The following is a 144,179-nucleotide window of genomic DNA, read 5'->3' on the forward strand; positions in this document are numbered from 1 at the left end:
AGTTTTGAGGAGGTTTAAAAGCTTCGTGAGAAGCTACAGTGCACCTGGGCTCGGCTTCGCGATTCTTGCTACAGTGTCGTCATCTTCTTCTTCTCCGCGGCCGAGTTCCCATTCCATAATCCAGATCGAGGTCTTCTTCTTCTCCATCAACGACAAGTCCCAGCTGCCGGCGTTCATATTCCGATGACCAGAGAGCATTGAAGGAGGTTTCCCGATGGCGACTTGAATTTTGTCCGCCGCCGCGTTCCTGAGGGGTGGTTTCCCGTTCAGCGAATTTCGCATCCACTAGAGCTTCGAGGGAGGTCTCCTGAGAGCTTCTGATCTTGTTCCGATCTCCATTCCGAAGCGAAGCTAAGTAGATCTGATCAATCGACTTAGTTTTGCGATCCATAGAATTCTTGCTCTGATTCTCGGTTGATGAGATTACCAGGCGGGTGTGAGCTGAGAGGAGGTTTCCCAGAGCTATGAACATTCCCTGGTAATAGAAGGAAGCTTGTTTGATTGTTGTTGAATGCTTAAGGGGTCCCGAGAGCATTTCTGTTGTTCACAGCAGATTGTTGGAGTTTGAGCTTGGATCCGGTTTGAGGAATGCTTAGGGTTTTGATTTCTTGTTTTTGTATTTGAATTTTGATCGAATTGTTCAGATCATCAGATCTGAAAGTTTCCTTACCATTTCTTCTTATTTCAGTTTTCTGCAGTTCCTTTCTTGTTTTTCTTTGCTGCAAACCCCAGTTCTATTCTGACTTGTTCAATATTCCTATCCTGATTTCTAATTTGATTTGCATTTTACTTGGAATTCTTTGTTAGGTTTCAATAAGTTAGAGGTAGTTCCAATTAATGAATTTCGAAAACTCTTATTTGATTCATTGGATTTTGTTGTGGTTGTTAACATGCTGAAATTGTGGATACTTAACTTGAGGTGTTGATTATGTTTCTCTGTTCAAGGTATTGCAAGTAAGCATTTGAATTAAATGGTTGTATCTAATGAGAATGAGGTTTGGATGATACTTTGGCTTAACAAGGTTGTTTGAAATCTTAAGTATACTTGTTACTTGTTGATTTTGTTCTCTGAATTGGAATTGTGATGGCGAGTAAGTTTGTAGATGGAATGTTTAATTGAGTTTTCGATTGTTACCAATTTTTAAACATCACTTTGATTGAGCATATGAATTTACGTGTTTCTGTGAATGTGAATTGAAAATATAAGAATGGAATTTCAAGGGAAAATGATGCATTTAGACACTGAGCTTAATTGTGATAATTTGATGAGGAGGAAATGGATCATGTTTAGATGAGAATGAATTCTCTTTGATGCTATTCTTGACCTAGTTGGAATTAGATTTTGATTGGAACCAATTCTAGAATTCATTCACACTTACTAGTGCTCTTTGGAAAAATACGACTTGGGACTCCTACTACGACGCGTGTCTTAATTTTAGTGAGTTTCCAATCTTTATTAATTTGATGCGCCTTGTGACATACAAAAAGGCCGACATCAGTCAGCAGACCGATCCAATTTCCCAGCCTTAAACCCTAAAGCCTTCTTGATCTAGAGAACGAGCTACCGAGCCCTCTCTGACCTAGTCCGGAGAACGAGCTACCGAGCCCTCTCCGACTTCCACGTCCGGTCCAGAGAACGAGCTACCGAGCCATCTCTGACCTAGTCCAGAGAACGAGCTACCGAGCCCTCTCCGACTTCCACGTCTGGTCCAGAGAATGAGCTACCGAGCCCTCTCAGACCTAGTCCGGAGAACGAGCTATCGAGCCCTCTCGCTTCGTCGGTCCGGAGAGCGAGCTCAGGCCCTCTCGGCCTAGTCAGGAGAATGAGCTACCGAGCCCTCTCCGACTCCATCCGGTCCGAGCGAGCTGCAAGCCCTCTCGGCCTAGTCAGGAGAGCGAGCTCACGGCCCTCTCGGCCTAGTCAGGAGGCGAGCTACCGAGCCCTCTCCGACTCCATCCAGTCCAGAGAACGAGCTACCGAGCCCTCTCCGACCTCCCATGCCAAGCTTCCATACTTGGACTTTTCCCCGTGCCAAGTTCCCTGCTTGGACTTTTCCCGTGCCAAGCTCCCTGCTTGGACTTTTCCGTGCCAAGTCTCCATACTTGAACTTTTCCCGAATCAGGTCAACTCAAGTCGGGTCAACCAGGTCAACCTTGACCAAAGGTTGCACCCACAATCCCCCAAGTTCCTATTCTTGTCAAACATCAAAATACAACTTCTCTATTCTTGTCAAACATCAAAATATACCTCGAGTCAGGTCAACTCGAGTCGGGTCACCCAGGTTAACCTTGACCTAAGGTTGCACCAACAATCTCCCCCTTTTTAATTTTTGACAAAAATCATAATCAAGTTAGGTTAACCCGATAACCTAACTTAGGTTTTCCAATAGTTCTCCAATGTTCTTCCTTGAACATTCTCTGAACATTCTCCCCAAACTCCAATGTTCTTCCTTGAACATTCTCTGGACATTCTCCCCCTTTTGGACACACATCAAAAAGAGTGAATCAAGGTCAAGAGTTTCTTCCTAATGAAAGTCCCATACCTTTCATTGAAACCCTTAATTTCCCCCTTGATACTAAAATCAACAATCAACTTAGTGATAATCACTTATCAAAAAAAACTTGACAAGCAAAAATTCCCCCTAAAAGTCAACTCCCCCTTGACCATTAGGTAAAACTCCCCCTAAAGGTCAACTCCTCCTTGACCATTGCACCAACAATGTCTTGGAGAGTTTCAACCCTTTAGAAATCTAAAGCACCAACTTCCATAGCTGAAATTTCATACAACAGTCGAAAATCAGCATTTTGGCACGCTCTGATCGGTCACCAGACCGATCAGGACTCCACTGGATCGGTCACCAGACCGATCCACACTGCCCTGGATCGGTCCATTGACCGATCCAGACTTCCCTGGACTGATTAGGATCTTCTCTGATCGGTCCATAATTCTCTGATAAGAATTTCTGATTTTTCTCCCGAAATTTAGAAACCCCTAAAAAATTACAGAAAATTCCAAAAATTGTAAAATTTTGAGGATACATTCCTCATAACATATATTATCATGAAAAAATAGTTTTCTATGAAAATAACTCCCATTTTTAAATCTTGATACAAAGTTCAAAAGACTTTGAAATAGCTCAAGGTTAATCCATCTTTGTATCAACTTACTCAATGATGAATGCTATCACTAGAAAAGCTTCATCAAGATTTTTCAAATCAATTTTGAAATGATTTTAAACCATTCAATTTAGGACCACAATCTTAGGGCTACATGACTTGTACGCAAGTTTTCCCTATGATCCTCAATTTCGAATTAGGCTCATCTAGGTACAAGAACTATGCACCTTGATCCTAACTCATCATCCTAATATCTCACACACATCTAAGGTGTATCAAACACATCCAAGTTAATTTTGATATGAGATATGGGTTTAGGTCATCTTAAGCTAAGTTCTCATGCATTTTCTAAACAACAATTAGATCTCCATATCAAATTGTGTTTTTATCCTTAAATCAATTTAATTGATCATAAATGCAAGAGATGATGACATGGCATAAAATAATATCATAAGTGGAAACATATGCCAATGTCATGATGTCATGTCATCAAGTATGAAACTTAAATAAGGCATCACATATAACTAACCTAAGCATTATCATGACATTTCAAATGATAATTAAATAAATATGATGTCATGACATGGCATATGACAAACAATGTATGGTAAATAACATATAAAAGTATAGAAAATACCTAATTCTAGCCTTAGTTGTCATTTTTGATAATTTTGATCATTTTACCATAAATTCTATATTCCTAAGTGTAATAGACCTAAAATCATATACTAAAGATTTTTAGATCACTATGTGCCAATTAGATTGACCCTAGAAAACTCCTCAAATGTGGTTGGCACATCCTAATCACCTTAGGAATAATTTTTAATTTCATTTTTAAGGCTTGATTACACCTTGAAAATTCCTAAAATGCCACCTTTTGCCATGAGTAGGTTAACTACCTATCCAATTAAGGTTGGCACACCCTAAACCATCTAGCGTGAAGGAATCACGCTCCTAGGAACCCAATACCTATTTGAGCTCATTGGGTTCACTAAACATTCACTAGGGATGACTTCCCTAGCAACCCTCCTAATGACCCTCCTAGGTTTTAAAGCCTTGGTCATTTGGGACTCATCAAGATCAACTCTAGGGGTGACTCCCCTTGTGACCTTGGTGATGGTCTTCCTAGCCCTAGGTCTTGTTCCATAATTGAATGGAACATTATGATAAGCGGGATTGACCACTTGAGACTTAGGTTTGTGACCCAAACCTCTCATGTCCTTGGACTTTGATTTTTGACCCTTAGACCCTAGAGTTGACTTCTCCAAATTCTTAAGAGCCTTTTCTAAAGTGTCAAGTCTTGACCTCAAGACTTGATTTTCCTTCTTTAATAACTCAAGCTTTAATTTTCCATTTTTCTTTGAGGTATTTCTAGGCATATGTCTAGTTGTTTTGGGATTCCTATCTAGGTTTTCCTTAACCTTAGATGAGTTAACTCTAGGATTGGCATTTCTAGCATTGTCCTTATCTAGGCTGACATGTTTGGCACCTAAGCACATGTATCAGTTTCTATGGTTATCATGCTTATCATTATTGACAATTGCAATAAAACTACTAGCATGTATCTTATTAGAATTGCAAGAATGTGCCTTAAAGGATACCTTAGGGTTTGCCTTAGCTCCCCCCATAGATGTGCTTGGTCTCTTGTCCTTGTGAGGTTGCCTCCCCTTTAGACATTGACTCCTATAATGTCCCCTTTGCTTGCATTCGAAGCACACCACGTGCTCCTTGCCCTTGCGTATCGGGACTCCGGCTTCCTTGACTTTTAGTGTCGGTGGAGTCTTCCTAATCCTCTTTGGACATTTACTTTTGTAATGCCCATATTCCCTACACTCAAAGCACATTATATGTAATTTACTTGAAATTAAGTTGCTTGAGTTACCTAGGGTTGAGGATGGATATAAGCTCTCTCCTTCATCCCTTCCGGAGGTAGAGGCTTCTTCTTCTTGCTCCAGTCTTGAAGAAGAACTCTCCTCCTCTTCTTCCTTAGATGTTGAGTAGCCCTCAACTTCTAATTCCATACCTCCATGATGTGAGCTACTTGGCTCACTTGACTCCTCTTCATGACTTGAATTGGAGCTCTCCTCATGGAACTTAGCCAAGTTGTTCCACAACTCCTTGGCATTGTTGTATCCACCTATCTTACACAAGATATCATTAGGTAATGAAAATTCAAAGATTTTCGTTACCTTGTCGTTGATTATGGATTGGTGGATTTGTTCCTTCGTCCACTTCTTCTTCTCGAGAGGTTCTCCTTCTTTATCCACCGGAGGAATAAAACCTACTTGTACACAATTCCAATTTACTAGGTTAGTCATAAGAAAATACTTCATTCTTACCTTCCAATACGCGAAGTCGTCGCGATCGTAGAAGGGTGGAATCGTGACGTCTTCTCCAAGTTGATCCATTCTCTAGCTCGTGCTCCCCCGGGTGTTAATCCGACGAAGAGCGACCTCGCTCTGATACCACTTGTTAGGACCTTCGGACGCGGCTAGAGAGTGGGGTGTGAATAGCCGACCCCAAATTCACGTTCCTTCCTACAATTTTAGTTAGCGCAGCGGAAATAAAAGATAGAAACGAAACAGGAGAATATCAAACCTCAAACGCGACGATATAACGAGGTTCGGAGATGATACTCCTACTCCTCGGTGTGTCTGTAAGGTGGACGAATCCTATCAATCCGTCGGTGGATGAGACCCCGGAAAATCGGCTAATAAAAACTCCTTCTGGGTAGAGAAACCTCGCCACAATCTCTCTTGCAACAGCAAGATCGGAGTGCAAAGATAAAGAAAGAAGCCAAGAACAATATGAATATAAAAACACTAGTTTGCTTGCCTTCTCGTCGACTGGTGATGAAGCAACCACTTCACGGATGTCAACAACAGCAGCAATTGATCAGTTGGAGTCCAGCCGAGGGAAGCTCACACGTGTCAGCGGTGTCCATTCAGAAAGCGACAAGAAAACGTGCCAAACACGTGCTTTTCTCCTTCGCTCTCTGTGCCGTGTAAACACTCGCCGAAGCTTGCTTTTCTCATTCAATTGCAACATCGATCCAGACGGATCTGATCGGTCTGGGGACTGATCAGGCCGATCGGTCCTAGCCCTGATCGGTCTGTGGACCGATCAGGCCATAGATGGATCGGTCCACAGACCGATCGAAGATAATCTATGCCCCTCCGATGTCCTGCTAATTGTAATCAGGCACTTCAATCAATCCATAGATCGATTGGGTTGTCGAATCGATCCCGTGATCAATCCAGCTTGCTACTGGCACGGAATAACTCTCTGGATCGATCGGCAGACCGATCCATATGCTCCCTCGCCTCTGTATGCGGCTGGATCGGTCTACCGACTGATCCAGGAGTACCCTGATCGGTCGACTTGACCGATCAGTAGCTCACTGATCGGTCGGCTGACCGATCAGTGAGCGTCGGTAATCTCTGTTCGCACAATGGATCAGTCGGCTGATCGATCCATAACAGAGCTCACGAGCCCTCTCGGACCTGGTCCGGAGAGCGAGCCACCGAGCCCTCTCCGACTTCAGAGCTACCGAGCCCTCTCTGACCTAGTCCGGAGAACGAGCTACCGAGCCCTCTCCGACTCCATCCAGTCCAGAGAACGAGCTACCGAGCCCTCTCTGACCTCCCATGCCAAGCTTCCATACTTGGACTTTTCCCCGTGCCAAGTTCCCTGCTTGGACTTTTCCCGTGTCAAGCTCCCTGCTTGGACTTTTCCGTGCCAAGTCTCCATACTTGGACTTTTCCCGAATCAGGTCAACTCAAGTCGGGTCAACCAGGTCAACCTTGACCAAAGGTTGCACCCACAATCCCCCAAGTTCCTATTCTTGTCAAACATCAAAATACAACTTCTCTATTCTTGTCAAACATCAAAATATATCTCGAGTCAGGTCAACTCGAGTCGGGTCACCCAGGTCAACCTTGACCTAAGGTTGCACCAACACTTCCGACGCTCAAGTCAAGTACTTTTTTCCCAGAAGAACAGTGTATGAAGGAGAATGAAAAGTAGAAGACAAGTGCGAATGTACGAGAGAGTGTACCTGCATAAGGGAGAGGACCTCCCTTTTTATATGACAATGCGTACCTCTGGAGCCTGACTGATGTCAGGAAATGTCGGATGTCAGGATCTGTCTGGTGATGGAGGACTTGTGGCACCCTCTTGTGGACCGGAAGAAGGTTCCATTCGCAGATGATCACAAACTATTGGAATATTCTCTGACATACAACAGTTATTCTCTAACAGGCGATTATGATTCCCTAACCTTGTTATCGTGTAGCACCTTCTGTCCCGCCCGGGTATGATTAGGGTAGCTCGGGATGATTTGTCAGGTATAACACCTAACCTAAGTCTTGAGGGGCAAGGAGAGCTATGGTGAGATTGCTCAAGAGTTGACCGGGAGTTGGCCTACTGAAAGAACCAGGACTAGATATAACCGAGCTGTGAAAACCCGACCAGTTGGAGTATGTCAGGCATCACCCTGATTATACATCTTGATTCAGATCTGGGATCCGGATCTGTAAGCACCCGATCGGGCATCCTGCTTCTGACGACACCAAGCGGTCCTACCTCTTCTTTCCCTAACTGTTGACCGCCATGTCCTCCTAACTGTTGACTGCCACGTCCTCCTGATTGTTAACTGTCACATCCCCTTGACTTCTGACTGCCACATTTCCTTGACTTCTGACTGTCACATCCCCTTGACTTCTGACTGCCACGTCTCCTTGACTTTTGACTGTCATATCCCCTTGACATCTGACGACGGGTCCTACTTGTTGGTGCAACATCCCTCAGGTCAAGGTTGACCTGGTTGACTAAGCTTGAGTCTTGGTTTGGGTTTTAATATTTGACAATACAAGGTTGATTGAAGAAGAGTCAAGTATGTCAAGGATGACCGGATACTTGACTGAGAAGTCCTAACTGGGATGTTAGGCAGAAGGAAAGACCTAATGAGTGAAGTTAGGCAGTGAGGAAAATCCTAGTGAGTGAAGCTAGGTGAAAGTCCTGGTGAGTGAAGCCAGGTGAAAATCTTAGTGAGTGAAGCTAGGTGAAAGACCTGGTGAGTGAAGCCAGCAGAAGAGAAGTCTTAGTGAGTGAAGCTAGGCAGATTGGAAGTCCTGGTAAGTGAAGCCAGGCACGGGGAAATACAGATGGGTCAAGATTGACCAGACATCTGGTGAAAGTCCAAGTAGGTCAAAGGATTGACTGGATACTTGACACAGAGAGATCCAGATGGGTCAAGGTTGACCAGACATCTGGTGAAAGTCCAAGTAGGTCAAGGGAGTGACCGGATACTTGGCAAGATGAAGAAAAGTCCAGGTGGGTCAAAGGGAGTGACCGGACACTTGGTGAGAGAGTCCTAGCAGGTCAAGGGTGACCGAATGCTAAGCATGATGAACCAACATGTCAAAGTTGACCGGATGTTTGTTTGGGAGGCTTGTGACTTGGTTTTGGGCAAAAACCAAAAGCCGAATCGATCAGCCGATCGATAGGCTGAAGCCCAATCGATCGGTCGATCGATTGGGGTGTCCCTGCGAGAAGCTTTCGTCCCAATCGATCAGTGGATCGATTGGGAGGAAGTTGCGAGCGCACAGAATGCCTCTGGATCGATCAGTCGATCGATCCAGAGGTCCCAATCAATCAGTGGATCGATTGGGAAGGTGTTGTATGTCGCGATAAGCCCTGGATCGATTAGCTGATCGATCCAGACGAATTTCTAGAGCACAGAGGCGCTCTGGATCGATTCGTGAATCGATCCAAAGTCTCCCCGATCGATTGGGAGCAATCCAATCGATCGGGATTCGACCGTTGGCGCAGATAAAGGCCGTTGGTGTGCGTCTTCTTCAATATAACTTCTACTGTTCAATCACGATCTTCACCAGCAACTCCACAACTCTCACTAAGCTCCAGATCGCCAGTTCTTGAAGGTTCTTGGAGGTTCTTCCAAGTCAAGAGGCGGATCAAAAGCAAGAAGAAGAAGCTAGGGTTAGGGCTTTTGTACTCATTGTAAGCTTGTGCTTGTATTTCATTACCTTTCCTTTTTCTTCTTGTATTGAGAGTCTTGTAGGGCTTCTCCACCTTTGGTAGTTACCATAAAGGAGTGTTTCATAGTGGAGGGTGCGTGAGTAGGTGTGGATCCTTGGACTAGTCACCTATTGTGAGGTGGATACCAAGTAAGTCATCCTTGTTAGCGTTGCGTGTTTTTGTTTCTTGTATATTTCCGCTGCACATCTTTGAAGAAAGAAGCAACGCCGACCACGAGCACGCAACGGGCTATTCACCCCCCCCCCTCTAGCTACTTTTCAGTCCCAACACTACTATTATGCACTGTATTACAAGCCTCCCCCAAGTCTAGTCGAAGGAGGCTTAAGTCCGACTACTAGACCCAATCCCTATTGTCATTTTACCTCGCCACGGTAACTATACATGCTACTCCTTTCCTCCCTAGCGCTCTCTTTCTTTATGCCGATCTCGAGTGGTGGTTTAATGAAGGCTCGGCTTGTTGATAACTCGTGCTGAGGCGAGAGTCTAGAATCCCGATCGAGAGGTCGTTGGGCATGAGAGCATGCTCACTTATAACTCATGCTGGAGTGAGAGTATGAAGGCGTGAAAGCATACTCACTTATAACTCGCGTTGGGGCGAGAGTCTGGAATCCTGACTGAGAGGTCGTTGGGCATGAGAGCATGCTCACTTATAACTCGGGTTGAGGCGAGAGTCTGGAATCCCAACTGAGAGGTCGTTGGGCGTGAGAGCATGCTCACTTATAACTTGCATTGAGGAGAGAGTCTGGAATCCCGACCGAGAAATCGTTAGGCATGAGAGCATGCTCACTTATAACTCGCGGTGAGATAAGAGTCTGGAATCCCGACCGAGAGGTCATTGGGTGTGAGAGCATGCTCACTTATAACTCATGCTAGGGCGAGAGTCTGAAGGTGTGAGAGCATGCTCACTTATAACTCGTGCTGAGGTGAGAGTTTGGAATCCCGATTGAGATATCATTGGGCGTGAGAGCGTGTCCACTTATAACTCACGCTGAAGCGAGAGTCTAGAGGCTTGATGAGGAATTGACTTGGAAACCTGATCAGGAATCAGTCTAGAAGTCTGATCAGAAGTTGATCTGGAAGTCTGATCAAGAACTAATCTGGAAGTCTGATCAGGAATTTATCTGGAAGTCTGATCAGGAACCGATCTGGAAGTCTGATCAAGAATTGGTCTGATCAGGAACCGATCTGGAAGTCTGATCAGGAATTGGTCTGGAAGTCTGATAAGGAATCGGTCTGAAAGTCTGATCAGAAACTGATCTGGAAGTCTGATCAGGAATTCATCTGGAAACCTGATCTGGAATCAGTCTAGAAATCTGATCAGGAATTGATCTGGAAGTCTGATCAGGAACTGATCTAGAAGTCTGATCAGGAACTGATCTGGAAGTCTGATCAGGAATTGGTCTGGAATCCTGAACGACACACAGTCTGAAGACCTGAGCGGGAAGTGGTCGGGAAGGGTAACACTTGTGGCTTGAAGGAATTGTACTCGGGGACTTGCCCTAATACTCCTGCGATCACAAAGTGCAATACGTAAGGCTTTAGTCAAACTTGAATCTTACTCTGACTTCGAGGAGGAGTAAAGGCGCCAAATTTTGATCGACGCTTCCCGCTATCTTCATTTCTCGAGTCCACCACATGGAATTTTCAGTCCTCGAGACATGGTCTTCATGAGGTAGGACGCTCCTGTTCGCATATCCCCTCCCTGATTTTCTTATCACTTCCATCATAAATGTCCTTTCATCGGGAGATGACACGTGCCCCACAAACTTTACTTGTCATAATATATGACGCGTGACCCCAAATCACTTCCGCTTCTCGATCTGACGGCTGACCTATGTTGTGTCGTTTCAATTGTCCGGCTCTCATCCCGATGTTCCCTAAGGGTTTTGATTTAAAAACCCCTAGAGGTTGTTCGCCGCTGTTAGCGCTTCATCTTCCCTCGACCTTTCTTTCTCTTCTCACTTTCACTCGCTCGCCTTCCTCTTCGTGCATCTCTTCTATAAGTACCCCTCCTTCTTCATCTTCCGCTCCTTTCTTTTTTGACCCTACAATGGCTTTCGGGATGGAAGTACCCTGGTATGTGTACTTCCGTTCTGACTTGGATAGGAGCGATCTTAGGTCAATTTAATCTAGCTTGCAACTTTCCGAAGCCTACAAGCTCCGCCCTTCAGGGACCGATGGCCATCCTTATTCTCCTCCTATCGGTTTTGTGACCTTTTTCAAGGATCATCTTCTCGGCGGTCTTCGCTTTCTTGTCAATCCTTTCTTTTCTTCTACGAGTCGATACTTCAGCATTCCACTATCTCAATTCACCCCCAATGTCTTCCACGCTATGTGTGGAATGGTGATTCTTTGCTGCCTATATCAAATCCCCTTGACTCTGCAGCTTTTTCACCATTTCTATTCCCTCAAATTCTCGGAACTAGGTGTCTTCATGGTGCAATCCCCGACCGGGTATAAGTTTTTCGAGGGAATGTCTTCTTCCAACAAGGGCTGAAAGTCTCGCTTATTTTATGTCCAATTGCCTGAGTCCATATCTTGGCCTGTTGAGTGGTGCTACACTCTTCCAACTCCCTTCAAGCTGCGTGACCACCAGTATCAGCCAGACTGCCTCACGACTTTTGAGAAACTGGAGAGAATGCAACTTCGGCTCTTCTTGCTGCTACGAGAGAGTGTGTTATACACTTTCGGGCTTAGCCCTATCCGGGCACCTTTGGGTGCTCCTTTTGGTAAGATCTAATGTCTCCCCTTCAAGATCTTCGCTAATTGAGGTATCTTCTTTTTGTTTTGCAGAATCTGTCATATCTCATGCTTATGTCCTCAACTCTTTTAAGTTGCCAAGCAAGATTCTAAAGAAGCGAGGCCAAGAGATTTTGATGGCCCATGAGGTTCCTCAGGCCCCTTAGGCTAGCGCCTCAACGGAGGCTTCCTCACAATAATCTGGGGACTCTGAGAAGGCAACTGCGGGTGAGAGGGCTCCCTCTCCGCCTCCATAGCAGTGTTTGAGCCTTCAGCGCAAAAGACGTCACGTGATTCCAGTAGTCCAGTCTTCACCACAAAGGATACCTGAGTCTCGGGCTTCCTCCCAAACCAAAACCCTCGCCCGGGTGACCCCTCCCCCGGCAACAGAGGTGGTGACCTCTTCTCCTGTTCCCGTCCTCATTACAAAGAATACCAGCTCCCAAGCTGGAGACCAATCCGGGGCTTCCACACCTTCTGCTCCTACTTCGGAACCTGCTTCTTCTTCCCACCCCAAGGAGCGTCTCAAGGGCAGGTATGCCTTCACCTCCTTCCAACTGTCGTCTCTACAAGTGCTGAGCCCCATTCCTTCTGCCAGTGCCTCTCCCCACTATGGTCAGGTGCAACTCCACGGGGCCCTGGCTGACTCATGGAAAACTGATGTCGACCAAATTTTGGAAGGCCCGCAATTGGAGTTGGCTGACCTGTTCTCGCAGCGGGTAGTATCGGTGAGTTTTCTCTGTTTCTTTTTTATATCCTTGAGATAATGTTAATCCTCCCATACTCTTGACAGACATGTGTCATGGGTCTTAGCATATCGCAGTACGTGGTCGGTCTGTAGTGAGAGAACGAGTCTCTGAGGACTCGCCTTCAGGAGCTGGAATCTCCCACGACCACCAGCCGCGCTTTTGATCTGACCACCCTTGATAACCTGATGCAGTCCTATCTTCAGACTGCTAAGGAGAAGACCCAAGTCACCAGGGGCATGGCTCAAGTGGAGTCAGAGAAAGTACAAATCTTGCAAATTGCCTTGAAGACGAGCAAATCCAAGCTTAAGCCTGAGGGACTAAGGCATGTCCAAATCATGGCCGATCTGGAAGAGAAGGAAGCCGAGGTGACCACACTCTCTTCACGGCTATGAGAGCTTCAAGAGGCCCACACTACTCTGGAGAGGAATCTAGTGGCCAAAAAGGCAGATTTATTTGCTAGCGTTGATTGGGAAGCTGCCCTCCAGAAGCAGTAGGAGGTAGCCAAGGCTACCCTCAAGTCTCTTCAGGCGGACCTCTCTAAGGCCCGGGGCGATGCCACCATGACACATAAAGAGCTAGCTATGGTCCGAGTGGATGCAGACAAGGCCAAGGGCGAGCTGAAAGACTATCAAGTCGGCGAGGTTGCTCGTCTAGAATCTTACAAGGCCACTTTCCTTACTTTCAAAAAATTTGGGGCTAAGATAGGCAGTCTCATTGACTAGATGGTTTGCTATGGCGGTGTGGGGGCCCTGCTACAACTCTGTGAGAAAGGTTACCTTCAGTCAGCCCCTCCTAACGACTTCTTGGACCGCGCTCGCCTTCTCCGAGAGCTTCTTGATGAAGCTTTTCCCTCTTTTGATGACTAGCCTGTGCTTATCTTGTACCCTTCTCTTCCAAGGGTGTAAGGTTTCCCCTCCTATAACTTTGATTTGAAAATTATGAAAGGCATGTGTCTGGGTGGACTACCCCTGTGCAGTGTATTGTTCACTTAGTACGTTCACTTATAGTCCATACTACTTTCCACTTGATATGTTCAAGTAGTTTGTTAAGTGTTTATCCCTCTTGCAGGTGTTTAGTTAACTTAACATCTAGGCGTCAAGGCATACGATCGGGCAGGTACCTTTACTTGACCGGGCGTCTATCTTGACCGGCCAATTCAATGTCCCGACTGAGTTTAGTGCTTTACCTACCTAATCAATCGCTTTGCCTGACCAGCCTACTCCAGGACTCCCGATTGAGTTTCACGCGATCTAGCTACTCGCCTAGTCATGAGCCATGATACTCAAGAGTTTCCTTACAGGACCGAGGAGGAGTTACTGTAGCATTGCCTATTCTCGAAGACACAACAAACCCTTATCCCCCTCGTGTCCCTTGCCTTAGCTTTTTCTAACACGCCCCCTTGGTGCGATTTTCTAAGATGATCCTACGACCATCGTTGCTTTTAAGTTTTATGGCTGACGCTAGCTACCTTAGGCACGGACCGCCTGATGGGCGATGATGACGAGGCCCTATGTGCCCCCCTTGTCAACTATAAATATCCTTCCCCTTCCGCTTCACTGAACTTTTCGTCTCCAACGTAAACCTTCCTCTTGTTTCTGGTACCTGCTGTGCTCTGACTCTTGTGCTTTGTGTTCGCGCCCTCTCATGGATTCCCCCGCGCCTGCCTACACTCCCGGAGTTTAGACCTTCACCGGCGTGGATCTGGATGATCTCTGCTTCTCATATGAAATCTCCATGGCCACACATATCATTATACCCTCTGAGGTTCACAGGGTCTCTTCCCCTCCAACGGGGTATGTGACTTTTTTCAAAGAGTAGTTTGTCGTCGGTCTCCATCTTCCCATCCACCCTTTCTTCTCTGAAATGAGTCATTACTTCCACATCCCTCTTTGTCAACTTACCCCCAATTCTATGAGGATCTTGTGTGGATTCGTCCTCCTCTGTGAAGTGTGTGACGTACCTTGAACTCCTCGCCTATTCCACTACTTCTTTATCCCTCGTCGTCATAGTGAGGGCCTTTTCCATCTCCTGACCCGCACCTGAACTATTGGTTGTTACTCGGAAAACTTAATGGTTCCACTGTACAAAAATTTTGTACAAAGGTCTGAACCTTTTCCTAGCTACCATTGTGTTCTTTTAAATTAAACTTGGATCGCCTACGGAACTTAACACGTTTGATCCAAAGTTTAATCTATTTGTTCTTTTAGGTTTTGACTTGGATCTCCTGCGGAACTTAACACGTTCAATCCAAATCACCTAAGTTATTAATTCCATTAAATATTAATTTCTATAATTGGTTCCCAGTACTGACGTGGCGAGGCACATGACCTTCTTGGATATGGGAGCAACCACCACCGACTAGACAAAACCTTTTAAGGAAAGCTAATATTTAATTTCCTAAAATAACTTTAGGTTAACCGAAAGGAACAATCAAATCACAAGGAAAAGAAAAAAAAACAAAGAACACAACATCGAAAACAAATTCGAAATACTAGAATCGCATGTCTCTTATATTTGGTATTATTTCCAAAAATAACTAGTATGATGCGGAAAGGAAAATACTAGTTATACCTTTTTGAAAGACCTCTTGATCTTCTACCGTATTCCTCTTCTAACCTCGGACGTTGTGTGGGCAACGATCTTCCAAGATGAGAAACCACCAAAGCACCTTCTTCTCCTCCTAGCTAGGTTCGGCCAAATCAAAAGCTTCACCAAGGATGAAGAAAAACACCAACCAAGCTCCAAAGGATGCAAGCTTTCTCTCCTTCTTCTTCTTCTTCTCCAAGTAGTATCCGGCCACAACAAGAGCTCCAAGCAAAGAAGGGTTTCGGCCACCACAAAGAGGAAGAGAGGGAGAGAGGTTGGCCGGCCACAACACCAAGGAAAAGAGGGAGAGAATAATAGAAGTTGTGTCTCATGAAGGCACCCCAACCCCTTCTTTTATATTCCTTGGCTTTGGCAAATAAGGAAATTTAATTACAATAAAATTTTCTTAACTTTCCTTAACATGAATTAATTAAGAAAAATAAAACAAAATTTCCTAAATCATCATGTCTTGGCCGGCCACATCAACAAGAGCAAACAAAGCAATTTCAATCAACAATTAAAATTCCTTATTTGTCTTTGGAAATTTAAAAAAATAAAATTTCCCTTTAAAATCCCTTCATGGTTGATAAAAAGAAAATTCTATAATTTTAATTCTTCTACATGTGAATAATTTATAAAGAAGAAAAATAAAATATCTTTCCAATCTACAAAAAGGAAAGAAATCTAATCTCTTTCTTTAATCTTTTGTAGATCCTTTTAAAAGAGATATTTTAATTTTTAATCACTCCAATAAATTATATCTTTCACATAAGAAAAAATTAAAATTAAAATTCTTTTTAATTTAATGGGGGCCGGCCACCTAAGCTTGGGTTCAAGCTAGGGCCGGCCACCCATGAACCAAGGCTTGGCCGGCCCTAGCTTGATCCACAAGCTAGCTTGGTCGGCCCCCTTCTCATGGGTATGAAGGTGGGTATAGTTGGGTATAGTACTCTATAAATAAGAGGCTACGATAGGGACCGAGAGGAGGAATTGGTTTTGGTCTCCCGATAAAATTAAGCATCCCGTGTTAACACACAACTTAATTTTATCAATAATAATTCATTCCACTAGAGAACTATTATTGAACTACCGCACCAATCCCAAATTACATTTTTGGGCTCCTTCTTATTATGAGTGTGTTAGTCTCCCTATGTTTAAGATGTCAAATGTCCACTAATTAAGTGAGTTACTGACAACTCATTTAATTAATATCTTAATCCAAGAATAGTACCACTCAACCTTATCGTCATGTCGGACTAAGTCCACCTGCAGGGTTTAACATGACAATCTTTATGAGCTCATCTTGGGGGCATTATCAACCTAGTATCTCTAGGACACAGTTTCCTTCTATAATCAACAACACATACTATAAGTGATATCATTTCCCAACTTATCGGGCTTATTGATTCATCGAACTAAATCTCACCCATTGATAAATTAAAGAAATAAATATCAAATATATGTGCTTGTTATTATATTAGGATTAAGAGCACACACTTCCATAATAACTGAGGTTTTTGTTTCTTTATAAAGTCAGTATAAAAGAAAACAACCTATGATGGTCCTACTCAATACACTCTAAGTGTACTAGTGTAATTATATAGTTAAGATAAACTAATACCTAATTACACTACGACCTTCCAATGGTTTGTTTCTTTCCATTTTAGTCGTGAGCCACTGTTTAGAATTTATAAGGTACTGATAACATCATCTTCTGTATGTGACACCACATACTATGTTATCTACAATATAAATTAATCGAACAACTACAAATGGATGTAGACAATTTGACCAAATGTGATTCTTTATTCAAAATAAATATTTATAAAAGCTTAGGCTTTTAGTATACACTCCAACATGAACTACCTTCTTTGCTCCTCTCCCATCCTCAGACTCAGAATGGAAGGATAAGTATTTCTTCCTACTTTCCCCCTTGCCGTGGAGTGGCCTACACAATTGCGATCAGCTCTTCCTTCGACATCCTATCTGGGGGACTTTCAGACAGACCCTAATTTTATAGAGGCCTCAACGCAACTGGTAAGTTGGCGCTTAGACTTGCTCCTACTTTTGATAGACGACGTGCTGTTTCTGTTCAGGTTGAATCACATCCCTTCGGAGCTACCACACTATTTAAGTAAGGCTTACCCTGCCCAAACTCGTCTTTGTCATCTTACTTTAATTCTGGTGCTCTTCTTGCAACAAATACTCTGACTCGAGCATCCCTGATCAAGTCTCTTCTCCTGAGTGATATGGAAATAAACTGTCGGGGGCACATCATTCTGGATAGGAGGGGTCTCTATCATTCGGCTCCCCTCCCTCTAGGGGAGGCTGCCTCAACTCCTCCTTATCCGGCCACTCAAGTAACCCTGCCTGTTTGGCATGTTCCTGAATCTATAAGGCACTCTCCTCCAACTCCTTTGGCTCGTTGACCTCAGACCCCATCAGAGGAGTCAGATTCAAATGAACAATCGTTCTCACGTAGGTCGAGACATCGACCTATGGGACCCGGCCTGGTATCCGAGGCTCAGACTGCTACTCCACATCCTAATGTATGCAATGCTGTGTACGAGACCAGATATCTATTTTGCAATGGGCATGGTAAGCAGATATCAGAGTAACCCTAGACAAGGACATTGAACTACTGAAAAGCATATATTAAAGTACCTGAGAAGGACTAGAGATTATATGCTAGTTTACCAAGCAGACAATTTGCTCCCTGTGGGTTACACGGATTCAGATTTCCAATCAGATAGGGACAATAGTAAGTCTACATCAGACTATGTGTTTACTTTAGGAGGTGGAGTCATTGCATGGAGGAGTGTCAAGCAGAAATACGTTTTTGATTCAACCATGGAAGCTAAATATGTGGCAGCCTCTGAGGCAGCTAAAGAAGTTGTATGGCTCAGGAACTTCCTAATGGACTTAGATGTGATTCTTGGTTTGCCCAAAATCATCACAATTTATTGTGATAATAGCGGTGCAGTTGCAAACTCGAAGGAACCACGAGCTCATAAGGCGAGTAAATATATAGAGCGCAAGTACCATCTGATACGAGACATCGTCAAGCGAGGAGAAGTTGTCGTCGCCAAGATTGCATCAGCAAATAACCTGGCAGATCCTTTCACTTAGGCCCTTCCGGCGAAAGCTTTTGATCGGCATGTAGAGGGAATGGGAATCAGATGTATGGCAGCTTAGTCTTTTAGTATAAGTGGGAGATTGTTAGAGTGTATACTAAAAGCCTAGCTTTTGTAAACATTTATTTATGAAATAAAAGAATCACATTAGTCAAATATCTACATTTATTTGTTAAGTGTAGTTGTTCAATTAATTTATATTGTAGATAACATGGTGTGTGGTGTCACACACAGAAGATCATGTTATCAGTTCTTTATAAATTATAAACAGTTGCTCACGACTAAGATGGAAAGGAACAAACCGTTGGAATAGTCATAGTGTAATTAGGTATTAGTTTATCTTGACTAATAAATTACACTAGTACACTCTAAGTGTATTGAGTAGGACCATTTAAGGCAAGTTCTTTTTATACTGACTTAATAAAAGAACAAGACCTTAGTTATTATGGAAGTGTGTGCTCTTAATACTAATATAATAACAAGCATATATATTTAGTATTTATTTCTTTAACTTATCAAAGGGTGAGATTTAGCTTGATAAATCAATAGGCCCGATAAGTTGGGAAATGATATTACTTATAGTGTGTGTTGTTGATTATAGAAGGAATCTGTGTCCTAGTTATCTAGGTTGAGAATGTCCCCAAGAGGAGCTCATAAGGATTGTCATGTTAAACCCTGCAGGTGGACTTAGTCCGACATGACAATGAAGTTGAGTGGTACTACTCTTGGAGCTAGATATTAATTAAGTGAGTTGTTAGTAACTTACTTAATTAGTGGGCATTCGTTATCTTAAACACAGGGAGATTAACAAACTCATGATATGAAGGAGCCCATAATGTAATTTGGGATTGGTGCGGTAGTGCAATAATAACTCTCTAGTGAAATGAGTTATTATTGATGAACTTGAGTTGTGTGTTCGGGGCGAATACAGGATATTCAAGCTCATCGGAAGGCCAAAACCAATTTCTCCTCTAGGTCTCTATTGTAGCCTCATTAATGCCTCTAATCCACTCATGAAAAACTCATCTTGATGTCCAAGAAGGGGCCGACCCATGGCTTGGCGACCAAGCCAAAGGGGTCGGCCATAATCTCCTTAAGGTGGTCGGCCACAAGCAATTTGGAGGGGCCGGCCATAATAAATTCCAATAGGAGGGGTGTTTTAAATTTTTAAAATCTTCTCTTTGTAGATATATACAAGTTTTAAAAGAGAGATTTTAAAATATAAAATTTTCCTTATTTGAATTAGGCCACATGGTTTAAAAGAAAATTTAAAAGTTTTAAAACTTTCCTTTTTAAACCATCCTCATGGTTTTAAGAAAAAAGGAAGAGAAGTTTTAAATTTGAAAATTTTCTATTTTTGTAACCATGTTAAAGAAAGGAAATTTTAGAAGAGAAGTTTTAAATTTTAAAACTTAGTTTTAATTTTTTAAAACTTTCCTTTTTGAACATCCACATTGGGAAATTTAAAAGAGAGCTTGTAAAATTTTATAAGAGTTTTCCTTCTTTGCTTATAAAATTTTTACAAAGTTATTTCCTTCCTTTTAAGGGGTCGGTCACCCTTGCTTGGTGCCCAAGCAAGGGGCCGGCCAAATCAAATCAAATCATCCAATCAATGATTTGATGATTGATTCAATCAAGAGGAAAGAAAAGAAAAAATAAAAGGGGAAAAGGAAAAACAAGAGGAAGATTTTATTTTTTTGTAAAAAGTCTTTCCTTATTTGCCTTGAGCAAGTAATATAAAAGAAGGGGAAGAGAGGCCTCATGAGACATCAATTCTTATTCTCGCGGTGGAGCTTCTCATTGTGGCCGGCCCTCTCTCCCTCTCTTTTCCCCTTGCTCTCTTTGTTTCCTTGGTGGTGGTGGTGGTCGAATACTAGAAGGAGGAAGAGGCTTTTGGGTGGTGTTCATCTTGGAGGATCGTCGCCCACACGACGTCCAAGAGGAGGCGAGGAATACGGCAGAAGATCTCGAGGTTATTAGCATACAAAGAAAAGGTATAACTAGTAATTGTTTTCCGCATCATGCTAGTTATTTTTCTTTGTAAGAATTCCAAACACAAGAGGCATTAGATTCTAATTTTTCGAATTTGTAATTCATGTTTGTGTTTTTTTTTATTTTTCGAATTTGTGATTCGATTGTTCTTTTTGATTAAACCTAATGTTATTTTAGGAAATTAAATATTTAATTTCGTTAAAAGGTTTTGTCGAAACAGTGGTGGATGCTCCCATACCCAAGAAGACCATGTGCCTCACCATGTTTGTCTTGGGAACCGATTTTCGAAATAGATATTTAATTGAATTTGCAACATAGGTTGATTTGGATCAATAGTGTTAAGTTCCGCTTGCGATCTAAGTCTAAACCATTAAGAATAGATAAGTTAAATTTGGAATCAATAATGTTAAGTTCTGTTTGCGATTCCTAATTTAACTTCTAAAGAACACAATAGGTTGTTTAGGTAAAGGTTTGACATTTGTACAAAATTTTTGTACAGTGGAACCGGTACGATCTTCCTAGGACCAACCAACAGTTATGCCACCCAGAGCCAGGACTGGAGTTGGCCGAGGGAAGGCTCCAATCGTTAAAGAAGAAATTACTACAGAGCTGCCTTCTGCGCCAGCATCTTAGGCTACACTGAATGCCTCGCTCAAGCTTTCTTCCTCCACAGAGAGGCATCATATGCCAACGTCTCAAGCTACCCCCACTACCTAGGCCAGACCTTCCTCCTCCCAACCATCCGCCTCTACGCATCTTAACCCCAGCGAGACCACTGCTGGGCTATCGCAATCGCAGCCCTCTAACTATCATCGTTATCGAGCCACTAAGCCCTCAGAATGGGGCTTGCACCATCAATCAAATGCCAAGACTAGCCCTCTCACACTAAGGAGAGAACTAGTGACTCATTGGGAAGAGAGTCTGTAGAAAATGCATACTCTCCCCACTACCCGCTCAACTGGATCGATTTTCCATAGGAGCTGCTGTAGTAAGCCCTCATTCTCCCTTATTGCTCCTCTTTTCTTTATTCTAACTACTTGCTTACCTGCATAGTCTTTTGTAGAGTCCCTAGTATTAAGTCAGACGTTCTTCTTCCTATATCAGCAGAATAAAATTTTAAAGGATAGTCAATTCTCCGAGGGTCATTTGTTCGGATGGAGAATTGAGCTGATGAATGATAGAGAGATGGATTTGTCAAGATTTGTTCATCCTTCCTACTATTTACTTACATAGCACCATTTTTTATTTTGCCCAATAACCTAAACCTCTCTTCCTCACCAAATATCCACATGTGACTCCTTGCAAAACAGTTTCAACTTGTGACTTTTAGGTAAACAAAGAGCATCAACCCCCATCCTCGTGCCACAATGCTAAACTTTGAGGCCGACAAGTAGCAAGCCAATTGGATGATAAGGATTGGTTGAGTTGAGCAGGTCGATCAAGCAGAGCGAGCCCGTTATCTGAGTTGATCCATCATGTCAGGCGGGCATAAGAGGCGAGTGGTCGGTGAGCAAAACGGCCAATTAGTCTAGTCAAATCAGGCAAGCTAAGCTACTTAATGGTCCAATCAATATGAGTAGACTGGTTGTGCTAGACAGATGGTTTGGGGTTTAACTAGGTTGAAGTTGAACATTTCGGAAAGGCTTGACGAATCAATAGGGCCGAGTGGGCTAGTTGGGGGAGAGTTGATTGGGTAAAATGGTCTAAGCGAGCCAACTGGTTCGATGGCTTAAATGGCTAACTAGGTCAACAATCTAAATTGTCCAATTGGGCTACGGTCTGAGTGAGCCCATTGGGTTGATCACTCTAGAACATTACAAGGGGATTTGGCTAAGTTCAGCTGAGTCGATTAATTCACTTGGTTCAGGTAGATGGCCGATTTGATAAGCCCAAGTTGGTAAATCAAGTTGGATGGTTTGGATGGATCATATAAAGCGATTAGGCATGGCGGTTTAATTAGTCCAAGTGAGCTAATAGTATGGTCTGGTAGTCGATTTAGGTGGGCTAAATTGGTCGATTGATCAAGGTGGGTTAGTTGGGTTGGTATTATAGACGAGCTAATCTATCGAAGTGGCTCGGGATAGGCAACTTGGATGGGCTAGTGATGGGTTGATTTGAGTAATTTGCTGATTGAATTTGAATGAGCTAGTTAGTGAGCCAAGCAATCCAGGTGAGCCATAAGCTAAATGTGAGGGCTAGGTAGACTGACTAAGCTGGCAAGCTAAGTCAACCAGATGGACTAGTGTAGCTAGACAAATTAAGAGGGCTAGACGAAGAGATACTCATCCCTTCATTTTTTTCATTCCTTGGAATAAAAGAGCCGAAGGATAAATCAAATAATACATTTATCTATTTATCCATGCACACATTCTTATTCGTTCCTCCATTTTATCATCCTTTGGTTACCTGTAAATAGAACCTGAGATTATTCACATATATATGCAGAACATTCTCACTTCTTAGCACCGTTCAGTGTACTTTTTTGCTTAATTTTCATTGTTCTGGTGAGTCTATACATCTTTCATTTTCTCTGTCTATGATCACCACGACCTTCATTAGATCACTAGACCAAGATTTCTAGCTTTCTAATTGTAGCTGAAACATGCTGCTGATACCCAGAGGAATTCTGCATGTTTAATTACTGTGTGTGTATATAATTTTTGCAAAATAGATGTTTGAAACTGACAACCTTTTCACTGTAAGTTAATGTGGCAACACTGACTTATTGCATTTTCAGGAGAAAAATATTACTTTTGTGGAATATTCATCCATGATGTTGATGAGATGGTTTCGATGGTTTGATGGAAGATGAATTGAAATGTCGACCTCGCAGGTTATATTCTTATCACTCGTGATACATGTAGAATGAAGCCTTAAATTGATTCCAATGACACACAGCTTTTATTCTAGTCCATATGTAATAGTAAGAAATGCACCAAACAAGTCATATTTTCTTGTTCTAGGTATATTTTTTTGTTTTTTTTACTTACACAAGTATTTCTGCAGGGTCTCAAAGAATTGAAGCAAAATCATTGTCTCAAGATTCCCATGAAGTACAAAGTAAGAATCAAAATCATGCAGTTGTCGAGGCTCCAGGGCAAGATCCAGGTCCATCATTCATTGTGCATAGTAATAACAAAAAGATTTCTCTCGGGGACATTAAACTTGTAAGACTTCCAGCTATTTGCTTCATTGGAATATCTCAAATTCTCAATTCAAGGGAATTGTGAAATGATTCAATGATGCACTATTATCTCTTATACTTTTTCTTTTTAACTTATGCCTTATTATTGATTCTCTTTCAGGTCCAGCATCTAATAGAATGCTGTCTGCAACTGTATATGAATAAAAGGGATGCAGTTAGAACCCTGTCAAATTGAGCCAGAATAGAACCTAATTTCATTGCACTTGGTGAGTATCTTACAGTAATATTCAAAACTTCATACACTTTGTCCTTTCCAACATTTCTTTGTCTAGTGAAGATTATAAACTCCGCATTCTTATAGTTTTCTTATTGAAAACATTAATGGAGTTTTTTCCCTCTATCTTTGTTCTAAGACATCAAATGGTCAAGAAGTTTTACAAGTAGCAGCAATATATTGTTTATTAGCTCACAAATATGCATGTTGCCAATTGGAAAAATAAAATTCAATGCATTGGTTTTACATAATGCTTTCAGTTTATAGTGTGGCAGAAACTGGAAGAAGAGAATTCTGATTTCTTCAGAGCTTACTATATAAGGCTGAAGCTGAAGAAACAAATAATCTTGTTTAATCAGTTCTTGAAGCACCAATATCATCTCATGAAGTTTCCTATATCTCCTAAGGTTCCTTTGGCACCGATAAGAAATGGAATTCATCCTAGGCCTGGTAATTTCTTACGCTTAGAACTGAAACGATAATGGAATCTAATGAACCAAGTCTGTTGTTTTTTCCTTTCAAAATTTATTTAGGCTTAGGAACAACTTTGAACAAGAATTAGTTTATTCGGCCTTGTCCCCTGAATGCTATGCATCCAATATCAAGAACTAAAAGTTTTTATGTAGTGATCATGTATGTGGAAAAATTATGAAGAAGCAGAAGTCCCTGCTTTCTTTATCATTATTGTCTGGTAATATCCACTTCTCAATGCATGCAATCGATGACTTACAGATAGGATACCCAGTGTTTCAGCCCCCAATTCCGGATACATTGCAGCTTCATATTGGTCCAACAAGCTTTGGATTACCGAGCTGTCAAGCAAATAACGGAACTCTAGCTCCAGGCACTTCGCATCCTGGTCAGATGAACAATGAGTAAGAGAACTTTTATAGCTCACAGAACAAAAGTGGAAATAACTAAGCTGGAAAATTCTCAACGATAAAAGTTCTCTCTATTGATTTCACAATTAGGTGGCAAAGAACATAAACATTGAATCTAATCATTAGTTTCATTTCATTACATGTGTAATGCATCTTAAGATTTCTTTACGAGCATGTTTAATCTGAAGACAATTCTGCATCGAAGAAAATAGAAATAACAGTTGATCTAGCTTTTTTTGAAGGTGGAGATTCAAAATGACTTGTGTTTTGATAAATCAGCTTAATCTTCTGATATTAGTTTATATAAGGGTATACGAGTAATAAATACATAGATTTCTTTCTTCTAGTTCCACAATGGTGAGAAGTCATTGATCTATCGATGATCTAGATAGGTGTAAGTCCAAGAACTTGACCTAAAATAATTTTAATGTTATCGCTATCTTACTAAGATAGCACTGCTCTATTTATTTATTACTTAATATTAGCACGCATTTCTTTGGTCTAAGCAAACTGATTTTACTTTTTTGGAATAATGTAATTTACAGTGAACCATCGAAAGCAGCTGTTGCTTCAGCATGTCGATGCAAGGCAATGCCATCTATGCCAGAGATGGCAGCGACTCCGGAACCAGTAGCATCAAATGATCATCTTCGATTTGTTCCACCTGAAATACCTATGGGGCCAGATGCCTCAGCTGCTGATACAACCTTCACATCTGATATTGATCTTGAATTTTCAAGAGACTCACTCAGGTCACTTGGAATCAATTGGAATTTCAGTCTTTCAAATCTAACAACCGACTTGACCAACTTGGGAGGTAATCCTAATTACATTCCTGGAGTGTCATAAGATTTAACTTCAATATTCGATAAAGTAAAATATTAATTTCGAGTGTCTTGTTGCACATTTCGAATCGTATATTGATGCATTGGTGTTGTTTGATGTATGGAAGAGCTTGGGGATACTGGTGACTACAGTGGCTCTCCAATCTCGCCATCAGACAAGGATATCTTTCTCAACGATACAGACTGAGATGCCATAGGTAATGAAATATCAACCTTTTTCGACTTGCTCTTGCTTCCTAGACTGCTATTTTACTTTCATATAAGTACAGTAAGGGCTTGTTCAGCTCAACGACTCACTAATATGCTTCTCTTTTTAATTCTACTTTTGTTTCAGTTGAGTATTTTGCAGATCCTATCACCAGCCCAAGCTCGCAGTCAGATGAAGGATAGAACATAGAAAGGATCGCTTTAGGTCAAACAAGTACGTACATCATAGGAGACTATATTAATATTCCATCCTTTAAGTCAAGCAACTTATTAGCAAATTCGATTAATAACTGCTTCAGTTAGGTGATGCTCTACAAACTTTTTACATCATAGATTTTTGTAGCTACAGAATTACTATCCTTGAAAGTTATAATTATGAGTTATATTCATAGCAGTTAATGCCTCTAAATCTGATTTAAATATCTCCAACTTCTATTTCTGAGTACTTGAAATACTCTCTCCTCTTCTTGACTACTTATGCATCGTAGTGCTCTCACTGAGAGGGGTTCTACATCTGTTTAGCAGATAAAGTGCTTCTCAAATTTAGCTATTCTGACTCGTCAATCTTTGTCGATTGATCGGTTGGATCTAACTCATCCAAACCTGGCTTTCCATTAGATCATCAAGGTACATTGATTTAGATGAAACTATGAACCATTTATCATGTTCTTACTGTTGGTGCAGCGAAGCCGGCAAGAGGGGAGGGGTGAATTTTCTGTAAAATAAGAACTACCCTCCTTGTACTTTCAACTCTAAAATAGCAACAATAATAAAATAAAATAACATAAATGAAGAGACAAGAAATTTTACTTGGTTACAACCTAGATGGTTGTTAATCCAAGGCGGTTGAATAGCTCCACTAGAAACGTCTCCTTCACTGTAGGCGGAGAAGCCTTTTTACACACTAAGAAAGTTCAAGAGTTGCTAGGAATTGTATACAGAGTTGAATCAATAATTCCTAACTCCAGGGGCCTTTATATAGTTTCTGTAAATTCTATCTCAAGTCTTGAAGACGCCTCCAATGAGGTTGAGGATGCCTCCAAGAGGATATGTAGATAAAACTTTATCCGATTACAAACGGCCAGATTGACCAAGTTGAAGGCACCTCCAAGGGCATTGAGGGTGCCTTCATCAGCTTGATGTTGGAGGCGCCTCTAACGACTGCTGAGGGCGCCTCCAGCTATTTTTCCAGCTTCTTTTTTCTTTTTTTTTTCAGCTTCTGAAGTTCCGATTACATGGGTGATTGCGGCCAACCAAAATAGGGCTCATCCGAATCTAATTTCCGACCTTCTCCTCGAGTAGGCTTCCTTCCCGGCTTCTCGTCGAGAAGAATGCTGCGCACGTTCTTCTCGTCCATCGAAGTACTCTTCCGCAGCTCTTTCATCCTTCGGACGCACCGAGCTTGTCGGCTCCCTTCCCGTATTGTCCTTCTCGCTAGCTGCGTCTTCCACTCGACTTCCTGCGCTCTTAAGCTCCTACACACTAAGACACAGGGATCAAAACCAAACAGGACCTAACCTAACTTAGTTGATCACATCAAAATAACCACGGGGTCCAACAATCTCCCTCGTTTTGATGTGCATCAACCCAAGTTCAAGTTAGGAAAAAAACAGACAAGTGTTATTTAAAGAAATTACTAAACTAACATTTTAAACATAAAGATTGCAATAATAAAATTTGTAATTTTTAAAAAATAATAACTTGTTTCTATCCAAAAATAAAAATTAAGTACTAATTCGAAAAAAAAATATTAACTCCCCCTAAACTTGTTCTCTATCTCTCTTCCTTTGATCATAGCAAAAACGGGGTAGAAATTTTTCAAAATAAATTCTAAGTTAACAAAGAACTCTAATTTTTAGGCAATTTGAAAATATTTTTGAGAAATTTCCAAAAATGTTTAAAAAAACTTGTTAAAGCATTATTTAATTTTTATTTTCATGCTTTATCAGTAAGTTAATTAAATATTTTATTTCAGTATTTTGGCTTCCAAGCAGTGGTAAGACACTAGGCCTTCTTGGTTATTGGAGCAACAACCACTTTCTTAGACAAAGCCTCATAAAGAAATTATTTGTTTAATTTTTCTTGCTGAAAGTGTAACTTAAAAATTTAATCTAGAAAAGATTTTGGAATCTAATAGAGGTTCATTCCTACTGGGTTAGTTAAAAACTTAGTGGGTATATATCCTTTAGATATTTTTCTAAGTTAACCTCGGTGATGTTTGATATACCAATTTAATTTACCATATATTCTAAATTTTGATTTTTGAAATTTATTCAAGCATGCATGATCATTTTTTAATTTTTCATTTTCAATTCTCAATTCTCAATTTTTCATTCTCTAATTTCATATTATCGTACATTTCTAAAGGACATGTCTTTGCTAAGTTTAATTTTAACTCATTATTTTCTTTTTCTATTTTAACTAAATCTTTAGTGAGCACTTTAATGAACTAAAAGGACTACTTGGGAATTAGAGCACATACCTTACTTACTTCAATTTCTGATGCTCCTCTTTCATCGCAGCTTTCTTCTTCTGATGATCCTCCCCCTTCATCTATGCTCATTTCTGAGTTGGTCTCATCTTCTTCTACTTGATGGTTGGCCACCAGTGCTAATCCAGAGAAGACTTCGACTTCAGATTCGGAGGATGATGATTCATCCCATGTAGCCTTCAAACTCTTGCGTTTATAGGACGTCGGTCTTTGGAACTTCTCCTTGTCCCTTTTTTTCAATTTTGGGCAGTCATCCTTGATGTGCTCTTTCTCGTTGCAGTTGTATCATCGGACCATCCTTCTGTTGCGTTGATGCTTTCTCGACTGTGATTTATTAGTCTTAATAAACTTATTTAACTTCCTTACTAATAACGTCGCTTCAATTTCATCGATCGACGCTTCAGAGTCGGGATCATCCATCTCGGCTTGTAGGGCGACATTGTGATTTGACTTCTCTTTAGGTTCTGCAATTTGAGATTCACGAAGTTTAAATGTAAAAAATAAATTTTCTAGCGTACTTACCTTACAGTCCTCAGAGATGTAGTATGCATCTACTAAGGACGTCCATTCTGGAGTTCTTGGGAAGACGTTGAGCGCATACCGTATCGAGTCTCGGTTTGATACCGTTTCTCCGAAATTGCTTAGTTGAGTTACCAGCTCCTTGATTCTTGCTTGGAGTTGCGCTATTTTTTCGCCGTTGTTCATCCGGAGATTTGTCAGCTGAGTCCGGAGGATGTCGCGCCTTGCTAACTTCGCTTCTGAGGTGCCTTCGTGGAGCTCCAGGAATTTTTCCCAGAGGTCTTTAGCGGAGTTGTAGCTTCCGATCGACTTACCTCCTGGGACGGCAGGACACTAAGCAGATAGAATTCTACTTTTCCGTTGGCCACGAAATCAGCTTGTTCTTTTTTCGTCCAGTTTTATTCTTCCTTGTCTTTAGGGGTTGAAAAATCGTATTTCATAATTAAAAGAATATCAAATTATATTTTGAAGAATACCTCCATTCGGTGTTTCCATGTCGCAAAGTCTCCGTCGAATTTCGGGGGATGAATATTTGCACCGGGCGTCGTCTTGATCTTGATGCTTCAGTCGACGGTTAGTCCTTCTGAGGCGATCTGACTCTGATACCACTTGTTGATGCAGCGGGGCAGGCAAGAGGGGAGGGGTGAATTTTCTGTAAAATAATAACTACCCTCCTCGTGCTTTCAACTCTAAAATAGTAACAATAATAAAATAAAATAACAGAAAAGAAAAGATAAAAAATGTTACTTGGTTACAACCTAGGTGGTTGTTAATCCAAGGTGGTTGAATAGCTCCACTAGAAACGTCTCCTTCACTGTAGGTGGAGAAGCCTTTTTACACACTAAGAAAGCTCAAAAGTTGCTAGAAATTATATACAGAGTTAAATCAATAATTCCTAACTCCAGGAGTCTTTATATAGCTCCTGAAAATTCTATCTCGAGTCTTAAAGGCGCTTCCAATGAGGTTGAGGGCACCTCTAAGAGGATATGTGGATAAAACTTTATTTGATTATAAATGGCCAGATTGACCAAGTTGAAGGCGCCTCCAAGGGCATTGAGGGTGCCTCTAAGGTTGTTGAGTGCACCCTCAATGCCATTAAGGGCGCCTTCATCAGCTTGATGTTGGAGGCGCCTCCAACGACTGTTGAGGGCGCCTCCAGCTATTTTTCCAGCTTCTTTCTCCTTCTTTTCAGCTTTCGAAGTTCCGATTAAATGGGTGATTGCTGCTAACCGAATATGGCTCATCCAAATCTAATTTTCGGCCTTCTCCTCGAGCATGCTTCCGTTCCGACTTCTCGTCCACCGGAGTACTCTTTCGCAGCTCTTTCGTCCTTCGGATGCACCGAGCCCGTCAGCTCCCTTCCCGTGCCGTTCTTCTCACTAGCTGCGTCTTCTGCTCGACTTCCTGCGCTTTTAAACTACTGCACACTTAGACACATGGATCAAAAACAAATAAGACCTAACCTAACTTGATTGATCATATTAAAATAACCACGGGGTTCAACACTTACCATCTTCTCTTACAATCATATTCCTCAACTATCCAAACTTCTTGAACTATGCCTTTGAGATTTCACCTCTCCTTCCAAGCAATTCTTCCTTTTTTTGCTACTACTTCTTCGCAGCGGGTTGTCTCAAGCAATGTGAGAATCATGACTAGAGCAATATCTTAGAACGGTCTAAACTGATCAAGGCAAGGGGGTTAGCATGCCTTCCGATCTAAATATGATTTATGGAAGATTAAATTAGAGTTTGAATTCTCTTCTAGTTATGATTCTATGTAAAATATGGCGTTTCGAACATTCTAGATAGCCTCTCTCTTCATGTATATCGTAGGTAAGTGTCCTTCTATTGTTGTGCAAAAGGCGGGTCCTGCCGTCCAGCGGCCCCCTAGGCCTAGCCCCACAGGGATCTTAGGAGAAGGTAAATCAGCGGTGAATGCTAGTCCGGGTAAAGCGTGGTGTCTCCGGAATTTAACACAGCCGGCCCAGATTATTCATCCAGTGCGCGTCCGTGGACCTTCGACCCTACAACTCATTGTGCAAGGAAGTCACGCCTTAACCGATTGATCCAATCCACGGGGGCTAAGTGTCCTTCTATTGTGAACCTTAAAAGTGATGTGCAATTTTAAAGATTTGCTATATATATATATATATATATATATATATTGTTAGGTGTATCCATGCTAGCATCTGATCTACTGAGTGCACGTGTGACGCTCGAAAGTGATGTAGGCATTTTGATGCACTTAGGTGCCTATCGTGAGCATGCACAGGAGCACTCAAATACTATTGAATATTAATATTAATTATTAGTAATAATATTAGAGTAATTTTTTTAATAATTTTGACTATTAAATAGTAATTTACTTTCACTTTGATGTATTAATATCCTGGTTGAGCATCAAATATTTTTATTTATTTTTTATACTATATTAATATTCACAAATTAATGCTTAACCAAGATTTATAATTTAAGAGGTTGAATACATCAAGATTATGTTAATACACTTGATTTTTAAATGAATTAATTGAGCTAATTTAATTATATTTATCCTATTTTTCATCTAAAACAAAATAATGAAAGTTTCAAAAAAATTTAGATGAAGGGCAACTGAAAATAGTCAAACTATAATGGTCATTTAGAAAAATAAATAAAATATAAGGGCTAAAACGGAAATCTCTCAAAACTTTGGGCGGCTGAAAGAACCCTAAAACCTCTAAAACCCCTCGCCACTCTGAAGCCTGAAACGCCCGCGACGTCGGTTATCTGGCGCTGGTTGCAAAGATGCAATCTTTCCGTAGTCATTTCCTTCGCCACAAGCTCCTCGTTCTCTCTGGAAGCAAGTCCTTTGCGGGTGCTCGATCTCTCATTTCTTCCTTTGCGGGTGCTCGACCCCTCATTTCTTCGCCGGTTCACTTCCGAAGTAGTAGCTTTCATTCCAGCGATCGGCGATGGGAGGAAGAATCTAGAGATTCACCTGCATCCAGCGTGGGCGTGGAGGTGCATAAGTTTTCGACATACGTTGATCCTCTGGAGGGAAAGATCGTGACAATGCAAGTTGCAGACGAGAGAGATGATAACGGAGGAGAGGCGGAGGTGAACATCAATACAGTGGCTGCCGCAAAGGTAAGTAGTGGTAGTAGCAGCCAGGAGTTCAATAGTCAGGAGACTGACGAAAATAAGCAGAATTCCCTATCCTATGCTGGTGTAAAGAGAAAGTCGAGGAAGTCGAGGAAGACGAAGTCTACTTGGGTTTGTGAAAATTGCGGAGATATACAAGCACAGTGGTGGCGAACGTGCCCAAACTGCCAAGAGGTAGGTACGTTTAAGTGCTTCGTGGAGTCTGAGGTGAGCAAGTCAAGGGGGGTTGAGATTTCTGAAGCCCTAGTTAGTTCGTGGCTCCCCCAGGAGTCAAGAATAAGCACCCCTATCAGCTTGGCCGAAGTGACATCAGGCACAGACCAGTCAGAATGGAGAATTCCGCTGTGAGTCCCTTTTCTTGCATATACTCTCACTGGGAAACCTTCAACAGCAATAAGGTTTCGTTGGACTCTTTTTTTTCAGTATTTATAATTTTTTATTTTCACCTCAAATTGAAGTTCCCTTTTTCTTCTCCTGCATAAAGACCGTGTATGAAGAGGTGTTCAAGTAAGATCAATTATCCATTGGGGTTATTATATTGAGCATATGATTAGGATAATAGTAATAATGTTAGATGAAATGAATTTGTTTGCTGAATTAGATGGAATATTTTTATCTGCTACTATGTACTGTAATTAGAGGTGCCAACTAATCTAATTCAGTGTGGCCAAGCTACTTTGGCCTACATAGCAAGGGGTGAGAGTTCATAATGGCGCAAGTCACCAAACCTGCAAGGTCATGTTGGGCGTGGGCCAAGTGGGCTGGCCATGGGCACATAAGGCATTTTAATATTTTTATTATAAATCTATATTATCCTTTACTATCTGTAAAGTAATTTATTTTTTCACTCGATATATCTTAATTTTTTGAAAGGCAATTATTTTATGAGTTTACTTTTTTCCTTATTATTAATTTATTGTTATTATTTTGTTATTCTTCAAATATATTGGAAGTAATTATTATTTTTTATTTTCTATTATTATTAAATTCAGCCTTGACAGGTCAACTTGGCATGACTCATGCTGGGTATAACACTACATAGTTGACTATGCTAAGCTGAAGGTGGTAATGACTCAGGCCATGTCTGGCATGGGCTGTTTGGAACTATAGCTTGACTTGCTTGACCCTAACCAAGTTTGCTTTGGCTCGGACCATGCCCTTGCCCAGGCATGACCCATTCTGTAAACTGACTTCTAAGGTGCATGCAAAATACAGAAAGTGAATGGTAAGATCTCATGGAACTAGTCTTGACTGTTTGTCTGTTAACTGTATATTTCTAAGCCATTATTATGTTTCTAGATAATCAATATTATGCTCATTAATAAGTCTGTTAGTATCATTTTTTAATAACTACTTTGCTACATAAGTAAGCTGTTTCTATGATATATCACAAGCAGTTAAGGTTGTAATAGGCCCTGATCTTTAAAAAGTTTTCACGGAACATGCTTTTCTACTAGTAGGAAGTAAATAGAAGTACCAACAACTTTGAATAAAAACATGAACTGGATATGCAATCATGTTTTTGCTTATATAGGATCCATATGCAAATCATCTATTTACTTAAATATCAGGTAGACTGCATATACTGTTGTGCAACATACCAAGGTTGCATAACCTATCACAAGAGATTCATTTATGCTTGTAAAACCTTTAGTCACATTGAAGAAACTAGATACAATAAAAATTGTTACACTAATGAATCTTCATATTCTTTCTAGAGAGGGACACTTTGGATTGGAGTTCTGTAGGGTTCTTGGTGGTGGTCTCGTGCCAGGTATCTGAATTTTAACTGCTCTTCTTTCTTTTCAATATTAGATGATAATTCTCTGTTTTCAGGTTGTCTTGTGACAGAGAGTTGATATGAATTATAGGTTATATCTTGAACATGTATATCCTTTCTTTATGCTTCGTTAGTAGTTTCATTTCTAGAAGTTACCTTCGTTCATATTATTTGTTTGTTCATTTTTTTGAACATCACAAAAAGAAGTATTATTTCGTACCATCACTACATCGGGCTTGATGAAAGCAGTCACTTACCTAGGATATTGCAAGTAAAGAGTTAATGTATGGATGATTAGTTTTCTCATTATGCAATCTTTAGTGACATCATTATTTCCTAAATATCACAAGGAGACTAATAATAATGGAAAAGTGAAAAGCTAATGTGGATGCATTACTGAACATATAGCACTACCCAATTTATTTAAGCTGCAAATATTATTATCCATCATCTTCAAGATTAGCAGTTAGGTCATGTTTTTACTTGTGCAGGCTCCTTAGTTTTAATTGGTGGCGACCCTGGAGTTGGCAAGAGTACACTACTATTGCAGGTTTGAACTGCTTTTCTTCAGTTATCTATCTTCTACCAAATATGTAGAAGAGAACTGCTACTATGCATATATTTTTGAAGTGGCTTTATATACTGTCCTGTTTAGGTCTGATACAAAAAATTTGTTGTGACTTAAGATTGCTGCTATTTTAGCTCGAGGATTCAATCATGGAGGGCCTGCTCCAGTTGTATATGCATCTGGTGAGGAGGTATGTAGTAGTTTCTTGTTTTGTGATCTAGGTTCATATTCTTTAGAAATATGGGTATTCACGATCCAATTTTCTATTTTCAGTTCGTAAATGTGTAATCGTGTGTTTGCAAAAGATCAACATTGTCTCAGTAATGTTCATGATGATTATTTCAAACATCTCATTGGCTTCAAGATATTGACACTTGAGCAATTACCCTAGAAGGGTCTGTACCTACCTAAAGAAGGCCTCTTGTTGAATAGACAGAAATGGCCTCACCCCCGAGCTTAAGATATTGAGACGTCATTGTCACCATTGTTATGATCTATGGCCACAACAGTTCTTTGTAGCTAACTATAGCAATAGAAGAAAATGTTGTTCTCGACAAGGTATTAAAAGACATTTCCAGGTGGTAGATAGTTGGTCAATTGCTTAGTGTCTAGGTGGTAGATGCTCAGGCGAGGGCCTAGGCAGTTAACATTGAAACATTATTAAAATATGTTTAGTCACTCAAAGAAAGTAATGATAAAACATTTAAATATAGTTGCAGATATAGTACATAATCGAGGTCAACGACGTAGGAGGATCAATATAGCTGACCACACTTAGTGGTGAAGGAAAGCTTGGTTGTTATTGTTGTTTAGTCACTCAAATTTAATATCACAAATTCTTAATTATCTATCACATTACAAGTACACATACTAAAAATCACTAAACACATAATAACAACAAAAATACAATTTATCTTACATTGCAACTAATAACTAAAAATTATAATATAGCATATTTTTTTTAATAATAAATCAACATTGTAAGAAAGCATATAACAAATTCATAACAGAATATTAAATATGAAAAATAACTAGTAAATAGTGTCATACACTCAATTTTACAATAAAGTAAGTTTATAAGTGAATAATGCTAAGTAAAAAAAATTAGTCTAGCCCTCTCTAGGAGTAGAAACCCTATAAAAACAATTCAATTTCTCCTCGTCACCCTCACTTTCTTCCCTAGAATTAACCTCTTATTTAAAGTTTTCACTTGTAGAGAGATCAAATAGCCTAAAGTTTCTCGTTGCTTGAGAAAGCTCATTAGATCTCGGGTTTCTTCAACTATATTGCCTGTGAAGCTTGATCTTGGAACGCCTTCCTCTTCGACATCTTCATTCATCCATTCGCTAGCACTAGTGACATCTTTTGATTCCAAGGAATCTCTTTCCTTCTCATTTTTGTGATTCTTCAATCTTGCATTAAATTAAACATAAACTAGATCTTGAGATCCTCTGTGGGAATTATTGATTAGTAGGGGGTTGTTATATGATAATTGCTCTTGATAGTTTGGCTTTGGCTCAATTGTTTATTCTCTTGATGAGGTGCTCATACTGAGTCTCAATAGAGATGGTTGCAATGCATCAAAATTCAATTTAGTCTTGATTGTGGCGGTCTCTAAGTATTCAATGAGAAAATTCTCAGTGAGAATCATGCCTTCTATTTTTAGGAAAAAACGCATTTCCTACTTAATCTCAACAGTATGCCCTAAAGTGCCATGTGGCAATAGCACATGGATATCATGATCGAATTCTTATCTTAACTGTTCTTTTGGTGAATGACATTTTTTTTATGAACTTGATTTGCTGTTTTATAATTAACGTACTTGCTTGGCAGAGCATTGAACAAATACGAAACAGGGCACAGCGTATGAGCATCACAACCAAGAATCTTTACTTGTATTCAAATACAGACATTGAGGTCTTTGCTCTTAAATCTTCTTTTTCTAAGTGCCAAGAAGTTTATTTCTGTCAAGTTGTCCGATGATTGAGTTGTTTGTATTTGGATGTCATTCTAATCAATGCTAAACGTGTTAGGGATGAAACCTGCAATTCAAAGTTGAACTGAAAAAAGAATAAGTTGCATGTGTACCACAAATATCTTAATATGATACTTGCTACCATCAAGTTATTATTATTATTATTGTTGTTGCTTAAGAACAGTAATGTTATGCTCTTTAGGTAAAAGAAATTTTTTATTGATCATGGTATACTTCATAGGTTATGAAACAACACATCTATGATGGATGAATGAGATGGTTAGAAGTAAAAAGGAATAATGTACTTTTATTTAAGCAATAAGGTGTATCTCTAATAAATGAAAGAAAATGGTTTAAGACAAGGTTTAAAATCTCGATCTATGCCGAGGTTTCGGTCTCAGACTGGAACAATATGGTTTTGGTATTGTATCGTGCCGATATATATATATATATATATATATATATATATACACACACACGAATGTTATGTAACTTGATAGCATATGTTTGTCAAAACTTCTAAAATAATGATTTGACATTTATATCAACAAAAATGTGTGTCATATGCTTAGGAACTTATAATCTAAAAATAGAGAAGCTAAGTATGTTAATATTTATGATTTCAAATCTAAAATTGATTCTAGGATAAAAAAAGGTTATTCTCTATAATAATTATATAAATTAACACAAAACATAATATATATAGCTTCTATTGAATTTAAAATCAAATTTATTTAAAATTTTTTTATATATTTTAATTTTTTTAACAATTAATTTTTTAGAATTATTTATAAAAATTTAAAATTATTATAAAATTTCAAAATTATTTTAAAAATTCAAAATTATTTTAAAATTTTTATAAAATTTTAATCTATTTTTAATTTATTTGTTTTTAAAATTATTTTAAATTATCTATTTTTTACTTTATTTCTTTTATAATTTTAATAAAAATTAGAAAATTATATATTATAATTATATTAATTAATTAACAATTTCTTTAATTAATTATTAATTTATATAATATATAATTATAATTTATATAATAATTAATTAGAAATTAGAAATTATATATATAATATAATGGTTTTATTTAAAAGTTTTAATAAACCCGAACTTTTTCTCAACCTCACGATTCCGCTGCCCATCAAGATTTTTTATCACGTCGCCGCCTTATCAAGTTAATCTTTCACCAATCTTCATCCCCAAATTGATTCCTTCTTTCTTCCTTCTTCTTTTTGTTGTGGGCTCATGATGCACGCGATGAGCACGTGAAATTGTTGTGCGTGCTGTGCTGGTGTTGGTCCTGCGTCAGAATGGTAAAAACTGCTGTTTCAGACGGCACGTCTCGAGATTTCATTCACTTGTTTAAGATGATATCAATATGTTTTTATGTAACACTAATAAATTATATAGTTATACAGTTAGAATAAATTAGAGTTGAATAATGAGAGATCGAGTGTGACAAAAAAAATGCTTTAAAACACTATATAAAGGGTAGCTTAGTGTAGGAAGCTCTCGCGGAAGGATGGGACCATATTGGATTTATTTTATGCAACCTTATCTAGTATAGTAGTATTGCAAGAGACCATTTTTTGGACTCGAACCCATGATCACAAGGTCACACGACAACAACTTTATTGTTGCGCGGTAACATAATTAAAATGATTTAAAAGATTAACAATAGAGTTGAGTGGTAGGATGAGATTGGTGTAGCTGATTTCAAAATTTTGGGAGTCATTACTTATGTTATTATTTTTGTTCTTTTCCAAAGTCCGACATAGTTTTATTTGGGTTCACTAATTTATGCTACCATTAGTGCACTTTATCAAGGTTCAAAATCTTGAGCCATGTTGAAGTTTCGGACTTTGAATGGAATGGTATTGTATTGATACCATGCTAGTGTTTCAACATATGGTGCTTGTGAAGAATTGGAAGGGGTGAAGGAAGGACTTAGAAGAACAAATGGAAGAAGAGAACACTCATATACCTCATTTTGGACTTTATGTTCCATATGAAATGGTACAGTTTTAACATTATATTGCATGAAAAAAAGCTATAAAAACTAACATTTTTACAATTTTGTAGCACATCACATAATTAGAAGGGGAGCCTTGGCGCAATGGTAAAGTTGTTGCTATGTGATCAAAAGGTCACGGGTTCAAATCTTGGAAATAACCTCTTGCAAAAAGTAGGGTAAGGTTGCGTACAATGGATCCTTCCCCGGGACTCCGCATGGTGGGAGCTTCGTGCACCGGGTTACCTTTTTTTTTTTTTAACACATCACATAATTGGCACAATGACATAGTATAAATTATCCGTCTCTAGGAATGAGTGCCGAGTAGTATCAAAATTTGGTAATTTATTGGATTGACATAGTATGAGATTTCAAATTATGGCTAAGATTGGATTTTCTAAATGTATGCTGGGAACATGATCTGTCGCTATAACTTAGATTTTAACAGACTATTTATCTGCTAATAAGATTCATTCTATTGTATTTAAGATAAAAAAAAAATCAGATCAACTTGTGTTGGTAATACAACATTTTTTGTTAGATGTTCTATCACACAAACTTCACTCTTTCCTTTAATTCAATCGCAGGATATATTGGAAAAAATAACAAAACTGTCCCCACGGGCTCTTATTGTCGATTCTATTCAGACTGTTTATTTGAAAGGAGTTACTGGTAGTGCTGGAAATGTCATGCAGGTCTGTCACTCAGAACTTCAAAAAATTTACCATCTCACATGTGTATCTCACATGGAACTCTTAAAAAAATTTAAGCATTGCTAATATTTCCTTTTATTCGCCTGTGCTCTTAATTTTGCATCTAATTAAAAATAACTTTAAGAGTTCCTGAACTTTGTATCTGTAACCTAAGATACAGTCGTTGTATCCTCTTCCTTGGATGAGGAAAATGCCAACATCTTATTTTTCTTGCCACATGGCTGATTTTTCTTCCCTATTATTCTTTGTTGCGAAACAGATTAAGGAGTGCACATCGGCCTTACTCCGATTTGCTAAGCAGACAAATATCCCTGTTTTCTTGGTAAGCTAGCCCTTTACATCAGTACTATTTGAATTTGATCCTCATTCTGCATTGAGGAACAATACACTTTGAGAAGGTCTATTAAAGTATTTATGTGTTCTTTCCCCTGGCATCATGATATTGAGTAATTATGAGTTGTTGAACCTGCCACTAATCCCATCATTGGCGATGCAATTTTTCTTTTTGCATTTGATTGACAAGATTAATTATTCTTCTGATAGCTACATTGCCGCATTGAAGCCTTTTCTAACAAATTTAGATTTTTTTAACCAATTTTAGCCTCCATCTGAAACTTATTGGTGAATAGTTGTGAAATTAGTTACATCACTGGGAGCCACTGTATGGCCATTTATGTGTGAACAAAGAAGGTATCAGTTATTCAATGGAATTATTTATAGTTTCATGAGTGCATTGCTTGCCTCCATCTAACTTTAAATGATTGAGAAATCTTATTAATATTTGTTGACATTTTATTTGTAACAGAGCGGGCATGTGACAAAAACAGGAGAGATTGCTGGGCCTCGCATCTTGGAGCATATAGTGGATGCTGTTTTCTATATGGAGGTTTTTATCCTATACTCAAGACACCCCACAATGCTTGATGTTGCTTTTTTGCAATACTTTTTTTTTTTTTTTGAATTTAAGATACTCTTTATGTGTATAATAAAGAAACAAGATACTAATTAACTTATACATAATTTGCAACTGTTGTGCTGGGAGAAGAGAAAAAGGGAATCTGCAATGTTAAATCTATCATCTTACTTTGCTTCCGTGTGTCTGATTTTCCTCATAGGAGCTTATGTAGTTAGATTTGTGTTTTTAGCATCTAATTAAGTTCGAGGCTGCAAGGAAAACACCTCTGGTTAAACTGATCTTCGTATGAAATCTGCTAATACTTATGCCCAAACAACATGGTATTAGGCATCAAACCACATGTATGAATGCTATCAAACGCCCATGCTAAAGACAAAAATTTTCATAGCTGCATTCTTCATTTGAACATACTATATACATTTACTATATGCACAATAATGCAACTCAATTCATCATTCTCTTCACATTAAACTCAAGGGTAAGCTCTAAATTATGGTGTTAAGATTCACACCATCCCTGTGCCTAAGAGAAGGTATTTATCCACAATCTCTCACATTGTTTTTTTGATACAAAATATCCCTCTTTAATTTTCTACACCCCACAAGGTGTACAAGGTGGCCAAACATGGGCCAACACTTTATATAGTCATATTAGAAACCATAGTTATTTAAGACGTGAGGCGCCTAAAAGCGTAAAAGTGTTGTGGGGCCTAAGGCGCAATGCATTGAGGCACACACCTTACTAAAGTAAGGCACTTTGGATCTAAATTTTTACAATTCAAACATATATAGGGAATTTCTACTTAAATATTTCACTAACAAAATTATAATGGATAAAATATTAAACAATAATTTAAATATAAAATTCACTAGTAAATAAATATGTTATACACATAATTCAAATTAAAAAAAAAAAAATCAAATATCTAAATCATCAAAATCTTCATAATCTTTCTCAATCATATTATTGTCATCGTCATCCGATGTTTCAGATTTGTATAGCTGAATCTTCATCAGTTTTGTAAGACCAAAAACCTTAAGTGCGCGCAATGCCTCTCACAAAGCGCACGCTTAAGTTGACGAGGCGCAAGAGGCTTGACTGTGGCTTGTGCCTTGTGCCTTGTGCCTTGTGCCTTGCGCCTAGGCGCAGTGAGACGAGCGCTTTTAATAACTATGTTAGGAACACTTTCCTAGGTGACTCAAAATGTATGTATAATACATATCTCTATTATACCATACATTTGTTCACGAGGGGTACCATGTCACATTTTTATATGTGCCTCCTACCTAAGGCTATGGTCCTTCCAAACAATCTCGATGATAGAAGTTGGTAGCGTGACGCAACCAAATGCAAGATTGCCCTCTAAATTGATCCTCATCGATCAAGGCTTTCTGTTGGGGCGACTAACTCATCGGAAACATCTTTTAATCAAAGGGGAGGATCTACATAGGTAGCTTTAAAAAGAAGAGAAATATAAAAATTGCTAAACAAAATATGTCAATCAAAATCAATTCTTGAAAAATTATAATTGTTATATTTTTCATAAATAATTCTAGAAATTAATTAGATCTTTTGATCTTACAATCTCATCCTACGTTTAGATCTTATTGATCCCTCACCATTCCAAGCTAGGATGTCAGCCTTGATTTCGCCTTCCTCAAAAAGGAGACTAATGAAGACAAGTAGTTGATTCAAAACCTTTGTCTTTCACCTTCTAAGATGTTGCCCTAAAGCAAAACATATATGTCTTAAAGTAAAACTACAATGGAAAAGGTGGAGAAAACATGAACTGTCATATCCTTGCCAATTTACCAAGTTGATGCTGTGACTCAATTTGAAATGTTCTCTTAATGTCAAATACCAAGCCACACAGAGCCTTGATGGTTCCTACCATGCACGAGTGAAGGGGCTGCTCAAACCAAGGAAGGAAGATATAGAGAGGAGAGATATCAATCAACTTCATTATTTGTTGGAAATCCCATTTCAAAACAAGACAACGGTTGCTAACCCTTTCTTAAATTGACGATCTTCCAAGTTTGGGATGAGAAAATTGATTTTCAAATGGATAGGAGATTTCTAAATTGGACAAAATTTCCAAATCTAAGAGATGGTGATGATATCATGATAAGGCTTTCAAATTGGGAGTGGAAGAATAGTTAATTTCTCTTCAGTTAGAGAGAAGGAAATAAAAATCAATTTCTTCCCAAATTGAGAGAATGGGAGAGAGAGAAATTAATTTCTTGCTAAATTGAGGGGGGATTAAATTATAAATTTGTTTTATTGTAGAAAAACGTAGTATAATATAAAATGATTCTATGAGAACTAGGAATATTCAAACAGTGAAGCATTCGATGATATGATTAGCTTGGATTTACTCGTGATAGGAAGTCATCTTCATGATTTTGGATTTATGTTAGAGGTAACTTTAGTAATGCGAAAGAACAAAAATTAAAGTGTTGCAACTTGATTGAGTAATGAAACATAATATATAACTATAACACAATCTATGAGAGGTTGCCGATTATTATTATTATTCACTTGAAGATCTTGAAATTCTATAAATTGACTACAATACCGAGTGCACCTTGGTGTTGTGTAACAACGTTGGGGTGTGCACATGGTGGCACAAGAGGCTGGTGTGGAAGTGTCAGGCATGTGCAGTGTAGGGCACAGGGAATAAGAAAGGGAGAAAATGAGAGAAAGAGGGCTGGTGGCTTAGTCTTGCTCTAGCACCAACGATGATGGTGCACAGGAGATGAGCTTGCTGGCGAGGCACAAAAAAAGTGAGGGAAAGTGAAAAAAAGGGAAGAAAATCGAGAGAAAGGGGAGAGAGTGCTGTCAGCGACAATGACATTTGTTTGCCTTAGCTTTGGCTGGTGTCGTGACAATAGAACAAGGAGAGGGAGGAGAGACCGAGAGAGACAGCGGGAATGTTGTTGGAAGATGGGAGGTCGACAATGTGGGTGGGATATGGTTGCACACGAAGAGGTGCATGAGGCAATGGCGCCATGGGAAGGGGAGAGGAATTAAGAAAAGGGGGAATACAGGAGAATGAAAGAGGAAGAAAGTTTATATAACTCTCAACTCTCAAAAATTGGATTAACCCAATCCAATGCAAATAAACTAGTGTCTCAAATAGAAATTTAGTTTATTGAGTCCAAATTGTTCTTGGTTAGAATCCATGTGACTCTAATCTCAGCATTTCTACTTGATGGCCTTAATCAAATTCTAAACCAACTTCAATTTGACACCTAAAACTTAAATGCTTGATTTGGTTTCAGCTTAAGTACATTGCCTAAAACTATTTTTTTTAAAAATAATTTAAAATGTGAAAAATTTAAATTTGATATCTAATACATAGACATACAGAATACACCTTGCAAATATGTATACTCTGAACACACATGGGTACCCACACCTTAGCATTCTAACTCAAGCTCATTTCATACCTGTGACGGTCTTTGAATATTTCATCAAGATCTTTCTTATACTACTTTAATAAGAACCTGAACTCGATCAAACCCACCCTGCTGCCATCCTTACACAAGTAGACTCAGAAGAAAGCCGAGACTTCTACCAATTCAACAGCAGTGATTGACTCATCCTTAATTTAAGTATATCAAAATTCAATCAATTACTGTTGATTTGAATCAGTTTATCGAGTTCCTTTAAGGATCAAGCACATACTAATGGAGCCAATGGACTAATTTAAAATGATTTAATTTCTATACTTCTATCATACTTACAAACTTCAAAATTAATGTATTAATAAATTAATTTTCAATCAATGATTTCATTACTATTTTTTGTATTGCTTGTATTCTTATAATATGAGTAAAATAAATCAGGAATCAATTGCTTAAGAATATTTGACACAACATGATTTCACCATATTCTGTTGCAGTTATAGAAAAATGAAAATTTCCAGGAGCTCTATTCTCTATTTCTTTTTTACTTCTTTATATAATCCTTTTTAAACTTGTTTTATTATCCTAATTTTCTAAATTGTTATCTTTTTTCTTTATAATATTCTGTTTCACAAGTTTGATATTATTCTGTTTCACAAGTTTGTATGCAGAATTTAAACACAAGTATTTTGTTTTGGGGGAATATTCATCATATTTTTCACGTAACTTCCTGTATAATGGAATAGGACTTCTGTGTTTGAAAATTATATGTAAACTTCTCTTCTCAAGTGCCCATCAAGATTCTGTTGATACAGGGTGATAGGCACACATCTTATCGGCTAGTGCGCTCTGTGAAGAACCGCTTTGGTTCAACTGATGAGGTACCATAGGCATGTTACATTATGTATTTGAAATGGCACTTTATTTATCATAGTTCTATGGAATTAGTTGCTTAGACTGGAATGGTTCAATTTTCCTTTTTTTCATCCGCTTTGTCATGTTTTTCTGAAAAAGATCTGCTATTTAGATTAATCTGACTGCTAATTTTTAACTCTTTTGTAGAGCATACTGTGTCTTAAGTACCTTGAATTATTTTCAAGATAATACTCTATTTCTTTATTTAAATGAGATTTTATGCATTTCATTTGTTTATTTATTTGTGTGTTTTTTTGGGGTGTTAAACAACTTGATTATCTGTACTTGGAATTCGAGCCATCATTTAGTATTTCTGTCCTGCAACTTGATTGTTTTAAGTACTTAGGTTGAGATGTGGTATATTATGCAACTTTGGAAGGTTATTAGCAGAGGGACATACACAAGGTAGCTATAGCCGATAACACCAATGCAAAAATATTCATATACTCATGTTATACTTTGGTACATTAATAATTTATGATATACTTTCTTGGTACTAGGTGGTCTTGATATACTGGTAAATACTGGTTGATCATTTTATCAAATCTGTAATTGGCTATAACTTTAATCCTTGCGCAATCCAAACAAAAATCCATACACTTGTTATGCTTACTGTAGCATCAATAAATGCAATCAAATGTTGAAATCTATGCAAAATAACTTTGTTTTTATCAGCTTGGAGTGTTTGAAATGTCAGAAGCTGGCTTGCAAGCTGTCCAAAATCCAAGTGAAATATTCCTAAGTGAAGACTTTTCTGACTCTGATGTATTAGTTGGTCGTGCAGTAGCAGTAACCCTTGATGGTTCTCGAACTTTTTCTAAGGGGGCAATAGTGTTATCTAAAATAGATCTGCACTTTGGATATCGTTAGTTGAAAGTAAAAGAAAGTGATATATCCAGAATAGTTTTCAGGACCAGATACGGACACTATGAGTTCGTAGTCATGCCTTTTGGTGTGACTAATGCACCTGCAGTCTTCATGGACTTGATGAACAGAGTATTCAGAGAATACCTTGATAAATTTGTCATCGTGTTCATCGACGACATTCTAGTCTATTTCAGAACCCCAAAGGAGCATGACACGCACTTGAGAATAGTCCTGCAGACCCTAAAGTAGAAACAGCTTTATGCCAAATTTTCGAAGTGCGAGTTCTGGTTAAATCAGGTGGCGTTTCTAGGTCACATTATTTCTAAAGAATGCATCCAAGTGGATCCTGTCAAGATAGAGGTAGTCAATAATTGGCATAGGCCCAAGAACGTTAGAGAGATCAGAAATTTCTTTGGTTTAGCTGGGTATTACAGAAAATTTGTGGAAGACTTTTCTAAGATAGCCTCTCCACTAACAGCCCTAACGAGGAAGGACAAGAAGTTTGAATAGTCAGACAAATACGAGCAAAGTTTTCAAGAGTTGAAGAAAAGGTTGACCAATGCCCCCATCCTGATAGTTCCAGAAAGTGACAAAAGTTTTGACATCTACAATGATGCTTCCAAGATTGGCCTAGGAGCTGTATTCATGCAAGAAGGAAAAGTTATAGCTTATGTTTCCAGACAACTCAAAGACTATGAGAAGAACTACCCTACTCATGATCTTGAGCTGGCAGCTGTGGTCTTTGCACCGAAACTCTGGCGACACTACTTGTATGGAGTCCAATGCAGAATCTTCACAGACCATCAGAGTTTAAAGTATTTTTTCACCCAGAAAAACTTAAACATGAGACAGCGCAGGTAGCTGGAGTTGGTCAAAGACTATGACTGTGAAATCTTCTATCACCCAGGTAAAGCTAACAAAGTGGCAGATGCATTAAGCAGAAAATCCAGTGCATCCCTGATGTCTTTGTCATTATTAGCCCTGCCACTGCAGAAGGAGTTGTCAGATTTCGGACTTGAAGTTATTTATGGGCAACTCTCTACATTGACCTTAGAGTCAACCCTGCTTGAGGATATACAGAGAAAGCAAAGTGAAGATACAGATATCCAAAAGATCAAGCAAGGGATACAACAAGGGGAAAATTCAGAGTTTCGAGTATCAGACAGTAAAATTCTCTATCAGGGGAACCGCCTTTGTGTCCCCAATGATGAAGAGTTGAGAAAGAAAATTTTAGAAGAAGCTCATAGTACACCTTACTCCATGCATCCTGGTTCCACCAAGATGTATCAAGATGTGAAACAGAGATTCTGGTGGTCTGGACTCAAAAGAGATGTTGCAAAATATGTCAGTACCTGCCTGACATGTCAGAGAGTCATAGCAAAACACCAGAGACCAGGAGGAATGTTACAATCTCTCCCAATACCAGAGTGGAAGTGGGAAGACATCCATGGACTTCATAACAGGTCTTCCAAGAACTACAAATGGATATGACGCAATATGGATAGTAGTGGACAGATTGACCAAGTCTGCCCATTTTCTAGCCATCAAGGTGTTCCACTCTATAGAGCAGTTGGCATAGCTATATGTTAAGGAGGTGATCAGACTTCATGGAGTTCCAAAATCTATTGTGTCTGATAGAGACGGGCGTTTCACCTCTCATTTTTGGGAGTGTGTTCAGAATGCACTAGACACCAAACTCAAGTTCAATACAGCCTTCCATCCTCAGACTGATGGACAGACAGAGCGAGTAAATCAGATTTTAGAAGATATGCTCAGGGCTTGTGCACTAGATTTTAAGGGAAGTTGGTGCAAGTATCTGTGCTTAGCTGAGTTTGCCTACAACAATAGTTATAGGCCACTATCAAGATGACATCTTACGAGGCACTGTATGGCAGGAAGTGCAGATCACCCATTTGCTGGCAAGAAGCAGGTGAAAGGAAAGAAATGGAAGTAGAGCTGGGCATTCAGATAGAGCTGATAAATGAGACTACTCAGGCTATCCAGAAGATCATACAGAGAATTGAGACTGCCCAGAGTAGACAGAAGAGTTATGCTGACACACGCCGTAGGCCACTTGAGTTTCAAGTAGGGGATTCAGTTTTTCTCAAAGTCGCTCCTATGAAGGGAGCGATGAGATTTGGCAAAAAAGGCAAGTTAAGCCCTCGCTATGTAGAACCTTATCTGATTATAGAGAGGATTGGGAAAGTAGCTTACAAGCTGGACTTACCACAAGACATGTCAGCAATACATAATGTATTTCATGTCTCCATGTTAAAGGAATGTCTACGACCCTAGTCAAGTGATTCAGCCTCAGTCAGTGCAGATCCAGGAGGATCTTAGCTATGAGAGCAGACTTACACAGATAGTGGACAGAGAAGATAAGAGACTAAGGAATAAAGAAGTGTCACTAGTGAAGGTCATATGGCAGAATCAGAAGCACGAGGAAGTTACTTGGGAGCGTGAGGACAGTATGAGACAGAAATATCCAGAGTTATTCTAAGTTCGAGGACGAACTTTTTATAAGGTATGGGAAATTGTAACAACCCAAATTTCCTCAATTCGAGTCCCAAAAGTAATTTAAAAATAATCAAAAATGCTATAGAAATATTCTAGGGATTTTTAGAAATTTTTAGAGTATTTTTATGTAATTTTTGGAGGTCATTTGGTATTTTTACTAAACGAAAGAAGTTTCGACAAAAAAATGTCCAAGCCGAGATTCGAACCCGTAACCTCCGGCCAAATCAATGTCTTAAGCGAATCCGGCTGACCAAGTGTGCAAGCGGGCTATGCTAATCTAGGAAGGAGAGAAATATATTTATATGGTAATAGTTAACAGAATATTGGAGTTATAAAGGGAGAACTTAAGTTTTACCGTGACCTAAAAACCTTTCCTCTCCTTTCTTCCTCGCGTGCGACGGCGGCGTTTCTGCCCGAGCGAAAACAAAACGAAGCCTAGCATCACTTCCGGCGGCCGGCGAGAGTGTTTCTCCGTGAGGTCTTCCTACCTTCGTGATCCCCTCGTCGAGAAGAGCAAGTGGATACAAGGAGATTGTTGAGGAAGCACATCACCGGAACCCTAGAGCCTTTGCTTCGGTTGTAAGTCCAAGAACACGAAGGTAAGTTGCTTACTCACCTGCAGTAAGAGTAGTTATCGAGTTCTTGCTTTTTCTTGTTGTTTTCTTTGATGTATGCCGTAAGGAGCTTGTTTTGAGGTTGTTGCCGTGAGCCTCAAAAGGGAACGGAGAAGGGAAAAATTGTATAGGTTAGGGAATTAGTCTTCTTTTTCCTTGCTTTTGGAACCTGTTGTAACCGATTATGTTGCTAGGAATTAGTCTTCTTTTTCCTTGCTTTGGAACCTGCTGTAACAGATTTAGCCTTAATGTGTATGAGAAGTTTTTTTAAAAGAAAACAGCAAGTTTGGTTTTTATCACAGCATGTTGTTTAGACTTTACCTCTTTGCTGTATAATTCTCCTTTGCTGGTTAATTTCTCTTTGCTGCCTTAGCTTGGTTAATTTACCTTTGCTGCCGTGAGTTTGATAAAGAAGAGGAGAAGGGATTTTAATGGATTTAGCATGTGTTTAAGTATTTCATCTTAGGTTAGCTTTGCAGATTTTAGTTTATATGCAATTAACTGGACATGAACAGGAACAACATGTGTTTAGTATATCACGTGTTAGTTTTAATAGCAGCAGAAACTCTGTTATTTCTTTTCCTTATGCTTTGTATTGGTAGAAGGCTTGTACCAAACGTGAACTGCTTCTTATTCCACTGCCTTCTTGTTCCAAGCATGCAACTTAGATTTTCTGTTAATTAGAATAACATGAGCAACTATATATATGTTATTTATTTCAAGCATTCAGAATTAAGTTTCTTGCCACCTGAATATGCATGATCAGATTTCATTTTCTATTTCGTTGCTATAGGTTTGAGCATGGGCAGTATTAAATCTTATTTCCATTTCTTTGCTATGGATTTGAGCATGAGCAGTATTGAATTATAATGTTTTCTTTGCTATTAGAATGAGTTTAGTATTTTCCTTGCTACTCAAAAAGGCAAGAACAACCTTATTTAAAGTATGTAGTGTTAGTTTCTTGGTTTTCTTGATCATGAACCGCTATTAAGCTTATTTTGTAGTTTGATTGACTTTGCTTTATTTTTATAGCATGCTCAGTTAGTTGCAATTCTCTATTTGTTAGATATATTTACAGGGTTCTAGTAAGCTCTATTAGGGGATTATGAGAAGTTATGAGTAGAGAAAAAGACCAAGGTCTAGTTAGAAAAAATAACAAGTAATTTAAAGTAAGAGGCTAGTATCCGACTTTCGAGGTTGTCGTTAAACAAATCCAGATGACCAATTCTAAGGTCTTGGCCCTGATAAGACCAAGGTCTTTACCCTCATAGGACTGGAGGCTCGCTACCTCAGTCTCTATTAGAGAGCGCGCATTTGGTACTATGTCTGGGCCCAAGAAAGAGAAGAAGAAAGTTAAATATTAATTTCAAGTATAAAACTATAAGTAAATGAAACAAGTATCACCTATGTTTAGAACTAGCAAAGTTTAGCTCTTATAATTCTAAGCATACAGTATTGATTTTCATTTGCTTTCCTTATGAGTTTATTGAGCATGATTAGCTTTATTTCCAGCATGCAGATTTATTCTTGTATATCATGAGTAGTTTTATATGTTTAGCATTTTAGCCTGTTTGATTCTTTTATTATTAGAAGAGCATGAGTAGTTTTACATGTTTAGCATTTCAGTATGTTTGATTCCTTTGCTATTAGAAGAGCATGAGTAGCTTTACATGTTTAGCATTTCAGTCTGTTTGATTCTTTTACTATTAGAAGAGCATGAGTAGTTTTCAGTAAGCATTCAGTTAGTTTATGTTATAGATATATGTACATGCATATCGAGATTTTTGTGAGTTAGACAGCGTTTACTAAGCATTCGCTTATAGTTTGCATTTCCTCTTACTGCAGATAAAGGAAAGGAAAAGATTTAGCAAAGGAAGACGACAAGGTGGCGCGGATGATGTGTGATGTCAAGACTATGGGAGAGACTTGAGATGTTTTTGAGTTTTGTGTTTAGTGGATAAGAAACAATTGAATTGTATTTTATATTTCATGTCATTTGAGTTCATTCGTATTTAGATTGTATGCTGAGACGAATTTTGTTTTAATAAGTAGTTATTTTGGTGTTTGACACTTATTTAACTGCGTGAGAGTTTGTTATATGTTCCAGCCATCTGTGACTGATGTATACTATGTTTGTATCTCAGTTTATGGTCACCGGTACAGGGGAGATTTTATCGAAATTTTTCGGTAAGGACTCCTCATGGTTTTGATCACACCGGTTAAGTAGAGTCAGTAGTTAAGTAGTGTCCACCTCTAGAGAGTGGTAGTAAGAAGGGTGGTCGTTACAACATAAGTAATGTCTACGTAAAATTTCATGATTTTTCAATAATCATAGAATTATTTATAATTTTTTGAAATTGAATATGATATTATTTCCAAAAATTTAAAAAAATTCATATACGGGTAATAAATTAGGTCAATCGATTACCTCATACCAATCAATTAGGGCAATCGATTGAGGTGAATTTTCACGAGTATAGAGGATCATAGAATCAATCAAGTGATTGATTAAACGTCGTAATCGATTGGATTAATCAATTAAGACGGGCGTAATCGATTGAATCCCAACTTCAATCGATTCAGAGAGGTTGAAATCGATTGGTAGATTAAATCAATCGGTTAAGAATGTCGATTTTGGCTGAATGGTCTGGTTTCAATTAATTAAGCTACGTTTAGTCAAGTTAACCTTGTCTAACCCTTTAAAGTGCTTTAATAAGTATTTAAGGGTAATTTTCTTGATGAAAATAAGAAGGAATGGTTAAAGGGAACTAATTTGGAGTTTAGGAGGAGGTTCGGATTCAAAGTTGAACTTTTACCTTATGACTTCAATTTTGAGTTTTCTAAAAATTTAGGAACTCTAAATCATTGTCGGTGCAATGATAAAATATTAGAGCATGTTTTGAGGGAGAATTTCTCCTTAAAGACATTATTTTTTAAAATGAAAGGGATGAGGAGATAATGGAAGATTAGAGATTTTCATTATAATGGATATATGCTCAAGGCTGAGCATAGTATACAATGAAAGGTATGAGCCTTTCATTGGGGTGTTTTTGAACAAATTGACTCTTAAGGTGAAGAGTTTTTTTTATGTGTGTCAAAGTGGAAGAAAATGTGAGATTTAAGTTAGAAATTCACATTCATACTTTAACACGGGATGAATAATTAATGAAGTTGGGCTAATATGAGTTAACTTAACTTAAACCTTTTGTCAAATATTAAAAATGAGGAGATTGTTGGTGCAATCGCCTTCGGATCAAAATTGACTAGTTTGACAAAGCTTGAGTAGATTGTTGGTGCAGTCAGCACTAACAGTCTAACTCAGATTTTGATAAAAGATAAAATAGGTTAAGTTAGGTTTGTTATGATCTAACACTTTGATTGAGTGTGCAGGAGAAGTCCAGCTAGGTTGACGGGCCGACCGGATAGCTGACACGAAGCCCAGTTAGGTCGACGGACCGACCAGATAACTGACATGAAGTCCAAACAGGTCGACGGGCTGACAGGATGTCTGGCATGAAGCTCAGTTAGGCCGACGGGTCGACCGGATAGCGGGTACAAAGTCCAGACAGGTCGAGGGGCTGACCAGATGTCTATCACGAAATCCAGCTAGGTCGACGGGCTGACCTGATAGTTGGCACGAAGTCTAGATAGGTCGACGGGCAGACCTGAAGTCTGGCAGGTAAGTTAAAGTAAGTCACTAAAGGGGAGTGACTTGGTGAGGACATGTTCCCAATTAGGGAACTTAGTCGTCGATCCAGCTTAGAACCATTTCGGGAATCTAAGTTGAGATCGTGACTAGATTCCGATCTTGGTGAGACAGAATCTAATTATTACTCTGTTTTACTATATTCATTCTAACTTTTGTTTTACTGAGTAGTTTAACTTTTATTTTGCCTTGGACTAACATTTTCTTGCAGAAAAAGGAATTTCTAGAAAATGGTGGTCCGAGCGCCTGGAAGGCAAAAAATTATCTTGTCACAATGTGGAGCGCGTTGATTGGCCGGGCCAACATCACGGTCTAGGCGCCCGGAAGGGATCCAGGCGCCCGGAGCACTCCTATATAAGGAGCCTACCTCTAGAGCTGAGAATAACAACTTCTTCCTACGACTGCTCCATTGTGCACTACTCCTGCGACGCTACGAAGCTACTTTGACAACTTGCGGTTCAAGTTTTTTTATTGTTGTTGATTTTTCATTTTAATAGTTCTTGTACTTACTGTTATAATCTTGTTTGTGAACTATTAGTGATTGTCCAACGAAAGCATTCAATGAGTGCGGACCTTGGAATAGGAGTCGACGAAGGCTCCGAACCAAGTAAAACTGGTTCGTGTTAGCATTGTGATTTTTATTTTTCCGCTGTATACTCGCTTCGAATTTTCGATCGCTATTCACCTTCCCCCCCTCCAGCAAACTCTATGATCTAACAAGTGGTATCAGAACGGGTACCGCTCTGAATTGGTGCAACCACCAATCGAACAGGGGTTCTTTGTAAAAGAAAAATAGATATCGTTTAACCAAAATTATTTTTCAAAAATTCATTGTCATCTTTTCACCGTTGATTAGTATTAGTAAAATATCGCATTTACCAAAATTTGAAATAATATTTTTTATTAATATTTTATTATTATTTTTCAAAATTAGTGAAATACTATATTTTTTTCTCCAGCACTGCTAATCCAAGACCAAGTCTTGACACCTCTTTTTAGTTTTCTATCTTTAGTCCTTAATGGCTCAAGTCGAAAGACGAAGCATTCACGAACCACCTCCATATGAGATGTACAAAAGACATGAATTCAATCTATGGAGGATGCAGATGGAAACTTTTATTCTCATGAATGACTTCGATGGTAGCATGGCACTGAGAAGATCAACACAAAACTCGGAAGCAAACCAAAAGGTAATAAAGTTAGTTTTAGATTTATTACCTAACAAAGTTACTTGCAGGATAGGAAAGGTCAAGGATGCCCACGAGTTTTGGACCTGCCTGATCAAGCTTCAAGAGGAGCCATTGGAGTTAGACGATCAAGTCAAAATCGAATCCGGACTTGAGTCAGATCCAACGGAGAAGCCTACTGAATTTAGGGTTGCGCTCATGGTTAGTAATATTTATCAAAAGACCCCTACTAGTAGTAGTTTAAAAAATATGCATGTTAATTTGGATATTTCTGAAAATATACGTGAAAATAATGTATTTGAAAGTACATGTAAAAATACCCCTAGGATATTATCTGATAAAACAAATATAATTAATTTAGAAAATTCAGAAAATCTGAAAATAATTAATAACCTTAAAATTTCAAATGATAACCAAATCAACTTGAATGACTCTAACTCTAAGAAAAACTCAACTAATAATATTAAAAATATTAGTTTACACAAAATTTAAACAAATTAACAAATTTAGAAAAATTAAATATTAAAAATTCAAGTTTAAACTTAAACAAATTTGAAAATTCAAATGATAATGATGACAAGGTCAATATTGATCTAGATAACATTAATAAATTATTTAATAATCTAGACAATATCAATTTAGAAAATTCTATCCAAATCCAAGATAATTTAATTAACAAAAAAATAAATTTTAAAAATAAGATTAATCTAATAAATTCAATTAATCATATCAACTTTAAAAACAAAGAAAATATAAGGATAAAATCAAACATAAAATCAAAACTAAATTTAATAAACTTAAAATTAAATGTTAAAGATAACATATTAAACAAAGATAATCTAGAAAATTCAAAATTAAAAATTAATAAAAGATTAAAAGATAAATCTTCAAAGAAATATAATTCAAATAATTTAATTAATTCAAATTTAAAAATTAATAAAAACTTAAACATTAAAAATAAGCTATTAAAGAAAGATAATTCAATTAACTTAATAAAATTAAAATTAAATAAAAATTTAAACATTAAATATACTCCTTTAAAGAAGGACAATTTGACCAAGTCAATTAATTCAAAATTAAAAACTTAAATTTAACTTACAAATCTTAAAAGGAAAATCAATAATTTAAAGGAGGTTCCAAACTAGTTAGCACTTTCAAAATTGACCTACTCGGTAGGATAATTACGATTAGCTTAAAAAGGGACAAAAGTTTAACTTGATCTACGGTACTAGTGAAGTTTTGGATGATAGTAGGTTAGGAAAACTCTGTCTATGCATGTCTAGGAAGATATAGTTTCGACCTGGTGCATTTGACTTAGTGGAACTAATTGAAGCTACTTCTTACGGATCCTAACCAGTTAGACCAAGGTTTTGTACTAAGTTCAGTGGGTAGATTATTTGGAAAACTTCGAAGGCGTGATTACTCTATTGATGTCCAGGTGACTCACCATACCTCAGAAGTTTATTCAAAAAATGTCAGTTTGTTAAGCCCAAAGCTAAACTTGAATCAAACACAAAGTTAAACCAAACTTTAAAATTGAACTTAACTCATCTCACAAAAATAATAATAGGTTCCCAGATTGAAAACATAGATGAACTTTAAAATTTTAATTTAAATTTAAATTAAATTAAAACAAAAATTAAAATTAAAAGTAATCTTTAAAATTAAATTAAAACTAAATCAAATTAAATTTATCTTAAAACTAAATTAAAATATATTTTAAATATTAACTTAAAAATTTATTTTTAACTTAAAAAAATATTTTAAAATTAAATTAAAAATTTATTTTTAAATTAAAAATTTATTTTAAAATTAACTTAAAATTTTATTTTAAACTTAAAAAATTATTTTAAAAATTATTATAAAAATTAACTTAAAAATTTATTTTTAACATAAAAATTTATTTTAAAAAATATTTTAAAAATTAACTTCAAAATTTTTTAAAAAATTATTTTAAAATTTACTTTAAAATTTTTTTTTAACTTTAAAATTTTTTTTTAACTTAAAAATTTATTTTTAACTTAATATTTTATTTTAAAAATTAACTTGAAATTTTATTTTAAAAATTAACACAAAATTTTATTATTAAATTTAAAATTTATTTTAAAAATTATTTTATAAATTAAATTAAAATTTTATTTTTAACTTAAAAATTTATATAACAAATTATTTAAAAATTAACTTAAAAATTTATTTTTAAATAAAATATTTATTTTAAAAATTAGCAAAAAAAATTATTTTAAATTAAATAAAAATTTATTTTCTAAATTATTATAAAAATTAACATAAAAATTTATTTTAAAATTAACTTAAAAACCTATTTTAAAATATTAAACTTAAATTAAAAAAATATTTTAAAATAAATTAAAAATCTATTTTAAAAATAAAGTTAATTTAAAATTTTATTTTAAAATTAAGTTAAAATTTTATTTTTAACTTAAAAAATTTATTTTAAAAATTATTTTAAAATTAACCTTTTTAAAAATATCTTGAAAATTAGTTTAACTTAAAAACTATCTTAAAATTATTTTAAACAAACTTAATCAACACTAAAACTAAAAATAAAATTAAAAATTAACTTAACTAAAAATTAAATTAACTTTTTAAAAAAAATTCTTTAAAATTAGCTTAACCTAAAAACTCTCTTAAAATTAATTTAAACTAACTGAATCAAAACTAAAACTAAAATTAAAAATCAAATTTAAAATTAACTTAACTAAAAATTAAATTAAATTTAAAATTTAATTAAATTAAACTAATAAAATTAAATTTAATTAATTTAATCTAATTAAATTATGCTAATTAAGTTAAAAATTAGACTTTAAAAAATGAAAATTTAAACTTAAAATAAAACATAAACTTAAAATTAAAAGTTAACTTTAAAGTTAAATATAAATTAAATTAAACTTAAATTAAACATAAACTTAAAATTAAAATTAAAATTAAAATCAATTCTAATATATGTTACTTAAACTTAAATTTCAACTTAATTTAACAATTTGAAATTACCAACTTATTTAATTTACTTAATTCCTAATCTTAATTAAAAAAATTAATTAAAAAAATTAACCTAACGTACTTATCTCCTACCTTATTTAATAGATTAATTAATCTATTAATACTCTTAATCAAAATCATGTTAAAAATGCCTTTTATAATTTTTTTTTTAAAAAAAGGATCTTTTAAAAATTCTTTAAAAAAAATTTTAAAAATCTTTTAAAAGTTATTTTAAAAATCCTTTAAAAATTATTTTAAAATAAAAAATATTTTGAAAATCCTTTTTTTATAAAATATTTTTAAATCATTTAAAAAACCCCTTTAAAACAAATCATTTAAAAAAAATTCTTTTAAAATCCTTTTTCTTTTATAAAATCCTTTTAGAAATTATTTTAGAAGATACATTCAAAATCATTTTTAAACTTAGACACTTAACTTAAAACTTAAATCATAATTTATGTCAATTAAAGATTGACATAAATTGAGCCTTAACTTTACTTTGTTTAACTTTACTTTGTTTAATAATTTTAATAAATTTAATTCTGAATTAATATTGACTCAGTTAAATATAATGAATAGGATGATGTAAATGAAAAATTAATTTATAACTTAGACTTTCAATAAATCAGTCAATTAATATGAAAAGTAAGTTATTTTAATAAAATAAGTATTAAATTATTGATTTGAGTCATGTAAAAGTTAATCAATAAATTATTGAGAATGATTAAGTATTATTAAATTAGTACCAAATTATTTCATTCAACCTTAAACTAAAGGTTAACTTCATCTCAAATTAATTATTTAATCAAACTTAAGTGAACGATCATAATAAGATATAAATAATTTTGATGAATATTAATGTTACGAATAGTAAATTCCTTAGGCACTAAGATAAAAATCCTTGTTACTAACAAAGATAACCAAAATGTGCTAGGTTAAGGGAAGCAAGAGCCTTAAAAATATGTTACACATTTTAACATACTCAAACCCTAGTATAAATTACGGGGAGTAATAAATTCAGGGGGAGTAATAAATTCAAGAGAAATATCAAATTAAGAAAGATGATCAATTTTTTTATATTTACTTAGAAAATTATTGCCTTAAGTTATTTTTGATTTTTTTTAATTATTCCTTATCAAATTTCTTTTTAAAATAATTTTTTGAAAAATCCTACCTCACTTTTTAAAAAAATACTTTGAAAATCTTACTTTCTTTTTTGGCAAATATTTTCAAAAGTCTTATTTCAAAAATAATATCAAATTTAAGGGAGGATTAATTCAAATTATTTTCATACTTATTATTTTCTCTTCTTTAAAAATATTTTTACAAAATTATTTTTGAAAAATATTTTTCAAAATACTTTAGCAAAATTATTTTAATTTTGTAAACTTATTTTTTTAAAAATTATTTTGAAAATTGCTTTACTTTTACAAATTCATTTTTGAAAATTGCTTTAATTTTGCAAACCTATTTTTGAAAATTGTTTTAAAAATTACTTTAAACTTACAAAAATAAGTTAACTTACAAAGTTAGTAGTTTTTTTCCTTAATATTTTGCAAAAATCACTTTTGAAAATATTTTTCAAGTTAACTAAAAAACTAAGCTATGTTGACAATTATGAAAATTTAGTAGTTATCTTTCAAAACTTAGTTATCTTAAACACGTTAGTAGATGTTGAAAATTATTTTTGATATAAAGCTTATGTTTTTTTAACTTCCCCTATTAACCTGAAAATGTTCTATTTTTTTCTTTACTTAGCCATTTTGTCTATGTTTTTTGATGAATGCTAAAGGGGGAGGGTTAGGTGGATTAAGTTAGGTGAAACATCAAAAATCAAAATAACACTAACTTAAATCATATCTATGTTTATTCAAATTTTTTTTTTTACATATTTTCACTAACTTAATCCAGATTGTCATTGCATCAAAAAGGGGGAGATTGTTAGTACAGTTGGCACTAACAGTCTAACTCAAGTTTTGATGAATGACAAAATATGTTAAGTTAGGTGTGTTGTGATCTAACACTTTGATTGAGTGTGCAGGAGAAGTCCAGCTTGGTCGACGGGCCAACCGAATAGCTGGCACGAAGCCTAGCTAGGTCGATGGGCCGACCGGATAGTTGGCACGAAGTCCAGATAAGTCGACGAGCTGACCGGATTGTTAGGGTCGAAATGTGCTAGGGGGTGAATAGCTCATCGCACTTGTTGATGTGCTTCTTCGATGATGTGCAGCGGAATAAACAAAAAGAAACACACTCACAATGCTAACACGAGGATTACTTGGTATCCACCTAAAAAAAGGTGACTAATCTAAGGATCCACACACGCGTGCACTCTCCACTATGAAAATACTCCTTTACGGTAATTACCGAAGGTAGAGAAGCCTTACAATACTCTCAATACAAGAAGAAAAAATGGAAGTAAATACAAGTAAAATCTTACAAGATTTACACCGAGAAATCCTAACCCTAACTTCTTCTTCTTATTGTAGAACGCCTCTTGACTTGGAAGTACACTAGTACTTACCTCTAAGAACCTTCAAGAACTAGCAGTGAGAGTTAGGAGAGAATCGCTTAAGGGTGGAATCGAAGAACTGGAAGCCATGTTAAAGAAATCGCTCGCCAACGGCTATAACTTGTGTAACGGTCGGATCACAATCAATTGAATGACTCTCAATCGATTAGGGAGACTTTGATTTGATCAATCGATCGATTCAGAGGCGATGACTCTCACTTGATTGGGGAGGCTTTGATTTGATCGGTCGATAGATTCAGAACGCCTCTGTGCTCTCTAGAAATCGTCTGAATCGATCGCCCGATCGATTCAACTTCTGTGTACGATTTCCAGTTCCCCAATCGATCGACCGATCGATTGGAGGTGCCCAATCGATCAGTTGATCGATTGGGAACGCTTCTGAGTGCGTGATATAAGCTTCCAATCGATCGACCGATTGATTGGACCACTACTTGTCGCAGCACAACCCCAATCGATCGGCTGATCGATTGAACCCCTATTCAATCGATCAGCTGATCGATTGGTCTCCCTTTGACTTTCTTAACCAAGTCTAGGGTTCCCAATTCCAACATCTGGTCAACTGTGACCTGTTGGAACATCATACCTAACATCCGGTCAACCTTGACCTGCTAGGATTCCTTCACCAAGTGTCCGATCGATCCCTTTGACCCACTTGGATTTTTCTCCTTGTGCCAAATATCCGGTCAATCTTAACTCACTTGGACTTACCGTCTCATGCCAAGTGTCTGGTCCTTCATGACCCACTTGGAGTTCCTTCCTCCAGATGTCCGGTCAACCTTGACCCACTTGGATTTCCACATGCCAAGTATCCGGTCAGCCCTTTGACTTACTTGAACTTTCCAACATCAGGTGTCCGGTCAACCTTGACCTACCTAGACTTCCACGTGTCTGTCTTCACTCACCAGGACTATCATCTGCCTAGCTTCACTCACCAGGACCTTCCATCTGCCTGACTCCACTCACCAGGACTTTCCATCTGCCCGACTTCACTCACCGGGACTTTCACCTGGCTGGCTTCACTCACTAGGACTTCCCATCTGCCTGGCTTCACTCACCAGGACTTTCCATCTGTCCGGCTTCACTCACCGGGACTTCCACCTGCCTGGCTTCACTCACAAGGACTTTCACTTAGCTTCACTCACTAGGGTTTTCACCTGGCTTCACTCATCAGAATTTTTCATCTGCCCGGCTTCACCCACTGGGACTTTTCCCTATCTGGCTTCACTCACCAGGACTTTCCCAGTCCAATATTCGATTAGCCCTTTGACCTACTTGACTCTTCTTCACATCTAACTAGTCAACCTTGACCAGAGGAGTATTGTATCAGCAATCTCCCCAAACGGACGATTGCATCTGCAATCTCCAAGTATTGTCAAACATCGAAACCCAAACATCAAGACTCAAGCTTTAGCCAACTCAAGCTTAGTCAACCAGGTCAACCTTGACCTAGGGATATTGCACCAACAATCTCCCCCTTTTTGATGTTTGACAATACATTTAAGTTAGACTAATCCCACAGCTTCAACTTCCTTTCATGCCAAAGTATGAATGAGGGTTTCCCTCATTCTCACCCTTTTCTAGAGGGCAAACTCCCTCCTTAGGTAATGAAGGCCTAACTTAAACCCTACACGGATGTCTGACACAAAGCTCAACTAGGTTGGCGGGCTGACCGGATAGCTAGCACGAAGTCTAGACAAGTTGACGGGCTGATCATGTTGGTTGCTACTCGGAAAACCTAGAGGTTCCACTGTACAAAAATTTTGTACAAAGGTCTGAACTTTTTCCTAGCTACCATGTGTTCTTTTAAATTAAATTTTGGATCGCCTGCGGAACTTAACACGTTTGATCCAAAACTTAATTTATTTGTTCTTTTAGGTTTAGACTTGGATCTCCTGCGGAACTTAACACGTTCGACCCAAATCACCTTAAGTTATTAATTTCATTAAATATTAATTTCCATAATTAGTTCCCAGTACTGACGTGGCGAGGCACATGACCTTCTTGGATATGGGAGCAACCACCACCGACTAGACAAAACCTTTTATGGAAAGCTAATATTTAATTTCCTAAAATAACTTTAGGTTAACCGAAAGGAACAATCAAATCACAAGGAAAAATAATACAAAAGAACACAATATCGAAAAACATATTCGAAATACTAGAATCGTAAGCCTCTTGATTTGGTATTATTTCCATAAATAACTAGTATGATGCGGAAAGAGAAAAATTACTAGTTATACCTTCTAGAAAGACCTCTTGATCTTCTACCATATTCCTCTTCTAACCTCGGACGTTGTGTGGGCAACGATCTTCCGAGATGAGAAACCACCAACGAACCTTCTTCTCCTCCTAGCTAGGTTCGGCCAACACAAAGAAAGCTTCACCAAGGATGAAGAAAAAAAATCACCAACCAAGCTCCAAGGGATGCAAGCTTTCTCTCCTTCTTCTTCTTCTTCTCCAAGTAGTATCCGGCCACCACAAGAGCTCCAAGGGAAGAGAGAGGTTCGGCCACCACAAAGAGGAAGAGGAAAAGAGAGGATGGCCGGCCACACCAAGGAATAAGAGAATGAGAGAAATAATAGAGGTTGTCCCTCATGAAGGCACCCCCACCCCTTCTTTTATATTCCTTGGCTTTGGCAAATAAGGAAACTTACTTATAATAAAATTTCCTTAACTTTCCTTGACAATAATTAATTAAGAAAAATTAAATAAAATTTCTTAATCAATTAATCATGGCCGGCCACATCATAGAGAGAAAATTAGGAGAGTTTCAATCAACAAATTAAAACTTCCTAATTTGTTTCCGGAAATTTTAAAAAATAAAATTTCTCTTCAAAATCCCTTCATGGTTGATAAAAAGAAATTTTCATAATTTTAATTTTTCAACATGTGAATAATTTTCAAAGAGAAAATAAAATATCTCTCCTATCTACAAATAAGGAAAGAGATCTAATCTCTTTCTTTAATCTTTTGTAGATCCTTTTTAAAAGAGATATTTTAATTTTAATTCTCTTTAATAAATTATATCTTCCACATAATAAAAATTAAAATTAAAATTCTTTTAAATTTAATTATGGTCGGCCCCCTCTAGCTTGGGTTCAAGCTAGGGTCGACCACCCTAAACCATGCTTAGGCCGGCCCTAGCTTGATTCCAAGCTAGCTTGGCCGGCCCCCTTTAGGTGGGTATAGAAGGTGGGTATAGGTGGGTATAGTACTCTATAAATAAGAGGCTACGATAGGGACCGAGAGGAGGAATTGGTTTTGATCTCCCGATAAAATTAAGCATCCCGTGTTCGCCCCGAACACACAACTTAATTTTATCAATAATAATTCATTCCACTAGAGAACTATTATTGAACTACCGCACCAATCTCAAATTATATTTTTGGGCTCCTTCTTATTATAAGTGTGTTAATCTCCCTGTGTTTAAGATATCGAATGTCCACTAATTAAGTGAGTTACTGACAACTCATTTAATTAATATCTTAGTCCAAGAGTAGTACCACTCAACCTTATCATCATGTCAGACTAAGTCCACCTGCAGGGTTTAACATGACAATCCTTATGAGCTCCTCTTGGGGACATTATCAACCTAGTATCTCTAGGACACAGTTTCCTTCTATAATCAACAACACACACTATAAGTGATATCATTTCCCAACTTATCGGGCTTATTGATTCATCGAACTAAATCTCACCCATTGATAAATTAAAGGAATAAATATCAAATATATGTGCTTGTTATTATATTAGGATTAAGAGCACACACTTCCATAATAACTGAGGTCTTTGTTCCTTTATAAAGTCAATATAAAAGAAACGACTTCAAATGGTCCTACTCAATACACTCTAAGTGTACTAGTGTAATTATATAGTCAAGATAAACTGATACCTAATTACACTACGACCTTCTAATGGTTTGTTCCTTTCCATTTTGGTCGTGAGCTACTGTTTATAATTTATAAGGTACTGATAACATCATCTTCTGTATGTGACACCACATACTATGTTATCTACAATATAAATTAATTGAACAACTACAAACAAATGTAGATAATTTGACCAAATGTGATTCTTTATTCAAAACAAATGTTTACAAAAGCTTAGGCTTTCAGTATACACTCTAACAGATCAGATGTCTGGCACGAAGTCTAGCTAGGTCGACGGACTGACTTGATAGTTGGCACGAAGTCCAGACAAGTCGATGGGTTGACCTGATGTCTGGCAGGTAAGTTAAGATAAGTCATTGGAGGGAGTGACTTGGTGAGGACATGTTCCAAGTTAGGGAACTTAGGCGTCGATCCAACTTATAACCATTTCGGGAATCTAAATTGAGATTGTGACTATATTCTAGTATCGGTGAGATGGAATCTAATTATTACTCTATTTTACTATATTTGTGCTAACTTTTATTTTACAGGGTAGTTTAACTTTTATTTTTCCTTGCACTAACATTTTCTTGCAGGAAAAGGAATTTTTGGAAAATGGTGGTCCGGGCGCCTGGAAGGCAAAAAAATTATCTCGTCGCAATGTGGAGCGTGCTGATTGGCCGGGCCGACGTCATGGTCTGGGCGCCCGGAAGGGATCTAGGCGCCTAGAGCACTCCTAGACAAGGAGCCTACCTCCAGAGTTGAGAATAACAACTTCTTCCTATGACTGCTCCATTTCGCATTGCTCCTGCAACGCTGCGAAGCTTCTCCGACAACTTGCGGTTCAAGTTTTTTTATTATTGTCGGTTTTTCATTTTAATAGTTTTTGTACTTACTATTGTAATCTTGTTTGCGAACTATTAGTGATTGTCTAACGAAAGTACTTAACGAGTGCAGGCCTTGGAGTAGAAGTTAACGAAGGCTCTGAATCAAGTAAAATTGGTTCGTGTTAGCATTATGATTTTTATTTTTTTGCTGCATACTCGCTTAGAATTTTCGATCGCTATTCACCCCCCCCCCCCTCCAGCGAGCTCTATGATCTAACATTGATGCGAGTTTGAGTTTCAATATTTGGACAATATGTGAAGAAGAGGTCAAGTAAGTTAAGGTTGACCGAATACTTAATAATATGTAAGAGAGAAATCAAGTAGGACTGGATACTTGACTTGAAAAGTCTTAACTGCGGTTAGGTAAAGGAAAGTCTAAATAGGTCAAGGAGGATCAAACATTGGCAAAGGGAAATCTTAATTATGATTAGGTAAAGGAAAGTCTAGGTGGGTCAAGGAGGATCACATGTTGGCAAACGAAAGTCCTAACTGTTAGAGTGTATACTAAAAGCCTAGCTTTTAGTATAAACATTTATTTAGAAATAAGAATCACATTGGTCAAATATCTACATTTATGATAAATGTAGTTGTTTAATTAATTTATATTGTAGATAACATGGTGTGTGATGTCACATACAGAAGATCATGTTATCGTTTCTTTATAAATTATAAACAGTTGTTCACGACTAAGATGGAAAGGAACAAACCATTGGAATAGTCGTAATTGAATTAGGTATTAGTTTATCTTGACTAATAAATTACACTAGTACACTCTAAGTGTATTGAGTAGAACCATTTTAGGTAAGTTCTTTTTATACTGACTTGATAAAAGAACTAGACCTTAGTTATTATGGAAGCGTGTGCTCTTAATCCTAATATAATAACAAACACATATATTTGATATTTATTTCTTTAATTTATCAATGGGTGAGATTTAGTTCGATAAATCAATAAGCCCGATAAGTTGGGAAATGATATCACTTATAGTGTGTGTTGTTGATTATAGAAGGAATCTGTGTCTTAGTAATCTAGGTTGAGAATGACCCCAAGAGGAGCTCATAAGGATTGTCATGTTAAACCCTGCAGGTGGACTTAGTTCGACATGATGATAAGGTTGAGTGGTACTACTCTTGGACTAAGATATTAATTAAGTGAGTTGTCAGTAGCTCATTTAATTAGTGGGCATTCATTATCTTAAACACAGGGAGACTAACACACTCATAATAAGAAGGAGCCCAAAATGTAATTTGGGATTGGTGCAGTAGTTCAATAATAGTTCTTTAGTGGAATGAATTATTATTGATGAAATTAAGTTGTGTGTTCGGGGCGAACACGGGAAGCTTAATTTCATCGGGAGACCAAAACCAATTCCTCCTCTCGGTCTCTATCGTAGCCTCTTGTATATAGAGATTTATACCCACCACATACCCACCTTCTTACCCATCCTAATGGGGCCGGCCAAGCTAGCTTGGAACCCAAGCTAGGGCCGGCCAAGACCAAGTGAATGAGCCAAGTTGGTGGCCGGCCAAAGCTTGGGTCCCAAGCTTAGGTGGCCGACCACTAGAATATTATAAAAAGTTTTTTATTAAAATTATTTCTTATGTAGATATCTTGGTTTTAAAAGAGAGTTTAAAATTTAAATCTTTCTTTTTATAGCTTTCTACAAAAGATTAAGAAAAGATTTGAAATCTTTCCTTATTTGTAGATTGAAAGGAGATTTTAATTTTGAGAAAACTTTCCTTTTTAACTATGATCATAATTTAAACGAGAGTTTAAAAATTAAATATTCTCTTTTATTAGTTTCTACAAAAGATTAAGAAAAGATTTGATATCTTTTCTTATTTGTAGATTGAAAAGAGATTTTAATTTTTAGAGATAACTTTCCTTTTTGGAAATTATCCACATATTTAAAAGAAAGATTTTAATTTATAAAATTTCCTTTTTACTAACCAATCATGAAGGGATTAAAATTATTGGAGAAATTTTTTATAAATTTCTAGAAACAAATTAGGAAGTTTTAATTCTTGTGTGAATTAAATTTTCTTTGTTTTGGGGAGAAAGTGGCCGACCATAAAAATTGAGAAAAGAAAATTGATTTTTAATTAATTAAATTTTCCTTTTCATGGCAAAAGAATTAAAGAAGTTTTTATTAAAATTTCCTTATTTGCCAAGACCAAGGATTATAAAAAAGGGGGTAGAGGTGCCTTCATAATGAACGACTCTATTATATTCTTCCACTCTTTTCCTCCTTGGTGGCCGGCCCTAGCTTCTCCCTCTTCTCTTCTTCTTGTGGCCGGCGACAACCCCTCTTGGAGCTCTTGATGGTGACCGGTTCTAGCTAGGAGAAGAAGGAGAGAAAGGAGTTTTTGTTTCTAGCATCCCTTGGAGCTTGATGATGGTGGCCGAACCTCACATCTCTTGGAGTTTATGTGGTGGCCGAATCTAGCTTGGAGAAGAAGGAGCTTGGTGGTTCTCGTCTTGGAAGATCGTTGCCCACACAATGTCCGAGATAAGAAGAGGAATACGGTAGAAGATCAAGAGGTTATTTTTGCTTACATAGAAAGGTATAACTAGTAATTGTTTTTCACATCATACTAGTTTTCTTTGTATAGTTATTTATGGAAATACCAAACACAAGAGACATATGATTCTAGAGTTTTCGAAATAGTTTTTTTTCGAGTTTGTGTTTTCTTCTTTTTTGAATTTATGATTTAATTGTTCTTTTTGGTTAACCTAGAGTTATTTAAGGAAATAAATATTAGCTTTCCTTAAAAGGCTTTGCCTAGGCGGTGGTGGTTGCTCTCATATCCAAGAAGGCCATGTGCCTCGCCATGCAGTCCTGGAAGCCAATTTTGGAAACTAATATTTATGGAATTAATAACTTAGGTAGATTTGAATCAATAGTGTTAAGTTCCGCTTGCGATTCAAATCTAAACCATTAAGAACAGATAAGTTAAATTTGGAATCAATGATGTTAAGTTCCGTCTGCGATTCTTAATTTAACTTCTAAAGAACACAATCGGCTATTTAAGGAAAGTAGTTCCAACAAGTCGCGGTTGGCCAGATATTGGGCAAGGGAATCCTAAACTTGGATTAAGTAAGTTAGGGTTGACCAATCGATTGACTCTAAGCAATCGATTAGGCAATCGATTGGGATTAAATTCGCGAGAGCATAGAAGGTGCCAAAATCGATCAGACAATTGATTTTGGCATTTCTAATTGATTGGTTCAATTGATTAGGCAGTGCTGAGTCGATTGGCATTTCTAATTGATTGATTCAATTGATTAGGCAGTGCTAATTAGGGCCCAAAAATTCAGTTCAATTTAACAAAATTTGATTTCGGTCTAAAAATTAATTAGGATCTAACAATTTGATTTAGTCCAAAAAATTGATTTATTCGGTCTAGTCAGCTTAATCGAATAAGGAATTTAAAAATCGAATTCAACGGAATTAATCATTTTTTTAAACTAAAATTTTGAATAAACCAAACTTGATTTTAAAATTTGATTGATTGGATTAGTTTATTCGATTTGACTGAATTTTTATTCACCACTATTTCAGAGTGTGTGAGGTCATTTTAGAGGGGCGCTAAGGTCATGACTTCAATTTTTTATGCAATTAAGGTTCTTCTTTTATTGAAAGAAAAACTCAATTAAGTTTTTTTCCTTTATAGAAATTCTAAGATTATCTCAAAGAATATTCATTAAAATATCTCTAGTTTGAGATAAATCCTAGCTTAATTTCGATTTAATAAATCTTATTTATATTCGTCCAATAATAAAATTATATAACAAACTTATTGATATGGAAGGTAATATAAGAGTGTCATGTGACTAAAGAAGATTAGTAGTCTCGTTGAAATGGCCAGAGGAAATTTTGAATTGACCCTAATCCCGGGGTGTCCTTGGCACTCCGTCTCCTTGATGCCCATCTCTTTGGCGTCATTGTCTCCTTAGCATCTCATCTCCTTAATGCCCATCTCCTTAGCAGTTAACACCCTCATCTTCTTGGTGCCCCGACTCCATGGCGCTCCGACTCCGAGGTACCCTCATCTCCTTGGCGCCCCGTCTCCTGGATGCCTCGACTCCGAGGTGCCCTCATTTCCTTGGTGTCCCATCTCTTGGATGCCCTGACTCCTTGGCGCTTGTCTCCTTGCACTCTCGTGGATGTCTCGACTCTAAGGTGCCCTCATCTCCTAGTCGCCCTCATATTCTTGGCACTCCTACTCTAAGCATATCTTTTTCAATTTTTTTACTAAGATTAAATATAATATATGTTCTTATCAATTTAATATATGATATAAAAAATTACATTAAATTTTTACTAGGTAGAATCTAATATCTTGAATTTTGTTCTATCAAATCTAATTTATGGGTCATGTTCATATTATTATTATATTATACATATAATGTCCATTATTATAATAGGGTTTAATTTTTCATGTATTCGAACCAAATGAGTAAAGAGGGGAAGAATAATTAATAGGGTTTAATTTTTCATGTATTCGGTGTTGGTGTTAAGAAGGTGAAAGGGTGTCTCTTCCCCTTCATCTTCTAACATTTTATATTCCTTCATTAATGGAGGTAGAGGAAGATGAAGAGTTAACTTCCTCTATAAAATAGGCGTAAGGCAATTGGTGAAGGTGGGAAAAAATGAGATGAGCAAAAGAGAGAAGGACAAAATGAGATGAGCACAAGAGAGAAAGGAAGAGGGGACTTGCTATGTGCGAGTTCTTAGGCAAAGTCAAAGAGAATGAGTTCGTCCCATATGAAAAATCTCTGTGCAAGGTTCATCCACATGCACAAGATTGAAAGAGGCATGAAGAACATTCAAGATTGGTTTGTCCAATCTCGCAAGAGGGATTTGGTTTGTGAACCATGAAGAGTTTTCCGATTCTGTGATCGTTCTTCCGTCAGCAAGTCTTACCGGCGCCGATTGCAGATCTGTGAAAGATCGCTGTAAGTATTTATAATTTTCATGTTTACTATTTTTCATGCTTAGAATTGTCAACATTCGGACCAAATGAGTAAGGAGGGGAGGAATAATTCGGATAATAAAATACAGTAAGCGCTACTTTGATAATTAAAAATTTATCGTTTACAATTCTAATAATTTTTTTTTTAAAGATTCTTTTTTCGTAATATAATTAAGCAGCATGTGAAAGAAACCGATTGACGAAGTGTTTCTATCTTTCATTTGAAGATCAGTTTGGCCAGATTTGGTGCACCGATAGGAATGCCATATTCTGGTTTCTGTGGGCGCACACAAAATCTCTAGTTTCTCTGTTTCGAGCAAGTTCACCTTTCCAATTGAACAAGTAGCTAAATTTAGTGAGCAGTTCATTTGCATTGAGAGACAGTGAAGAACCTTGCAGCAGTGGAGTGGTTTGCTATCGCCTCATTTTATTTTATTTTTTTCCCATGCCTCCAATATGCCATTTTGATCTACTTTTTTTTCCTTTTTTTGTGCAAGATTTCGAGATACGAGATTGAAGGATAAGGGTTTCGCTAGAGTTTGGGACGGATTTGTATTTGTTACTCCTCCACTCCCTTTTGGCTTTCATTTTTGTTAAACTTGTGGTAAATTCTGGTAACCTTTTGAATAGGAGGATATTCATTCTGGTTTTGATGATGCTTACAAGTTTCTCTGTTGGGCGTTTGGTATTTCTTGGGATCTTCTCATTCTTCGACTCGTGTTTCTCTTTTCCAACGCTCAATGCTTGTGTCTTTAGAATTGTTTGTATTTGAGAACTTGCAGTGGTTTCTGATAAAATTGTCGTAGTTGAACACCTTGTTGTGGCAATTGTGGCAAAAGGCGAATACGCTCGCCCCCAACGCCTCCGCCAACCCGTCTCAGGGCCAACACGGAGGAGGTAAATCACGGGCGGCTACTAGCCTTTGGAATAGTGACTAGCACATAAGGGAGGTATTTAGCTCGGCTTTGCCGAGATTCGAATCCCAGATCTCATTATGGCAACACCTCATGCGCTAACCACTAAACTCATCCGAGAGGACCTAGTTAAACACCTTGTTGGTCCTTCACATGATGTAAGCGTCTTGGGAAATATTAAGTTCATTTAATTGGAAATGGAATTGTGTTTTGGTCGAAGAGAGACCACAATTCTCCCGAGGGCCATTTGTTCGGATGGAGAATTGAGCTGATGAATGATAAAGAGGATGGATTTGTCAAGATTTGTTCATCCTCCCTACTATTTACTTACATAGCACCATTTTTGGTTTTGCCCAATGACCTGAACCTCTTGTTGAATAAGTGTGAATGGAGAAGAGGAGAGAGAGAAGAAGCTCTATTGTGCATGGGACTTTAGTCCCACATTGGGAGTTTCTTGTCATCTTTGTTGGTTTATATTGATTCACATACATTGAGGATATGAACAAATGCATGGGGAGAGGTTCTCTCTCACGCGTGGGTGCGCAGGGGGGTGCAAATCTAGGGCCCGGATTGCACACGAATGTCGGACCGGTCGGGGCAAAGTTCGCCGTGACCACTGGTGCTTGGTGGAGTTCACCGTCAGACCGTTATATCCTGGGAAACAGACCACCCAAATAAGTCTCGAAGCATAGCCGGAGGAGGGGGCGAATCTGTTTCAAGGAAACTGCTACTTGCAGGTCTCGGTCAGCTTGCCCGGTCAGGATTTTGCCTGACCTTACTGCTCTGTCAAGACCTGTTGCTCTGTCGAGACTACTCTGCATACCTGGTCTACTGTTCTACAGATCTGCTATGAACAAACCTGGTCATTCTGCTCTAAACAGACCTGATATTCCTTTCTGTCAAGACCTGCTCTGCTGACCGACCGACTCGGTCGACCGATCAACCCGCAGACCCGACTGACCGGCCAACCGACCAACCCGACCTGCCGATCCGACCTCATCTCGACCGATCTGCTTGGCCGATCTGCCCTCTACTCAGCCGATCCGCCCGCGCGGCAACACAGACTAGTGGCTCAGCCGATCTTCTCGGCTCGGAGCAGAAACCAACCCCTGCTGGTAACCTGAGATTATCCGCTCAGGTCATCTCTACTGTAAGTTGAATTTAACAAGTGCAATTTAAATTCAGCTAATACCCCGTAAAATCTCCAGCAACAGATTGTATTGTCTAACACCTCCCTTCCTCACCAAATATCCACATGTGACTCCTTGCAAAACAGTACCAACTTGTGACTTTTTGGGAAACAAAGAGCATCAACCCCATCCTCGTGCCACAATGCTAAACTTTGAGGCCGACAAGTAGCAAGCCAATTGGTCGATAAGGATTGGTTGAGTTGAGCAGGTTGATCAAGCATAGCGAGCCCGTTATCTGAGTTGATCCATCATGTCGGGCGGGCATAAGAGGCGAATGGTTGGTGAGCAAAACGGCTGATTAGTCTAGTCAAACCAGACAAGCTAAGCTAGTTGAATGGTCCAATCAATATGAGTAGACTGATTGTGCTAGACAGATGGTTTGGGGTTTGACTAGGTTGACGTTGAACATTTCGGAAAGGCTTGACGAATCAATAGGGCTGAGTGGGCTAGTTGGGGGAGAGTTGATTGGGTAAAATGGTCTGAACGAGCCAACTGGTTCGATGGCTTAAATGGCTAACTAGGTCAACAATTTAAATTGTCCAATTGGACTACGGTCTGAGTGGGCCCATTGGGTCGATCACTCTAGAACATTACAAGGGGGTTTGGCTAAGTTTAGGTGAGTCGATTAATTCACTTGGTTTAGGTAGATGGACGATTTGATAAGCCCAAGTTGGCAAATCAAGTTGGATGGTTTGGATGGATCATATAAAGCGATTAGGCATGGCGGTTTAATTAGTCCAAGTGAGCTAATAGTATGGTCTGGTAGTCGATTTAGGTGGGCTAAATTGGTCGATTGATCAAGGTGGGTTAGTTGGGTTGGTATTATAGACGAGCTAATCTATCGAAGTGGCTCGGGATAGGCAACTTGGATGGGCTTGTGATGGGTTGATTTGAGTAATTCGCTGACTGAATCTAAATGAGCTAGTTAGCGAGCAAAGCAATCCAGGTGAGCCATAAGCTAAATGTGAGGGCTAGGTAGACTGACTAAGTTGGCAAGCTAAGCCAACCAGATGGACTAGTGTAGCCAGACAAATTAAGAGGGCTAGACGAAGAGATACTCATCCCTTTATTTTTTTCATTCCTTGGAATAAAAGAGCCGAAGGACAAATCAAATAATATTCATTTATCTATTTATCCATGCATACATTCTTATTCGTTCATCCATTTTATCATCCTTTGGTTACCTGTAAATAGACCCTGAGATTATTCACATATGCTGAACATTCTCACTTCTTAGCACCATTCAGTGTACTTTTTTGCTTAATTTTCATTGTTCTGGTGAGTCTACATCTTTCATTTTCTCTGTCTATGATCACCACGACCTTCATTAGATCACTAGACCAAGATTTCTAACTTTCTAATAGTAGCTGAAACATGCTGCTGATACCCAGATGAATTCTGCATGTTTAATTACTGTGTGTGTATATTTTTTGCAAAATAGATTTTTGAAACTGACAACCTTTTCACTGTAAGTTAATGTGGCAACACTGACTTCTTGCATTTCCAGGAGAAAAATATTACTTTAATGGAATATTCATCCATGATGTTGATGAGATGGTTTCGATGGTCTGATGGAAGATGAATTGAAATGCCGACCTCTCAGGTTATATTCTTATCACTCGTGATACATGAAGAATGAAGCCTTAAATTGTTTCCAATGACACACAGCTTTTATTCTAGTCAATATGTAATAGTGAGAAATGCACCAAACAAGTCATATTTTCTTGTTCTAGGTATATTTTTTTTGTTTTTTACTTGCACAGGTATTTCTGCAGGGTTCTCAAAGAATTGAAGCAAAACCATTGTCTCAAGATTCCCATGAAGTACAAAGTAAGAATCAAAATCATGCAGTTGTCAAAGCTCCAGGGCAAGATCCAGGTCCATCATTCATTGTGCATAGTAATAACAAAAAGATTTCTGTGGAAGACATTAAACTTGTAAGACTTCCAGCTATTTGCTTCATTGGAATATCTCAAATTCTCAATTCAAGGGAATTGTGAAATGATTCGATGATACATTACTGTTCTATTATCTCTTATACCTTTTCTTTTTTACTTATGCCTTATTATTGATTCTCTTTCAGGTCCAGCATCTAATAGAAATGTTATCTGCAACTGTATATGAATAAAAGGGATGCAGTTAGAACCCTGTCAAATCGAGCCAGAATAGAACCTAATTTCATTGCACTGGTGAGTATCTTACAGTAATATTCAAAACTTCATACACTTTGTCCTTTCCAACATTTCTTTGTCTAGTGAAGATTATAAACTCCACATTCTTATAGTTTGCTTATTGAAAATATTAATGGAGTTTTTTCCCTCTATCTTTGTTCTAAGACATCAAATGGTCAAGAAGTTTTACAAGTAGCAGCAATATATTATTTATCAGCTCACAAATATGCATGTTGCCAATTGGAAAAATAAAACTCAATGCATTGGTTTTACATAATGCTTTCACTTTACAGTGTGGCAGAAACTGGAAGAAGAGAATTCTGATTTCTTCAGAGCTTACTATATAAGGCTGAAGCTGAAGAAACAAATAATCTTGTTTAATCAGTTCTTGCAGCACCAATATCATCTCATGAAGTTTCCTATATCTCCTAAGGTTCCTTTGGCACCGATAAGAAATGGAAGTCATCCTAGGCCTGGTAATTTCTTACGCTTAGAACTGAAACGATAATGGAATCTAATGAACCAAGTCTGTTGTTTTTTCCTTTCAAAATTTATTTAGGCTTAGGAACAACTTTGAACAAGAATTAGTTTATTCGGCCTTGTCCCCTGAATGCTATGCATCCAATATCAAGAACTAAAAGTTTTTATGTAGTGATCATGTATGTGGAAAAATTATGAAGAAGCAAAAGTCCCTGCTTTCTTTATCATTCTTGTCTGGTAATATCCACTTCTCAATGCATGCAGTCGATGACTTACAGATAGGATACCCAGTGTTTCAGCCCCCAATTCCGGATACATTGCAGCTTCATATTGGTCCAACAAGCTTTGGATTACCGAGCTGTCAAGCAAATAACGGAACTCTAGCTCCAAGCACTTCGCATCCTGGTCAGATGAACAATGAGTAAGAGAACTTTTATAGCTCACAGAACAAAAGTGGAAATAACTAAGCTGGAAAATTCTCAACGATAAAAGTTCTCTCTATTGATTTCACAATTAGGTGGCAAAGAACATAAACGTTGAATCTAATCATTAGTTTCATTTCATTACATGTGTAATGCATCTTAAGATTTCTTTACGAGCATGTTTAATCTGAAGACAATTCTGCATCGAAGAAAATAGAAATAACAGTTGATCTAGCTTTTTTTGAAGGTGGAGATTCAAAATGACTTGTGTTTTGATAAATCAGCTTAATCTTCTGATATTAGTTTGTATAAGGGTATACGAGTAATAAATACACAGATTTCTTTCTTCTAGTTCCACAATGGTGAGAAGTCATTGATCTATCGATGATCTAGATAGGTGTAAGTCCAAGAACTTGACCTAAAAGAATTTTAATGTTATCGCTATCTTACTAAGATAGCACTGCTCTATTTATTTATTACTTAATATTAGCACACATTTCTTTGGTCTAAGCAAACTGATTTTACTTTTTTGGAATAATGTAATTTACAGTGAACCATCGAAAGCAGCTGTTGCTTCAGCATGTCAATGCAAGGCAATGCCATCGATGCCAGAGATGGCAGCGACTCCGGAACCAGTAGCATCAAATGATCATCTTCGATTTGCTCCACCTGAAATACCTATGGGGCCAGATGCCTCAGCTGCTGATACAACCTTCACATCTGATATTGATCTTGAATTTTCAAGAGATTCGCTCAGGTCACTCGGAAACAAATGGAATTTCAGTCTTTCAGATCTAACAAACGACTTAACCAACTTAGGAGGTAATCCTAATTACATTCCTGGAGTGTCATAAGATTTAACTTCAATATTCGATAAAGTAAAATATTAATTTCGAGTGTCCTGTTGCACATTTCGAATCGTATATTGATGCATTGGTGTTGTTTGATGTATGGAAGAGCTTGGGGATACTGGTGACTACAGTGGCTCTCCAATCTTGCCATCAGACAAGGATATCTTTCGCAACGACACAGACCGAGATGCCATAGGTAATGAAATATCAACCTTTTTCGACTTGCTCTTGCTTCCTAGACTGCTATTTTACTTTCATATAAGTACAGTAAGGGCTTGTTCAGCTCAATGACTCACTAATATGCTTCTCTCTTTAATTCTACAGTTGTTTCAGTCGAGTATTTTGCAGATCCTATCACCAGCCCAAGCTCGCAGTCAGGTGAAGGATAAAACATAGAAAGGTTCGCTTTAGGTCAAACAAGTACATCATAGGAGACTATATTCCATTCTTTAAGTCAAGCAGCTTATTAGCAAATTCTATTAATAACTGCTTCAGTTAGTTAGGTGATGCTCTACAAACTTTTTACATCATAGATTTTTGTAGTTACAGAATTACTATCCTTGAAAGTTGCAATTATGAGTTATATTCATAGCAGTTAATGCCTCTAAATCTGATTTAAATATCTCCAACTTCTATTTCTGAGTACTTGGAATACCTTCTCCTCTTCTTGACTACTTGTGCATCGTAGTGCTCTCACTGAGAAGGGTTCTACATCTGTTTCACAGATAAAGTGCTTCTCAAATTTAGCTATTCCGACTCGTTAATCTTTGTCGATCGATCGGTTGGATCAACTCATCCAAACCTGGCTTTCCATTAGATCATCAAGGTACATTGATTTAGATGAAACTATGAACCATTTATCATGTTCTTACTGTTGGTGCAGCGGGGCCGACAAGAGGGGAGGAGTGAATTTCCTGCAAAATAAGAACTACCCTCCTCCTGCTTTCAACTCTAAAATAACAACAATAATAAAATAAAATAACAGAAAAGAAGAGACAATAAATTTTACTTGGTTACAACCTAAGTGGTTGTTAATCCAAGGCGGTTGAACAGCTCCACTAGAAACATCTCTTTCACTGTAAGCGGAGAAGTCTTTTTACACACTAAGAAAACTCAAGAGTTGTTAGAAAATTGTATACAGAGTTGAATCAATAATTCCTAGTTCCAGGGGCCTTTATATAGCTCCTGAAAATTCTATCTCGAGTCTTGAAGATGCCTCTAATGAGGTTGAGGACGCCTCCAAGAGGATATGTGGATAAAACTTTATCTGATTACAAACGGCCAGATTGACCAAGTTGAAGGCGCCTCCAAGGGCATTGAGGGCGCATCCAAGGTTGTTTACATTGAGGGTGTCTTCATCAGCTTGATGTTGGAGGCGCCTCCAACGATTGTTGAGGGCACCTCCAGCTATTTTTCTAACTTCTTTCTTCTTCTTTTTAGCTTCCGAAGTTTCGATTACATGGGTGATTACGGCCAACTGAAATAGGGCTCACCCGAACTCAATGTCCGGCCTTCTCCTTGAGTAGGCTTCCATCCCGGCTTCTCGTCCCTCGAACGTTGCGCACGTTCTTCTCATCCATCGGAGTACTCTTCCGCAGCTCTTTCATCCTTCAGACGTACCGAGCCCGTTGGCTCCTTTCTCGTGTCGTCCTTCTCGCTAGCTGCGTCTTCCGCTCGACTTCCTGCGCTCTTAAGCTCCTGCACACTTAGACACAGGGATCAAAACCAAACAGGACCTAACCTAACTTGGTTGATCACATCAAAACAACCACGGGATCCAACAGTCTCTCCATTTTTGATGTGCATCAACACAAGTTCAAGTTAGAGAAAAAAAAGATAAGTAGTAATTTAAAGAAATTACTAAACTAACATTTTAAGCATAAAGATTACAATAATAGAATTTATAATTTTCAAAAATATTAACTTGTTTCTATCCAAAAAAAAAAATTAAGTACTAATTTGAAAAAAAATATTAACTCCCCCTAAACTTGTTCCCTATCTCTCCCCCTTTGATCACAGCAAAAATGGGTAGGAATTTTTTAAAATAAACTCTAAGTTAACAAAGAACTCTAATTTTTAGGCAATTTGAAAATATTTTTGAGAAATTTCCAAAAATATTTTAAAAAACTTGTTAAAGCATTATTTATTTTTTATTTTCATGTTTTATTAGTAAGTTAATTAAACATTTTATTTCAGTATTTTGGCTTCCAGGCAGTGACGAGGCACTAGGCCTTCTTGGTTATTGGAGCAACAACCATTTTCTTAGACAAAGCCTCATAAAGAAATTATCTGTTTAATTTTTCTTGCTGAAAGCGCTAACTTAAAAATTTAATTTAGAAAAGATTTTGGAACCTAATAGGTTTATTTCTACTGGGTTAGTTAAAAACTTAGTGGGTATATATTCTTTAGGTATTTTTTTAAATTGACCTCGGTGATGCAACCAATTTAATTGACCATATATTCTAAGTTTTGATTTTTAAAATTTATTCAAGCATGCATGATCATTTTTTAATTTTTCATTTTCAATTCTTAATTTTTCATTCTCAAATTTCATATTATCGTACATTTCTAGAGAACATGCCTTTACTAAGTTTAATTTTAACTCATTATTTTCCTTTTCTATTTTAACTAAATCTTTAGTGAGCACTTTAATGAACTGAAAGGATTGCTTGGGAGTAAGAGCACGTACCTTACTTACCTCAATTTCTGATGCTCCCCCTTCATCGTAGCTTTCTTCTTCTGATGATCCTCCCCCTTCATCTATGCTTATTTCTGAGCTGGTCTCATCTTCTTCTACTTAATGGTTGGTCATCAATGCTAATCCTGAGAATGCTTCGACTTCAGATTTGGAGGATGATGATTCATCCCATGTAGCCTTCAGACTCTTGCGTTTAGAGGACGTCGGTCTTTGGGACTTCTCCTTGTCCCTTTTCTTCAATTTTAGGTAGTCATCCTTGATGTGCCATTCCTCGTTGCAGTTGTAGCATCGGACCGTCCTTCTGTTGCGTTGATGCTTTCTTGACTGCGATTTATTAGTCTTAATAAACTTATTTAACTTCCTTACCGATAACGTCGCTTCAGTTTCATCGATCGACGCTTCAGAGTCGGGATCGTCCATCTCGGCTTGTAGGGCGACATTGTGATTTGACTTCTCTTTAGGTTCTGCAATTCGAGATTCATGAAATTTAAATGTAGAAAATAAATTTTCTAGTGTACTTATCTCAAAGTCCTCAAAGATGTAGTATACATCTACTAAGGACACCCATTCTGGAGTTCTTGGGAAGACGTTGAGCGCATACCATATCGAGTCTCGGTTTGTTACCGTTTCTCAGAAATTGCTTAGTTGAGTTATCATCTCCTTGATTCTTACTTGAAGTTGCGCTACTTTTTCGCCGTTGTTCATCCGGAAATTTGTCAGCTGAGTCCGGAGGATGTCGCGCCTTGCTAACTTTGCTTCTGAGGTGCCTTTGTGGAGCTCCAGAATTTTTCCTAGAGGTCTTTAGCGGAGTCATAGCTTCCGATCCGACTTACCTCCTGGGGCGGCAGGACACTGAGCAGATGAAATTCTGCTTTTCCGTTGGTCACAAAATCAGCTTGCTCCTTTTTTGTCCAGTTGTATTCTTCCTTGTCTTTAGGGGCTGAAAAATCGTATTTCATAATTAAAAAAATATCAAATTCTGTTTTGAAGAATACCTCCATTCAACGTTTCCATGTCGCGAAGTCTTTGTCGAATTTCGGGGGATGAATATTTGCACTGGTCATCGTCTTGATCTTGATGCTTCAGTCGACGGTCAGTCCTTCTGAGACGGTCTGACTCTGATACCACTTGTTGGTGCAGCGGGGCCAGTAAAAGGGGAGGGGTGAATTTCCTACAAAATAAGAACTACTCTCTTCGTGCTTTCAACTCTAAAATAGCAACAATAATAAAATAAAATAATAGAAAAAGAAGAGACAAGAAATTTTATTTGGTTACAACCTAGGTGATTGTTAATCTAAGGCGGTTGAACAACTCCACTAGAAACGTCTCCTTCATTGTAGGCGGAGAAATCTTTTTACACACTAAGAAAGCTCAAGAGTTGATAGGAATTGTATACAGAGTTGAATCAATAATTCCTAGCTCCAGGGGCTTTTATATAGCTCCTGGAAATTCTATCTCGAGTTTTGAAGGCGCCTCCAATGAGGTTGAGGGTGTCTCCAAGAGGATATGTGGATAAAACTTTATCTGATTACAAACGGCCAGATTGACCAAGTTGAAGGCGCCTTCAATGACATTGAGGGCGCCTCTAAGGTTGTTGAGGGCACCCTCAATGACATTAAGGGCGCCTGCGCCTTCATCAGCTTGATGTTGGAGGCGCCCATCCAGTTATTTTTCCAGCTTCTTTCTTCTTCTTTTCAGCTTCCGAAGTTTCGATTACATAGGTGATTGCTGCCAACCGAAATAGGGTTCACTCGAACTCAATTTTCGGTCTTCTCCTTGAGCAGACTTCCGTCCCGACTTCTCGTGCCTCGAATGTCGTCCACGTTCTTCTCATCCATCGGAGAATTTTTTCGCAGCTCTTTCATCCTTCAGACGCACCGAGTCCGTTAGCTCCTTTCCCGTGCCGTCCTTCTCGCTAGCTGCGTCTTCCGCTCGACTTCCTACGCTCCTAAGCTCTTACACACTTAAACACAGGGATCAAAACCAAACAAGACCTAACCTAACTTGGTTGATCACATCAAAATAACCACGGGCTCTAATACTTACCATCTTCTCTTACAATCATATTCCTCAACTATCCAAACTTCTTGAACTATGCCTTTGAGATTTCACCTCTCCTTCCAAGCATTTCTTCTTTTTTTGCTCCTACTTCGCAGCAGGTTGTCTCAAGCAAAGTGAGTATGAGAATACAGCAATATCTAAGAACCGTCTACACTGATCAAGGCAAGGGGGTTAGCATGCCTTCTGATCTAAGTATGATTTTTGACAGATTAAACTAGAGTTTGAATTCTCTTATAGTTATGATTCTCTGTAAAATATGGCGTTTCGAACATTCTTTCGAGGAGATAGCCTCTCCCTTTATGTATACCGTAGGTAAGTGTCCTTGTATTGTGAGCCTTAAAAGTGATGCCTTAAAAGTGATGTGCAATTTTAATATATATAAATAAATATATATATATATATACAGAAATGATATGCTACGGATAAAATCGAGCGGACCGCTGCGGACATGCTTCCTGATCGATCACCAGACTGATCAGGAGATTCCCTGATCGGTCTGGTGACCGATCAGGAAGGCAAGTCCGCAGCGGTTCGCACGATTTTAGTCCGCAGCATATCATTTCTCATATATATATATATATATATATATATATATATATAGAAATGATCTGCTGCGGACCAAAGTCGTACGGACCGTTGCGGACATGCTTCCTGATCGGTCACCAGACCGATCAGGAAGGTAAGTCCACAGCGATTCACACGACTTTGGTCCACAGCAGATCATTTATATATATATATATATATATATACCCATACCAGCGTCTGAGTGCATGTGTGACGAAAATGATCTAGACACTCTGATGCACTTAGGTGCTCATCGTGACCATGCACGGGAGCACGCAAATAGTATTGAATATTAATTATTAGTAATAATATTAGAATAATTTTTTAAATAATTTTGACTATTAAATAGCAATTTACTTTCACTTTGATGTATTAATATCCTGGTTGAGCATCAAATATTTTTATTTATTTTTTATACTATATTAATATTTACAAATTAATGCTTAACCAAGATTTATAATTTAAGAGGTTGAATATATCAAGATTATGTTAATACACTTGATTTTTAAATTAATTAATTGAGCTAATTTAATTGTATGCATCCTATTTTTCATCTAAAACAAAATAATGAAAGTTTCAAAAAAATCTAGATAAAGGGCAACTGAAAATAGTCAAACTATAATGGTCATTTCGAAAAAGCAATAAAATATAAGGGCTAAAACGGAAATCTCTCAAAACTTTGGGCGGCTGAAAGAACCCTAAAACCTCTAAAACCCCTCGCCACTCTGAAGCCTGAAACGCCCGCGACGTCGTTCTCTGGCGCTGGTTGCAAAGATGCAATCTTTCCGTAGTCATTTCCTTCGCCACAAGCTCCTCGTTCTCTCTGGAACCAAGTCCTTTGCGGGTGCTCGATCTCTCATTTCTTCCTTTGCGGGTTCTCGACCCCTCATTTCTTCGCCGGTTCACTTCCGAAGTAGTAGCTTTCATTCCAGCGATCGGCGATGGGAGGAAGAATCTAGGGATTCACCTGCATCCAGCGTGGGCGTGGAGGTGCATAAGTTTTCGACATACGTTGATCCTCTGGAGGGAAAGATCGTGACAATGCAAGTTGCAGACGAGAGAGATGATAACGGAGGAGAGGCGGAGGTGAGTATCAATACAGTGGCTGCCGCAAAGGTAAGTAGTGATAGTAGCAGCCAGGAGCTCAATAGTCAGGAGACTGACGAAAATAAGCAGAATTCCCTATCCTATTCTGGTGTAAAGAGGAAGTCGGGGAAGACGAAGTTTACTTGGGTTTGTGAAAATTGCGGAGATATACAAGCACAGTGGTGGGGAACGTGCCCAAACTGCCAAGAGGTAGGTACGTTTAAGTGCTTCGTGGAGTCTGAGGTGAGCAAGTCAAGGGGGGCTGAGATTTCTGAAGCCCTAGTTAGTTCGTGGCTCCCCCAGGAGTCAAGAATAAGCACCCCTATCAGCTTGGCCGAAGTGACATCAGGCACAGACCAGTCAGAATGGAGAATTCCGCTGTGAGTCCCTTTTCTTGCATATACTCTCACTGGGAAACCTTCAACAGCAATAAGGTTTCGTTGGACTCTTTTTTTCAGTATTTATAATTTTTTATTTTCACCTCAAATTGAAGTTCCCTTTTTCTTCTCCTGCATAAAGACCATGTATGAAGAGGTGTTCAAGTAAGATCAATTATCCATTGGGGTTATTATATTGAGCATATGATTAGGATAATAGTAATAATGTTAGATGAAATGAATTTGTTTGCTGAATTAGATGGAATATTTTTATCTGCTACTATGTACTGTAATTAGAGGTGTCAACTAATCTAATTCAGTGTGGCCAAGCTACTTTGGCCTACATAGCAAGGGGTGAGAGTTCGTAACGGCGCAAGTCACCAAACCTGCAAGGTCATGTTGGGCGTGGGCCAAGTGGGCTGGCCATGGGCACATAAGGCATTTTAATATTTTTATTATAAATCTATATTATCCTTTACTATCTGTAAGTAATTTATTTTTTCACTCGATATATCTTAATTTTTTGAAAGGCAATTATTTTATGATTTACTTTTTACCTTATTATTAATTTATTGTTATTATTTTGTTATTCTTCAAATATTTTGGAAGTAATTATTATTTTTTATTTTCTATTATTATTAAATTCAGCCTTGACAGATCAACTTGGCATGACTCATGCTGGGTATAACACTACATAGTTGACTATGCTAAGCTGAAGGTGGTAATGACTCAGGCCATGTCTGGCATGGGCTGTTTGGAACTATAGCTTGACTTGCTTGACCCTAACCAAGATTGCTTTGGCTCGGACCATGCCCTTGCCCAGGCATGACCCATTCTGTAAACTGACTTCTAAGGTGCATGCAAAATACAGAAAGTGAATGGTAAGATCTCATGGAACTAGTCTTGACTGTTTGTCTGTTAACTGTATATTTCTAAGCAATTATTATGTTTCTAGATAATCAATATTATGCTCATTAATAAGTCTGTTAGTTTCATTTTTTAATAACTACTTTGCTACATAAGTAAGCTGTTTCTATGATATATCACAAGCAGTTAAGGTTGTAATAGGCCCTGATCTTTAAAAAGTTTTCACGGAACATGCTTTTCTACTAGTAGGAAGTAAATAGAAGTACAAACAATTTTGAATAAAAACATGAACTGGATATGCAATCATGTTTTTGCTTATATAGGATCCATATGCAAATCATCTATTTACTTAAATATCAGGTAGACTGCATATACTGTTGTGCAGCATACCAAGGTTGCATAACCTATCACAAGAGATTCATTTATGCTTGTAAAACCTTTAATCACATTGAAGAAACTAGATACAATAAAAATCGTTACACTAATGAATCTTCATATTCTTTCTAGAGAGGGACACTTTGGATCTGAGTTCTGTAGGGTTCTTGGTGGTGGTCTCGTGCCAGGTATCTGAATTTTAACTGCTCTTCTTTCTTTTCAATATTAGATGATAATTCTCTGTTTTCAGGTTGTCTTGTGACAGAGAGTTGATATGAATTATAGGTTATATCTTGAACATGTATATCCTTTCTTTATGCTTCGTTAGTAGTTTCATTTCTAGAAGTTACCTTCGTTCATATTATTTGTTTGTTCATTTTTTTGAACATCACAAAAAGAAGTATTATTTCGTACCATCACTACATCAGGCTTGATGAAAGCAGTCACTTACCTAGGATATTGCAAGTAAAGAGTTAATGTATGGATGATTAGTTTTCTCATCATGCAATCTTTAGTGACATCATTATTTCCTAAATATCACAAGGAGACTAATAATAATGGAAAAGTGAAAAGCTAACGTGGATGCATTACTGAACATATAGCACTACCCAATTTATTTAAGCTGCAAATATTATTATCCATCATCTTCAAGATTAGCAGTTAGGTCATGTTTTTACTTGTGCAGGCTCCTTAGTTTTAATTGGTGGCGACCCTGGAGTTGGCAAGAGTACACTACTATTGCAGGTTTGAACTGCTTTTCTTCAGTTATCTATCTTCTACCAAATATGTAGAAGAGAACTGCTACTATGCATATATTTTTGAAGTGGCTTTATATACTGTCCTGTTTAGGTCTGATACAAAAAATTTGTTGTGACTTAAGATTGCTGCTATTTTAGCTCGAGGATTCAATCATGGAGGGCCTGCTCCAGTTGTATATGCATCTGGTGAGGAGGTATGTAGTAGTTTCTTGTTTTGTGATCTAGGTTCATATTCTTTAGAAATATGGGTATTCACGATCCAATTTTCTATTTTCAGTTCGTAAATGTGTAATCGTGTGTTTGCAAAAGATCAACATTGTCTCAGTAATGTTCATGATGATTATTTCAAACATCTCATTGGCTTCAAGATATTGACACTTGAGCAATTACCCTAGAAGGGTCTCTACCTACCTAAAGAAGGCCTCTTGTTGAATAGACAGAAATAGCCTCACCCCCGAGCTTGAGATATTGAGACGTCATTGTCACCATCGTTATGATCTATGGCCACAACAGTTCTTTGTAGCTAACTATAGCAATAGAAGAAAATGTTGTTCTCGACAAGGTATTAAAAGACATTTCCAGGTGGTAGATAGTTGGTCAATTGCTTAGTGTCTAGGTGGTAGATGCTCAGGCGAGGGCCTAGGCAGTTAACATTGAAACATTATTAAAATATATTTAGTCACTCAAAGAAAGTAATGATAAAACATTTAAATATAGATGCGGATATAGTACATAATCGAGGTCAACGACGTAGGAGGATCAATATAGCTGACCACACTTAGTGGTGAAGGAAAGCTTGGTTGTTATTGTTATTTAGTCACTCAAATTTAATATCACAAATTCTTAATTATCTATCACATTACAAGTACACATACTAAAAATCACTAAACACATAATAACAACAAAAATACAATTTATCTTACATTGCAACTAATAACTAAAAATTATAATATAGCATATTTTTTTTAATAATAAATCAACATTGTAAGAAAGCATATAACAAATTCATAACAGAATATTAAATATGAAAAATAACTAGTAAATACTGTCATACACTCAATTTTACAATAAAGTAAGTTTATAAGTGAATAATGCTAAGTAAAAAAAATTAGTCTAGCCCTCTCTAGGAGTAGAAACCCTATAAAAACAATTCAATTTCTCCTCGTCACCCTCACTTTCTTCCCTAGAATTAATCTCTTATTTAAAGTTTTCACTTGTAGAGAGATCAACTAGCCTAAAATTTCTCGTTGCTTGAGAAAGCTCATTAGATCTCGGGTTTCTTCAACTATATTGCCTGTGAAGCTTGATCTTGGAACGCCTTCCTCTTCGACATCTTCATTCATCCATTCGCTAGCACTAGTGACATCTTTTGATTCCAAGGAATCTCTTTCCTTCTCATTTTTGTGATTCTTCAATCTTGCATTAAATTAAACATAAACTAGATCTTGAGATCCTCTGTGGGAATTATTGATTAGTAGGGGGTTGTTATATGATAATTGCTCTTGATAGTTTAGCTTTGGCTCAATTGTTTATTCTCTTGATGAGGTGCTCATACTGAGTCTCAATAGAGATGGTTGCAATGCATCAAAATTCAATTTAGTCTTGATTGTGGCGGTCTCTAAGTATTCAATGAGGAAATTCTCAGTGAGAATCATGCCCTCTATTTTTAGGAAAAAACACATTTCCTACTTAATCTCAACAGTGTGCCCTAAAGTGCCATGTGGCAATAGCACATGGATATCATGATCGAATTCTTATCTTAACTGTTCTTTTGGTGAATGACATTTTTTTTATGAACTTGATTTGCTGTTTTATAATTAACGTACTTGCTTGGCAGAGCATTGAACAAATAGGAAACAGGGCACAGCGTATGAGCATCACAACCAAGGATCTTTACTTGTATTCAAATACAGACATTGAGGTCTTTGCTCTTAAATCTTATTTTTCTAAGTGCCAAGAAGTTTATTTCTGTCAAGTTGTCCGATGATTGAGTTGTTTGTATTTGGATGTCATTCTAATCAATGCTAAATGTGTTAGGGATGAAACCTGCAATTCAAAGTTGAACTGAAAAAAGAATAAGTTGCATGTGTACCACAAATATCTTAATATGATACTTGCTACCATCAAGTTATTATTATTATTATTGTTGTTGCTTAAGAACAGTAATGTTATGTTCTTTAGGTAAAAGAAATTTTTTATTGATCATGGTATACTTCATAGGTTATGAAACAACACATCTAAGATGGATGAATGAGATGGTTAGAAGTAAAAAGGAAATAATAGGTACTTTTATTTGAGCAATAAGGTGCATCTCTAATAAATGAAAGAAAATGGTTTAAGACAAAGTTTAAAATCTCGACCTGTGCCGACGTTTCGGTCTCAGACCGGAACGATATGGTTTTGGTATTGTACTGTGCCGATACAGTTTCGATATATATATATATATATATATATAAAGCTTGGTTGTTCTTGTACGAATGTTATGTAACTTGATAGCGTATGTTTGTCAAAACTTCTAAAATAATGATTAGACATTTATATCAATAAAAATGTGTGTCATATGCTTAGGAACTAAGAATCTAAAAATAGAGAAGCTAAGTATGTTAATATTTATGATTTCAAATCTAAAATTGATTCTAGGATAAAAAAAAGTTATTCTCTATAATAATTATATAAATTAACACAAAAATCATAATATATATAGCTTCTATTGAATTTAAAATCAAATTTATTTAAAAAATTTATACATATTTTAATTTTTTTTAACAATTAATTTTTTTAGAATTATTTATAAAAATTTAAAATTATTATAAAATTTCAAAATCATTTTAAAAATTTTATAAAATTTTAATCTATTTTTAATTTATTTGTTTTTAAAATTATTTAAAATTATCTATTTTTTACTTTATTTCTTTTATAATTTTAATAAAAATTAGGAAATTATATATTATAATTATATTAATTAATTAACAATTTCTTTAATTAATTATTAATTTATATAATATATAATTATAATTTATATAATAATTAATTAAAAATTAGAAATTATATATATAATATAATGGTTTTATTTAAAAGTTTTAATAAACCCGAACTTTTTCTCAACCTCGCGATTCCGCCGCCCATCACGATTTTTTATCACGTCGCCGCCTTATCAAGTTAATCTTTCGCCAATCGTCATCCCCAAATTGATTCCTTCTTCCCTTTGTTGTGGGCTCATGATGCACGCGATGAGCACGTGAAATTGTTGTGCTTGCTGTGCTGGTGTTGGTCTTGCGTCAGAACGGTAAAAACCGCCGTTTCGGATGGCACGTCTCGAGATTTCATTCACTTGTTTAAGATGATATCAATATGTTTTTAGGTAACACTAATAAATTATATAGTTATACAGTTAGAATAAATTAGAGTTGAATAATGAGAGATCGAGTGTGACAAAAAAAATGCTTTAAAACACTATATAAAGGGTAGCCTAGTGTAGGAAGCTCTCGCGGAAGGATGAGACCATATTGGATTTATTTTATGCAACCTTATCTAGTATAGTAGTATTGCAAGAGACCATTTTTGGGACTCGAACCCATGATCACAAGGTCACACCACAACAACTTTATTGTTGCGCGGTAACATAATTAAAATGATTTAAAAGATTAACAATAGAGTTGAGTGGTAGGATGAGATTGGTGTAGTTGATTTCAAATTTTTGGGAGTCATTACTTATGTTATTATTTTTGTTCTTTACCAAAGTCCCACATAGTTTTATTTGGGTTCACTAATTTAAGCTACCATTAGTGAACTTTATCAAGGTTCAAAATCTTGAGCCATGTTGAAGTTTCGGACTTTGAATGGAACGGTATTGTATTGATACCATGCTAGTGTTTCAACATATGGTGCTTGTGAAGAATTGGAAGGGATGAAGGAAGGACTTAGAAGAAGAAATGGAAGAAGAGAACACTCATATACCTCATTTTGGACTTTATGTTCCATATGAAATGGTACAGTTTTAACATTATATTGCATGAAAAAAAGCTACAAAAAATAACATTTTTACAATTTTGTAGCACATCACATAATTAGAAGGGGAGCCTTGGCGCAACGGTAAAATTGTTGCTATGTGATCAAAAGGTCACGGGTTCGAATCTTGGAAATAACCTCTTGCAAAAAGCAGGGTAAGGCTGCGTATAATGAATCCTTCCCCGGGACCCCACATGGTGGGAGTTTCGTGCACCGGGTTACCTTTTTTTTTTTAACACATCACATAATTGGCACAATGACATAGTACAAATTATCCGTCTCTAGGAATGAGTGCCGAGTAGTATCAAAATTTGGTAATTTATTGGATTGACATAGTATGAGATTTCAAATTATGGCTAAGATTGGATTTTCTAAATGTATGCTGGGAACATGATCTGTCGCTATAACTTAGATTTTAACAGACTATTTATCTGCTAATAAGATTCATTCTATTGTATTTAAGATAAAAAAAATCAGATCAACTTGTGTTGGTAATACAACATTTTTTGTTAGATGTTCTATCACACAAACTTCATTCTTTCCTTTAATTCAATCGCAGGATATATTGGAAAAAATAACAAAACTGTCCCCACGGGCTCTTATTGTCGATTCTATTCAGACTGTTTATTTGAAAGGAGTTACTGGTAGTGCTGGAAATGTCATGCAGGTCTGTCACTCCGAACTTCAAAAAATTTACCATCTCACATGTGTATCTCACATGGAACTCTTAAAAAAATTTAAGCATTGCTAATATTTCCTTTTATTCGCCTGTGCTCTTAATTTTGCATCTAATTAAAAATAACTTTAAGAGTTCCTGAACTTTGTATCTGTAACCTAAGATACAGTCGTTGTATCCTCTTCCTTGGATGAGGAAAATGCCAACATCTTATTTTTCTTGCCACATGGCTGATTTTTCTTCCCTATTATTCTTTGTTTGCGAAACAGATTAAGGAGTGCACATCGGCCTTACTCCGATTTGCTAAGCAGACAAATATCCCTGTTTTCTTGGTAAGCTAGCCCTTTACATCAGTACTATTTGAATTTGATCCTCATTCTGCATTGAGGAACAATACACTTTGAGTAGGTCTATTAGAGTATTTATGTGTTCTTTCCCCTGGCATCATGATATTGAGTAATTATGAGTTGTTGAACCTGCCACTAATCCCATCATTGGCGATGCAATTTTTCTTTTTGCATTTGATTGACAAGATTAATTATTCTTCAGATAGGGGTTTCTTCTGATAGCTACATTGCCGCATTGAAGCCTTTTCTAACAAATTTAGATTTTTTTAACCAATTTTAGCCTCCATCTGAAACTTATTGGTGAATAGTTGTGAAATTAGTTACATCACTGGGAGCCACTGTATGGCCATTTATGTGTGAACAAAGAAGGTATCAGTTATTCAATGGAATTATTTATAGTTTCATGAGTGCATTGCTTGCCTCCATCTAACTTTAAATGATTGAGAAATCTTATTAATATTTGTTGACATTTTATTTGTAACAGAGTGGGCATGTGACAAAAACAGGAGATATTGCTGGGCCTCGCATCTTGGAGCATATAGTGGATGCTGTTTTCTATATGGAGGTTTTTATCCTATACTCAAGACACCCCACAATGCTTGATATTGCTTTTTTGCAATACTTTATTTATTTATTTTTTTGAATTTAAGATACTCTTTATGTGTATAATAAAGAAACAAGATACTAATTAACTTATACATAATTTGCAACTGTTGTGCTGGGAGAAGAGAAAAAGGGGATATGCAATGTTAAATCTATCATCTTACTTTGCTTCCGTGTGTCTGATTTTCCTCATAGGAGCTTATGTTGTTAGATCTGTGTTTTTAGCATCTAATTAAGTTCAAGGCTGCAAGGAAAACACCTCTGGTTAAACTGATCTTGGTATGAAATCTGCTAATACTTATGCCCAAACAACATGGTATTAGGCATCAAACCACATGTATGAATGCTATCAAACACTCATGCTAAAGACAAAAATTTTCATAGCTGCATTCTTCATTTGAACATACTATATACATTTACTATATGCACAATAATGCAACTCAATTCATCATTCTCTTCACATTAAACTCAAGGGTAAGCTCTAAATTATGGTGTTAAGATGCACACCATCCCTGTGCCTAAGAGAAGGTATTTATCCACAATCTCTCTCATTGTTTTTTTGATACAAAATATCCCTCTTTAATTTTCTACACCCCGCAAGGTGTACGAGGTGGCCAAACATGGGCCAACACTTTATATAGTCATATTAGAAACCATAGTTATTTAAGGCGTGAGGCGCCTAAAAGTGCAAAAGTGTTGTGGGGCCTAAGGCGCAATGCATTGAGGCACACACTTTACTAAAGTAAGGCATTTTGGATATAAATTTTTACAATTCAAACATATATAGGGAATTTCTACTAAAATATTTCACTAACAAAATTATAATGGATAAAATATTAAACAATAATCTAAATATAAAATTCACTCGTAAATAAATATGTTATACACATAATTCAAATTAAAAAAAAAAATTCAAATATCTAAATCATCAAAATCTTCATCATCTTTCTCAATCATATTATTATCATCGTCATCGGATGTTTCAGATTTGTATAGTTGAATCTTCATCAGTTTTGTAAGACCAAACACCTTAAGTGCGCGCAATGCCTCTCACAAGGCGCACGCTTAAGTTGACGAGGCGCAAGAGGCTTGACTGTGGCTTGTGCGTTGCGCCTAGGCGCAGTGAGGCGAGCGCTTTTAATAACTATGTTAGGAACACTTCCCTAGGTGACTCAAAATGTATGTATAATACATATCTCTATTATACCGTACATTTGTTCACGAGGGGTACCATGTCACATTTTTATATGTGCCTCCTACCTAAGGCTATGGTCCTTCCAAACAATCTCGATGATAGAAGTTGGTAGCGTGACGCAACCAAATACAAGATTGCCCTCTAAATTGATCCTCATCGATCAAGGCTTTCTGTGGGGGCGACTAACTCATCGGAAACATCTTTTAATCAAAGGGGAGGATCTACATAGGTAGCTTTAAAAAGAAGAGAAATATAAAAATTGCTAAACAAAACATGTCAATCAAAATCAATTCTTGAAAAATTATAATTGTTATATTTTTCATAAATGATTCTAGAAATTAATTAGATCTTTTGATCTTACAATCTCATCCTACGTTTAGATGTTATTGATCTCTCACCATTCCAAGCTAGGATGTCAGCCTTGATTTCGCCTTCCTCAAAAAGGAGACTGATGAAGACAAGTACTTGATTCAAAACCATTGTCTTTCACCTTCTAAGATGTTGCCCTAAAGCAAAACATATATGTCTTAAAGTAAAACTACAATGGAAAAGGTGGAGAAAACATGAACTGTCATATCCTTGCCAATTTACCAAGTTGATGCTGTGACTCAATTTGAAATGTTCTCTTAATGTCAAACACCAAGCCACAGAGCCTTGATGGTTCCTACCATGCACGAGTGAAGGGGCTGCTCAAACCAAGGAAGGAAGATATAGAGAGGAGAGATATCAATCAACTTCATTATTTGTTGGAAATCCCATTTCGAAACAAGACAACGGTTGCTAACCCTTTCTTAAATTGACGATCTTCCAAGTTTGGGATGAGAAAATTGATTTTCAAATGGAGAGGAGATTTCTAAATTGGACAAAATTTCCAAATCTAAGAGATGGTGATGATATCATGATAAGGCTTTCAAATTGGGAGTGGAAGAATAGTTAATTTCTCTTCAGAGAGAAGGAAATAATGATCAATTTCTTCTCAAATTGAGAGAATGGGAGAGAGAGAAATTAATTTCTTGCTAAATTGAGGGGGGATTAAATTATAAATTTGTTTTATTGTAGAAAAACGTAGTATAATATAAAATGATTCTATGAGAACTAGGAATATTCAAACAGTGAAGCATTTGATGATATGATTAGCTTGGATTTACTAGTGATAGGAAGTCATCTTCATGATTTTGGATTTATGTTAGAGGTAACTTTAGTAATGCGAAAGAACAAAAATTAAAGTGTTGCAACTTGATTGAGTAATGAAACATAATATATAACTATAACACAATCTATGAGAGGTTGCCGATTATTATTATTATTCACTTGAAGATCTTGAAATTCTATAAATTGACTACAACACCGAGTGCACCTTGGTGTTGTGTAACAACGTTGGGGTGTGCACATGGTGGCACAAGAGGCTGGTGTGGAAGTGTCAGGCATGTGCAGTGTAGGGCACAGGGAATAAGAAAGGGAGAAAATGAGAGCAAGAGGGCTGGTGGCTTAGTCTTGCTCTAGCACCAACGATGATGGTGCACAGGAGATGAGCTTGCTGGCGAGGCACAAAAAAAGTGAGGGAAAGTGAAAAAAAAAGGAAGCAAATCGAGAGAAAGGGGAGAGAGTGGTGTCAGCGACAATGACATTTGTTTGCCTTAGCTTTGGCTGGTGTCGTGACAATAGAACAAGGAGAGGGAGGAGAAACCGAGAGAGACAGCGGGAATGTTGTTGGAAGATGGGAGGTCGACAATGTGGGTGGGATATGGTTGCACACGAAGAGGTGCATGAGGCAATGGCGCCATGGGAAGGGGAGAGGAATTAAGAAAAGGGGGAATACAGGAGAACGAAAGAGGAAGAAAGTTTATATAATTCTCAACTCTCAAAAATTGGATTAACCCAATCCAATGCAAATAAACTAGTGTCTCAAATAGAAATTTAGTTTATTGAGTCCAAATTGTTCTTGGTTAGAATCCATGTGACTCTAATCTCAGCATTTCTACTTGATGGCCTCAATCAAATCCTAAACCAACTTCAATTTGACACCTAAAACTTAAATGCTTGATTTGGTTTCAGCTTAAATACATTGCCTAAAATTATTTTTTTTAAAAAATAATTTAAAATGTGAAAAATTTAAATTTGATATCTAATACATAGACATACAGAATACACCTTGCAAATATGTATACTCTGAACACACATGGGTACCCACACCTTAGCATTCTAACTCAAACTCATTTCATACCTGTGACGGTCTTCGAATATTTCATCAAGATCTTTCTTATACTACTTTAATAAGAACTTGAACTCGATCAAACCCACCCTGCTGCCATCCTTACACAAGTAGACTCAGAAGAAAGCCGAGACTTCTACCAATTCAACAGCAGTGATTGACTCATCATCCTTAATTTAAGTATATAAAAATTCAATCAATTACTGTTGATTTGAATCAGTTTATCGAGTCCCTTTAAGGATCAAGCGCATACTAATGGAGCCAATGGACTAATTTAAAATGATTTAATTTCTATACTTCTATCATACTTACAAACTTCAAAATTAATGTATTAATAAATTAATTTTCAATCAATGATTTCATTACTATTTTTTGTATTGCTTGTATTCTTATAATATGAGTAAAATAAATCAGGAATCAATTGCTTAAGAATATTTGACACAACATGATTTCACCATATTCTGTTGCAGTTATAGAAAAATGAAAATTTCCAGGAGCTCTATTCTCTATTTCTTTTTTACTTTTTTATATAATCCTTTTTAAACTTGTTTTATTATCCTAATTTTCTAAATTGTTATCTCTTTTCTTTATAATATTCTGTTTCACAAGTTTGATATTATTCTGTTTCACAAGTTTGATATTATTCTGTTTCACAAGTTTGTATGCAGAATTTAAACACAAGTATTTTTTTTTTAAGAAATATTCATCATATTTTTCACGTAACTTCCTGTATAATGGAATAGGACTTCTGTGTTTGAAAATTATATGTAAACTTCTCTTCTCAAGTGCCCATCAAGATTCTGTTGATACAGGGTGATAGGTACACATCTTATCGGCTAGTGCGCTCTGTGAAGAACCGCTTTGGTTCAACTGATGAGGTACCATAGGCATGTTACATTATGTATTTGAAAAGGCACTTTATTTATCATAGTTCTATGGAATTAGTTGCTTAGACTGGAATGGTTCAATTTTCCTTTTTTTCATCCGCTTTGTCATGTTTTTCTGAAAAAGATCTGCTATTTAGATCAATCTGTCTGCCAATTTTTTAACTCTTTTGTAGAGCATACTGTGTCTAAGTACCTTGAATTATTTTCAAGATAATACTATATTTCTTTATTCAAATGAGATTTTATGCATTTCATTTGTTTATTTATTTGTGTGTTTTTTTTGAGGTGTTAAACAACTTGATTATCTGTACTTGGAATTCGAGCCATCATTTAGTATTTCTGTATTTGATGGTTCAAAGTGTTATTTGGAAAATAATAACTACTAGTACCTGCAAGGAAACACCCCCTTGACCTATTATTGAAGAATCATAGATCTGAATGCATTTTGCTGTACCAATTCATTGTTGTACTACTTAGGTTGAGATGTGGTATATTAGGCAAAGGTTATTAGCAGAAGGACATACACAAGGTAGCTATAGTCGATGACACCAATGCAAAAATATTCATATACTCATGTTATACTTTTGGTACATTAATAATTTATGATATACTTTCTTGGTACTAGGTGGTCTTGATATACTGGTTGACCATTTTATCAAATCTGTAATTGGCTATAACTTTAGTCCTTGTGCATTCCAAACAAAAATCCATACACTTGTTATTGCTTACTGTAGCATCAATAAATGCAATCAAATGTCGAAATCTATACAAAATAACTTTGTTTTTATCAGCTTGGAGTGTTTGAAATGTCAGACGTTGGCTTGCAAGCTGTCCAAAATCCAAGTGAAATATTCCTAAGTGAAGACTTTTCTGACTCTGATGTATTAGTTGGTCGTGCAGTAGCAGTAACCCTTGATGGTTCTCGAACTTTTTTGATTGAGATCCAGGTAGTTCTTCATATATATTCAACATGCTATTTATTTTTTTTAAAAGAAAAGAAATGAAATGTTCGTTTTGTTTTTGGTCTTTTTATCATCTGTGATAAGCATAGAATCATAGTTTATAGCGCATAAAGCTGGGCCACATATGGTGTATGATGTATTTCCATTGTTTATGACCTTGTTGAGTTCATATTCTATTTGTCGAGGGCGCTTCATATTTAGCTAAGCTTTTGTCACATTAGTTCACTGAGTCAAAAATGCTATTTTGTGTTTTTTATAGTATGTTTGCCGTATACATTTGTGTGATATTCTTTTTTGATTTAATGTTCTAGCTTATTTGTATCTTCTTACATGTTTATCTTGTATCTTCAACTTTTCCTATTACTATATGGTTAGTAGCTTGCCAATATAATCTCATGCTATTATACCATTTACAGCTTTTGTTTACCTTTCAAGATGATGCATAACATGAGTTAATCCAGAACATTCATATCGGTATGCATGATGCTCAGAATGACAGCTTTAAATTATAAAGGAATTATTAGCATAATGATGTTGCATCTCCATCACCAGTGACTATAATTGTTATGTTGCACCTCTTAACCTACGTACTCTTTTCTAGATATCAGTTTTCAGAAGTTCCAGTAGCATGACTCTTGATTGTTGTATGACAACTTTTTGTTCCAAACTTTTGACTTGTATGAACACTCAAAATTTCTGATATCTACATCAAGTTACCTTGTGGCTAGGAGTAGTTTTCACCGAGTATTCAAAGAAACTATTAGCTGCAAATGTGTATATCAACTCTATGTTATGTTTTTATGAGTTGCATCTGAATCAGGATTGTCCATTTTCTGTTGGGAACTAACTTTGATTTTTTATCACACTTGTAAGCGTAGTTTTTACGACCTCCAGAATTCTCCACCTCTAAATTTCTCCTCTGCCACTCCTTTTTTGACATAAATAATGTGTCCTTTCTTCTCTAGGCATTATGCGCATCTGATTGTTCAGTTAGAAGATATTTCAACGGGATAGGAGACCGTAAAGCTTCTTTGATGATTGCTGTAAGTAGCACTAAATTCCTTAAAGCTATCAGTTAAGATGCTTCCTTGCCTGTTCTTACATGTGAAAAATGGATTTAATTATATATACGAATGTTTCATGACAATTGCCTAGGATATAAAAGTTTCTAGTACTGTTATGGAAGATTTGAAACCTCATCCTGAGCTATGGGGTTTTGGTCCCCGGCTAGAATGAGATGGCGTTGTGCTGGGCCTACTGACATGCTGTGCCTGAGGCACCGAGGAGAAGAATCAGATCCAGTATTTTATTAGATCCGTTACAAAACAAAATGTTCTTGCTTGAGCATTTGAATCATTTCATCTTCAAGCACTAGAGAGGTCGATCCCATATAACTGGAAATGTTTTAATAGTAGAGCATGGAGTTGCTGGTTGATTGAGGATCCTTCAATATCTTCTCTAGTGGACAAATGTCACAAATCTTGTTTGTAATAATAATCAATTTACATATTTCAACAAGAGTTGGACTTTTGTGAGGTATTAAATTCTTCTCTTCAACTATCTTTTAGTAAAAATGTAACATCACTTGATATCTAAATTATCAGTCTAATTGTTTTATCTCCTAATAAAAACTTTTTCTCTGAAGGTCCTTATTAAACAAGCTGGTCTGAAGCTTCAAGACAATGTAAGAACATTTATGTTGTTTATTTTTAAATACTTTTACTGGGTTGCTACTTTTTTAAGGACCTTTTCTTAAAATTGTTTGGGCTGTATACAGTTTTGATAGAACCAAAATTATCCATGAAAATGGAGTGTGGTATCCTTTTACCTATGCATATGCTGCAATAAGCAACATTTACTCACGAACAATGTGCAATTTTCTCATTTTCAACTGAGCTGTTTAGCTGTTCGCTTTCAGTTTATTGCTTTTGTTTTTTTTTAAATCTTCAATTAATATTTGTTAGCCGACCTCACCTAGTGGGAAAAGGCTTGGTTGTTGCTGTTGTTGTTTAATATCTTTTGTACAGTCAGTCTAATGTTTCAAGGACTCAATGATTCTTAATTTCATTAATATTGCTTCCAATTGCAAAGATCAATTAAGACTGAACAAATGCTACTGGTCAACTCTCCTGCCCATGTTAACCGTTTTATGTTTTCTATCTGTCAATCAACTTTGTTTTTCCCCACCGTGGTCGACTTATGGTTAAGGAACAGCTAGATTGCGTCTTGATCCAACACACTGTTTGTAATTTGACTTTTACTAATGTCACTAAAACCAGAAGGATATAAAATTATACTTAAAGAGTTTGTCTATACTTTTGATATTATTCTTGCAGAAGAAACTCATCACCTAACAGCTATTTTTTATGACAGGGTAATTGAAAAAGTCTGTAACTAGATTTTATAATATTTTACAGGTCATTTTCCTCAATGTCGTTGGTGGATTTGAGTTGACAGAGACTGCAGGAGATCTGGCGATAGCAGTTGCAATTTCCAGCAGGTATGGAAACATCCATTCAATGTGTATTTCGCTTTATGCATGTTAAGAATTTAAAATTAACTATAATGAACTTATATTCCGTTGGTTGGTACCTTAAATGATTTAGATGGACAAACTTATCAAATTATTTTGGACACGTAGGTGGTTTCGATACATCCAAGTGCTTGAATTTGAGAATCATTATTCATATAACTGCATTTTAACTGTCGGTGGGTGGTTTTTACTCCTAATTTCCTCAGATGAAAGGAAGAGACTAGGAAAGCAAATATTTTTAGTTGGAACTGACACGACTTGATGAGAAATATTTGTCCTACAACTTAAAATGGAACTTCCATTTCTTCGATTAACTTTTTAAGTTGAAAGGCAACTGAAGGATTTTTGTTGTTCAGCTTCTTGGAGTTTCCAATCCCGAACAATGTTGCTTTCATTGGAGAGGTTGGGCTAGGCGGCGAGCTTCGCTCTGTAAGTCGTATTTACTTTAAAAAAAAATCTCGATCTCTAAGAGTTTATCACTCTCTTCTAGTGCGTGGTGCGTGCTATGATTTTTGTTTGCAATTTGCTTTCCTCCGTGAAGGTCCCGAGAATCGACAAGCGATTAATGTCTCTTGCCAAACTGGGTTTCAAGAAGTGCATCATACCAGAGACAGCCAATAAATTGCTCAAGTCCCTGAATCTGGATATCGAAATCATCAGCTGCAAAAATTTGAAAGAAGTCATCAACGTTGTGTTTAGTAAAGAGTCCTAATTCCAGCTATTCGATACAAAGCTAGATGTGCGTTTTTTTGCAGAATCGGAAAGCATAATTTTTGAATACTATCCCTCTGTATAGAAGTTTCGAACATGATAAACGAAAAACAAGTCCCTGGCAAAAATGTATTGCGTGGCATTATTCAACGCAAAGGTCCATGCATGTTTATGTTTTACTTCCAACCAAAGGTGAGCAAATTGTGGGTGTGAAGATGAATTCAGGGTGCGGCATTAGGAGGTGGTGGTGTCGAGCAGCAATCCTTGCCGTCCTCCAGAAGCTGCATTGGTGGTTCGTTCTCGCCCCCCCTCACCTCCTCAACATCAGCGGAGCTAAGAAAACTGGGTTGATTCGTGGAAGACAACATCCTCGCCCAAATACGATCTGTTATCACCACCTTGTTTGGCATCTCGGTAATCCTCTGTTTACCGACAAGGTTAGCAGGTAAATGTGCTCTCATCCGAAAGAACTAAAGCGAAAAAGAAAGAGGGCGCGACACTTACATGGAAAGGTGTATAAGCATGTCTTCCATTGACAGGTCCAGTGATGAATCCAGTGTAGCCCGCCATGGCTCCATGAATAGCACTATGAGCCAGCAAAGTGCAGTAAACATTGTCCGATGCATTGCTCGGTACTGCTCGAATCATGTAAGTTGGATCTGCACCCAAACATATGTTTTAACTCGCAGCAAATCGACAAGCAAAGCCTCTTTTTCAAACTGAATTTTTTTCGCACCTGCAACAAACCTACGTATCTGAGGTTTATGGACATCTTCGTTTTAAAGTGATCCTGCCAAAAAGAAGAAAACGTGTTGAAGTTATTCTTCTTTAGAAGGTATCACACAGCATTATATGCAAGGGAAAATGACTCGAGACATGTACCACATCTCTACTTGAAAATCCTGCGGTATCGAATTGTTTGAATGTTATTATAAAACAAACTTTCAACAATAACTGCTAGTCTGAGCAAGCGTGAGAGAGATAACTAACCACTATAGCGACCCATAAGCTTCACAAGGCCAATACCATTTTTGACACTTTCAGCTTCCACATGAGTGGCATTTATCGCCCGCTGAGCCTCTTCAACAGCAGTGCCAAAACCAAATGACTTGTCGATAACCTAATCATATGAGGTAGGGAAATAAATGCAAATAGAAATGCTATGGAAAAGCAAGAGCATTTCAAGGAAATGAAACTGAAGTACCGCAATGTTATTGTCGATAGTCTTGGGGATACCGGCTACTGCAACATTCAGGCTGCGTTTTTAAATTTCCTACAAAAATGTAGAGCATAAGAAACTTGATAGCCTTCAATACATATAGCAGTTGAACTAGTTATCCCAAATTTACCTCATAAATGAGTGCCACCCCTCTTTGAGTTCCATTGCCTCGTATAATACAAACCTAAAATAATAACAAGCTATCTTTGTTATCGAAACAAATTGACATGTCTGATATGTAACTAGAATAACTAACATAGTCTAAGAATTTGTGATAACTTGATTGATACCGCGATCTTCGATACTATTTACTATCTTTGATGTATCATGGCCACCCCTCGATGTGCCAAGGATAGTACCTCCTCTTTTGTGGATGTCATTGACACTCTTCGGTGTCAAGTTAATGGTGTTGCTCGAGTAGAAGCCTTTATATCCACCCTACAAGTTTGTAGACCATTGAAAACATATAACCTAGAAGAGGTCTCAACAGTCATTTTAAGTCCCTAAACAAACCCAAACCGATAAGCGATACCACATTTGAACACTCACCTCGATTCCAAGAACTTTGCAAACACCATACATGTTGTATAGTCCACACACTACTTCTCGTATCACCATGTTGAGTCCGGGACACAAGTCACAATGCAAGCATGCACCTCATCCAACTCAAAGAACACCCGAAGAAGCATCAAAGATGACAAGATTAGTGAAATGTAAACGATCTCTAAAATTGATATTCGGGATATTCATTCAATGAAACCTACCTTTTGCCGAGGCCTGGCTCGCCGAAAGTGCATCCCTTTCAGATCATTCTTATGAACCACAACCTGAAGTGTGTGCAATATAGTTCTCAAGTCAGTTAAATTTTCAGAAAACAAGAAAATTTATCGAACATATGGTGAACTATTATCGATGCATTAGTGATATCTGACCTTTTGTGCTACGGCATCATCGTCATTCACAAAATACGGTCTGAATTCGTTAACAAAGGAAAACACATCAGAATTAAGGGCGGAAAATATAGCCTGGTGCATGAAGTTTCAATTAATACGGGATTCCGAAGGAGGATCAGATCATATTATATTTATTATACATAATCTTATCCTATATTGTAATAGGCTATTTCCGCTACTTGAACCCATAATCATAAGGTCACATCGTAATAATTTCATCATTCAAAAAAAAAAAAAAACTCAAGAACAAGAAATAAAATATAAAAGAGTTGAGTAATTACTTGACAGCAGAGTATGCTGGATTGTTTTGAAGTGGATTTGAATAGGTCTGTGAACAAATAATATTAGAAAAAAATATTATTAATATTTTACTAATAATATAATAACAACCATAATCAATTCTTATGGAATTAATTATATGAATTGTCATATACTATTAGATTCCATCCCAACAATATTATCATTTATATTTAAATAAATTTTATTTTATTATTACTAACTCAATTTTTGATTACCTTTTCCTTTATTAATGTGGTTATTGATCGTAATAACAAAATGAAAAGAAGGATATTTTGACATTAATAAAATTCTGAAGTATTAAACTTGGAAGTAGTTTAATAAGTAATTTAACTACTAATTGCCCAAAGACTTATAATGTTGAATATCAAGCTATATTTTGCTAAGAATATTTCTAATCTATTTTAGTGTGCTTCAATTTTCTAAACTTAATGCTATTTATTCTGTTTTGGTACATAAAATAAAAATTAAATTGTAAGTTGTCGAGGAGTGAAAATCATTTCGGCTTTTCATATTTTCCATTTCTAAAAAATGGAAATTTGAATAACAATTCATAAATTTTACAAAATATAAAAAAAAAATAACTAAGGGATGAACACAATGAACAACATAAGAAAAAAAAAAATCAAATATAAGAAGAAAAAAAATACTCATCAACTTAATTTTTAAATTTGAGACCATCTATATATAAGATGATTGATCAAACCATTCACCAGGAGATCAAGTAAATAATCACCGAAATGAGGTACGCCCTCTATTACAAAGCCCACCTCGTCGATGACCGATTTTGGCCGCATCATCATCTTGTTGTCCAATGCCATCTTTGATGGCTCTTCCCTAAGAAATTATCTTTTTCACCTTCCATGCAAACAAACCTTACAAGGGTAGCTTGAAAAGTTCGTACTTGAGGAGGATCATTGTTGCCCAAACAATAAGTGACCAATTGATTTGTAAAAGATTGATAGGAGAGTAGATGAATCAAGTACCCATTATCTCGATCCGATTTAGTTGGTTGAATTCTTTGATCGCTCCTTTCGATTGAACGAGAGGATATATAGGGAAGAGAAGAAATCCAAAACAAGTGAAGTATATATATATATATATATATTCTTCATGAATCAAGCTAATCCAACTCGACCCAACTATAGAAACCCGATTTATGAGGTCTTTATTCAATTATGACTATATAATGTGGTTTTATATTATCAATCGAAAGCCAATGAGACAAACCTTTTGCTCAGAGAGACCAATTAGCTATATATATTATTAATGTAAAAACAAAAAAAAGCCAACCATACTATTATAAAAATAGGCCAGGGCAACAACAAAATTAGCGATCGAGATATTAAATATAGAACTACAATTCTACTAACCACAAACATAAAAGAAAGTTTTGACTCGATTTGCCTATAAAATTATTAGAAGTCAGGCAATTCAGGTTATCAAAGCTTTCTCTTTTTTTTTGTGTGTGTTCTATACTTGCATCAATAGTAGTTGTTGTATGTATAGAACACATCACATTATAGCGACCATCAACAATAGGAGTAGATATTAGCTACAAAGGCCCATAACAAATGGATTTGAACAACGCCATCCTTGCAATTAGCTTGTTGTTCTCGATATGGTGCGCTACGTGTGTTGCCCAATCGAGCAATGTTTATAATGTGAAGGAGCATGGAGCACTAGGAAATGGCAAAAATGATGACACAAAGGTGATTTTGATCATGTCTTTTGAAACTATTCGATCGTAATTAAGTATATATGCTGAACTGTCTTCTTCATATGATCGTAGGCTTTTCAAGCGGCATGGGATGTATCTTGTGTCGTCGAAGGGAATCCAACGATACTAATCCCCAAAGGATCATATTTGGTCGGTCCTTTACTCTTCAAAGGGCCTTGCAAAGGTGTCATGGCGATCGATTTGAGAGGGCAATTGCTTGCATCGACCAACCTCAATGCTTACACTGAAAATTGGGTTGACTTCCAATACATAAATGGACTAGTGATATCGGGCGGTGGAATATTCAACGGACAAGGATCTTCGGCATGGCCTTACAATAAATGCCCAAAGAAATGGAGTTGCAAGATTCTTCCAATGGTATATAAGCTTTTCTTGTTATTTAGTTTGTTTCTTAATATCGTTCAATATATAATTTAGGTTCTTTAATGTTCATTAAAATTCACAAGGACTAACTTGATTATTATTAATTATTTATAATAATAGTGCTAGAACATCTTATTTAGGGTTCTAAATCAGCCAAATGTTCATCAGTAAACTTAGTATTCAATTTTACAAGAATTTTTTATATTCGTTCAATATACATAAAGTTAATTAAATAGATAGCTTTAAATAACTTGTTAAACTTAATGAATAAATTTAAATAAATATTCAGGTCATTAATATTCCTGACCTCATCTATCCATGAACAATATCTTCTACAAACAAAACTCTATCAAACTTATAATTAAGCAAAGAAGCTTTCAAAACAAATAAACAAACAAAACTAAACATGCTAAAAAAATATAAAAGCTTCAAACAAACTAAATAAGTTTGAATTAGGAACTCGATAACACTATCAAACTCAAGTCAAGCTAATCATTTCAACGGTTTAATTGATTTTAGGTCGGTTTGGCATTGTTCGGTTCGGTTAGCTTATCAAACAAGGTTGAACTACATAAAGTTTAGCTCGGTTTGGCTCGTTTACGACCCTAATTAATCTTATGAATGTATCTTTTGATGAATCTGTATATTCATTTTGCAATTCGCAGTCATTGGTGTTCAGTTTTGTGAAGAATGCAAAGATCAAAAGCATTTCCTCTGTGGATAGCAAACTGTTCCACATTCATATTTTTTCATCAGAGAATTTCGATATCGAGTCTGTGACCATCAATGCCCCTGGAGACAGCCCAAACACCGATGGCATTCATGTTGCTGATTCCACCAATGTCACCATTACAGATGCCACCATTGGCACTGGGGATGATTGCATCTCCATTGGACCAGGAAACTCCAACCTAACCATCTCTAATGTGCATTGTGGCCCTGGCCATGGCATTAGTGTCGGGAGCCTCGGTAAGAACTCGGGCGAAACCGATGTCGTTGGCTTGACGGTTAGGAATTGCACCTTGAATGGCACGACCAACGGGTTGCGAATCAAGACATGGCAATCTTCTCCGACTCTGTTGAAGGCTGCCCACTTTACCTACGAGGACATCACCATGAACAACGTCTACAACCCCATCATAATAGACCAAGAGTATTGCCCCTACGTTTCTTGCGCCGAAAAGGTAAGCAAACATTGGTGTTCAAAGCTAGCTCGTGTATTAACGATAAGTTCCCTTTATTGATCTTGCTTGCTATAGGATCCATCTCGTGTTCAAATCTATGATATCAAGTTCACAAATGTCAAGGGAACTTCTTCCTCGGCGGAAGCCATCAAGTTCATTTGTAGTAGCTCGTTTCCATGTCAAGGTGTGATACTAAATGATATCGACTTACATTACACCGGCGATGCAAGAGGGAACAAGACGACAACATCAACCTGTGCCAACGTTCAGGGAAAATCAAATGAGAATGTGAAGCCAAATCCATGCATTTGATCTCGAGCTCAAGATCTATCATATTCCATTGTGTCGAAATTGTTTGTATGGGCCATAACACAACAAGAATCTGTATGCATTTGTTGAGGTCAAGCTTTGGTCCTCGATGTTATGTTTGAATCAAATTTTAAAATCAAGTTGATTATTTTGTGATGTGCGATGAATAATGCAATTATCTATTAGTTATACTAAAAGCAAAGCCTTACCCTACCTTGCAAGACGTTATTTTCAAGACTCAGCGAATCCGTGACATCAAGGTGACACGTCAACAACTTTGCGTCAAAGCTTCCTTTCTCAACTTGATAAGATCATAAACCTATATATCTTCTTGATGATTGTGCAAGCATTGAACCCAAACAAAGTCAGGTTTGCTTTATTGTGTGGCTTAATTAAGTTGGTTTGAGGAAATGTTCTCGGTTGGATCTTCATGAACTTGGAATTTTAACACTTTTATATTGTTGATCAAGGAGAATCTATCAATTTAACATTATAAAATGCCTCAACCCCATTGATCAATAATGTGTCTGATAATTGTTATATTGATCAAGAAAAAATTCTGAATTTGGAACTTCAGAAATGGCCCTTGAGACCAAAAAAAAGCACACACAAGATAACAGTTGCTAATAAAGACAATATATCCAAAAGAAAACAAATTCTAGTAATTGAACTTTGCAAGAATCTAAAAGTTTAATAAACAAAAATAAAATCAGTATTTGAATACAAAATGATGATTATAATCGACATCTTTCCATCTGATCGTACAGCAACCATATCCAAATGGATATCTTCAATGCAATCAGGTGATTGTATACAATGAAGAAACAAAATTTTCATCTTTTCTAATGGAATTTAGACATTGTTATAAAATCAGCATAGGAATGCCTGATATGGTGTGAACAAATAAATATATACATCTGCAATTAGGCTTCTTTGCTACCTCAGGGGGCTCACAACCCATCCAGTAATTCGGCTTTGTTTGCGAACTCGCACGACATTGTGAGACCGACTAGCTAATCGTTCAAGAATTGAATAAGTTATTGAGTCTGGAGTCAGCCCATGTTGTTTTAAAGATGCATGCAGCTTGTATGCTTCAGCTGTCTTCCCAGACTTCTCAAGGCAATCAAGCAAAATATTGTATGTTACGATGTTCGGAGTGCATCCTTCAGCAAGCATCTCATCAAACAACCGACAAGCCATCTCAACTTTGTTGGATTTACCAAAACATTCGATTAGCGTACTATATGTCACAACATCAGGATTCAATCCTTTCTCCTGCATCTCCATGAAACGCATGTGAGCTTCATCTAGCTCTCCATTTTTCCCAAGACAATTTATCAAAGAATTGTAGGAAACTATATCAGGGTTACAGTCATTTCTTTCCATTTCTTCAAACACTTCGGAAGCTTTATCAATCAAACCAACTCTACCAAAGCTTGAGATTAGAATGTTATAAGTAAATATGCTAGGCAAAAGGCCTGAAGTCTTCATCTCCTCGTAAAGGGTATAAATGCATGATACTTGCTTTAGCTTACCGAGAGCTGAGAATACCATGTTATACATAACAGTATCGGCATTTATCCCCTTCTCATTTATTTTGGCCAGCAGTTCCATAGCCTCTGATGTCTTACCTGCACTACAAAGAGTCTCAAGCATAGACAAACAAGCAGCCCGGTCACCACTGTCATGGAAGCTCCACATTCTGCAAAACATACGATGAGCCTCGCTAACATGCCCTAGCTTACTCAGTGTCTTTACCAAATAAGCATAGATCGACTTATTCAGGTACTTATTGGCAGCATCCACAACCTGATCAAGTCTAACTAGTTGCCCTTCCGCTGCTAACATAAACACAAATATACTATATGTGAACTCATTGGGTTGACAACCATTCTCAATCATTTTGGAAAATACAAATAAAGCTTTATCAACCATATGATTCTTAGCAAGTGCCTCGAGCATAGTATTATAAACAATTATGTTGAGAGTGCAGCCTTTTACTATCATCTCCTCGAATAAGGAGATGAACTCATCTGTTTTCCCTAACCTTCCTAGCATTCTTATCAAAATTGTGTAAGTATATGCATCTGGCTTGGAGTGACAACATTTCATATCTGCAAAAACTTTGTAAGCTTGTTTAACCTGTTAAAGTGGCATACATCAAATGAAAGAGAAAAAAAATAGAGGTAATTGACATGAGCATAGTCTTTCTATAGAAAATAAGCAAATTGCCATATCAATTTAGGAAGTTTTGTCTGAACCAAAAATTACTAAATTTCTTATTTTCATCTTATAGAAGTGATAGACCACAAAGGAAAATAGACTCAATAAACCAATCTGGAAGCTTTTTTTTGCTTGACCATGTGAACTAATAGTTTCATCTTTCTAAATCACATACATATTTTAATTCCTTATAACATGCATCAGATCTAAATGCAATTACCAACTCAAGATTCAGGCTCAAAGTACAAATCAATCGTGATACAATTTAATCATGATCAGTATACGTGCATAAAGTTCAACAAACATAACCTTGCAAACTGAAATTACAAGAGTCTATGAACTTTGAGCGAATGTTGTTGTCACACTAATAAAAATCTGTGACTTTAAATTAAAGTGAATTGCAGAGATTTTTTAGAAGTAGAAAATGCAACATAACCAAGTTGGAATCCCTAGACATCATAAAGACTTCTCAAAAGCTAAACACGCAATAAATAGACTACTTTATAATTCAAGCAACACAACTGGTAAGTCAGAGTGCCTATACAAAACGGTCATGATAATAATGTAAGTTAAGTGAATCCAACTAGGTAGCTAGACTTCTTCCCAACATGGCTAATGATCAAACTAAACAATAAATAAATAAATAAATATGTATGTGTATATTCTCAGTATTTTTCAACATCTTTCTCAGGTCCTGCTCTATCCTTTTTCTGAGAGGGAAAAGAAAAACTGAAATAGGCTCTGTACTTGTGCCCACTAGTGCTTGAGATTAACATGATAAACCAACTAAAAGTTAATCTGCTGCATTTCCCTTTATAACCACTTCTCATGAATTATAGCTTTAATTAATCTTACATTGTCGATACGTTAAAGAGAACTTCTCACCTATACATTTCTTGTCACTATATTTTTATAGCTCAACAAAGAATTACTTAATGATTTCCAACATAGTCAAAAATAAATCCCGGTTACTTCCTTACCAATCAAACTAAATATCACTACCAAATAACTAGCACATAGTCTGAGAAAAACATCCAGTGGAATTCATCTTAGAAAGACTATTACAATTTGTCATTTTTCTTTTTTGTAGACAGAGTATGTACTTCATAAACTACTGTTAGGCAACATTACTCGTCAAACAGTCAGAAAATTGTTTTAGAAATGCAACATCAACAAGAAGAAGAAAAACTACAAGTTAAAGTCGTTAAAGCAAGATATAATGCAACAAAAGAAACTTAATAATGGAAAACACACACACACACACACAAACACACCTTTTCTGCCTTAGAGAGGGAATCCAAGAGCATATTGAAAGCAAAAATATCCAATTTATGCCCCTTCCTTCTCAACTCTTCATAAATCCGAAACGCTCCCTCCACATCTCGAAATCTTACATAGGCCTGCATCAAGCACTTGTAGGTGTATCCAGTAAACGTCAAATTCCATTTTTTAACGAGCTCCGAGCACCGGTTGATTTCTCCGCCACCGACGATGCTGATCAAGATGTTGACAGTCGAGATGTTCCCCCTGACCCCATCACGGTCCATCTCGTCCAGGATCTCACGTATAGACTGATCATATTTTTCGCCCGCCCTGCCGAGGATCGAGAGGATCCGGTTGTAGGTGAAGCAATCGTGGCGAAAGCCGGGGAGGGAGGCGGCGAAGCGGAAAAACTCGAGCGCACGGTCAGGGCCCCGCACGGACTTGAGGATCTCGCTTACCTCGGAAGTGGTGGGGATGATATTTAGGGTTTGGAAGTAGTCGGTGAGGTCGAGGAGGGGATCGGCTACGGGAGAGGCCGAACGGAGGATGCGGGCGGCTCGGCAGACGAGGTCTCGACGTGGGAGGGGGTGTCCGCGGACGTCGCGGGGAAGGTTCGGCGGGTCGACCTCGACGGCGAGGGCGCCGCCGGAGGAGTCGGCTCGGACGATTCGGCCGCTGTAGCGAGTGGAGAAGGAGCGGGTCGAAGTGAGGAGCCGCCGCCGCCTCATCACGGGGTATGAGAAGGAGCGGGTCGAAGTGAGGAGCCGCCGCCGCCTCATCACGGGGTATGAGAAGGAGCGGGTCGAAGTGAGGGTCGAAGTTAGTTGCCCATGGTCATAAAAATACGGAGAGGATTCAGGGTGGATGACTGATCAACAGTCGAAAACCATCAAGTTCGTTGCTTTGAGATTCACGAAGATTGATTATTATTACAGGAGAAATTTAAATAATTTAAAGGGTGTTTTAGTAATTATATAATCAAATAAAAGGTGGTTAATTTTTATGATATTTTATTGAAGCTCTGAAAATTTCACAATTATATCCAGTTTGATACGGTAATCAGGCGGGTCCATATTAGGAAAGGTCGTCGTTATAATAGAGGTCAAAGTCAAGATAATCAATATCTCTAATCATAAGTGAGACGGGTAGGTGGTTCGTCCGATCGAGACGCCAAAGGCCTGATCCGATATCATCACTAGTTCGCCCACTAGCTGAGCCAAGACGCTCGAGACAGGAATGAATGCTAAGTGTAGTAGGTGCGAGCGACTACCCCACTCGGCCTTACATCGATGACCAGATCAGCAGAGTAGAATCATGGCGAGCGAACCACACACGGACAATGCTACTACAGCCGAGCGACTATCCCGTTCGGTCTAGACACGGGCAGCAACCAGACAGTAGAAGTATCGGCCGAGCGGCTATCCCGTTTGGCCAAGTAGTAGATTCATCAACCAGATAACGGAGACTCCAATCGAGCGACCACCCCGCTCGGCCTCACAACGAACGACACTGGGACAGGGAACTCTCAGCCGAGCGGTGTTCGCTCTCCGCAAGTGTACGAAAATGTCGCAAGTAATATAAAAGATTATCGTATCCACAGGGACTGGAATAAGCACTAGAAATGTTTCAACACGAGCTAGTCAAACAACTAATCAATTGGTTTCTAAAAGCTAAAGGTAACTAATGAAAAGTAAACATAGAAATGAAAGATCAACAAACAAGATTATGGGCTATGATAAAGGAATGTTTTAGGAGTTTTGGTTTTTTTGTAAGATTCCTCAATGTAAATGATCTACAAAACCCTATTTCTCAATTGTCCAACATTTATAGAAGGTTGCTGGTTCTCTCTTGCAATAGACAACCGGTCTAGGACTGAAATCTATACCTAAATGTGATCAAGTAGATATGAACTTATGTTGTCCTTACACGGGCTTGTTCCTGTCACGAAGATCCCTCGGATGATCAACACAAGATCATACTCCTCAACCCATAAGATATAAAGATTAATCCCTAAATCTATCCTACCCTCTTGAATTATCCTCCTTTTCCCTAAATCTTATCCCTCAAACGTCCTTACACGGGCTTGCACCTTTCGCGTGCTTCCCTCAGAAAATCGAATGGGAGATAATCTTTATAAGATCCATAGGACATTCAAACAATCAATCAAGAATGTGAATTAGGTCCACATCACAACAATATATTCAAGATCGAATTGATACAAACAAGACAATATCATAGAAACAAGGAAATGACAAATCCACAAGAGTTTATATCAATTCATCATACAAATACACTCTCATCCTAAAACAAAGAGATCTACTCCATGAATCGAAGAGAGAAATCCGAAAATATAAAGATTACAAGCATTTCTTGATCCCCCAATCCAAGAAGAGGAGAGAAAGAAAACTTATCTAAGATGAAGCTTGGTTTTCGGATCCAATCCACGCTCCCGGAGTCGATTCCGTTGAAAATCCACCTTTAGATACGCTCAGAAATCCTCCCAAGATTGGAAGGAAAGCCCCAAATCTCGCTCTCTCCCAAGAGGGAGAAAATCCCCTTTCAAATCTTGAAGAAGGGTTTAAATAGAGGTGCAATTTGGGCGCCACACGACCCGTGGCACGGTCGTGTGAGGTTCACATGGCCCTGCCCACTCTCCTCTCTGCCAGCCTTGCACGGCTGTGTGTGAGACACGACCGTGGCAAACATCCGCCAATGGCCCCTTACACGGCCGTGTAGACCTACACGGCCTGAACTATCTTAGCCTCTGGAAATCTGGCACGACCGTGTGATGCACACGACCTACTTCCTTCCCTGCCACTGAGAACTTCACACGGCCGTGTGAGACACACGACCGATGCTTCTCCTGTTTCTGGAAAACTCACATGGTCGTGTGATGGACACGACCTAGGCTTCTTCTCATGTCTGGGTTCTTCAGATCCTTGCACGGCCGTGTGAGGTTCACACGGCCATGACCACTTCGTTTCCTGCTGCAGCCTTCTGGCCCGTGATCTCCACACGGCCTGGGCAACCCCCCCAGAGCAGGGCAGTGCATGGTTCAGGTAGGGCACCTTCTTCCCTTGGTTTGCTCACAGATTTGGCTTCGAACACGAAATCTTCACCAATTTCGACTCCTGTGTACAGAAAATGCACAAAATCAGATCTCCGAACAAAGAGAGTAAATATGCTAAAAAGGAAAGCTGAAAGTATGAAAATGCATAGATCAAGCATGTTCAAAGTATGTGAATGTGCGTCAAAACATGCCAATAAGTGTATACAATCTACGCACATCAAGTGGCCATCCCGTTCGGCTGAGCAACAAACACCAAGAGATATCCTTCAACATCCTTGTGCGAGTTAGTGTCATCGACAGGTGGCATGGTCAGGCAGAGGATTGTACGATGGAAGCTTCCACTGTCACTTCAGAGATATGCTCGGCTCGTTAAGGTACTGTGTGAGGGACACTTTACTGACATGACTATTCACGGAAGGTTTGGGACAATGCACCCCCTTTAAGAAGTGTGCGCACACGCTATAGAAACCCTATATAAAGGGGGGTCTAGGTATCGACGGAGGTATGTTTTTCTCGCGATCTCTACAGTTATGCTACAGTTATTCTTTCCCTGGATTGGCGATGACGTTACTTGTATTGCAGGTAGGAGCAAAGTCCCTCGGAGGTCAGCAGGAGCGCCACATCCCCAGCATCCACGTCCCCAACTTTCGGACATGATCATATTTGGCGTCATCTATGGGAACATCACCTGAATCCGAGCTAAGGAAATGGAAGATGCTCGATGGCTAACCACCGTGACGCTCACACAAGAGGAGTTGGAGATGCTCGTGTAAGCACGAGCAGCAAAAATGATGGAGTAGCAGCAACAACAAGCAACAGCTGATCGACTGGCACCGCAACCGGCGACCTCGACGGTCGATCGACGAGCGGGACAAGAAGACCGACCGGAGCAACTCTCCGTATGGGGGCAGAACCGTAGGCCGACTGGCACCCAAGGGTAAGCGCCGCCTACACCAATCCCCTTCCACCGGCCTCTGTTCTAAACCCCCTCGCAGATAACCCAGGCGCATCAGGAGCGGGGATTATCTTCTGATGAGGCGCCCGTCCGAGACGCGCGAAAAGGAAAAGTGCTGAAGCGCGGCATCCCCCAAACGGATCAACAGGTAGTTCTCAGAGGAGATCTTACAAGACCCTCTGTCTTGACACTACACTGGACCGACCCATATGATCATCTGGATCGGTTCGACAATGAGGCTACGCTGCACTAATACACAGACGGAGTAAAGTGCAAAGTCTTTCTCACGACTCTCTCCGGATCGGCGCAGCGGTAGTTCAGAAGGCTGCCGGATGGCTCGATACGAAGTTTCAAAGACTTTCGGCCGCCTTCCAGCACCACTTTGCCAGCAGTCGATGCTACCAGAAGACGAGCATCAGCCTCTTCGCCCTAAAACAAGAGCCCAAGGAAGCACTCTGAGCGTACATCCAACGCTTCAACCAGATGGCTATGGATATTCCCTCGGTCTCGTCCGAGACTATGATGAATGCCTTCACCTAGGGGCTCGCCGAAGGGGACTTCTTTCGGTCACTCATATGAAAGCCGCCCCGAGACTTCGACCACATGCTGAAAAAGGCCAATGAGTACATCAATGTGGAAGAAGTCTAGGTGGCCAGAAGAAAGGAGGTACCGATCGAGCATTCGACACCGACCGAACGTTGAACAACTATCAACCACATGCCGCTAAAGGGGCCGAGAGATGAGGGAGCACGGCTACACCAAGAGACCAGGGCGCACGCCGTATAGCTTGTGGCGTTCAGTCGGCCCAAGGCGCCGAAGGGAAAGATATGGACGCCTATGTTCTGTTCATTCCACCAGTTGACGATGCACAACACACGGGATTGCCGAGAATTGACGCCAATCGTTAGCCGACCAGTACCCAGGGGATATCGCCGTCGTTCTCCGTCCCTCGATCAACGGGATCGTCGCCGCTCAACCGAGTGGAGAGAAGAGAGAAGGGAGCTCGAGCGCCATCACCATTAGTGGAGGGATGAAACCGATCTTTCCAGGATCCCGACCGAACGGAATAGGCCTTCCGCCCGGGAAGAGGAAAATAGAAATAACGTTCCCCGGGGAGAGATAGGCATGATTGTCGGAGGACCGACCGACAGAGATTTCAACCGGGCTCGGAAATCATACGCTCAACGGTTGGAGATCCATGTTGTCGGGTGCAGCAAGGAGAAGACCGAAGGGCCTCAGATCAACTTCGCCCCCAATGATCTGGAGGGGGTCGAAATCCCTCATGACGATGGTTTGATCATCCGAGCGGTGATCGCCAATTACACCATTCATCGAACCTTCGTCAATACGGGGAGTTCGGTGAACATCATTTTAAGAAGGTGTTCGATCAGCTGCAGATCGATCACGGCGAACTGCTGTCCATGGAGACCGCGCTCTACAGGTTCATGGGCAATGAAGTCCTGCCGATCGGCCAAGCAAAACTGGTCATCTCACTGGGAGAAGAGCCGTTGAGGAGGACTCAAACCACCAACTTCATAGTTGTGGACGCACCATCGGCCTACAACGTCATTTTGGGCCGACCTGCCCTCAACGAGTTCCGCGCACCACTTATTGCCAGAAAATAATGTTCCCGGTAGATGATCAAGTGGGCGAGGTCAAAGGCGATCAATTGGTCGCTCGACAATGTTATGTGGAGATGATCAAAACCGAGGCCAAAGCAGCACAGAAAGCTCCACGGCTAGAGGTAAACGCTATTACCAAGAAACCTACCTTGATATATGAAGAAAAGAAAGAGGTACAGATCCACCCAAGCTGGTCAGAATCCACGACTTTCGTAGCTGCCGACTTGGAGGAGAAGCAGAAGGTGGAATTAATCCTCTGCCTTAAGAAAAATCATGACGTGTTCGCATGGTCAACACATGAGTTGCCCGACATCTTCCCAAGTGTGGCCCAGCACGAGTTGCACGTCCAACCGGACACTTGACCGATCAAACAAAGAAAATGGGACTTCAGTGTCGAGCAGAACGTGATCATCCAGGCGGAGATAGAAAAGATATTGGAGGTCGGCCATATCAGAGAAGTTCAGTTCCCGAGCTGTCTCGCCAACGCCATCTCCAAGCCGGGCAACAAATGGCGAGTTTGCATCGACTTTCGTGATCTGAACAAGGCGTGCCCGAAGGACTTCTACCCACTACCTCGGATTGACCAGATGGTGGACTCCACTGCGGGATGCGAGCTGATCTGCATATTGGATGCCTACCAAGGTTATCATCAAGTGTTGCTCGCCCGTGAAGATCAAGAAAAGGTCAGTTTCATCACGGTCAATGGAACGTATTGCTACAACGTCATGCCGTTCGGACTCAAGAATGCCGGGGCCACTTATCAAAGACTAATGAACAAAGTGTTCCGACGACAGATCGACTGTAACATGGAGGTATACGTGGATGACATACTGATAAAATCCCTCCGAACTGATAACCTATGTGCATATATTGAGGAGACTTGTCAGACACTTAGGACCTATGGGATAAAGCTAAATCCGGGCAAGTGTCTATTCGGCACGAAGAGCGGGCACTTCTTAGGCTACATCGTCACTGAGCAGGGCATTGAGGTGAACCCAAGCAAAGTAAAATCACTGCAAGACATGCCACTGTGTCGAAATTTGAAGGAAGCTCAGCGTCTCACCGGTAGGATCACGACGCTGTCCAGATTCATCTCTAAGTCGTCCAATTGGAGCTTACCATTCTTCAAAATACTACGTTGGACGGTAAAATTTCAATGGGATGTGGAGTGCGATCGGGCGCTCAAAGAGCTCAAAGAATATCTCAACTCCCTTCCTGTCCTACCTAAGCCATATGGTAGCGAATCACTCCGGATCTACTTGTCATCTACAGAGTATGCAGTCGGTTCGGCATTAGTTAGGCAGAATGACGAAGAACAACCAATGTAATTTTAAGTCACATATTAAAAGATGCTGAGTCCCGCTACACTGGTCTTGAGAAGTTAGCTTATGCTTTAGTGCTCGCCGCGCGGAGACTTCGCCTGTACTTCCTCGCTCACTCGATAATTGTGATTATCAACAGTCCCTTGGGAAAAGTTCTACTCAATCCCGAGGCGTCTGACCGACTAATCAAATGGACGATGGAGCTTAGTGAATTTGACATTCAGTATCAACCCCATATGGCGATCAAGGCTCAGGCCCTAGCAGATTTTGTTACAGAAGTCCAGAGTAACGAACCACCGACGACATGGAAGATATATGTGGATGGCTCATCCACTTGGCAGGGCAGTGAAATTGACTTAATCCTCATCTCACCTAAGGAAGACTGGATGCCGCTGTCCGTCCGGGTGGATTACCGAGCTACAACAATGAAGCAGAATATGAGACACTGATAGCGGGCATATAAGCAGCTCGGCACGTGGGAGCAGTGTAACGACTCGCCTTCTACTGACTATACTGTAAGGTCGGGGGTTACGGTTGCTAACTATTCTGTGGCTACCTCTGATGTATAATGTAAAAAGGAAACTGAACTAATTTAGAAATTCTGCTAATTGCTACTAAAACTGGAATTTATGTTCAATATACACTTTCATTGTTGTACATATGCTAAAGAAGGGGATCTGAACTTTCCATTTGATCAAGGAGCTGAAATCAGACGTTCCCAGCTGAAATCAGGCTTCCCAATCGATCGAAGATGAGACTTGATCGATTGAAAGGGCTTCAATCAATCCACTGATCGATCCAACGTGTTACTGTGCACGGAGGCCTTTTTCTGAATCGATCGACCGATCGATCCAGCCTGGACCAATCGATCAGCTGATCGATTCAACAACTCTCTGTTCGCAAAATTTATTTCCCGATCGATCGGCTGATCGATCCATGGCCAATCGATCGGCTGATCGATCCATGGCCAATCGATCAGTTGATCGATTCATCAGCTCTCTGTACGCAGAAATTCACTCCCCAATCGATCAGCTGATCGATTGAGGACCCTCCAATCGATCGGTTGATCGATTGGAGCTCTGATTTCTGCGATTTCTGCTGCATTCCACCACTAATTCATATACAACACAATGTATCAACTTAAAAACATCATAAGGTTCCTAGGCATGCCCTTACTGTCATTATTCATGGTTTATTAACTGACATCAAGGTAACTAGTAGTCTAGGCATAGCATGGTGCATACTTTCACAATTCATGACAATTAAACATTCTAAAGGTGCGGAATGATAAGAATATAAGAAGTCTAATTCTTAAACTTGCTAGTCCTCAAGAGTCTTTATTCCAAGTTGCTTCTCACACACATCTTGACATATTGCCCTCCAGCATCCGCTAATCCATCTTCCCTTTACCTTTATCTACAGTATAAGGAAAAGGAAACTATAAGCTTGGGAGCTTAGTAAGAACCATCTACCTCACAAAACATGCATTCGATGAAATCATGCTTTTTTAAAAGATGCTATTTGAAACACATGTTGATATTTATGCTGAAAATGCTAAAACATGGCATACTGATATATGAGTCATGACAATCAAATACTGATCATAGAACTATCTTGTTGTATCAATAAGAAAAACTGAACTGATACATAAGCTAAGCTAAACTGATGCTAGGCTAATGCTGAATCTGAACTGTATTCACATAATTGATTTGTGAAGTTTGAAAACTATTTTCATAATAGATAAAAATACTAATCATGCTGCTATTGGGCCTGACAACTATACTTGCTATGCGCGCATCCCTAACTAGGCCCAAGGTAGCTAGTCCCGAATCTAGTAGGGTTTACTAGGTTATCTAAACCTAGGGACGACTATGGGAGCCCAACCCAAGGACAACTAAGAGTCCAGCACAGTGCCACTGATGAAAGTAAAATACTGATTCATAAGCTGATTTATCTTGTCTTGCTCTTACTAGGTTATCTGAACCCAGAGCTAGGTTATCTAAACCTAGGGGCAACTGAGGGAGCCCACCCATTGGACCGTAGTCCCATATAACTGAAGTAAGACTAAGCATGCTATTTAAAGTGCTTCTATGACATTTAACTGAACTATTCAAATGCCTACTGTAACATTTAACTGCACTAGTCATTTTATTGAACACTTGGTGTGCTCTATCTCTCCTCTCTATTAGGAGACCACCTCTAGGCACCCGACAACGTCTAAAACCCCTAAAACTGAATAGGGAAACATGTCTGGTCCATCTAGAGGTGCTCAATAGACCCTAAACTTGCGAGGAGGGTCAAATACACCCTACGTGCCGAAAAATCTGCATATGGCTGAACTAAAACATAAAACATACGATTAACTACTTATACTGTAGGTGAGGGGTTATTTACTTCCTGCGCTAGGTTTCTTACAATTCTGATCGCTAGATTTCCGGAGAAGAAGATCTCTTCGGTGATCTTCTTGCGTCTACGCGTTCTTCTCGTGGAGAGGAGCGTCCTTGTATCGGAGTTGTCGCCGGAAGGTGCTCCTACGATCCTAGGAATAGAACCCTAGGTCTCTTGGGGCTTGGTGTGCTGAGAGGGTGAGGAAGAGGGAGAGGGCGGCGATGGAGGGTGAGGGTGAGGAAGAGTTGCCGATCCAAAATAAAATAATAAACCCTCACTTAAATTCCCTATTTATATTAAGTGATTAATACGACTCAATTCATCATAAATATAATTTCTCTCCTCTTCTTTCAACACACCTCTGCTGGGGCCACCTGGTTACTAAAGTCATGCTATAATAGTTCGCGGGTTTAATTCCTGCTTAGGCTATTTTACATTTTTATTTAATTTTGCTACTTCTGCTACTCCAAAAATTCCATAAAAATATTCTAAAATTCCAGAAAAATAATAGAATATTTCTAAAATTTATTTGAGAATTTTTGGGCATTATAATCCCCCATACCTTATAAAAAGTTCATCCTCAAACTTAAAATAACTCTGGGTACTTCTGTCTCTACTACCTTCTGTCTCCCAAGTTGCCTCTTCTGCGGTGTGATTTTACCAAATGACTTTTACTAATGGTACCTCTTTGTTCCGCAATTTCTTAACTGCTCGGTCTATTATCTGAATAGACCGACTGTCATACCTGAGGTCTTCGCGGACTTGTACCGACTGGGGCTCAATCACCTGGGTGACATCTGGGATATGCTTCTTCAGCATAGAGACATGAAATACGTTATGGATAGCTGACATCTCCTGGGGTAGCTCTAGCTCATATGCTACCGTGCCAACTCTTCTGATGATAAGGTATGGTCCCACATATCTGAGACTTAATTTGCCCTTCTTCCCAAAACGCATTACTCCCTTCATGGGAGCCACTCGGAGGAATACTGTATCCCCCACTGAAAACTCTAAGGGTCGGCGTCGTGTATCAGCATAGCTTTTATGGTGGCTCTGAGCTGTCTCTATCCTCTGGAGGATTTGCTGTATAGCTACTGTGGTATCTACTACTAGATCTGTCTGAAGTTCTAGTTCTTTCTGTTCACCACTTTCATACCAGCAGATTGGAGATCTACACCTCCGTCCGTAAAGAGCCTTGTAGGGTGCCATGTTGATAGTGGCTTGATAGCTATTATTGTATACAAATTCTGCTAAACACAAATATTTGCACCAACTTCCTCTGAAGTCTAGGGCACACGCTCGAAGCATATCTTCGAGTACCTGATTCACTCGCTCCGTCTGACCATCTGTCTGAGGATGGAAAGATGTGCTAAACTTTAACCTGGTGTTCAATGCTGACTGTACACACTCCCAGAAGTGTGACGTGAATCTACTGTCTCTGTATGAAATGATGGTCCGTGGAACTCCATGCAGTCTGACAATCTCCTTGAGATACAACTAAGCTAGCTGCTCCATGGAGTAGGATATCCTGATAGCTAAGAAGTGGGCTGATTTAGTCAATCTGTCGACTATTACCCAGATGGCATCAAAACCATTCGTGGTTCTGGGTAGTCCCACTATGAAATCCATGGAAATATCCTCCCACTTCCATTCTGGAATCTGAATAGGCTACAGGACCCCTCCTGGTCTCTGGTGTTCTGTCTTGACCCTTTGATAGGTCAGACAGATACTGACATATCTAGCGATATCTCTTTTCATCCCAGGCCACCAAAAACGTCTCTTTAGATCTTGGTACATCTTGGTGGAACCAGGATGCATCGCATAAGGAGTCCTGTGAGCCTCGTCTAGGATCTTCCTCCGTAGTTCCTCCTGATCCGGAATGCATAGTCTGTCACCAAAATACAATACCCCACTATCAGATACTCTGAACTCTCCACTTTCTAATTCTGCTAACCCTTGCTTGATTTTCTGAATTTCAGGGTCCTGACCCTGAGCTGTCTGGATGTCACCAAACAGGGTAGATGCTAAGGTCATAGTAGAGAGCTGTCCAACTATAAGTTCGAGACCAAAATCTGTAATTTCTTTTTGTAGGGGCGGTGAATTGGCTGCTAGGGATAGTAAGGTGGCACTGGACTTCCTGCTAAGTGCGTCTGCCACTTTATTGACTTTTTCTGGGTGGTAGAGGATGTCTATGTCATAGTCTTTGACCAGCTCAAGCCATCTGCGCTGTCGCATATTCAGATCCTTCTGGGTGAAGAAGTACTTCAGACTCTGATGATCTGTATACACTCTATACTGAGCTCCATACAAGTAATGTCTCCAAATTTTGAGGGCAAAGACAACTGCTGCAAGCTCAAGGTCATGAGTAGGGTAGTTCCTCTCATAGTCCTTGAGTTGTTTGGAGGCATAGGTGATCACCTTGCCATTTTGTATCAGTATTGCTCCTAGTCCCAATTTAGAGGCATCATTGTAAATATTAAAGCTGTCTGTGTTTTCTGGCAGAGTCAGAATGGGAGCACTGGTCAATCTTCTTTTTAGCTCGATAAAGCTGTTCTCACAGCCCTCTGTCCACTGAAATTTTCTGTTCTTCCTGGTGAGAGCTGTCAGTGAGGAGACTATCCTGGAGAAATCCTCTACAAATTTTCTGTAATAGCCTGCTAGTCCCAGAAAGCTTTTAATTTCACTGGCGTTCTTAGGTCTTTTCCAGTTACTCACAACCTCTATCGTACTGGGGTCTACCATGATACCATCCTTGAAGATGATGTGACCCAGAAAGGATACCTGATCGAGTCAGAATTTACATTTCGTGAACTTAGCGTACAACTGGTTCTGCTGAAGGGTCTGCAGTACTATCTTCAGGTGCTCTGCGTGTTCTTCCTGAGTTCCAGAATAAATAAGAATGTCGTCGATGAACACGATAACAAACTTATCTAAGTATTCTCTGAATACTCTGTTCATGAGGTCCATGAAAGTAGCTGGAGCATTCGTCACGCCAAAGGGCATGACTACGAACTCATAATGTCCGTACCTGGTCCTGAAAGCTGTCTTGGGTATATCACCTTCTTTAACTCTCACCTGATGATATCCCGATCTGAGGTCTATTTTAGAGAACAATGCTGCTCCCTTTAGCTGATCAAACAGGTCATCTATCCTGGGAAGAGGATACCTGTTCTTAATCGTGACTTGGTTTAGTGCCCGGTAGTCTATACACAGGCGCATGCTCCCGTCCTTCTTCTGCACGAACAATACAGGCGCTCCCCATGGTGAGTGACTAGAGCGTATGAAACCCTTGTCGAGCAACTCCTGTAGTTGCTCCTGAAGTTCCTTCAGTTCTGCTGGAGCCATGCGGTAGGGTGCTTTGGAGATGGGATTTGTACCGGGGATGAGTTCTACCTCAAATTCAATCTCTCTGTCTGGTGCTAGGCCTGGTAACTCCTCAGGGAAGACTGCTGGATAGTCACATACAACTCGGACCTCTTCTAGCTTCTAGTTCTTGTCCTGACTGCTATTGACTACATGTGCTAGGAATTCTGTGCATCCTGAATCCAGTAGTTTCTGTGCTTTCAGAGCCGAGAGAAACTTCTTGGCCTTTCTCTTTGGTTCTCCAATGTACGCAAACTACACTCCTGCTTCAGGTTGGAATACAACTTTCTGTTTACGGCACTCTATGGAGGCACCGTACTTGATCAGGAAGTCTATTCCCAAGATCACATCATAGTCAGCCATATCTAGCACTACAAGATCACCAAAGAGTTCTCTGTCCGCTATAATAACTAGCACTGCTCGGAGCCAGTGCGTGGATGCCATAATTTCTCCTAAAGGTAGTGTTGTCAAAAGCAGACCACTGAGTACCTCTGGAGATATTGCTAACTTTTCGGTGAATATCCTGGATATATAAGAATGGGTTGCCCCAATATCGAATAAGACAGTTGCACTTTGCTGTGAAATACTAATCTGACCTGTAACAACTGTCGAGGCATTCGCAACATCCTCTCTGGTTAGTGAGTAGATTCTCGCGTTCGTCGTGGCTGAGGGGGCTTCTAGTCTGCCCTAGCTGATGTGTGGACCATCTAAAGAAGCCTGCATTGTAACACCCACGAATTTCTTAAGCTATATACGAAAATGTTCTCTTGTAGAATAAAAAGGGAGATAAGATAGAACCAAAAATATATAAAAGAAAAGGAATTGGTCAAGGTTTGAACCTTGAACCTTTTTAATCTTTAAGGATTATGGATTGACCACTAGGCCATCATAAATTATTGTTGAATAGATAATGGAAAATTGTAGATAAAGGTAAAAGTATGATTAAGAGAAGGAAGCAAGAAAACATCAAGTAGTTTTCTTCCTCCTTCTCTTGATTAAGAGAAGAACAAGAAAAAGACAAATTGTCTTCTTCTCTTTTCTTCCTTCCATTTTCGTGAGGATAAAGAAGGAGAGGGATTAGGAGAACTAAGGGGGATGAATGGAGACATTCTTCATCATTAAGAAAATAAGAAATGAGTTAATAGGGAAGGGAAAGCAAAACTTATCCTTGCTTCTTCCTCCCACTTAGCATAAGAGAGAAAAAGGGAAAGGGGTTTTATTTTTCTTCTTCCTTTCCTCACCATTGCCGAACCTAGAGCCTCCCCTCTCCCAAATTTCCGAAATCCAATCTTAGTTTTTCTTCCTAAGGAAAACTAAACCTCAAGAAGAAGTCCTTAATATCTACTTCCTACAAGCAAGAGAAGCAAAGGAAATACTAGAAGGAGGAGCTCTCTTCTTCTTCTTCACAAGGGTATCTTTATCTTAAGAAAAGACCAAGCAAGAGGAAGTAAGTATCCCCTCACCTGTGGTACAAGTGGTTATGTGAATTTTCCTTAAGTTTAGATGGTTTAAAAACCTAGGATTTCTCTTGAAACTTTCGGCCATGAAGGGTTGTAAGACCTATGAAAGCTTAAACCCAAAACCAACATGCTTATGGTTTTTCTCATGATATGATATGAATAATTCCTTGATATTTCATGCTTGTATGTTGCTTGGAACTAGGAGAATCCTCACCTTAGGGTTCGACCATGAAGAGAATAAGAACCCTAGAGAAGCTTAAACTCAAACTAACATGCTTATGATCTTTCTCATGATATGTTATGAATGTTTCCTTGATGTTTCATGCTTGTATGTTCCTTGGAACTAGGAGAATCCTCACCTTAGGGTTCGGCCATGAAGAGAATAAGAACCCTAGAGAAGCTTAAACTCAAACTAACATGCTTATGATCTTTCTCATGATATGTTATGAATGTTTCCTTGATATTTCATGCTTGTATGTTGTTTGGAACTAGGTGAACCTTACCTTAGGGTTTCGGCCATGAAAGAATTAAAAACCCTAGTAAGGCTCAAACTCAAATCTAACTTGCTTATGATCTTCCTCATGATATGATATGAAGATAACTTGATTTCATGTGGTTTAGAACTAGGTTTCCACATTTCAAACTTTCGGCCAAGATAGAATTTAAGGCTTAGACAAGCTTAAACTCAACTCTAACATGCTCATGTTTTTTCCTATGATATGATATGAAATTAACATGATATTCTCATGCTTGTATTTGGTTGAGAACCTAGCTCCACACCTTATGACATTCGACCACTTATAGTTTGTAGACCTAAGAAGTTTGAAACCTAAACTCAATATGCTCATGTTGTTGCTTATAATAAATGTTATGAAAATTGTTAGGGTTCACATGTTGATATGCTAGTTGTAATCTAGATCTAGGCCTTGCATGTTTCGGCCACATTATGAAGTTTAGACCTAGGAAGCTTAGAACCTAAATTTAATATGCTTATGATGTCCCTTATGATAAATGTTATGAAAGTGATGTAAGGTTCATATGCTTTTATGATTGCTTGCAATCTAGAAGAACCCTTGCATGTTTCGGCCACCCTTAGTAGGTTGATGTTTGAGACCCAATTATGACTCTTTATGTGCTTCACTTTGCCATGATATGAATTAGGAGATGCTAACTTATGTTCCATGCATGCTTATGTTTTCCATGATATGTTATTTCCATGATATGTTATATGCTCATTTATGTATGCTTATGAATCATGCATGAAAATGTCTCCTATGATGTGCAATATGCTCAAGTATGTATGCTTTATGAAATGAAAAGAAAAGGCCTAAGAGATGCTTCCCTATTTATTGGGACTAAGAGCACTCTTTATGACAAGCTAAGTGAAAGGCCTAAGAGTTGCTTCCCTATCAAGTGGGACTAAGAGCACTCTCTATGTTATGAAAAGTTATGAATGACATGTACATGATATGCTATGAATGACATGAATATGATATGCTATGAATGACATGTACATGATATGCTATGAATGATATGAATATGATATGCTATGAATGACATGTATATGATATGCTATGAATGACATGAACATGATATGCTATGATATGATATGTATATGACATAATATTTTACTTTGTATGGCTTGTACCAAAAGGGCGGGCTCCTTATGCGCCCCTAGGTCGATGGACTAAGAAACGGGCCTAGTAAAGAGTGGGCTCCTTACGTGCCCCTAGGTCGAGCTACGGGCCTAGTTTCCTAGTAGGTTCAAGACTAGCTACCTTGAGTCTACTTAGGATGCGCGCATTTATGTATGTATGTGGTACTAAGCCGGGCCCCCTCATGTTGAGATTATTTTTAAGTACTATATGATATTATTTTTAAGACATTTCGCACATGACATGAAGCATGTTTTGAAAAGCATCTTGCACATGACATCATTCATGATTTAAAGGACATCTCGCATATATGTTTATGATATGGAATGATATGATATGATTCTTACTCACATGCTATGATAGGATGTTCTTTATGCTATGATATGATATGTCATGATGCTTATTTTTATGATATGATAGGATATGTTATGATGCTTACTTTACGTTATGATATGATTGACATTTATGCCATGATATGATGCTTACTTTATGCTATGATATGATAAGTTTATGCCAAGATATGATACTCACTTTATGCTATGATATGATTGATAAGTTTATGCCATGATATGATGCTTAGTTTATGCTATGATATGATAAGTTTATGCCAAGATATGATGCTCACTTTATGCTATGATATGATTGTTATTTTATGCCATGATATGATTTTCATTTATGCTATGATATGAGTTTCATTTATGCTATGATATGTGATATGATTGCTCTTATATGATATGCACGGTTTTTGTGAGTAGGAAAGGATCTTACTGAGCCTTGTGTGCTCATAGCTTACTTTCCTTGTACCATAGATAAAGGTAAAGGATGGATAAACTAAAGGAGCAGCAGGAGGGGCAGGAGATGTGTGTGATGGTGGCTTTGCTAAGAAAGAAAGACCTACTTATGTTGATTTAGGATTGATATGAACTATGCTTATTTTATGTTGATGACTTGCATGATCACTTTACTTATGCTTATGTTAATATATGGATATTATGACTCTTTAAGTTGTAACTATGCTGAGCATGCTAGTATGATTAGTTGTGAGAAAAAAAAATGAACGATTACTTCCGCTGTTTAGAAGTTCATGTACGTACGTTATGTATAATAGAAGGTAACCCCGCCTCCACTAAGCAGGAGGAGGGCGGGCGTTACAGGTTGGTATCAGAGCCAAGTTAGCCTTCCCGCTACACACACATCAAGCCTCTACTCTGCTGCTCCAAGTAAGAATTTCTATGCTTACTTTATTTCTTTTTATGCATGATAAGTAATGTTTTAATCTAATATGCATGTTTATTTTTTTTATGATTCACAGTTTTAGTCTAGGAATACATGAAGGTAGGATAGAATTGACTATAACATAGGCTAGGATTTGTTAAGAATAATAATCACCTTAGGTTGGCCTGGTTAGAAACTATGATGACTTATGCTAGCCTTGTTGTCATTGATGAAGATAAACATGGCTACTAGAAGACGTGGTAACAGGACCGAGGAGACAGTGACTCCACCAGATCTGACCCAAGTGGTTACAGACCTCCAACGTCAGATCACGGAACAACAACAAGTGATCACTGCTATGATGAATCAACAAGGAAATCCGGTCACCCCACCAACAAATCAGAATACACCGCCCGTCATACCTATAGCTGCACCGGTACTACCGATAGCCCCTGCCCCAGTGGTCCGACAAGAAACCTACTTGATACAGTGGCTAAGGCTGAAGCCAGAGAATTTTTCGGGTACTTGCGAACCATGGTACGCCCAGGCCTGGTTCAAGACAGTGGAAAGTATCGTAGAGCTGCTGGATTGGCCAATATCAGAGAAGATCAAGTGTGTATCATTCTGTTTTTCCGGAGACGCACGAATGTGGTGGGAAAGAGTTAAGACCAAAAGACAAGTCAACCTAATGAATTGGGCAGATTTTGAAGCAGAGTTCTTGGAGGAGTATTTCCATATGCGAGTGACGAATCGACATTACGATGAGTTCACCGAGTTCCGGCAAGGTGACTTATCTGTCAACGAAGCAGTAAAGCGCTTCAATTGCCTCACACGCCTATGTCCAGAGTTGGTCAGCATGGAAAGAGAATGGGTCAGACTGATGCTGAAGATGCTTCGACCCGAGATAGCTTTGAATGTGGCCAGCGGAGTTAATAGACCGCAGACTACGGAGGAGCTAGTCAGCAGTGCTTTGATCACCGAACATTATCAGAAGGCAATGAACGAGGGTAAGAACTAAGTACAGACAGAAGGACAAAAGTCTCAAGGTACAAGAGCAGGCTGGAAAGGAAGCTCCGCTGGAAAGAGGAAGCAATGGAACATCACTAAAGGTGGACCAGCGAATAAGCAGCCTAGGTACCCTCCGTGTACCACTTGTGGAAAGCAGCATTTCGGAGTATGCCACCAGGGTACTAGAAAGTGCTACAATTGTGGACAGGAAGGACATATGATCAGAGACTGCCCTACCCGGTTCCAGGTACCATCTCAGCAGTATGACCAGAATAGGAGTACCCCCACACAACTACATCAGATGCAAGCGGCTCTGGAAGGGACTCCGATTAGCCAAGGGAGATTAGAAGCCCCACCAGTGACGACGAATGCCAGGGTTTTCTCTCTCACCAAGGAGGACGTGGCGAGTGCTTCTACAGTTGTCATAGGTCAGCTACCTATTTTCAGTCAGTATGCTACTGTGCTATTTGATATTGGGGCAACCCACTCGTTTATCTCCACACCCTTCACGAAAAAGTTAGAAGTGCCACCACAAGTCTTAAATGACAAATTCTTGACAACCTTGCCTTCGGGAGAAGTGATGCCATCCGATCAGATGCTAGGAGCCGTGCCTATCCGAATCACAGACAGAGAACTCTACTGCGATCTGATAATACTCGACATGCAGGATTTTGATATTATACTAGACATGGATTTCCTGAGCAAGTACGGCGCTTCAATCGAGTACCGTAAAAGAAAAGTAGTCTTCCGACCGGAAGCCGAACTGAAGTTCGAATTTATTGGGGAACCAAGGAAAGGAATTGAGGGATTCTTATCAGCCATAAAGGCGCAAAAGATGTTAGATAAAGGATGTACTGGCTTTCTAGCACACATGGTCGACGCAAGCCAAACCGATGATCAGAAGCTAGAAGATGTCCGGGTAGTATGCAAATATTCAGGGGTATTTCCCGATGAATTACCAGGATTAGCCCCTGATTGAGAAATAGAATTCGAGATTGAATTGATTCCTGGCACTAAACCGATCTCTAAAGCACCCTACCGAATGGCGCCGGCTGAGTTGAAGGAACTTCAGGGACAGCTATCAGAGTTACTTGACAAGGGACTTATTCGTCCTAGTCACTCTCCATGGGGAGCTCCGGTACTGTTCGTGAAGAAGAAGGATGGATCCATGCGAATGTGTATAGACTACCGAGCGCTAAATAAGGTGACAATCAAGAACCGGTACCCTCTTCCACGGATCGACGACCTGTTCGACCAACTGAAGGGTGCAACCGTCTTCTCAAAGATTGACCTAAGGTCCGGCTATCATCAGGTGAAAGTGAAACAGGATGATATTCCGAAGACGACATTTCGAACGAGATACGGACACTATGAGTTTATAGTTATGCCCTTTGGAGTAACCAATGCTCCTGCTACATTTATGGATTTGATGAATCGGGTATTTACGGCATATCTCGGCAAATTTGTTATCGTCTTCATTGACGATATTCTCATCTATTCCAGAACCCAAGAAGAGCATGCTGAACACCTGAACACAGTGTTGCAGATCCTTCAGGAGAAACAACTATATGCAAAGTTTTCCAAATGTGAGTTCTGGCTTGATCAAATATCATTCTTGGGTCATGTTATCTCCAAGGACGGAGTAATGGTGGATCCAAGCAAGATCGAAGCTGTAAGCAACTGGAACAGACCGAAGATTGCCAGCGAAGTCAGAAGTTTTCTCGGGCTTGCAGGCTATTACAGGAAATTTGTAGAGGATTTTTCCAAAATTGCAGCCCCTATGACAGTTCTCACCAAAAAGAACAAAAGGTATGAATGGACAGATGACTGCGAGAAGAGTTTCACAGATTAAAAAGGAGACTGACTAGTGCTCCGATTCTTACTCTTCCGGAATGTGACAAGGGCTTCGATATGTACAGCGATGCCTCCATATTAGGACTGGGAACTGTACTCATGCAAGACGGCAAGGTCATTGCCTACACCTCTAGACAACTTAAAGAGCATGAAAAGAATTACCCCACCCATGACCTAGAACTAGCAGCCGTGGTCTTTGCGCTCAAAACATGGAGACATTATTTATATAGAGCTCAGTGTAAGATTTACACCGACCACCAGAGTCTGAAATACTTCTTCACACAGAAAGACCTGAATATGAGACAATGTAGATGGCTCGAACTAGTCAAAGACTATGACTGCGAGATCTTTTATCATTCAGGAAAGGCGAATAAAGTGGCCGATGCACTCAGCAGGAAGTCTTGTGCCACCTGATGTCGCTATTCTAAAGTTCGAGAATGAACTTTCTATGAGGTATGGGGTACTGTAACACCCACGAATTTCTTAAGCTATATACGAAAATGTTCTCTTGTAGAATAAAAAGGGAGATAAGATAGAACCAAAAATATATAAAAGAAAAGGAATTGGTCAAGGATTGAACCTTGAACCTTTTTAATCTTTAAGGATTATGGATTGACCACTAGGCCATCATAAATTATTGTTGAATAGAGAATGGAAAATTGTAGATAAAGGTAAAAGTATGATTAAGAGAAGGAAGCAAGAAAACATCAAGTAGCTTTCTTCCTCATTCTCTTGATTAAGAGAAGAACAAGAAAAAGACAAATTGTCTTCTTCTCTTTTCTTCCTTCCATTTTCGTGAGGATAAAGAAGGAGAGGGATTAGGAGAACTAAGGGGGATGAATGGAGACATTCTTCATCATTAAGAAAATAAGAAATGAGTTAATAGGGAAGGGAAAGCAAAACTTATCCTTGCTTCTTCCTCCCACTTAGCATAAGAGAGAAAAAGGGAAAGGAGTTTTATTTTTCTTCTTCCTTTCCTCACCATTGCCGAACCTAGAGCCTCCCCTCTCCCAAATTTCCAAAATCCAATCTTGGTTTTCTTCCTAAGGAAAACTAAACCTCAAGAAGAAGTCCTTAATATCTACTTCCTACAAGCAAGAGAAGCAAAGGAAATACTAGAAGGAGGAGCTCTCTTCTTCTTCTTCACAAGGGTATCTTTATCTTAAGAAAAGACCAAGCAAGAGGAAGTAAGTATCCCCTCACCTGTGGTACAAGTGGTTATGTGAATTTTCCTTAAGTTTAGATGGTTTAAAAACCTAGGATTTCCCTTGAAACTTTCGGCCATGAAGGGTTGTAAGACCTATGAAAGCTTAAACCCAAAACCAACATGCTTATGGTTTTTCTCATGATATGATATGAATAATTCCTTGATATTTCATGCTTGTATGTTGCTTGGAACTAGGATAATCCTCACCTTAGGGTTCGGCCATGAAGAGAATAAGAACCCTAGAGAAGCTTAAACTCAAACTAACATGTTTATGATCTTTCTCATGATATGTTATGAATGTTTCCTTGATGTTTCATGCTTGTATGTTCCTTGGAACTAGGAGAATCCTCACCTTAGGGTTAGACCATGAAGAGAATAAGAACCCTAGAGAACCTTAAACTCAAACTAACATGCTTATGATCTTTCTCATGATATGTTATGAATGTTTCCTTGATGTTTCATGCTTGTATGTTGTTTGGAACTAGGTGAACCTTACCTTAGGGTTTCGGCCATGAAAGAATTAAAAACCCTAGTAAGGCTCAAACTCAAATCTAACTTGCTTATGATATTCCTCATGATATGATATGAAGATAACTTGATTTCATGTGGTTTAGAACTAGGTTTCCACATTTCAAACTTTCGGCCAAGATAGAATTTAAGGCTTAGACAAGCTTAAACTCAACTCTAACATGCTCATGTTTTTCCCTATGATATGATATGAAATTAACATGATATTCTCATGCTTGTATTTGGTTGAGAACCTAGCTCCACACCTTATGACATTCGTCCACTTATAGTTTGTATACCTAAGTAGTTTGAAACCTAAACTCAATATGCTCATGTTGTTGCTTATAATAAATGTTATGAAAATTGTTAGGGTTCACATGTTGATATGCTAGTTGTAATCTAGATCTAGGCCTTGCATGTTTCGGCCACATTATGAAGTTTAGACCTAGGAAGCTTAGAACCTAAATTTAATATGCTTATGATGTTCCTTATGATAAATGTTATGAAAGTGATGTAAGGTTCATATGCTTTTATGATTGCTTGCAATCTAGAAGAACCCTTGCATGTTTCGGCCACCCTTAGTAGGTTGATGTTTGAGACCCAATTATGACTCTTTATGTGCTTCACTTTGCCATGATATGAATTAGGAGATACTAACTTATGTTCCATGCATGCTTATGTTTTCCATGATATGTTATTTCCATGATATGTTATATGCTCATTTATGTATGCTTATGAATCATGCATGAAAATATCTCCTATGATGTGCAATATTCTCAAGTATGTATGCTTTATGAAATGAAAAGAAAAGGCCTAAGAGATGTTTCCCTATTTGTTGGGACTAAGAGCACTCTTTATGACAAGCTAAGTGAAAGGCCTAAGAGTTGCTTCCCTATCAAGTGGGACTAAGAGCACTCTCTATGTTATGAAAAGTTATGAATGACATGTACATGATATGCTATGAATGATATGAATATGATATGCTATGAATGACATGTATATGATATGCTATGAATGACATGAACATGATATGCTATGATATGATATGTATATGACATAATATTTTACTTTGTATGGCTTGTACCAAAAGGGTGGGCTCCTTATGCGCCCCTAGGTCGATGGACTAAGAAACGTGCCTAGTAAAGGGTGGGATCCTTACGTGCCCCTAGGTCGAGCTACGTGCCTAGTTTTCTAGTAGGTTCAAGACTAGCTACCTTGAGTCTACTTAGGATGCGCGCATTTATGTATGTATGTGGTACTAAGCCGGGCCCCCTTATGTTGAGATTATTTTTAAGTACTATATGATATTATTTTTAAGACATTTCGCACATGACATGAAGCATGTTTTGAAAAGCATCTTGCACATGACATCATCCATGATTTAAAGGACATCTCGCATATATGTTTATGATATGTAATGATATGATATGATTCTTACTCACATGCTATGATAGGATGTTCTTTATGCTATGATATGATATGTCATGATGCTTATTTTTATGATATGACAGGATATGTCATGTTTTATGATATGACAGGATATGTTCTTTATGCAGCTCGGCACGTGGGAGCAGTGTAACGACCCGCCTTCTGCTGACTATACTGTAACGCTGGGGGTTACGGTTGCTAACTATTCTGTGGCTACCTCTGATGTATAATGTAAAATGGAAATTGAACTAATTTAGAAATTCTGCTAATTGCTACTAAAAATGGAATTTATGTTCAATATACACTTTCATTGTTGTACATATGCTAAAGAAGGGGATCTGAACTTTCCATTTGATCAAGGAGCTGAAATCAGATGTTCCCAGCTGAAATCAGGCTTCCCAATCGATTGAAGCTGAGACTCGATTGATTGAAAGGGCTTCAATCGATCCACTGATCGATCCAACATGTTACTGTGCACGGAGGCCTTTTTTGAATCGATCGACCGATCGATCTAGCCTGGACCAATTGATCAACTGATCGATTCAACAGCTCTCTGTTCGCGGAATTTATTTCCCGATCGATCGGCTGATTGATCCATGGCTAATCGATCAGCTGATCAACTAATCAGCTCTCTGTATGCGAAAAATCACTCCCCAATCGATCAGCTGATCGATTGAGGACCCTCCAATAGATCGGTTGATCAATTGGAGCTCTGATTTCTGTAATTTCTGCTTCATTCCACCACTAATCTATATACAACACAATGTATCAACTTAAAAACATCATAAGGTTCCTAGGTGTTGGATCGAGACGCGCTAGAGGGGGGGGGGGGTGAATAGCGCTCGTGGCTATTTTTTTTCAAATCGGAAAACTATCGGAGTTTAAAAACACGCAGCGGAATAAAGAACAAACACACACAGAGAGACACGAGAGATTTTACTTCGTTCGGAGCCTAAGGCGACTCCTACTCGAAGGCCCGCGATCCTTGATCGCTTTCCGTGGGCAACAACTATAAGCTCGTAAAATGTACAATAAGATATTACAATTGAAAGAACTAAAACAAATTACCGACAACAATAAAGTAGCAGAATCTGAAGCTTCGGGTTGTCGGGGACTTGTAACAGCACTTCTGGGCGTTTCTAGAGCAGCTTGTAGCGTAAGGATTGCTTGGAGTTCGTTGAAGAGAGCTGCTGGTCGAAACTCCTTATAAAGGGTGTTCAAGGCGCCTTCTACTGTTCACCAAGGCGCCTTGAATGGCCGAGTCAGCCGCGGAGATAAGGGGCGAACTGGTTGAACCTTATCACAGATTCAAGGCGCCTTCCACTGTTCACAGGGCGCCTTCATCTGTTCAAGGCGCCTTACACTGTTCACCAAGGCGCCTTGAACAGCTTCTCGCAGCCAGCTCCTTGCCTTGCACCCGAGGTGTAATACCCCGGTTCTGAGATTCTAGTTAAGTACGACTTAAAAGGTTAGATGGTACTATCCATACCACTAAGGTGCACCTTCCTTTTCGGAAGCCCAAACTCAAAGAACTCCAAAGTTAAGCGTGCTTGGCTTGGAGAAATCTGAGGATGGGTGACCTCCTGGGATGTTTTCCAGGGTGCGTGCGAGTGAGGACAAAGCACGCTGAAAGGACCTCCGGTGGTTTGTGGAGCTAGTCGTCAACCTGATGGACAATTCAGGTAGCGTTCCCGGTTCGGTTCGGGTGGGGCCCACCCGAGCCGGGGCGTTACAGATGGTATCAGAGCGACCTTGCGACCGTGAGTGCGCCTGTGGCAGGAGCACCCAGGGCACCACCTAGCGAGGGAGATTCTGGGATTTGTCTATGGTGTGATTTGTGGTTACACAACGAGGACGTTGTGTCTTTAAGTAGGGGTGATTGTAATACCCCGGTTCTGAGATTCTAGTTAAGTACGACTTAAAAGGTTAGATGGTACTATCTATACCACCAAGGTGCATCTTCCTTTTCGGAAGCCCAAACTCAAAGAACTCCAAAGTTAAGCGTGCTTGGCTTGGAGAAATCTGAGGATGGGTGACCTCCTGGGAAGTTTTCCAGGGTGTGTGCGAGTGAGGACAAAGCACGCTGAAAGGACCTCCGGTGGTTTGTGGAGCTAGTCGTCAACCTGATGGACAATTCAGGTAGCGTTCCCGGTTCGGTTCGGGTGGGGCCCACCCGAGCCGGGGCGTTACACGAGGCGCCTCCAAGCTCCATGAAGGCGCCTCGGACACTGTTCATCCGAGGCTTTAGGTTGCTCCTTTGCCCCTGCAAGATACGTTAGTCCCAAACACTACCCTGCAACACAAAGTTAGCACCTAATGCAATAAATGTGATAAGTGAAGTATAGACAGTCTCCGGACTGTCCGAGTCTGACTTCGGGTTTCCTACCGGAAACCCTAGGTCGACCCGACGCCTATTGTTCCCTCTACGGGGAACGCGTCCTCACCTACTCCACTCAGGAGATTTACCTGTTGCCAGTGCGATCTTCCAGATCGACTGGACTTTTGCTCAGCACTCGACGCTTTCGGACTTTCTGCTGGACATCCGCTTCTCGGCTAGTCCAGACTTTCACCTGGTTCGCGACACCAGGACTTTCCACCTAGGGTTACCACCCCCTAGGACCTAAGGTTACCCCCCCTTAGGATTTTCCCTTGCCTAACCGCAGTTAGGACTTTCCTGAAACCTTATTTAACCACGTTAGATAACAAGGAATCTTAACTTTGAATCCCTTTGCCATTATCAAAACTGAGGTTCGATCGTCGGATGCTTACTGCACCAACACTAGGCATGCCCTTACTGTCATTATTCATGGTTTATTAATTGACATCAAGGTAACTAGTAGTCTAGGCATAGCATGGTGCATACTTTCACAATTCATGACAATTAAATATTCTAAAGGTGCGGAATGATAAGAATATAAGAAGTCTAATTCTTAAACTTGCTAGTCCTCAAGAGTCTTTATTCCAAGTTCCTTCTCACACACATCTTGACACATTGCCCTCCAGCCTCCGCTAATCCATCTTCCATTTACCTTTATCTACAGTACAAGGAAAAGGAAACTATAAGCTTGGGAGCTTAGTAAGAACCATCTACCTCACAAAACATTCATTTGATGAAATCATGCTTTTTTAAAAGATGCTATTTGAAACACATGCTGATATTTATGCTGAAAATGCTAAAACATGGCATACTGATATATGAGTCATGACAATCAAATACTGATCATAGAACTATCTTGTTGTATCAATAAGAAAAACTGAACTGATACATAAGCTAAGCTAAACTGATGCTAGGCTAATGCTGAATCTGAACTGTATTCACATAATTGATTTGTGAAGTTTGAAAACTATTTTCATAATAGATAAAAATACTAATCATGTTGTTGTTGGGCCTGACAACTATACTTGCTATGCGCGCATCCCTAACTAGGCCTGAGGTAGCTAGTCCTGAATCTAGTAGGGTTTACTAGGTTATCTAAACCTAGGGACGACTATGGGAGCCCAGCCCAAGGACAACTAAGAGTCCAGCACAGTGCCACTGATGAAAGTAAAATACTGATTCATAAGCTGATTTATCTTGTCTTGCTCTTACTAGGTTATCTGAACCCAGAGCTAGGTTATCTAAACCTAGGGGAAACTGAGGGAGCCCACCCATTGGACCGTAGTCCCATATAACTGAAGCAAGACTAAGCATGCTATTTAAAGTGCTTCTATGGCATTTAACTGAGCTATTCAAATCCCTACTGTAACATTTAACTGCACTAGTCATTTTATTGAACACTTGGTGTGCTCTATCTCTCCTCTCTATTAGGAGACCACCTTTAGGCACTCGACATCGTCTAAAACCCCCAAAACTGAATAGGGAAACATGTCTGGTCCATCTAGAGGTGCTCAATAGACCCTAAACTTGCGAGGAGGGTCAAATACACCCTACGTGCTGAAAAATCTGCATATGGCTGAACTAAAACATAAAACATACGATTAACTACTTATACTGCAGGTGAGGGGTTATTTACTTCCTGCGCTAGGTTTCTTACAATTCTGATCGCTAGATTTCCGGAGAAGAAGATCTCTTCGGTGATCTTCTTGCGTCTACGCGTTCTTCTCGTGGAGAGGAGCGTCCTCGTATCAGAGTTGTCGCCGGAAGGTGCTCCTACGACCCTAGGAATGGAACCCTAGGTCTCTTGGGGCTTGGTGTGCTGAGAGGGTGAGGAAGAGGGAGAGGGCGGCGATGGAGGGTGAGGGTTAGGAAGAGTTGCCGATCCAAAATAAAATAATAAACCCTCACTTAAATTCCCTATTTATATTAAGTGATTAATACGACCCAACTCATTCATAAATATAATTTCTCTCCTCTTCTTTCAACACACCCCTACTGGGGCCACCTGGTTACTAAAGTCATGCTATAAGTCGTAAGGTCTAATAGGTCGCGAGTTCAATTCCCGCTTAGGCTATTTTACGTTTTTATTTAATTTTGCTACTTCTGCTACTCCAAAAATTCCATAAAAATATTCTAAATTCTAGAAAAATAATAGAATATTTCTAAAATTTATTTGAGAATTTTTGGGCGTTATAAGCAGATAAGGTTCTCATCCACTCGAACTCCCAGCTCGTCACTCAGCAACTAGCTGGGACCTTTGAGATAAGTAGCTCGCGGTTAAGGCTCAGAAGCTTCTGAAAAGCTGAAGGCCAACTTCCAAGAAGTGATTATCCAGAAGATCCCCCGATTGGAGAACCAAGTGGCAGATAAGCTAGCAAAGCTCGCCAGCTCGTTAATGTTGGTGCAATCGACCTAGGTTTTGATGTGTGTGTCAAAGAGTTTAAGTTAGGCTTTCATATGTATTTGATATGTGTTTGAGTCTTGCAGGACTTTGTGGAACACATGAGAACTTGGTGCGGCCAAGTGTGGGAAGCTCATCCAAGGGCTCGGATCGTTGAGTCGGTGAAGGATGGTGTGGAAGACATCCGAGGGACCGCGCGGACGAGGAGCAATGGAGTGGGGCCGAAGGAAGTGGACTTCAAGGCAGCGTGAAGGATGGCACGGAGAGGAGCCGCGGGCTCGGGTGCATCTGAGGGACGAAGGCCGAGGAAGAGGACTTCAAAGGCAACTCCGGAAAGGATGAGAGGAGGAATGCACAGAAGCATTCTGTGCTTGTCGACTAAGGGGACCAGTCGACTGGTCCTAAGACCAGTCGACTGGTACATGACCGTTGGCAGAAAACGGGCTCTAAAGAGAGCCGTTGGTGTTGCCTAACGGCTAGCACCAGTCGACTGGTGCATGGACCAGTCGACTGGTGTCAGGGTTTGAGTTGATTGATGATCAACTCTTTCCTCTTATTTAAGGGGAGCTTTGGGGCATTGAGCAGGTTACTGATACCCGATTGTAAACCTTCTGAATCTTGCCCAAAGCTCCCAAGACAATTCTCTTCCTCCTAATTCTAACTCCATCTTGTAAAGAGGAAGAGTGCTCTTGTGAGAGGTTTGCTCCACCGAGAAGGAGAAGCTTTAGCCGGAGATTGCCGGGGACTGATCCACCAAAGGATCAAGGGCTCGTCCACCTCAAGGACACGTCGTGGAGTAGGAGCAAGCAATCTCCGAACCACATTACATCGAGCGTGTTAGCATTTGTATTCTCGTTTGTGTTTCTTTGTTTTAGTTTCTATATTTCCGCTTGCGCAAACTAACGTATTGTAGAGAAGAAATTGATTTGGGGGTGGCCTAGCTATCCAACCCCCCTTCAAGCCGGCCACCGATCCTCCAACAATTGGTATCAGAGCAAGGAAGCTCTTCAACGGACTAATCGCCAAGAAGAACGAAATCATCAAATGGCCAGCTCAAACATTCATCCACCCAAATTCGAAGGAGACTTCTCTTGGTGGAAGAAGAAAATGGAGGTATTCTTCGAAACCGATTTTGATATTATGCTAATCATGGAAAATGGTTTCGAAGTACCTAGGGATCAAGACAACAAGATACTTGAGAAAACAAGGTGGAGCAAGAAACAAAGGGAAGAACATCTAGCAAATTCGAGAGCCATCCATCATCTACTACATGTTCTTCCCCAACAAGAAGTAACAAGAGTTGGAACCTACTCAAGTGCCAAGGAGTTGTGGGAGAAGCTAGTGGAGCTTCATGAAGGCACATCGGAGGCTAAATTGGCAAGAAGAGATCTCCTCCGAACTCAACTCAACAATGTAAAGCTTGAGAAGGGAGATAAGGTATCTACACTTCATGCTAAATTTAAAGAAATCTTAAGTGGACTAACAAGTGTAGGTGAGAAACTCTCCAACCGGGACATCATAATGAAAGCTATCAATGCTTTCCCAAGATCCTCGACATGGAGCTCCATTGTAGATTCATTCTACATTTCAAAGGATCTAGAGAAGAGCTCTCTAGATGAATTCTTCTCAACCATGGAGCTTCACGAAACAAGGGTTGAAGGATTAGAGGGAGAAGCAAATAGATCGAGAGGAGTAGCCCTTGTGGCAAACAAGGGAAAGGGTAAGAAGAAGAAGTCTTCATCCCCACCATCCTCCGACTCCGAAGAATCAAGCGCCTCAATGGATAGTGATCAAGAGGCGTATATGGTAAGGAAAATGAGAAGAGCTTTTAGAATATTTTCATCTAACAAATCTCATGCTAGGAGAAGCTCAAGAAGCAAAAGTAGGACAAGGAAGATAATTTGCTACAATTGCCAAGGAGAATGACACATAAGAGATGATTGTCCTCTCTTGAAAAAGAAGGAAGGAAAGAAGAAGAAGGAGAAGACAAAAGAAAAGGGGAAGAAGGCTCAAAACCTAAAAGCAACATGGGATGATCCTTCATCATCATCGGAGGAAGAAGAGCATCACATAGTCAATTTTGCTCTCATGGGGATTGATGATGTAGCCTCCACCTCATCCGAACAAGAAGAAGGAAGGAGCTCAAGTGAAGGGGGAGGTCAAACTTCGGATTCGGACTTCTCGGTAAGTGAGGTACATAATCTTCCTCCCCATATCTTAGTTAAAATTATTTCAAGCACAAATGATGACTTGTTCAAGGCAAAAAGGAAAAACAAGTCTTTGAAACATGACATTTGCATGCTTAAAGAAAAATTAGAATCCATGCCTATTAGGGATGATGATTTGCATGCTTCCTCTACAAGTTCAAATGATTCATGTTTAGAAGAGGAAAATAGGAAATTAAGGGAAAAGGTAGAATACCTTACCAATGCCCTTAGAAAATTTGAAATTGGCTCAAATACCTTAAACATGATTATTGGGAGCCAAAGGGCAAGTTTTAAGAAAAATGGGCTAGGATACAATGAACCCAATAATGAAAAGACTTATCATTGTCTACTTGCTAGGGGGAAATCAAAGAGAAAGACCATAGATAGGAAATGGATCCCTAAGGAGTACTTGGTCAACCCAATTAGAGAGAACTTCTATTGGGTGCCAAAATCAATCCTCAAGGGTTAGAGGATTTTAGGTCAAGTCAACCATAGAAATCATAATTCCAATTTTTTTTGGTTGACTTGAGACCTTAAGGGGGAGTACTTAGCCTTGATAGAAATTCATGATAAAAAGGGCTAAGTAGAGATTACCTTTATCTCACAATGACTTGCATTATTTTCTAACAATAAATGTGAGATACTAGGATGATACAAATAATTCACATATGCTTATGGCATTTTGATGAGTTATGAAATGTATCAATTTTTAGTGATCATAGACCAACTATGGGGAAAGCAAATGTTTAATTAATGGACATCTTGCCCATAGATCATAGCTGGACATTTCAAATGTTTTGAAAATAATTCTATGTTTTATTTACTGTGGTCTAGCTATTTTAAAACATATGATTTCAAAACTGAGCTTGAAATTGATACAAACTTGCATGTTTTCGATATTTTTGAAACTTGGTCAAAATTTTTAAAATAGGTTGACTTTTCATGAAAACATATTTTTCTTAGTTAAAGAATATTATAAGAAATATGTGATCAAAATTTCATGATTTTTCGAATTTTCTGGAATTTTTTATGGATTTCTGAAGTTGGCTGACATAGGCTGAAATTGATGTTCAGTTTGTGCCAGTCGACTGGTACCAGCCTTTCAGCATTCTGTTGGTCTTTAAAATCAAATTTTCGGTTCAAATTTGGTTATAACTGATACCATAGTATGTGTACGTGTCTGGTACAATATTTTTGATGGTGTCAAAGGGGGAGAATTGCGTAGGTTTAAGTTAGAAATCTACTTGGTTTACTTGTGTACAAATCTTTGAAAATTAAGGTTGAGAGCATGTGTTAAGGGGGAGCTTGGGTTTTATGCTTCAAAATTTTCAAAATTGTTATTTATGCCTAACTTAAACATATTGCCACACATCAAAAAGGGGGAGATTGTTGGTGCAATCGACCTAGGTTTTGATGTGTGTGTCAAAGAGTTTAAGTTAGGCTTTCATATGTATTTGATATGTGTTTGAGTCTTGCAGGACTTTGTGGAACACATGAGAACTTGGTGCGGCCAAGTGTGGGAAGCTCATCCAAGGGCTCGGATCGTTGAGTCGGTGAAGGATGGTGTGGAAGACATCCGAGGGACCGCGCGGACGAGGAGCAATGGAGTGGGGCCGAAGGAAGTGGACTTCAAGGCAGCGTGAAGGATGGCACGGAGAGGAGCCGCGGGCTCGGGTGCATCTGAGGGACGAAGGCCGAGGAAGAGGACTTCAAAGGCAACTCCGGAAAGGATGAGAGTGAATGTTGGACCAATCGACTGGTCATGGGACCATCCGACTGATCCAGCTTCACAGAATGCACAGAAGCATTCTGTGCTTGTCGACTAAGGGGACCAGTCGACTGGTCCTAAGACCAGTCGACTGGTACATGACCGTTGGCAGAAAACGGGCTCTAAAGAGAGCCGTTGGTGTTGCCTAACGGCTAGCACCAGTCGACTGGTGCATGGACCAGTCGACTGGTGTCAGGGTTTGAGTTGATTGATGATCAACTCTTTCCTCTTATTTAAGGGGAGCTTTGGGGCATTGAGCAGGTTACTGATACCCGATTGTAAACCTTCTGAATCTTGCCCAAAGCTCCCAAGACAATTCTCTTCCTCCTAATTCTAACTCCATCTTGTAAAGAGGAAGAGTGCTCTTGTGAGAGGTTTGCTCCACCGAGAAGGAGAAGCTTTAGCCGGAGATTGCCGGGGACTGATCCACCAAAGGATCAAGGGCTCGTCCACCTCAAGGACACGTCGTGGAGTAGGAGCAAGTAATCTCCGAACCACGTTACATCGAGCGTGTTAGCATTTGTATTCTCGTTTGTGTTTCTTTGTTTTAGTTTCTATATTTCCGCTTGCGCAAACTAACGTATTGTAGAGAAGAAATTGATTTGGGGGTGGCTTAGCTATCCAACCCCCCTTCAAGCCGGCCACCGATCCTCCAACAGTTAACGCCGATCGTCATAAGTCAGCCGATCGAGCAAGTATCTTTGGTGGCTCATATTGATCGAATGGAGGGGCTCATATTCCCGAATGATTAGAGGACAACTTTGATAGAATTCTTATATACGGGGGCTACGCCACCTGATCAGGAAGAGGCTCGCCTGTTGAGGAAAAGAGCCGGACGGTTCACCTTGATCGGAGATCAGTTATGCAAGAAGGCCTTCTCTAGGCCTCTACTCAATTGAGTGGGGTCGGAGCACGCTGACTACATACTGCAAGAAGTGCATCAGGGATCTTGCGGAGGGCATCCCGGCGACCGCTCATTAGCGAGGAAAATTCTGCTGGCCGAATATTTTTGGCCGACCTCCAGGAGGATGCCGCTTGGACGGTGGCCACGTGCTTATCCTGTTAGAAGTATCATAACCTCTCGCATCAACCTACAGAGGAATGAAGGTTTCCACTGTATCCTGTCCGTTTGACCAATGAGGCATGGGCATCGTAGGACCATTCCCCATGGCGACCGGTCAGCGGAAGTTCCTGTTCATTACGGTGGACTACTTCTCCAAATGGGTCGAGGCCGAGCCCCTAGCCAAAATAACTGAGCAGATGGTCATCAAATTCGTATGACAGAACATCATCTGTCGGTTCGGCATCCCTCGCCGGCTCATCTCAGACAATGAAAGATAATTCGCTTATCGGAGGCTCAGGGATTGGTGCGAGGGATATGGTATCCAACAGTCCTTCACCTCGGTGGCCTACCCCTAAGGTAACGGACAAGCAGAAGTCACCAATTGGGAAATCCTCAGAGTCTTGCGCACTCGGCTCGACCACATGGGGGGCAGCTGGGTTGATGAGCTCCCCAGCGTGCTGTGGGCGCACCACATGACTCCAAAAGAGGCGACCGACATAACGCCATTCCAATTGGTATATGGTGGTGAAATGGTCGTCCCAGTGGAGGTCGGAGTAGAATCTGATTGGGTGCAGCACTACGACAAAGGGAACGCTGAGCGGAGGATGATGGAGCTCGACTTGGTGGACGGAACACGGGTGAAAGTCGTCGTTCGACTGACGACCTACCGACAACGTATGAGGCAGAATTATAATTGGAGGGTGATCCTGAGGTCGTTCCAGGTCGGCGATCTTGTATGGAAAAAAGTGAAGTCGGTCAGCGATGTCACAAAACTCAAAGCACCATGGGCAGGACCCTTCAGGGTCATCAAAAAGCTCCTCTCAGGAGCCTACTACCTTGAGGATGAGAATGGAAGGCGGCTCGAACGACCATGGAGCATAAATCATCTCCAACCCTACAGGGCAGGATGAGAGATACGCGAATGAATTGAAGCAAGCAATGTATTTGTATGCCCCCTTTAGATGCAGGATAATAAAAAACAAGGTTTCTGCACTTTGAGCCGAACAACACACCAAATCATCGAGCGGTGACGTTAAACGTGAGTCTTCACCAAATCGTCGAGCAGTGACGTTAAACGTGAGTCTTCACCAAATCGTTGAGCGACGACCTTAAATCGAGTCTTCACCAAGTCGTCGAGCGACGATGTTAAACGCGAGTCTTTACCAAATCGTTGAGCGACGACGTTAAATGTTCGTCTCCATCAATGGTCGAGCGGCGACCTTAAACCCTCGTCTCCATCAATGGTCGAGCGACAACCTTAAACCCTCATCTCCATCAATGGTCGAGTGGCGACCTTAAACCCTCGCCTCCATTAGCGGTTGAACAACGAACTTAAACTCTCATCTCCATCAACGGTCGAGTGGCGACCTTAACCCCTAGTCTTCGCCAAATCGTCGAGCGGCGACGTTAAACATGAGTCTCCATCAACGGTCGAGCGGCGACCCTAAACATGAGTCTTCATCCAATCATCAAGTAGTGACGTTAAATACGAGTCTCCATCAACGGTCGAGCGGTGACCCTAAACACGAGTCTTCACCAAGTCGTCGAGCGACGACCTTAAACGTGGACCTCGGCAAATCGTCGAACAACGATGTTAAACCCGAGCTGGGAAAACACCGAACGGTGATGCGAATATGGGTTTCCCTAAAACCACCGGATCCCAGCCTGAAGGCCCGATCGGGGGGTAAGTACCACAGTACTGGTGCAATTTTGAAAGTTAGATGAACCAAGCAGATGTATCGGTCTCTGCCGAACGGGGAAGTCGATAGGCATGAACAGGGGAAAGTCGAATCTATAAGGATAAACGATCCACCGAACGGGCGGACATTTGCACAAAAGTGTTGCTAGAGAAAAACCTCTCCGAATGGCAGGCATTCATTGAAACTTAAAAAAGGGCTTACATAGGATGGTTACAGAATAAGCGCTCAACCTCACTCAAGATAATCTAAAACGTCATCAGGCAGCGAGTCGTTCAGTTTGCTGTGACTGATGACATTGTCCTTCAGAGCGGCGGGGATGTGGCTGCCTTCCCAGAGTTGAGCAAGCATCCAGTCGATAGCTAGCTCGAAGAGCCGAAGAAGCCGGTTGGCAACCTTGTCATTAAAAGCGTTCGAGTGGAGGTAGACTCGCTTCAGTGCTTCAAACCTACTCGGCTGGCCTCTTGGTATGTCGTCAGAGCCGCTCGGGAAGCTATCAGTTCATCCTTATTAGCTTTCAGCTTTTCCTAGAGAGAGGCTTCTTCTGTCGAGCGCCTGTCTCGCTCGATCACCAGAAAGTCTTCGGCCTTCTTCAGCTTCTGGGAGAAAGCCCGGGCCTCCTAGTTCTTCAGTTCTAAGTCGGCAATGACTTGGTTCTTCCTCGTAGTAGCTGACTCGATCTTCTTATATCGAAGGTGCTGACTTGCTTGTTAAGTCGGTCCAGCAGTACCTCCTGGCCAGCAGTTTTCGCCTATTCGACCTCAAGAAGCTTGGTGGTCTTCTCCAGGTCGACCTTTAGCTTATCAACCTCGACGATTGATGGCCCCTGGGATGAGGATGGGTCGCTCGAGACTCGAAGTTTCTTGAATTCATCTTCCAAAAATGCGAGCCTATGGCATATGGCTAGGATCTCCACCCAGTACTAAAGACAAGTGGAAACAAGTTAGCGCCGAGCGGAGGTAAACCAAGAATTTACTATTAAAATACTCACTCCGGTGGCCATCTGAGTGTGACTGTTAGCTAGCGCACCTGGAGGCATCACCGCTGCACAAGTTCTCACCTCCTCCCAGACCTGGGTGAGTAGACCCTGGATGAGGATTTGATGCTCAGGGGTCCTCGACTGGGCGCTCGGCTCGCTGTAATCCTCTGTGGGTAGATGAAGGATCGCTGTAATGGACCGTTTGCCGCTCGGAGTAGAGTGAGTTGAAGCCGCCCAACCAGAGGCACAGGATGCGGTCACGGGGTGAATACCCGACCTCAGAACCCTCGGTGGTTGGGAGGGTGGCGACAAGAAGGCCACATGTCAAGCGGCGACCACACCCTGTGGCGGCTCGACGAAGGAAGGCGTCCGATCGGATGAGGCTGCCTCCTCGATTTTTGGAATAGCAAGGGCCGACGTATTGACTCGCTCGGCGACCCCCACGGTAGAAGTAGCAGAGCGAGAGGGGGTCTCCACCCGACGCCTCTTGTGCCTTATGAGAGGCTAGCCAGATGAGCCGGAGCCTTCGGCTGGGACATGGGGGAGTTGCTCTGACGGAGGAAGTGGTCCGACAACCACTTCGAGGCTGGGCGTCTGGCTAGCTATTGCCCCGCTCACCACCGCAGGAGCTGTTGCATCCGCATCTTGTGGGTCTTCTTGCGAGCCGACTGGTTGGAGGTCATGGATCGCTAGTTCCTCAGTGGCTGCCGCATTGATCTCGGCATCCTTGAGCTTGGTCGAGCCAGACAGACGGGCTCGCAACATGACTTCGGCTGTAAAAAAGTAAGAAAAATCAGTTAGAATCAAAGGGAACAAGTAAAGTGGTTGTCTTACCTAGGTTGGCCGGTAGCTCGGTGCGGATCAGACTCAGGCCGAAAATGTACATTACACCCTCCAACAGTAGCTTATGAATGTGATATTTTTATCGGCCAACATGGAAGCCACATAAAGATAATCCGATCAGCCTCTTATATTGCTTCAGGTCGAGCTAAGGCGCCACTTCAAGTTGCCAATGGGTCACGAATTCTGGCCACTCGGGAAGACGCGGGAAAAAGAAGTATTCTTTCCAGTGTTTATTAGAGGTCGACATTTTATCAAAGAAAACTAAGCCGACATGAGACTGAAAAAAGAAGGTCCCCGACTTGGATTGCTTGGGGTAATAAAAGTAGTGAAAGACTCGTGGAAGGAGAGGAATGTCATGCAGCTAGAAAGGATGATGACGCCGCACAACAGACGGAAGGAGTTCGACACGAGTTGAGGAAGAGAGATGCAGAAGTATTTACACACGACGATAATAAAAGGATGGATAGGAAACTACAGACCGACAAGAAACTGGTCTCTAAACAGACAAATGCATCCGGTCAGCGAAGCATTGGGCCGATCGGACGGAGAGGGTAAAACAATCTTGTAATCGGGAGGGAGTTTCAAAGGTATTTTTCATAGCCTCCGCGTCGCTCGCATTGAACCGGGACTCCATGGTGGTTCACCAGAGTCCGAGAATGGCGGTAGACGATTGCGAAGATCTCACCATTGCGATAGAAAGCAAAAAGCAGCGGAAGAAACACAACCGAAAGAGCGAAAAGACCACTGAAAGGTCATCGGAACAAAGCAAAACAGAGGCAAAGGAGAGAGCTTACTGAAAAAGGAAGAGATCGCTGGGAGAGAAACGCAGGTGGTCATCAGAGCAAAGTGGGCAGAGGAGCAGAGGTCGTTGGAAACACGGAGGAAGACGCAAGTACGGGCGAGAAGCCGGCGCCGCAGGCTTATAAACGCTGTACTCGGTCGACCGGAGCCGTCCGATCTAGGTCAT

The 144,179-nt window shown here is 38.9% G+C and overlaps 3 protein-coding genes and 2 pseudogenes across 4 annotated transcripts; 3 read left to right on the forward strand and 2 right to left on the reverse strand.

The window, feature by feature from the left end:
• The first annotated feature begins 23,511 nt into the window (after positions 1 to 23,511).
• On the forward strand, positions 23,512 to 25,709 carry LOC122013877 (annotated as a pseudogene).
• A 5,739-nt stretch (positions 25,710 to 31,448) lies between these two features.
• Positions 31,449 to 97,450, forward strand: LOC122014452 (DNA repair protein RadA-like). 2 transcript variants are annotated; one of them, XR_006120680.1, is made up of 16 exons: positions 31,449 to 32,226; positions 80,607 to 81,140; positions 82,512 to 82,567; positions 83,065 to 83,123; positions 83,260 to 83,331; positions 84,975 to 85,058; positions 87,705 to 87,812; positions 88,091 to 88,153; positions 88,653 to 88,733; positions 92,991 to 93,056; positions 93,857 to 94,012; positions 94,993 to 95,070; positions 95,183 to 95,563; positions 95,673 to 95,711; positions 96,445 to 96,527; positions 96,917 to 96,936. XR_006120680.1 is itself a non-coding variant. In XM_042570683.1 (16 exons), the coding sequence occupies exons 1-16, from the start codon at positions 31,526 to 31,528 to the stop codon at positions 97,270 to 97,272; spliced, it is 2,424 nt and encodes an 807-aa protein (XP_042426617.1). In that variant the 5' UTR covers positions 31,449 to 31,525; the 3' UTR covers positions 97,273 to 97,450. The 2 variants fall into 2 exon arrangements, 1 of the variants encoding a protein (XP_042426617.1); XM_042570683.1 differs by lacking the exon at positions 95,183 to 95,563 and adding an exon at positions 97,102 to 97,450 and having other exon boundaries at positions 96,917 to 96,989.
• Positions 97,451 to 97,492: 42 nt separating this feature from the next.
• LOC122013878 lies at positions 97,493 to 100,561 on the reverse strand (annotated as a pseudogene).
• Positions 100,562 to 101,314: 753 nt separating this feature from the next.
• LOC122013879 (exopolygalacturonase-like) lies at positions 101,315 to 103,340 on the forward strand. Its single transcript, XM_042570091.1, has 4 exons — positions 101,315 to 101,452; positions 101,533 to 101,838; positions 102,510 to 103,028; positions 103,104 to 103,340. Exons 1-4 carry the CDS (start codon positions 101,315 to 101,317, stop codon positions 103,338 to 103,340), a joined length of 1,200 nt encoding a protein of 399 aa, XP_042426025.1.
• Positions 103,341 to 103,975: 635 nt separating this feature from the next.
• Positions 103,976 to 107,648, reverse strand: LOC122014453 (pentatricopeptide repeat-containing protein At1g51965, mitochondrial-like). Its single transcript, XM_042570684.1, has 2 exons — positions 106,835 to 107,648; positions 103,976 to 105,479 (listed from the first exon to the last, which is right to left on the reverse strand). The coding sequence occupies exons 1-2, from the start codon at positions 107,600 to 107,602 to the stop codon at positions 104,274 to 104,276; spliced, it is 1,974 nt and encodes a 657-aa protein (XP_042426618.1). The 5' UTR covers positions 107,603 to 107,648; the 3' UTR covers positions 103,976 to 104,273.
• Between the last annotated feature and the right edge of the window lie 36,531 nt (positions 107,649 to 144,179).

The sequence above is a fragment of the Zingiber officinale genome, chromosome 8B, assembly GCF_018446385.1.
Source record: "Zingiber officinale cultivar Zhangliang chromosome 8B, Zo_v1.1, whole genome shotgun sequence".
Classification (NCBI taxonomy): domain Eukaryota; kingdom Viridiplantae; phylum Streptophyta; class Magnoliopsida; order Zingiberales; family Zingiberaceae; genus Zingiber; species Zingiber officinale.

Bases quoted from the DNA above. Each gene is read 5' to 3' on its own strand.
- LOC122014452 (XM_042570683.1), top strand. From the start codon at position 31,526: ATGCAATCTTTCCGTAGTCATTTCCTTCGCCACAAGCTCCTCGTTCTC. The intron at 88,154-88,652 runs GTAAGCTAGCCC...TATTTGTAACAG, and splicing joins CAAATATCCCTGTTTTCTTG to AGTGGGCATGTGACAAAAAC. The intron at 96,990-97,101 runs GTAAGTCGTATT...TCCTCCGTGAAG, and splicing joins TAGGCGGCGAGCTTCGCTCT to GTCCCGAGAATCGACAAGCG.
- LOC122014453 (XM_042570684.1), bottom strand. From the start codon at position 107,602: ATGAGGCGGCGGCGGCTCCTCACTTCGACCCGCTCCTTCTCATACCCC. The intron at 105,480-106,834 runs GTGTGTTTGTGT...CCACTTTAACAG, and splicing joins CCCTCTCTAAGGCAGAAAAG to GTTAAACAAGCTTACAAAGT.
- LOC122013879 (XM_042570091.1), top strand. From the start codon at position 101,315: ATGGATTTGAACAACGCCATCCTTGCAATTAGCTTGTTGTTCTCGATA. The intron at 101,453-101,532 runs GTGATTTTGATC...ATATGATCGTAG, and splicing joins GCAAAAATGATGACACAAAG to GCTTTTCAAGCGGCATGGGA. The intron at 103,029-103,103 runs GTAAGCAAACAT...TGCTTGCTATAG, and splicing joins ACGTTTCTTGCGCCGAAAAG to GATCCATCTCGTGTTCAAAT.